Below are 144,179 nucleotides of genomic sequence, written 5' to 3' on the forward strand. Positions count from 1 at the left end.
AACCCCAATATAGAACAACAGGCTATTTAGGCTATATATCTATGTACTCTTGGTTGGCTTGAAAGGGGTGTTTGGTTAGGCTAGTTCTTCATTTATTGAATGAGGAGTTTGTTATCCTTCAGTGACTTGTGTTCTAAATAGCTATTGAATGTAAACAATTTAAGCACGTTATAAATGCCATTCCAAAAAGTTTTATAAATCTATTTATAAATCTATACAAAACTTTTGTTTACATGCCAGATGGATCATGTGAACTCTCATCACTTCTCTTTAATGGTAACGACCTCAAAGCTTCCCAACAAACGTATTCGTTCTTGGTTGTCTATAGATTGGGCTTGCTTCTGTGTAGATATAAATTCTATTCTTTGCATCAGCTGGGCATGGCTGGGTATGATATGACAGCTGTTGTACCCTACCCTGCTTAATTGTTTGTTTAATTAAGTAAATAATTACTTAATTCATTTCAAAATAAATATTTTAAACACTAATACGAAAAGGAAAGAATACAATTGGGTATAATAGGCCTATAACGTTCACGCAAGAAACTGTCATTATGACTGACAACCGGAGAACAGAGATATTAAAATACATACTCTTCTGAGTTTTATAATGTAGTCTTGTATTTCATTAAAATTTATTAGAATTTGTATCTCAAAATATGTGCTCGTGCACGGCGCGAGCTGCTGCCCACTAGCACATAGGAATGTGAGATTTTAAGAAAAGTAAAAACTTGCCATTTTGGTTGTTTCTCACCAAACCCATATGATATACCCTCAGAACGCTTGGAATTGTCACAAATTCAGCCTCTGTGGCTCCCTCCAATCACCACCAGAGTATTAACCGGTTCATTAAGACTTAATTTCCCACGTACCCCATGCCAGAGACTGATCACCTGCACAGGTATTCCTCATTGCTTGGTCTATTTAAACTGTGCCGCCCTTGCTCTCCTTGCGAAGTCTTGTTTTGCTATGCAGTCATTTCTGAGTGTTTTCCCTGTGTTTGCTTACCTGTTGATGACCTGGATTGTTTACCCGTTTCTGAAGTATTGTTGTCTGCCTCTTCTGACCCTGCCTGCCTTGCTGAGTATCTCTATTGTCTGTCTGCCGCCTGCCTCGACCCTCAGCACGAACTCTGTTTATGATTCGGCCCTGCCTCCGTTATATCTGATGCCAGTTACTGATTTATGCCTGTTTGACTTCTCTTGTGTTTCAATAAAACTGCACATGGATCCTAACGCCACTGCCTCCTCATTACAGAAGACTTCGCCAGAAATTGATCCAGCAGTTTTCTACCACTTTACCACAGAGGTATCCACTCCTCAATCCTCAATGCTCGCCACACACCAACAACAACTAGACCGGCTTACCTCACTAACTGAAGAAATGGTAAAGGCTTTGCAAGGCCTTCGTCTGCAAGCACCCGAAGCTCAAGTTCCTCCTCTGAGCCCACTGTCTCAAGCTCCGGCTTCAGCTGCATTCACCGCCAGTCCTCGTTTGGCATTTCCAGAGAAATTCGATGGCTCACCCATAAAGTGTAAGGGTTTTCTACTCCAATGTTCCATGTTCGTTAACCAACAACCCATGCTGTATCCCACAGACGATAGTCGCATCGCATTTGTCTGTTCGCTTCTCACTGGCAGGGCGTTAGAATGGGCTACCGCGGTGTGGAGTGAGGATCATTCTGTTTTCCCTTCCTTCTCCGCTTTTATCCTACGGTTTAAGGAAGTCTTCGAACATCCCGCTGGTGGAAAGGAGGCGGGTGAGCAGCTGTTATCTCTACGCCAAGGAAGAGGGTCAGCGGCTGATTATGCTCTCTCCTTCCGTACGCTCGCAGCTCAAACAGGATGGCCAGATGACCCGCTAAGACTACACTTTCGCAGAGGTTTGCGCCCAGAATTACAGTCTGAACTAGCCTGTCGGGACGAGGGAGATCCCTGGATCAATTCATTGAGCTGGCCATTCGGATTGATAACCTTCTTCGCTCTCGTCGTCAGACTTGTTTTCCCTCGGCTCCAGTCGGCACCACATTACCACCTCCTGACACCGAACCCATGCAGATCGGTTTCACTCATCTCAGCGGAGAGGAGAGAGAGAGACGCATTCGCCTAAATCTGTGCTTGTATTGTGGATTATCTGGACACATGAGCTTCCTGTCCTACTCGCCCACCTCGCAATCCTGCTGCGGTGAGTTCAAATCTTAATCCTTCCACTGTATTAGAGATTTCAGTTACTCTAAAAATAAATGGGCAGATCACGGAGACTAGAGCTCTAATCGATTCGGGGGCGGCAGGAAATTTCATTAATGCTAGTTTTGCAAAGACTCATGATGTTCCTCTTGTTCCTTGTGTATCTCATCTGGCAGTGGCAGCGCTAGATGGCCATCCACTGGGCTCCGGCTGAGTTCAATTCATCACCAAGGACATTAAATTATGCATTGGAGCTCTTCACACTGAAACTATCCGCTTCTTCGTATTCCAATCTCCACAAACACCAATCATCCTGGGACTTCCTTGGTTAGAGAAACACAACCCCTCTATTTCATGGTCCGAAAGACAAATTACTCAATGGTCTGAATCCTCAGAATTGCCTCAACATTACTCCAGTCAGGAAGGAGAAGGCGCACACCCTTATATCACAACTCCCTGCCGAATACTATGAACTCGCCGAGGCCTTCAGTAAGATTAAAGCTTCCCAGCTACCTCCACACAGAACAAAAGATTGTGCCATTGATCTCCAACCTGGTTCCCATCCTCCCAAAGGAAGAGTCTTCCCTTTATCACAACCAGAAGCAGAGGCTATGAAAATAAATAAATAAATAAATATATATATATATGAAGAGGAACTCTCTAAAGGTTTCATCAGACCATCCACATCACCTGCCTCTGCTGGGTTCTTCGTCAAAAAGAAGGATGGAGGACTTCGTCCCTGCATCGATTACCGAGGCCTCAACGACATAACCATCAAATTTCGCTATCCCTTACCTCTAGTTCCTGCAGCTCTGGAACAGCTCCGAAAAGCAAGGTATTTCACCAAGCTAGAGCTGCGATTGTGCTTACAATCTCATTCGTATCCGCGAGGGCGACGAATGGAAAACTGCCTTCTCTACCACAATCGGGCACTACGAATATCTTGTTATGCCGTTCGGGCTTGCCAACAGTCCTTCGATGTTCCAATCCTTCATCAACGATGTGTTCAGAGACATGTTAAATCACTGGGTCATCGTCTATATTGACGACATCTTGATTTACTCCGAGTCATACGAAGATCATGTCAAACACGTTCGGGCAGTCTTACAACGTCTCATCAACCATCAGCTATACGCCAAAGCCGAAAAGTGAGTTTCACCAAGAGTCCGTGTCATTCCTTTGGTATGTAATCAGTTCTGGAGGGGTAGCCATGGATGACAAGAAGATTCGAGCAGTGGTCAACTGGCCTCAACCTGCCACTTTAAAGGAACTGCAACGCTTTTTAGGGTTTGCCAACTTCTACCGAAGATTCATTCGCAACTTCAGCACCGTAGCGGCTCCCATGACTTCGATGACTAAGAAAGGTAGTCAACGCCTCACTTGGTCTCCGGCAGCCCATTTGGCCTTCCAGACACTCAAAGACAGATTTACAACCGCACCTATCTTGTACCATCCCGATCCTGAACAAGAATTCATAGTGGAGGTGGATGCATCCAGCACAGGCATTGGAGCGGTCCTTTCTCAACGTCATGGTAATCCACCGAAACTACATCCCTGTGCCTTCTACTCTTGCAAGCTCACCCCCACCAAACAAAATTACAATGTGGGCAATCGAGAACTTCTCGCCATGAAGGTCGCTCTTGAGGAGTGGCGTCACTGGCTTGAGGGAGCCAAACACCCATTTGATCACCGCAACCCCCAGTACCTGCAATCGGCCAAAAGACTCAATCACAGACAGGCAAGATGGTCACTTTTCTTCACCAGATTCAACTTCAGAATAACCTACCGTCCGGGCTCTCAAAATACTAAGGCAGACGCTCTTTCTCGACTCTACGAATCATCCACATTGACTCCCAACCAAGAATTCATCATTCCGTCAACCATCATTCTCGCACCCATCCAATGGGATATCATGACTGAGATCACCAACGCTCACGTCACTGAACCACCACCAACAGAGACCCCACCTAATCTCACATATGTGCCTCAAGCTTTGCGACAAAGAGTCATCCAGTTAGTTCACTCAACTCCCAGCTCCGGACACCCAGGTATAGCAGCTACACTCCAATTATTGAATAACCGCTTCTGGTGGCCCTCTCAACAAGCGGAGACAATCGCCTTCATAAGAAACTGTTCTACATGCAACATGACCAAATCATCTCATCAACTGCCCGCCGGTCTACTCCAAACATTACCTATCCCGCAACGCCCTTGGTCACACTTAGCCATTGACTTTGTAACAGATTTACCGGCCTCGCAGGGTCACACTACCATCCTCACGGTTATCGATCGCTTTTCCAAAGCCTGCCGCCTAATCCCTCTACCCAAACTACCTACAGCCTTCGAAACCGCTGAGGCCCTTTGTAACTACGTGTTCAGGTTTTACGGTCTTCCTGAGGATGTGGTCTCTGATCGGGGTCCACAATTCACCTCTTGAGTCTGGACCGCATTCTGCCAAAAACTCAACATCAATGTCAGTCTTACCTCCAGATATCATCCTCAATCCAACGGCCAGGTGGAACGTCTCAATCAAGAGCTCATTCGATTTCCTCCGATCATACTGCCATCGAAATCAGACCGACTGGAGCCGTTATCTATTCTGGGCCGAGTATGCTCAAAATTCACTCTGCAAACCTGCCACTGGTATCACCCCTTTCCAATGTGTCTTGGGTTTCCAACCCCCACTGTTCCCATGGTCCGGAGAACCCTCAGAACTCCCTGCCATTGACTCATGGCTGCAAAGAGGCGAGGAGACATGGAATGAGGCTCATACTTGCCTCCAAAGGGCAGTTCGTCGAACAAGGGAACAAGCCAGTCGTCATCGGCGCATGAATCCCAACTATCAGCCGGGTCAGTGGATCTGGTTATCCACTCGGGATCTTCGTCTCCGATTACCCTGCAAGAAGCTCAGTCCCAGGTACGTGGGTCCATTCAAAATTCTTAGACCAATAACTCCTGTTTCATTCCGTTTGGCTCTACCTGCCCATTATCGTATCTCGCCCACTTTTCATGTTTCCTTGCTCAAGCCCGCTGGTGGTTCGAGAGGAGTGGAGGACCAGGAGGAGGCTGGTGACCAGAGGGTCCCTCCCATCACCATAGACGGTGAGGAGGCGTACCAAGTTCGGGAGCTTCTGGACTCTCGTCGCCAGGGCAGAATAATTCAGTACCTTGTGGACTGGGAGGGGTACGGCCCGGAGGAGCGGTCCTGGGTCAATACAGAGGATATTCTGGATCCCTCTCTTACTACAGACTTTCATCGTGACCACCCGGATAGGCCGGCGTCGTTTGCCTCTTCGCGTCAGGAGCCGCTCACAGGGGAGGGGCTCTGTCACAAATTCAGCCTCTGTGGCTCCCTCCAATCACCACCAGAGGGAACTATAACCAGAGTATTAACCGGTTCATTAAGACTTAATTTCCCACGTACCCCGTGCCAGAGACTGATCACCTGCACAGGTGTTCCTCATTGCTTGGTCTATTTAAACTGTGCCGCCCTTGCTCTCCTTGCGAAGTCTTGTTTTGCTATGCAGTCATTTCTGAGTGTTTTCCCTGTGTTTGCTTACCTGTTGATGACCTGGATTGTTTACCCGTTTCTGAAGTATTGCTGCCTGCCTCTTCTGACCCTGCCTGCCTTGCTGAGTATCTCTATTGTCTGTCTGCCGCCTGCCTCGACCCTCAGCACGAACTCTGTTTATGATTCGGCCCTGCCTCCGTTATATCTGATGCCAGTTACTGATTTATGCCTGTTTGACTTCTCTTGTGTTTCAATAAAACTGCACATGGATCCTAACGCCACTGCCTCCTCATTACAGGAATATACACCACAAGTTATTTTACGACAGATTTGCATCCGCTTCAAAAAGAAAAGAGAAAAAAAAGAGCATTCTCTGCCATTAAATGGGCAAGTGCGAGCGGGATATTTTGTGTGTTTCAAAAAAAGAAGGTAGCTATAGCCTTTAGAACAGGTGAGTTGCCCTAGTTCACACAGTTCCAATACACTGCGATGGGTTAAATCAATAAGCAGACACAACACGGGACTACAGTCAAGCACAGACCAGTATTGCAGTGCACAGGAAATGTGCAGCAGTCATTTTAAAGCAGTTTATTTAATATTGAGTATTTATTTTATTTATTTATCTTTTTTTTTGTGTGTACATTCAAAATAACTACAAAATGTCATGCCTTTGAAAAATAAAGAAAACAACAGCATGCAACAGTTTTGGCGCGTCTTGGTCTCCCTGAACATCTTTCTGTGGCACGCCACCACAGGAACCAATCCACAGTGATACTTGACGTGCCTACTTTTAAAAGTCTACATTTAGATTATTTGGCCTTAAATGCATAAGTCACTTTGGAAAAAAATCACTATGTATCATGATAAAAAAAAAAACTGAACTGCAGAAGTACTGATGACTGCACGGTTGATCTTTGGCTGACCAATCAGCAGAAAGGGGCGTTTAATTCCCCCCCCCCACGTGTAGACATTGAATATTTAAGCTGTTTATTCATTTTTCTATGCCTGAACGAAAAACAAAAATTAAGCTGAATTCTCGGTTTCTCCTTTTTTTGAACAAATGATAAAACGAAAATAGGTGCCGTTTTCTCGTTTTTCTACTATCAATATTAAATCAAAAAACGAATGATCAGATGATACACGGACCGCGGACCTACTTGCATGTTGTTGCTCTTTTGTTGGTTTTGATTGCTTCTAATGTCCTCATTTGTAAGTGGCTTTGGATAAAAGTGTCTGCTAAATGACTGTAAATGTAAATGTAAAACACAATGCATTGTGAGTCTACTGTTGCTATAGTAACGAAAGCAAGCTTGACAGGAACATTCTAAAATACTTAACCTGGCTTAATGCGTTAATTGAGAGTGTTTTTGAAAGACAAAACTCAGTATACACATGATTAGTAATTCATATATGTACAGACAAGAAGATGTGCCCATAATAAGAATGCAATTCGTTTAATTCCACGTTAAGCGTTTTCCTCCCATAGAATAGCCTAGCTTACGGACAACACGTGGCTTAATGCGTTAAGGCAGTGTTTTTAAGAGACCAAACTCAACACATCATTAATAAAGCATTCTATGTACAGACAAACAAATAAGCCCATAATAAGAACGCAATGCATTTAACGCCTTAAGCGTTTTACCCATAGAAAACAGTTAGGCTAAAAACGCGTTGCGTTCGCATCCTGGACTCATCTGCTTGTCTGTACATAGGCTATTATAATTCATTAATAATGTGTTTACTGAGTTTGGTCTTTTAAAAACACTCTCTTAACGCATTAAGCAACGTTAAGTGTTTTAGAATGCCCCCTTTGAGGCACAAATGATCGACAGATAACCGTGCGCTCTTACAGGCTGTATCTTGTGGATATAGAAATGACGTCTACAATAAAATAAATAGGCTAATCAAACACTGCTGATTTTGTCCAGAGTTAGGCTACACGCTAAACATTTTATTTGTGTAATTATGTTTAAATGGTCCAACAACAAAGCATTCAACACCGTACACCTGCAGCAGCGGAGGACTACTATTCTGCAGCGCTGAACTGCAGAAGTACTGATGACTGCACGGTTGATCTTTGGCTGACCAATCAGCAGAAAGGGGCGTTTAATTCCCCACGTGTAGACATTGAATATTTAAGCTGTTTATTCATTTTTCTATGCCTGAACGAAAAACGAAAAATTAAGCTGAATTCTCGGTTTCTCCTTTTTTTGAACAAATGATAAAACGAAAATAGGTGCCGTTTTCTCGTTTTTCTACTATCAATATTAAATCAAAAAACGAATGATCAGATGATACACGGACCGCGGACCTACTTGCATGTTGTTGCTCTTTTGTTGGTTTTGATTGCTTCTAATGTCCTCATTTGTAAGTGGCTTTGGATAAAAGTGTCTGCTAAATGACTGTAAATGTAAATGTAAAACACAATGCATTGTGAGTCTACTGTTGCTATAGTAACGAAAGCAACCTTGACAGGAACATTCTAAAATACTTAACCTGGCTTAATGCGTTAATTGAGAGTGTTTTTGAAAGACAAAACTCAGTATACACATGATTAGTAATTCATATATGTACAGACAAGAAGATGTGCCCATAATAAGAATGCAATTCGTTTAATTCCACGTTAAGCGTTTTCCTCCCATAGAATAGCCTAGCTTACGGACAACACGTGGCTTAATGCGTTAAGGCAGTGTTTTAAGAGACCAAACTCAACACATCATTAATAAAGCATTCTATGTACAGACAAACAAATAAGCCCATAATAAGAGCATAATGCATTTAACGCCTTAAGCGTTTTACCCATAGAAAACAGTTAGGCTAAAAACGCGTTGCGTTCGCATCCTGGACTCATCTGCTTGTCTGTACATAGGCTATTATAATTCATTAATAATGTGTTTACTGAGTTTGGTCTTTTAAAACACTCTCTTAACGCATTAAGCAACGTTAAGTGTTTTAGAATGCCCCCTTTGAGGCACAAATGATCGACAGATAACCGTGCGCTCTTACAGGCTGTATCTTGTGGATATAGAAATGACGTCTACAATAAAATAAATAGGCTAATCAAACACTGCTGATTTTGTCCAGAGTTAGGCTACACGCTAAACATTTTATTTGTGTAATTATGTTTAAATGGTCCAACAACAAAGCATTCAACACCGTACACCTGCAGCAGCGGAGGACTACTATTCTGCAGCGCTGAACTGCAGAAGTACTGATGACTGCACGGTTGATCTTTGGCTGACCAATCAGCAGAAAGGGCGTTTAATCCCCATGTGTAGACATCGAATATTTAAGCTGTTTATTCATTTTTCTATGCCTGAACGAAAAACGAAAAATTAAGCTGAATTCTCGTTTTCTCCTTTTTTTGAACAAATGAAAAAACGAAAATAGGTGCCGTTTTCTCGTTTTTCTACTATCAATATTAAATCAAAAAACGAATGATCAGATGATACACGGACCGCGGACCCACTTGCATGTTGTTGCTCTTTTGTTGGTTTTGATTGCTTCTAATGTCCTCATTTGTAAGTGGCTTTGGATAAAAGTGTCTGCTAAATGACTGTAAATGTAAATGTAAAACACAATGCATTGTGAGTCTACTGTTGCTATAGTAACGAAAGCAACCTTGACAGGAACATTCTAAAATACTTAACCTGGCTTAATGCGTTAATTGAGAGTGTTTTTGAAAGGCTGTTGGAAAAAGACTGAATTTCTTCAGCAAATCAAACCTGTGGTAAGCTTATCAATGCTTCTTTCTTAAACTAAATTATGTTACTGTCTTATTAACTAATTTCATATTTAATTTTGTTGTACATACACTGTAAAATGTAATTGTATCTTTTTTAATCCAGAGCACTGATATCACTGCAAAGCGCACGGCAGTTCTACGTGGCTTTCCACTCATTCTTGGAGAAGAAGCCTCTGACTTTTTTACAACAGCACTGGTAGGTACCTTTACTATAACCCCCACACAAACATCACGTATAGGCATTCAATTATGCTTTAGTCAAGTCTTTAATTTGGACCAGATAAGTAAATTCTGCTTTTGTTTCTCTTTTCTTAATCAAGCCCATGTACTGTTCATTTTCTACAAATTTCTACAATGTACTTTAACAACAGTTTTGATTAGTTGTACGTAGAACATGGCCCAAGAGATGGTCCTGATTCTTTAGGTGACATACTTTTGTGAGATTTCCCATTTATAATGTAACAAGAAAGGTAATATTGCTGTTCTTTTTTTTTCTTTTTTAAAAAAAATTAGGACTGTGAATGTGACACACCCCAGATTTCCATCGGGATACTGACTGTGATACCAGAAGATAGCCAGGATTCCCCACAAGCACTGCATTTGGAGGCTTCGAACACCGCAATCATCCTGGAAGGAGTCATCGTGATGGATGATCTTAAAAATCTTCCAGATGCCATGTGACTACTTTTTGGGCTGATATATGCGCTGAATTTGGAGTACCCTCCACAGCTCAAGAACACCTTTGATTTTATTCAGAGAGTGTTTCTTTCTCTTGGACACAAATCTCTGAAACCAAAACTACAGTCACTTAAAAACCTGCTGCTGATGTAAGTTGAGGCTGTTTGAGATTGTTTTAAAGGGATAGTTGAATCCCTTTAATCTTCTGGTTGCACAGAAGTTTGTTTAATTATACCTGTCAAACATTGTTGAAAATATTTTTAAACGTTAAAGTGTTTTAAAGAATGTTTAAAACATGTTCTTAAAAGTTTTAGAGCAGTGTTATTGCTAAACTTTTTTTTTTTTAATTGTAAGCACTGTTAAGACTTAAGCTAGTGTTGATTATTTTAAAAGGTCACCTGTTCAGTTTCAGGTCAAAGATTGTCAAGCAGTCAGGATCCTTTTTTTTTAGCTGCACTTGCACTGCACTTTTAAGTTGCTTTAGGAGATTAACATGAGTAACAATGTGTTTTTTGTTTGTCAAAAATTGTTAATGCTACATTCAAAAAACTATTTATAGAGTTGGGTCATCTGACTTTGTTTGGTACGCTGTAGTACCTGAAGAGATTTAATATATAATAAACAATGTTAAACTCAAGTTCAGTTGTTGCTTTTTGTCTTAACTTATTGTTTTTAGTTTAGTTTACTTTTAAAAATTTTTTAAGGCAATCGGTTTCCTAATATTTTCCTAGTAATGTGAACACTAATAGAAAGTTAACTGAAATAATGATTTTAAGTCAACAGTACTTAAGTATACTTGATTAACAAGTTTTCTCTACAAATTGTGTTAAGTTACACCAACTAAACATTAATACTCTACTTTACTTGGAAATTTTAAGGCAATCGGTTTCCTCACTTTTCTAAGTAAAGTCAACTTGTTACATTTTACAGTGTATAGGCAGCAGGCTACACAACTTCCCAATCGTAGTTCTATACTGCCACCTGTTGGCGCAGTTGTGTAACTTAGAGAACAACTCTTGTTATGTCGAGATCACAAGAAAAATAAGTCGCGCTAATGACAAAACAACTTTTGTAATGTCGAGATTACGAGAAAACAACATTTGTTATGTCGAGATCACAAGAAAAATAAGTTGTGATAACGACAAAACAACTTTCGCTCCCTCTCGAACTGTCTTGAGACACCGCGGTGCTACCGCTATGAGGAATACCTTCCCTTCCAACCATTTCTGAAGTCTTATTGGCTCACGCCAGTCTAGTTGACTGGCCAATTGACGCAAAGCATGCATCGTATGCAAATACTCAAGAGCTCGTGAGGCAGTATAAAAGGCAATGCTTGCACCAATTGCGTCAGAATCTTCTACTTCACCTGCTGATTTCATCATGGCAACAATATGCCAGATCTGCGCAGGACCAATCAAGCTGCCGGATCAAAACGACCACTGTGTCGCCTGCCTAGGCCTGGGCCTGGCCCATGCCGAGGTGGCGCTGGACAAGTCCGACTGCGGGCATTGCCGCGATGTGTTTCGCGGCTTATTCGGAGTGAGGCCTCCTCCCCCTCCTGGTGACGGAAGCGTCGTCTTGCCGCTCCGCCAACCCCATCGGTCGCCCCATTCCCCGGTCTCCTTCCCCGAGGACTACTTCCGCCCTCCTTCCAACATTGCGGAGTTTGTGTCCTTTGGCCAGAAGGAGGGGATGATTCAATGTCCATCTCGGCCTCGGAGAGAGAGGATTGGGCGGGATCAGAGTCCGATCAGCTGGACAGCATGGGGCCCCCAGACCTCCAGGAGGAGCTCATGAGGGTTCTGTCGAAGGCTGTCCAGGAGTTGGAGCTTACCTGGAGTCCTCCAGAGGAGCCTGCCGGGAGTAAGCAAGACTCCTGGTATATCAGGCCCACCCAGAAAACTGACTCGAGGGCGTCGGTCCCCTTCTTCCCCGACGTACACGAGCAGCTTGTGAAGACGTGGTCTGCACCCCAATCGGCGCGCATCCACTCTGCCACACAGGCCATCTTTTCCCACGTGGACGAGGCAGAGGCCCACTGGTACATGCGCTCTCCCCCCATCGAGGAGACCGTCACTGCGCACCTGTGTCTTGCAGCAGCCAAGACCCTAGGCTCGGACATCAGCCTCCCCTCGAAGCCGTGCAGGACCACCACCCACCTCGCTAATAAAGAGTATGCGTCTGCGGCTTCTGCGCTTCACGTCATGGCAGTGCTACAGGTTTTTCAGGCGAAGCTCCTGCAGGTGGCGGAGGGAGGAGCCCTCACTGCGGATGCCATCGCAGATCTGCACACGGTGATGGACTTCACGCTGATGGCGACGAAGCGAGCGGCCTAGGCTGTGGGTAAGGCCATGGGTTTTATGGTCGTCCTTCAGAGGCACCTATGGTTATTAAACCTTGCTGACCTCAAGGATGCTGACCGTAAAGCTCTTTCCTCCTCACTCAGTCAATGCTCTCCCCGCCTCAGAGCAGTGCAGAGCCGCCGCCCACACAGATTGTAGCCGTGCAGTGCTCGGCGGCACATCCAACGACCAAGCCGCTAATGCCGGTATGTCAGTTTCTGAGCGCGTGGGAAGTTATTCCGGGAGTAAAGGTGGTTACTCGGTGTGATAGAGCGTGGTATACCCTTCAATTCAGATGCAGACCACTCAGTTTCAATGGCGTGGTGCAGTCTCTAACATCACCTTGAAATTCCCTGGTCCTGAGACAAGAGGTGTGCAGCCTGCTCGAAAAAGCCGCTAACCCTAAGCGGTCTTACAGCCGCTATTTCGTGGTACCCAAAAGAGTTGGGGGACTCTAGATCTAGATCTAGCACTCTGCAAGTGTCCATTCAGGATGATAACGCTGAAACAGATCCTGTCGCAAATTCGCCCCGGGGACTGGTTTGCATCCGTGGACTTAAAGGACGCATACTTTCACATTCAGATAGCACCGCATCACAGACGTTTGCTTTCGAGGGCACGGCGTACCAGTACTCTGTTCTCCCGTTCGGGCTGGCTTTGGCCCAGCGCACTTTCTCGAAGTGCATGGATGCAGCACTTTCCCCCCTCAGAGCGAGTGGGATGCGCATTCTCAACGATCTGGACGATTGGCTGATTTTATCTCATTCACGGGACACGCTAGTCAGCCATATAGACACGCTGGTTCATCATTTGGTGTCCCAGGGGCTATGTGTGAACATGGAGAAGAGCATTCTCGCCCCGAGTCAGTCTATAACGTATCTGGGAGTGTGCTTTGACTCGGTGGAGATGCGAGCCCGTCTCTCTCGGGAGCGCTCGGTGGCCATTTTGTCTTCCCTTGCGCCATTTCAGACTGGGCAGCTCTGTTCACTTGAAGGGATTCCAGAGGCTGCTGGGACTCATGGCATCTGCTTCAGCGGTATGTCATCTGGGCTTTCTACACATGTGCCCGCTGCAGTTATGGCTGAAATGTCGAGTCCCTTGGATGGCATGGACTTCGGGCCGTTTGCGCATTGCAGTCTCCCGCGACTGCATTGAAGCTCTGAGACTGTGGCACAACCCAGATTTCTTCAGCCAGGGGGTTCCCCTGGGCTTGGTGGCATCACGTGTCGTGGTCACGACGGACGCACTGACTCACGGCTGGGGAGCAGTGTGCGAGGGCATGCCGGCTTCGGGCCTGTGGTTAGAACCTCAGAGCCGGTGGCACATAAACCGCTTGGAGCTGGAAGCGGTATTCTTAGCTCTGAAGGATTTTCGACCAGAGCTGGAACAGCTGCACGTACTGGTTCTTCCCAACAACATGTCTGTGGTTGCGTACATAAATCACCAAAGTGGCGTACGATCCAAGGCTCTGTACAAGCAGGCAGCGAATCTCCTGCTATGGGTGGACCGTCACTTTCTCTCAATCAGAGCAGTGCACATCCCCGGTCTCCTGAACTGCGGAGCAGACATGCTTCCGATTAAGGGGATTCCTCAAGGAGAGTGGAGGCTGCATCCCGAGTCAGTTTGGATGATTTGGGTCCGCTACGGAAGAGTGGAGATGGATTTGTTCGCGACGAGCGAGAATGCACACTGCCTGCTGTTCATCTCGCTGTCTCACTCCCTAGAGGGGAATGCTCTGTCATCGTGCTGGCCTGCAGCTAGGCTGTACGCGTTTCCTCCGATAAAGATATTGCCGCTGGTGTTATTCAAGATCAGGGAGGAGGGGGCTTCGGTGACACACACAGCCCTGAGCTGTCTTTGGAGTCATCGACCTCGTGTAATGCGGACGCTCAGACTTCAGTGTGCCCCGTCAGGGCTTTGAGGATTTACATCGACCATTCGGCCAGCTTTTGGCAATCTGACCAGCTTTTCGTGTGCTATGGTGGTTGTGCGAAGGGCTGGGCCGTGTCAAAGCAGAGGCTTTCCCACTGGATTGTGGATGCTATCACAGCTGTTTTTTATCACGGGTTTTAGACGCTCATTGGCTTATCTCCACCTATCAGCTGAGAGCCCGCCTACCAAGCGTCCCTATTGGTTATGAGAACTGTGTGTGTGTGATTTATCTTCGCTGAATGTGTAACTTGTACAGGCTGCCCGTAGCCTCTCTCACGGCAGGATTGGATACCGTTCCCCATAGCGGTAGCACCGTGGTGTCTCGAGACAGCTCGAGAGGGAACGTCTCCGGTTAAAGTCGTAACCTCGGTTCCCTGAGTGTGGGAACAAGACACCACGATGGTTGCTATGCTCGCTGCCCGAGCAGCAAGCAGTGTTCAGTGTCAGATTCTGACGCAATTGGCGCAAGCATCGCCTTTTATACTGCCTCGCGAGCTCTTCAGTATTTGCATACGATGTATGCTTCGCGTCAATTGGCCAGTCAACTAGACTGGTGTGAGCCAATAAGACTTCAGGAAAGGTTGGAAGGGAAAGTATAGAGTGGGGGAACTATGACGTCACTTTGTAGGTGGATCGACTGTTAGCATGAAACTGGTTCCCTCGACAAAAAGCCTATAGGATTTTTCCATAGGCTTTTGGATTATCACAAAAAACAAGCTCTGTGTTCAACCATAGTTCATGAAACTTGCACATTTTTTTCCATCAAGATAATCTTCACAAAATAATATAACTTTGATTAATTTTGAAGCCTAAATAAAAGTGCCAGAACTTAAAAGCTAAATTTAGGCTATAAACAAACTACACCTCCACGGTCGCGACGCCTCGTGGAAGGAGCCCCAGCCTCAGAGATAGTGTTAAACACCCACTGAGGAAGTGCATCTGTTACTGGCAAGCTCCGTCGAGCGGCCAGACATGAAGGCTCCATGACTCTGGATTTGGGTGCCATTTCGTTCCTTGTGCTTGAGAGAGGAGGTCTCTCTTCAGTGGGATAGTCCACGGTGGGGCTACCAGCATCTCCACCAGTTCTGGGAACCACGGCTGATTAGGCCATTTCGGTGCCGCTAACAGAACAGATTCCTTTTCCTCTCTGATTCTGCAAAGCACATGAGGCAGAAGTTTCACTGGAGGAAAGGCATACTTGCGTACTTTCGGCCAGCTGTGAGCTAGTGCATCCACTCCCGGATGAGAGTGTGTCAGTGAATAAAACAGCGGGCAGTGAGTGTTCCCCGCTGATACGAAGAGATCCTCCTCCGCCCTGCTGAATACACTCCAAATCATATTGACTGTCAAAGGGTGTAATCTCCGCTCCCCGTGGATTACCCCGCCCCTTGACAGTAAATCCATGCCGTAATTCAGGCGTCCGGGGACATGTACTGCCCGGATGGAGAGGAGAGAGAGCAGCTTCATGCATTTCGTAAACGAACGAGGGGCCAGGCATAAGCCGAAGGGCAGGACAGAGAATTGGTATGCTATCCCCTCGAATGCACTGTTTCTCAGGAAACGGCTGTGGCGAGGGGCTACCTGAATGTGGAAATAAGCATGCTTTAAATCCACAGAGATAAACCAATCTCTCGGTCTGGTGTGTGAGAGGATTTGTCTCAGTGTAATCAATTTCAACGAGCATTTCGAAAATAACAACTGTAGAAGCCGTTCTCGCGGTCTGCTAGGGGCACTGTGTCTTCTTCAGTGGCTCGTCTTCGGTGCTGGGTGCAGCTTTCCCGAAGCGCACTGGAAGGGAAACTGCAGCAGGGGGGTGAGGAGCACGTGGGCAATGAGCCAGCACGAGCTCGTCATCTGACCACGACAGATCCACATCGGAAGCTCTCGGCACTTTACTCCTTGGCTCAAAAGAGGCTGCAGAGGAAGAGCGCTGCAGCAGCGTGTAGAGTAGGTGAGTAACCTTGTTAATAGGCTTCTTGCTTCTCGTAGAAGGTTGGCTGAAGGAAAAGATTCTGAATGGATGACGTACAAGCGCTGCCTTATATAGATTGGGACTCCCGCTCATATTTCGTGCGCTTGAACGCCATTGGTCAGTTTCACTGGCGTGATTCAATAAGGCTTCAGTAGTATTTGAGGAAAGGGTATTTCCCATAGCAATGTAGAGTGACCGAATCGAAAGGGAACAACTTTTGTTATGTCGAGATCACAAGAAAATTAAGTCTTGATCATGAGAAAACAACTTTTGTTATGTCGAGATCACGAGAAAACAAGAAGGAAAGTAAGGAATAATTGACGACGGTGATGCACCTCGGGTGTGCATTATTTTTCTAATAATTCAACTGACCGAAGTCAATAATTCCGCTTACACTGCGGTTGCCACACCTCAAGACATCGATCAGATGATATATTTCAAGGCATTCTACATAAATCGCTATTGTGAGCAGGATCCAACGCCTCCGTTGCTAATTCCAAAATGCCATTTTAAACCTAACGGGAGGCTTGAGCCGTTGATAGCAGACTAATGGAGTTACAGTTAATAACTAAGTTATGAGAGAGAGAGAGAGAGAGAGAGAGAGTACAGTCTGGCTGACTATCTGGTCTCAGTCAGGAATATAACTCACAGACATTGATCCACCAGCGACCACCAGCTGGCCATAGAAAGAGGACGACATAAAAAGAAGTGGTTACCTAAAGAAGAGTGAATCTGTAACGAATGTAGATCAGGATCAGTTGAGACAGAGGAACACTTCCTCCTCCACTGTGACAAATACACGTCCTTAAGAGATGCACTGTACAGTCAAATACAGCAGGAATATTACTTGGTGAAGGACCTGCTTCCTCTTTGGTAGCGCAACATATTTATAAATGATACAAACTAAGAAGTAAAGAGTGAACACATCTGCATTAGTAGTACCATTAATGTTTATATATATGGATGTATTTTACATGTATTTTGTTTTGCTTATTTATGGATGTATATTATATGTATTTTTGTTTTGTTTTTTATTCTATGTACAATGCTGCGTCAATATGTATGTAAGAATGTCATGCCAATAAAGCAATATGAATCTGTACGTCTCTCAATAGTGTTCGCAAGCAATGTCTAGTTATAGTGAAACTTTAAGTTAATTTTTTTCACGAACAGCGCCGTTGTTGTTACCTCGCTTATAAGAAGTCATGTAGTTTTTAAGTTGATAAACAATGTTAGTGATAAAATCGTTAGAGTAGCGCTAACAACATTAGTGCCAACTAATTTTCAGCGGATTTGCTAAAGAAAGGTTGATTTGTTGCAAAAAGTTGCTAAACGACGTTGTGACGTTACTGTGCGATGACGCCATTACGTAATCAAGATGCAAAATTGTGTCACTGCATCAAATCTCAGCAAAAAATGCATTTTATATATTATATATGTTAATTTAGATTTGTTCGTAAAATAATATAAATGCATAATATAATATTAAAATGTAAATAACTGTTTTAATAAATACATTCAATTTTTTAAATGATTACAATTTAAGTTTTTTATTAGCTAGTAAACTACTCATTCTGAACAGTTATAGTTTTAAGCAGTGCATTAGTAGTTAGTTGGTGTGCTACACTCCAAGAAAAGTCTGTAAAATAGGGCACAATCTATGTTAATATGAAGGAAGTTGCTAGGGTAGTCTGAAAAGTTGCTAAATTTAGCAACAAAATTGCTAAGTTGGCAACTGTGTATGTGCGTGTGTGTGAGAGAGAGAGCGGGAGAGAGATAGTATGTGCTTTCCGTACATAATAAAATGTAATTTTGTAGCAAAAACATGGACATGATCTGTCATTTTTTTATCCTTTTGTTTGCTATATTTATTTGTTTGGCCAGTGTCGTTGTGGGTTTTGGTTCTTTTGCTGTAAGGACCTTTGAAATAACTGAAATAATTTGGCAAAGTGATATGGTCATGTAATGCGGTCAAGACCTGCCTGAAACTACGTTCGCCGTGCGTTTCCCTGAAAATAATTGCACACCACGAACACATTGTTCGTCAGCCAATCAGATTCAAGCATTCAACGGCCCCGTAGTATAAAAAATAATAATACATGGCTGCTTAGAATGTCCGCTGTTATTGGCACTTTTAATGTGTGACAACAGTATAAACGAGCGAGAAACACGTCCAATGTTTCCAATGTATACAATGTAATACACGTTTTTCCACAGGCTGCTCAAAAAAAGTGGGCATATACCAGAACAAGAAGACGCTGAAGAAGGCAAAGAAAAACAAAAGAAAAGAAAAATGAAAAACATTTAGGCCTAATGAATGTGCAACAGCCACACACTTATAGTAAGTGGATCATTTAGCTTCTTGTTGAAGATGATAAAGTTAAGAAATCATTGAATTAATAACTTTTGATGCTCTTGGTATTAGCTTCCATTATCATGTGTTGGGGTCAATCTGACCCACACTCAATTTTCAAACTGCTCGAAATACTGGTTAAACTATTTATTTCTTCTTGAAGTCTTGTGAATATTTGTCATTTAGGGTCATTTATGCAACGTTTTGACATGTTTTGGAAAGTCTGTACAAATTTTGTTACAACTTTTGTGTTGAGGTCAGACTGACCCCCCATAGACAAGGTTTCAAAGACAAGACTTAAGTCTAAAATGCATGTCTGTGCTGTTTTTTAACTGAAAGAAACTTGCACTGACTGATCTTAAAATATGTCAGTGCCATTGTTTTATCTCAAGACGCACACCAGTAATGTTTTTCTCTAAAGCATGTTTATAAAAGGTACTTAATACATGTAGGCCTTATATGAACCCAGTCTCGCCCTACTACCGTAATACCAATATACAAAAGATAGATGGCGCTGTTTACATGTGTACAGTAGTCCATCATTTACAGAAGCTTTCCCTGCAAACATGCACCTGCGGGGCCCATGCTAGCTTTTTGCAACTAGGAGAATACAAACACCATTAACTGGCCATTCTTTAGCCACTCAATTGAACTGGAATGGCTCAAACCAAAAGACACCTTTTCAGAAGCTGTTGTTTCAAATAGGCCAGGGATCCACAAATCTGGCTCAGGAGATACACTTTCCTGCAGAGTTTAGTGCTAACCTTAATCAAACACACCTGAGCATGCTAATCAATGTCTTTAGGATAATTAGAAAATCACAGCTGGGTGAGTTTGATAAAAGTTGGAACTAAACTTGGGGGGAACAAAACCATCGAGCGAAATACCGGAGTGAATATTTTCCACAACAGAGCAAATAGCATCCCATGTCTCCATGTCCACTGTCGTTTTAGATTTCCCTCACCTAAACTACAATCTTGAATTCGGCGCTTAGCATCTACGTAACAGCTCTCAGCCCACCCCTTGTTTGTTGGTTGGCCAGCTGCTGCGGAACCGGAGATAATCTGGGAGATTGTTTGCTATATCAGACTGAAGCCTAATTGAAATTGAGCGGAAGTATGAAGTCTGATGTAGTCAGGCTACGCTTAAACTATTTCTTAGAAAAGAAAAGATTACTTAGAGAATACCAAACTGGCTTAAGGAAAGGTAAATCTACTACTGATGCTTTGGTTAAATTAAGCAATGAAATTGAAAAATCTTTAATTATGAAAGAGATAATGGTAGCTGTGTTTTTGGATGTAGAAAAAGCATATGACACCATGTGGAGGGAAGGTTTTTTAATTAAACTGGATAAAATGGGTATTGTTGGGAAAATTTATAACTATATATTGGATTTTCTTTCTCAAAGTGCTTTTAGAGTAGGTGAAGAAAGCTCAGAAGAATTCACAGTAGAAAATGGAATTCCACAAGGAAGTGTGATTAGCCCAGTCCTGTTTAATCTGATGATTAATGACATATTTGAAAAACTAGAAAAAGGAAATGGCGGAATATTATATGCTGATGATGCTGTTATATGGAGATATAGTTACGAACATGCAAAAGGAAATTCAAATCCTAGAACAATGGGGAATTGATTGGGGATTTAAATTTTCTATACAGAAATCGAATGTAATGTTCTTTACTAAAAGGAAAATCGAAAAAAACTACAAATTATTTCTTTATAGTCAGCCACTTGAGAGAGTTAAAAAGTTTAAATATTTAGGAGTTTGGTTTGATGAAAAACACACATGGAAATACCATATTAATCATGTTGAAACAAAATGTAAAAAAGCCCTGAACTTGATGAGGATGATTACTGGACACACTTGGGGAGCAGAGAGACAGTCTTTAATGAATATTTACAAAGATTTGATAAGAGCAAATATTGATAATGGAATATAATACAGTATGCAAAACTAGATTAGAAAAACTCAATAGAATCCAATATAGTGTATTAAGAATTGCAATAGGAGCCATAAGAACAACACCAACGAGTGTTTTATTAGTAAAATCAGAAGAAGTCCCACTAAAACTAAGATTCATTAAATTGTCATTAACATATTGGGTTAGACTAATAAGCAACAATAGCAATCCAGCCGCATCAGTATAAAATGAATGTTGGGAATATCATAAAAAAGCCAAAGGTTTTGGTTGGAACGTAAATAATACAGCAGAACAATTTGGAATTAAAGAATTGTGAAGTGAAGTTCCTCCCTGGATGCTCCTTTTTCCAGTTGTCAATACAGAATTACTAAAAGAGAAAAGAGAATACCAAACTTTTGAAAAATGTTTTTTTTTTTTTATTTGTCTTCATTATATTACGGATATCTTAAAATATTTACAGATGGGTCAAAAAACAAAAATGGTCATTGTGGCATAGGAATATATATTCCAGAATTTAACAAAAAAAAATGGGTCATAGATTAAATAACCATCTTTTCTGTTTTTGCAGTTGAGATGTCTGGGATAATTACAGCATTAAGATGGATAGAAGAAGATATTCTTAGAGAACAAGGGATGGAAAGAAATAGACTCAAAGCTTTGTTTATGTTTCTTGAAAATACTGGATCAATCAGAAGAATTTAGCAACAAAAGTTTAAGAATTTTATTTTATTTAAATAATACATTTATTTGATGGAAAACCTTTTTTTTTTTTTTTTTTTTATTCTCCCGTTTAATGAGTTAAATAAGTAAAGCATCTGTCAAGTCCCTATACACACTCATGTACAGTAGGTGGCCATATGCAATAATTACAAGTTGAAAAAGCCAAGAAAAAAAAGAAGAAGAAGAAGAGGGAGTAGCAATAGCAAGCAGCAGCCAGCAGCCAGCATAGCTCACCTGTTGAACACGTTGTGCTGTGTCCTGGTTGGGAAATGTGTCATTTCAAGTCCAGTCTAAAGTAAGGAGTTGATGTTTTTTGCAGAGATGTTACATGTATGTATGGCCTATGTTTGGATTGATGCTAAGAGTTTAAGACTGTATTTGTATGCCTTTTAGAAGGACTCTTTATTGGTGCGGTCACCACATCATGGTCCAGGTTGAATATGGATTTAAAGTTCTTTTTGATGTGGGACCATAGTCCAGACTATTTTTGACTATTCCTGGTTAGGAAGAGTCTGGTGTTTGAGAGCTGTGACGTGTTTTCATTACAAGAGGCTGGTTTATTCATTTGCTATCAGCCAACTTCATCTATGGACAGTGTTTGGACATTTATGCACTACAGATAAGACTCTCACACACATCAACTTTCACATGACAAAATCCTACAATCTTACATTTCTTTGTTTGCTTGCTTGCTTTTTTTTTTTTTTTTTTTGTTCTTTTGTGTATTTTTGGCTATATGTAGCTGTATTAACCTGAACTGAATGTTTTCTATTTTGTATTTAATAAATTGATTTGAAATCCCTTTGACTACTGTACATTTTTGACAATACAGACATTAGTTATGTGGTGACTGCATCCATTTCAGATGTATAATAACTGTTTTTCCCAAAGACTTAAGTTATAGTAGCTGGAAAGTATTGATAGTGAAACAGATGTATTGTTGTTGATTAATAGTGTGCGCCCTGTGTGGACCCAGTGAGGGCTTCCTGGGGCCTAAGTGAGAGCTGCCCGTGCAGGGTCAGCACTAAGGGGCCAACGTTTTGCCAATGAGCAAATTCTCAGGGGCCCTGCGCTGGCAGCCCCCTGGGGGCCCTTAGGCTAGCCATAAGTGGGCCCGTAAAAGGCCACCACAGGTTTGTTTGCAGTTAGATTCGTACCGACTGAAACCTTTTAAAATCTTTCTTTCATATGATTTTCAATGTTGTGGAGTGAAGGTAAGTAACATTTGTTATTAATAACAACTTACATCTTCAATTAGGCCTATTTACAGTAAATTAATTTGTGAAAAACATTCCTGTTATACTTGTTTATGAGGAAGTCACTGCCGGGAAAAAATCAAAACTCCTCCTTCAAAAATAAAAATCCCACAGAGAGTCGTGATGTTTTCACTCGTCTGTACTGAGCCTCAGACGTGTCACAAAAGGTGAGTTAAGGGAACATGGTATTTCTTAAGTTTAATAACAATTTCATATACCAAAACTTCCTTATAGGAAACAGCGCAGGTGGATTTTTGCATTGTTCTTTTATGTAGGCACCTACATAAAACATTTATTTAGGCGACAAAACTTTTTTAATTCTGTTTAAAGTTTTAAAGTTGTTTTTTCCTCCTGATATTATGATATGTACTTGAAAACTGATTCTCCTGCAATAGTAATCATTTGCTGTTCTTATTATTTCATGCTGTTAACAAACAGGTTTGGCCATTGTTACCTGGAGGTTTAAGTCCATCGCTTCCATCTTCAGCATGACTCTGACAGTGTCTCGGGGTGAAGGACTTACGGTCATCACCGTCACCTCAAACCCAAAGAGCAAATGGCCCGTACTGTGTCAGATTCTGGGTTTTCTGTGCGACACTCCATCATGTTCTGTATCTCAGGGTATGAAAGGGAAGCTGAAGGATGTCCACACAGCTTTTGGAGTGAGTTTGACATTTACATTAATTCCAAAATACCTCTCTGATATTTTCAGGTCTTGTGATTTTCGCATACTTTGGATATTTTTTTGGACAGAACTTAATAAACATTCCATGTAAAATGCTTGCAATGTTTTTACGTTTCTTAATGTTGCAATTTCCAGGAGCAGGATTGGAGACCCCTGAGTTAGATTATGTTAGTACAATGTATTAAAAATATTTTTAAAACACCTATGGAGCCCCTAAAGGGACATGGTTTTGGTAAAATGGGAAAAATTATATTTCAACACTTTAGCATTCACTTGCTAATTTTTCATTAAGAAACTTTTTTTACTCCCCAAACTTTTGCGTTCACCCAAGAAACTTTGCATCATTTCCACCACTGGCTAAAAATTAAAAATAATAAAACAAGGTAAAAAAATTAAAAATAAATAAAAAAAAGTTTATTTTTATCTCAAAATGTATTTTTTTTTTTTTTTTTTTTTAAGTATTTTTTTCTCTCAATTCTAAATTTATATCACATAGTTCAGACTTTTTAGTTTATATTTTTTAGTTCATAGTTTTTTTTTTTTTTTTAGTTTTTAGTAAAAAAAAATTCTTAGAAAACATTCTGAATTGTGAGAAGTCACAATTACTTTTTTTATTTTTATGTTAAAAACCTAATGCAAGACATAACCCCACAATTCTGAGAAGAAAAGTCCAAACTACCTCACAATTGTTAGGAAAAATGTCTTGTAAGATTTGTAAGAGAAATTTGGCAATTAATTATTTTAGTTTTTTTTAAATTATTTTGTTGCATAAACAAAAAAATTGCAATTCAAAATTGTGAGGGAAAAAAGTTGTTAACTTACAACTTTTTAGTTGTAAGTTAAAAAGTCCCAATTACTTTTTCCTTTTTTTATTCCATGGCAGAAACAAGCTTCCATACTTTTGTGATGGCAAGAACATGAAGTGAGAGGGGAAAAAATGTATTTCAGTGAATTTGTAAGCAAACACAAAGTATCTTGGGGGAATATAAAACCCTTGTGAGAGATCGCAAAATTATTGAAATAATTTTTCCTCCTATCTCATATTTCTCATTATATCCACTATATGCACTATAGATGATGAGATTTGCAAAGCCTTTGCAATTTGACGTTGAGGAACATTGTTTTTAAAGTATTCCTCAATCTTGTTACGCACTCTTTCACAGATTGGAGAGCCTCTGCCCATCTTTACTTCTGAGAGACTCTGCCTCTCTACGACATCCCTTTTATGTTACAAACCTGATGTCAATTAACTTAATTGCTAGATGTTCTCCCAGCTTATTCTTTTCAAAATGTCTTGCTTTTTCAGCCCTTTGTTGCCCCCGTGCCAACTTTTTTGAGACCTGTAGCAGGCATCAAATTTAAAATGAGCTCATTTAGTGGATAAAAATTTCTCAGTTTAAACATTTGTTATCTATGTTCTATTGTGAATAAAATATTGGCTCGTGTGATTTGAAAGTCTTTTAGTTTTAATTTTATTCAAATTTTAAAAAGTCCAAACATTTCTGGAATTCAGGTTGTATTAGGCAAGGCAAGTTTATTTATATAGTACATTTCATACACAGTGATAATTCAAAGTGCTTTACATAAAAGGAAGTGAAATAGTCATTAAAAATAATAATAATTAAAAATAATAATAATCACAACAATAAAATTAAAAGTGATTTGAAAATAATTAAAAACATTTAAGAATAGAAAATGATTATACATAGTGCAATCAGTTCGGACGTAGCACAGTGCTCATTCAACAAATGCACAGCTAAACAGATGATCTTTTCTGGAAGCTGGTTCCAGCTGCAGGCGGCACAATAGCTAAAAGCGGACTCCCCTTGTTTTGTGTAAACCCTTGGTATTTCTAACTGACTTAATCCTAATGATCTGAGTGGTCTGTTATGTTTATATTCAGTGAGCATATCTCCAATGTATTTAGGTCCTAGGCCATTGAGAGATTTATAAACGAGTAAAAGTACTTTAAAATCAATCCTAAATGTAACTGGAAGCCAGTGTAAGGACCTGAGGACTGGTGTGATATGCTCAGATTTTCTGGTTCTAGTCAGAATCCTGGCAGCAGTGTTCTGGATGAGCTGCAGCTGTCTAATGGTCTTCTTTGGAAGGAGACCATTACAATAATCCACCCTGCTGGTGATAAAGGCATGAACAAGTTTCTCCAAGTCTTGACTGGAAACAAAACATCTAATTCTTGCAATGTTTTTGAGATGATAGTATGCTGATTTAGTTACTGCTTTGACATGACTACTAAAACTAAGGTCTGTCTCCAGAATCACCCCAAGATTTTTTAACTTGGTTTTTAGTTGATTGACTCCTAGAGTCAAGGTATGCATTCACCTTGAGAACTTCATCTTTGCTTCCAAATGCAATGACTTCAGTTTTCTTCTTGTTTAACTGAAGAAAGTTCTGGCACATCCAACAGTTTATTTCATCAATGCATTGGCAGAGGGAGTCAATGGGGCTGTAGTCATTTGGAGATAAGGCTAGGTAAATCTGGGTATCATCAGCATAGCTGTGATAGGCAATTTGGTTCTTTCTCATTATTTGACTTAGTGGGAGCATATTCAGGCTAAACAAGAGTGGTGCAAAAATTGAGCCTTGTGGGACTCTGTATGTTATGGACATCCACTTAGACTTATGCTCTCCTATACTCACATAATAACCTCTCCCTTCTAAGTATGACCTGAACCATTTGAGTACCATCCCAGAAAGCCAGACCCAGTTTTCCAGTCTCTCTAGAAGTATGTTATGATCAACAGTGTCAAATGCAGCCCTAAGATCTAGTAGTACCAGCACTGATATTTTGCCAGAATCAGAATTGAAGCGAATATCATTTATTATCTTAATAAGCGCGGTCTCTGTGCTATGATGTGCTCAGAAACCAGATTGAAAATTGTCCAGGTATCCATTTGAGTTTAAGTAGTTGTTCAGCTGATTAAAAACTACCTTTTCAATAATCTTACCTATGAAAGGAAGATTTGATATTGGTCTATAGTTGTTCAACATTGTGTTATCAAGATTGCGCTTTTTCAGAAGAGGCTTAACAATTGCAGTTTTCAGGAAGTTTGGAAAAGTCCCAGAAAGAAGTGAGGCATTCACCACTTCTAAGAGATCTGCTTCTAAACAGTTAAGCACACTTTTGAAAAAAGATGTGGGAAGTGTGTCAAGATAGCATGTTGACGATGTAAGGTGCTGTACTATTTCTTTCAAAATTTTGCTATCGATTGCTTCAAAAACGGACATAGTCACTTCTTTTTGAAATTGCAGTCGAATCTGAGTGACCTCTGCAAAACTAGATATGCCAATCTCCTTTCTGATATTATTGATCTTTTCAGAAAAGAAGGAAGCAAACTCATTGCATTTGCTGTCGGAGAGCATTTCACTGGGAATCTGACTTGGGGGGGTTTGTTAGTCTCTCAACAGTAGCAAAAAGATTGCGAGAGTTGTTTAAATGACTGTTTATAAGGTTTGAGAAGAAGGTCTGTCTAGCTGTGGCTAGTTCCACATTGAAACAATATGAAACATTTTGGAAACATTGTGCAAATACTTATTTATACTATTAAAAAATGTTTGCTTGTCCACACTGACAGCAAAAATTTGATTGGTTGACTTAAAATGTCATTGTACCAGCTTGGTATTTTCTTAACTATATTGTTTTCTTGTTCCATAGATTGTGCAGATGATAATTGGTGTCCTCAATATTGTTGTGGGGATTGTGTTTACAAGCCTTGGATCATGGTTTATCATGTATAGAACAGCCAATGGACCCTTTTGGATTGGTAGTGTGGTATGACAAGTCTAATTTTTATCATTTTTATGTTTATAAATTTTGTGCAGTGCCTGTCAAAAAGTATTGATATGTTCAAAATCAAAAGCATTTTTTATTATTATTATAGTTCCTTGTAGTTGGAATCATGTGTGTTCTCACAGTGAAGTTTCCCACTTCTTGTCTGGTAAGTGTCTATCAAAGGTATTTGTGTTTTTAACAGGTCTAGTTTTGCTGGTTTACTATATATTTTTATGTGTGCGTTTGTTTGTTTCACAGCTGACAACTGGGATCGTTCTGAATTTAGTCAGTGCTGGATTGGCTATCGCAGCTGTTGTACTGTATTCAGTGGACCTTGCAAATGATCATACAAATGAATACTGTGTAAGCCGCAGTTACTATTATTCACGTTATGATAGTTATGGTTATGATAATAAAACGCCTTCCCCTGAAGATAGTAGGAGAACAGAGATGTGTCTGTACTACAAGAATATCAATGAGGTAATGATTATCTTTCTTTTCTTTAGATGATGTAAAACTAGCTACAGCATATCAAATCTTCCGAACATACTTACAGTTCTAGTTCTTTTACAAAAAGCACCATAAAAAGTCATCCATATGATGTGCTTTTTTTCCAGGTTTTTTTAATAGGTTTAGGGAAAACATTAAAGGGAGCTCTTGTGTTTTATTGATTTACTGTAAATTACAGCCTTTATGGATGATTTTCCTTTTTAAATGTTGACACTCTACTCTTTACCCACCCAGATTATCTTCAGAGGACTAGATATCATGATGATAGTGCTGTCAGTCCTTCAGCTCTGTGTGACCATCAGTTTCTCTGTTTTGACTGGGAAAGCTTTGCACAAGGAGGATGAAGATGTAAAGGTACTGTATGATCAGCACTATTACAACAATCAATCAGTCAAATCCACAGTGATCGTGAGAGTTTCAGAGAGCTGCTCTGTGTGTTCATGACTGTTTGTGGTTTTGCAGTCGGTGGAGGATCCAGAACTTCACAAGCCGCTCCTGGAAGACGCCACTGCTGCTGCTGTGTGACAAGATGAACACACAAATAATCAAACTTGCTCTTTGTGCTTGTAATGCAGTGGCATTTTGTGTCTCAATACTGTAGTGAAATTATTTAAAGCACATCTCCTCCATCCGTAACACTGTTAAATTACATGTTTATTTACACTTGTTTTTTCCTTTTACAAAAGTGTCATCATTGATCTTTCTCTCTCTTCATGTAGATTAGTGGGTGTTACCTTTTATTACCTTTTTTTAATTTTGTTGTAATCTTTAGGGCTGCTTATTTAAAAATAAACGTCTGCAGTCATCAAGTCATAGCCTTGTGATGTGAAGAAGATTTGTTAATTTCATTACTTTACAGGCTGAAAAGACTTAATTTAATATATTACATAATTTAACAACGTAATTTAATATATTATTATTCTTATAGTTAAATTTAATGCAGTTGTTGAGACCCATATCAAATATTTTAAGCAGTTTAACATAAGGCTGCAACATAAAATGTGAAAAATGGGGTATGAATACTTTCATAAGACACTGTAAAATAGTGCTTTCCTATCAAAATGCTTATTATGGATGCGAGAACGCAGAAAATCGAACATGATCCAAATTTCTTTATGATGGACGAACGTTTCGGTGGCAGTGTGTAAACGTGATTTACACAACAGTAGGTCGTATTTATTTTTCAACGTGCGAAACTTTCGGACTCAGTGTGCAGAGGAGAGTGAGGGGATCGGAAAGGAGAGGAGTAGGTTAAGAAGAGCTCGTTCGTGTCCAAGGGTTTTTCTTTCAATAACTTTCTCAGGATTAAAGCCCCAGAAGCACCCACAAGCAAATATTACACTATTGTTATAGCGCAACAATCTTGTTGCAAAGGTCTTGGGAGAGCTCTTTGTCTCTACCCATCATGAGATGTTTGTAAATGCATTAACCTGGCTCAGAGGCATCATGCCCATTCAAAGTGAGGGGCACGTGCCCAACCAATAGACAATAGTGCTTCCAATAGACAAAAAATAGCCGATTAATATTTTCTATATTTAATACAATCACACCGGCGTGATTAGAATGTTCAGTGCGTCATATCATCAGCAGCTAAATTCAAATCTGCATTCACTGGCTGGCGCTGAGCCAGAGACAGACTCTTTTTACAGCACTGCACATTATAAACAATCATACACGATTCTGTTGAGCTTATGAATGCAATGACCAATATTAATAATAGGCTAAATCGTGTGCACGATTTACTAATTAGTTCCCTCCATTTGCTAAATCGTGCACACCACTTATAAATTGAGGGAACCAATTAGCAAATCCAGAGCACGATTTAAATGGAGGGAACGAAATAATAATCGTGCGCACACTTTATTACTTTTTTCTTGCATGTCATGTACGGGGCTCAGAGGTGTTCAGATGAGTCATCACTAAAATGCTGGTGTTTTCTTCACTTGCTTGCTGACTGAATACCTCTTTCTGGCGAATTCTCTCGTCAGAAACAAAGTGCAAATGTGTGTACCAATATGTAAGTAAGATATTCATTTCATAGTGTATACAGCTTCAGTGATTTTAATGGAAGTTTAATGGGAAGAAAAAAAAACGTAAGTGCTGTTGTGGCTGCTGTGTTTCACATGACGACCTGCTGTGTGTGTAGATTTAAATTGCTCATTCTAAGTTAATAAAAACATAACGGTTCATTACGTAAGATCATTATACACCTCTGAAAACATAGGTATGTATATTATATTGCATTTCTGTCAATAGATCCTAAATATTACACACTGCACCTTTAAGTAGAACTACTTAATGAATTCAGCTGCTGCTTTGCCTTCCTGCACTGATTTTTCTTAGTGTGTTCAATGCTTTTTTTCCTGTGTCATTCCACTTTCTTAAACATAACTTTTTATGGACTTTAATATTTTGATTTCTTTATCTGTGTAGATTGAGTTAATACCAATGTGTAGTCAATTCCATTGGAACTGTTTAATTTAAAAAAAAAAAAAAAAAAACAAATTTCAACGCTTTTGCGTTCACATCCTAAATGTAAAATTAAATTGTCCACTGAAAAACAAGTGTTTGTTCGCCAAACATTTGTTTTCATCCAAGAAAGGTTGCGCTCTCTAGCTTGTTTCCACCACAGGATAAAAAATGTAAAACTTTTTAATCTCACATTTTAAACCTTTTCTCTCAGTTCTAAGTTTATCTCACAATTCTGAGTTTATATCACACAATATAGACTTTTTTTTCTTAGAAAAAAGTGTGAATTGTGCAATTAAAAAGTCACAATTACTTTAAAAAAAAAATTTTTTTTTTATGTTAACTACCTAATGTAAGATATAACCCCCACAATTCTGAGAAGAAAAGTGTTTTCTTAACTTTTTTACATTTTATAATTCTTGGTGGAAATGGGCTATATACTTTTGTGATGAAAAGAATATCATCTTTTTATTAAGCAGCCTATTATTCATGAAAACCAGTATCATTGATACCAATACCACTACTGATGTCTCTATTAAATACATTTTAATAGGGTATGATTAAAAATATTGTTTTGTATATTTGGGTAGGCAGAGCCAATACATACAAAGTTCTATACTACTTGTCAAACCAACTCCTGAATATCTTTTTTCTAATCATTATAACTAACCAGATCATATTCATTAATATTAATTTATAGACAAACCTTATATTACTGTAATTGTCTAGATTGACAGTATGTTTAATCTGCCCTATATAAACTGTTTGTTTTCTTTAAAAAAAAAAAATTATAATGACAGCATATGAATCTATCAATTTGCCACTTAAAATTCAAAGTGACATTAAAGACCACAAATCCCTTCACTCTGGCTTTAAATCAGTCATAATCGGCTGCTGGGTCATTATACATGATGTTTCTCTGTTTCTGTCATTCACTTTGATAAGCAGTTTAATTGAGTGTATTGACTGAGTGCTGTCTGTCACTGCACCGTAAAATAATTATTTTCAAGATCTGTCTTTTTCACAAATCTTTTGTCAAATTAGCTTAGACAGATGTTGTTCAGATAACAGTATTTTGAATTTCTGTTTAATGGCTTAAGTTAAACCAACAAATCCTTTTTACAGTGTGATTGTGTCTTTAATAATTCCTGTGCATGACTTTAAACGCATGTCACATTGACGATAATGTTTTAATTTGAAAATTACATTTTCAAATGAAAATAGCATTTTCTTAAGTATGTCTTCACGTTACCAAAGCTCCTGATTTACATCAATGACAGCAGGTTTCACTTTAAAAGCAGTGCTGTCTCTCTTTAAACCTGACGCACATGACACAGACTTGATCTGATTTTCTCCCAGTTCTTTGTGGTCATTTATGACCAAAACAGGCATTTTGACAATTTTGTGTGTTTTTGTCCATTGAAGCACAATGTCATTGTGCCAACTTGATATATTCTTAACTGTATTGATCTCTTGTTCCATAGATTGTGCAGATGTTAATTGGTGTCCTCAATATTGCTGTAGGGATTGTGTTTACGTGCGTCGGGCTTCACTATGACATGTATAGCATAGCCCAGGGATCCTTTTGGCTCGGCAGTGTGGTAAGACTTGGGTCTCATTTTGATCCTTTTTATGTTTCTAAATCATGTAGTGCAGTGCATGTCAAAAAGTATCATTCTTTCTATATGTTCAAAATCTGTAAAAAAGTTTGGATGCACATGTTTTTATTTGTTTGCTTTTGTTTATTATAGTTCATTTTATCTGGAATCATGTGTATTCTTGCAGCTAAGTTTCCCACTTCTTCTCTGGTAAGTGTCTATCAAAGGCATTTTTTGACCGGTCTAATTTTGCAGTTTTTTCAAGTGTTTTTTTTAATTTTTTTTTTATATTCCATACACACAATTATTTTATATATATTGTTTGTCTTATAGCTGATAATGGGGATGATCCTGAATGGAGTCAATTTTGCATTGGCTGTCATAACTGTTGTGGTGTATTCAGTGGACCTTGCAAATGATCATAATGAATATAGAGGAATCTGCAATTATTATTCACCTTATGATTATGGTTATGGAACGACTTCCCCTAAAGAAAGTGAAAGAAAAGTAGTGATTATCTTTTCTTTAGATGGTGTAAAACTATAAGTACTGCATATTAAATCTTCTTCCAAACATACTCGCAGTTTAAGGAATAGTTCCTTTACAAAAAGCACCACTAAAAGTCGTGCATATGATTTGCTTCATTCCAGGTCTTCCCAATAGAGATAGGGAAAACATGAAGGGGAGCTGTTGTGTTTTATTGATTTAAATGTCTTACAGACTTTATGGATGATTTGACACTCTGCTCTTTATGCACCTGTAGATTATCTTCAGGGGACTAGAAATCATGATGATAGTGCTGTCGGTCCTTCAGATCTGTGTGACCATCAGTTTCTGTGTTTTGACTAGAGAAGTTTTGTTCAAGAAAGTTGAAGATGTAAAGGTATCATCAGCACTATTGCAACAATCAATCAGTCAAATCTGCTGTGATCGTGAGAGTTTCAGAGAGCTCTGTGTGTTCATGATTGTTTCATGGTTTTGCAGTCGGTGGAGGATCCAGAACCTCACAAGCCGCTCCTGGAAGACGCCACTGCTGCTGCTGCATGTTAGAGAGACATGAGTAACACAAAAGCATGTTGTTTTAATACTGTTGTGAAATAATTTACAGCAGATCTTCTCCATTTGTAAAACTGTAGAAATTGAATTATATGTTTAATTAGGAGCCAAGCACCAAAGGTGCATTGTATCCGTTAGTGTTCTTATTAGGGGCCACACTGAATGTGTGTAGGCACCTATTGTGTCCGTTAATATTCATCTTCTATGTAAATACAAGTATATTTATACTTGTATTTACACCTTATTGTGACTCATGACATTTTATTTCTTTCATTTTTTTGTTGAGTTAAAACATGAGCTAAGGCTGATCTGCATGACAGAAAGCACTTGTTTTGGTGCAGATAGTCCTATATAAAATAATCCGCACATAAACAGTAGGCTATACCTTGTGCGACTAGAGTAGCCTTCTTATAAATGAAAACAGGATGCATTCGAGTCCAAAATACATGACAATAGCTTCTTAACATGTTCATTGCCAAATATCTTGCTGTGTAGTAGTGCATATTTAAGCTATTTCGACCTTTTAACAACATTACCCCCTGGTTTCATAGACAAGACTTAAAGGGATACTCCACCCCAAAATGAAAATTTTGTCATTAATCACTTACCCCCATGTCGTTCCAAACCCGTAAGCACGCCTCAGATGACGCATGACGTAAACGCCATGATCTACTCACGTCGAAGCCAGCGTACACCGTAAACGGCGTTTACGTACTGCGTCATCTGAGGCGTGCTTGCGTTGTGCTCTGCTAGTGAACTCATGAACACGCTTGCAGGAAGTGTCACGGAGGAGCAGAAAAAGTTGAATAAAGTCGATATTTTGTTTTTTTTTGCGCACAAAAATTGTTCTCGTCACATCATAAAATTCAGATTGCACGTCTGATGGCAGATGGACTGCGTTGACGACATTTTCATACTTTTATGGACCTTGACAGTGCAATTTACTATGCAGTCAATGGGACGGTCACAAGCCTCCCACTTTTCATCTAAAATATCTTTAATTGTGTTCCGAAGACTAATTAAGCTTTTAAGGGTTTGGAACGACATGGGGGTAAGTGATTAATGACTAAATTTTCATTTTGGGGTGGAGTATCCTTTTAAGTCTAAAATGCATGTCTGTGCTGTTATTTAACTGAAAGAAACTTGCACTGACTGATCTGAAAATATGTCAGTGCCATTGTTTTGTCTCAAGATGCACACCAGTAATGTTTTTATCTAAAGCATGTTTATAAAAACTGCTTAAATGTTCTAATTGAACTATTGCCTATCCTGGTTTAACCTAAACCTTGTCTATGAAACTGGGCCTACATGTAGGGTGAATTCGGATAATCTGGGACACCTAAACTCCAGTGTGTTTATTTCCTGTTCTAATAAAAGTTCAACAGAACTTTTACTATAATTTTAGCATGGTTGTCATGTGACTGAAATCACATGACTTCATGGGGGTGATTCCACAGAAAGGGGCAGGGCACCTGTCAATCAAGAAGCTCCCCTGGGAAATGCGTGACAAGGTAAATTATCTGTCATAAATAAGGCAATGTTCCTAATTGTTGTCATATTATGCTTGTGATCTATTCAGGCAACAAAATATGTATTAAAGTGTTGAAAATGTGTTTTAATTTTTTTTCTTTCAAATGTTTTTTTTGTTGTCCCACATTATCAAATATAATTGAGAATGTGGGACAGCATGCTTTGGGTAATCTGGGACAGTCTTCAAATGGGGGAAATATGCATTTAGGGACTTTATAAATCTAATGACAAGGGCTAATATATGCCATAATGAGAAATGGGTGTTAATGCTGGAGGTTATAACATTAGCACAAGTTCATAGTAGCTAGCAGCTAGCTAAACAAGCTAGCTAGAGAGATGCTACAGATATGGAATCTGGGAAGCGTATTCCAATAGCATGCAAAGGTAAACCGTTAATTTCATTTCCCAAATCCCCAGTTAGTTTTAGTATATACAACGGTTCAAATCACTGAGCAGGAGAGGGATCTGCGCCCAGGCCAGTTCAAAATGTTCTGTTCACAAACGCACACACACACACACCCGACACCCCACACACACTTTAATTAACTCAATGAAATGTATTACAAAATACAATGGCACCACAGTGTCAAGAAAAGAGATGGCAACAGAAAGAGCGAGGAAGATAGAGAGGGAAATAAGAGAAATACGAAGAAGCTAAACCAATGGAATGAGAGTAGAATGAAGGGAGCTATTGTGTTTAGCATGCATAAAGTATGGTGAATATAGGCTTTTTTAGGCCTAATACATAATCCCAGATTACAAAGTGACCTGTCCCAGATTATCAAATTCCAGCAGAATTTTTTTTTTTTTTGACACAAAAACACTTAATAGGTGTGGCATGTCTCCTCTAGGCATAATATCTACAGTATTTCTTCTGGTGAAAAACATCTTAGGGATTTCATAAAAGTCTTACCCGAATTCACCCTAGGCTTTATAAACCCAGTCTCGCTCTACTACCGTAATACCAATATACAAAAGATAGATGGCGCTGTTTACATGCGTACATGTACATAATCAATCATTTACAGAAGCTTTAGATTCGTACCGACTGAAACCTTTTAAAATCTTTCTTTCATATGATTTTCAACGTTGTGGAGAAAAGGTAAATAACATTTGTTATTATTAACAACTTACATCTTCAATTAGGCCTATTAACAGTAAATTAATTCGTGAACAACATTCCTGTTATACTTGTTTACAGTTTATGAGGAAGTCACTGCCGGGAAAAATCAAAACTCCTCCTTCAAAAAAAGTCCCACAGAGAGTCGTGACGTTTTCACTCGTCTGTACTGAGCCTCAGACGTGCCACACAAGGTGAGTTTAAGGTAACATTGTATTTCTTAAGTTTAATAACAATAATTTAAAATACTTAAAAACAAAACCAAAATAATTTTTAAAAAAAACCCAGAACGTTAAAGATAATGAACAAACTGGTTAAACAATCTGTACCACAACTTCCTTATAGGAAACAGCGCAGGTGGATTTTTCTATTGTTCTTTTATGTAGGCACCTACATAAGTTTTGTAGCCTACATAAAAGTTTTAAGTCAGCAATACTGTTTTGATAATGAAACATGCTGTGTGGAATATTGTGTGGAACCCAGTTTTAATTCTGTTTAAAATGTTAAAGTTGTTTTTTCCTCCTGATATTATGATATGTACTTGAAAACTGATTCTCCTGCAATAGTAATCATTTGCTGTTCTTATTATTTCATGTTGTTAACAAACAGGTTTGGCCATTGTTACCTGGAGGTTTAAGTCCATCGCTTCCATCTTCAGCATGACTCTGACAGTGTCTCGGGGTGAAGGACTTACGGTCATCACCGTCGCCTCAAACCCAAAGAGCAAATGGCCCGTACTGTGTCAGATTCTGGGTTTTCTGTGCTACAGTCCAGTGTGCTCTGTATCTCAGGGTATGAAAGGGAAGCTGAAGGATGTCCACACAGCTTTTGGAGTGAGTCAGACATTTACATTAATTCCAAAATACCTCTCTGATATTTTCACATACTTTGGATATTTTTTTTGGACAGAACTTAATAAACATTCCTTGTAAGATGCTTACACAGTTTTTACATTTCATAATGTTGTAATTTCCAGGAGCAGGATTGGAGACCCCTGAGTTAGATTGTGTTAGTACAATGTTTTTTTTTGTTGTTGTTTTTTTAAACACCTATGGAGCCCCTAAGGGGCATGGTTTTTGTAAAATGGGGGGGAAAAAAATATTTCAACACTTTTGCATTCACTTGCTAAACTGTTGTTTTTCACTGAGAGACTTTGCATTGTTGCCACCATAGGATAAACATTCAAAATAATTAAACAATGTAAAAAAAGTGACTTTGTATCTCACAATTTAGGGGGTTTTCTTTCAATTCTAAATTTATATCACATAGTTCAGACTTTTTAGTTTATATCTGCAAGTTTATATCTTGCAATTATTTTTTTTTCTTAGAAAGAAATTAAAAATTCTGAACTGTGAGAAGTCACAATTACCTTTTTTTTATTTTTATGTTAAAAACCTAATGCAAGATATAACCCCACAAATCTGAGAAGAAAAGTCAGAGCTACCTCACAATTGTGCGGAAAAAAGTCTTGTAAGAATTGTAAGACAAATTTGGCAATTATTATTTTTTATTTTGTAGCGTAAACAAAAACAAAAAAGTCAGAATTGACTCAGAACCTTGGAATTGTAAGAAAGTCAGAATTCAGAAAGTCAGACCTTATATCTTGCATTTCAGACTTTTTTCCTCAGAATTTGAGAAAATATTTTCAGATTGTGAGGCATAAACTCAGAATTGTGAATTGTAAGATAAAAAGTCCCAATTACTTTTTATTTATTTATTTTTTTTCCATGGCAGAAACAAGCTTCCATATTTTTGTGATGGAAAGAGCATGACGTGAGAGGAAAAACTGTATTTCAGTGGATTTGTAAGCAAGCACAAAGTATCTTGGGGGAAGGCAAAACTTTTGTGAGAGAACGTAAAATTATTGAAATATAATTTTTCCTCTTGTCTCATTTTTTTCCCCCAATAACTATGTCGCCTATAGGGGCTCTGTACAAAAACATTATCTGCAGTTTTTGGATTAGCTAAAAGTATTAGTTTTGGAAAATGTACATTTTAGTTGCAATTTTTTAGCCTATGCAACTAAATGTAATTTATTTATTTTTTAAAAAGAAACATTTTGGAAACATTGTGCAAATACTTATGTATACTATTAAAAATATTGATTGGTTGACTTACAATGTCATTGTACCAGCTTGGTATTTTCTTAACTATATTGTTTTCTTGTTCCATAGATTGTGCAGATGATAATTGGTGTCCTCAATATTGTTGTGGGGATTGTGTTTACAAGCCTCGGATCGTGGTTTATCATGTATAGAATAGCCCATGGACCCTTTTGGATTGGTAGTGTGGTATGACAAGTCTTATTTTTATCATTTTTATGTTTATAAATCAATTAATGTTGTGCAGTGCCTGTCAAAAATTATTGATATGTTCAAAATCAAAAGATCTTTTTTTTTAATTATTTTTATAGTTCCTTGTAGTTGGAATCATGTGTGTTCTCACAGCGAAGTTTCCCACTTCTTGTCTGGTAAGTGTCTATCAAAGGCATTTGTGTTTTTGACAGTTCTAGTTTTGCTGGTTTACTGTATTTGTATGTATATGTGTGTGTATATATATATATATATATATATATATATATATATATATATATATTTTTTTTTTTTTTTTTTTTTGTGTGTGTGTGTGTTTCACAGCTGACAATTGGGATCATTCTGAATGTAATCAGTGCTGGATTGGCTATCACAGCTATTGTACTGTATTCAGTGGACCTTGCAAATGATCATACAAATGAAAACTGTGAAAGCCGCAGTTACTATTATTCACGTTATGATGGCTATGGTTATGATACAACGCCTTCCCCTGAAGATAGTAGGAGAACAGAGATGTGTCTGTACTACAAGAATATCAATGAGGTAATGATTATCTTTCTTTTCTTTAGATGATGTAAGACTAGCTACAGCATATCAAATCTTCCGAACATACTTCCAGTTCTAGTTCTTTTACAAAAAGCACCATAAAAAGTCGTCCTTATGATGTGCTTTTTTCCCGGTTTTCTGAATAGGTTTAGGGAAAACATTAAAGGGAGCTGTTGTTTTATTGATTTACTGTAAATGTCTCACAGGCTTTATGGATGATTTTCCTTTTTAAAATGTTGACACTCTACTCTTTACCCACCTCTAGATTATCTTCAGAGGACTAGATATCATGATGATAGTGCTGTCGGTCCTTCAGCTCTGTGTGACCATCAGTTTCTCTGTTTTGACTGGGAAAGCTTTGTGCAAGAAGGATGAAGATGTAAAGGTACTGTATCATCAGCACTATTGCAACAATCAATCAGTCAAATCCACTGTGATCGTGAGAGTTTCAGAGAGCTGCTCTGTGTGTTCATGATTGTTTGTGGTTTTGCAGTCGGTGGAGGATCCAGAACTTCACAAGCCGCTCCTGGAAGACGCCACTGCTGCTGCTGTGTGACAAGATGAACACACAAATAATCAAACTTGCTCTTTGTGCTTGTAATGCAGTGGCATTTTGTGTCTCAATATTGTAGTGAAATGATTTAAAGCACATCTCCTCCATCCGTAACACTGTTAAATTACATGTTTATTTACACTTGTTTTTTCCTTTTACAAAAGTGTCATCATTGATCTTTCTCTCTCTTCATGTAGATTAGTGGGTGTTACCTTTTATTGCCTTTTTTAATTTTGTTGTAATTTTTGGGGCTGATTATTTAAAAATAAATGACTGTAGCACTTTGGCATCAACCCTTTTCATGTTTAAACTTTTTTACGGCTTCTCTACTAAGTCTTCCTTTTTGTACAACAATGAAAAAGTAAAACTAATATAAATATATGCATACAGTTACCAACTGGTTGCAAATGAAGTTGAAACAGGTTCTAATCGCAGCAGTTTTCAAAATTTATTAAACACAAACACATAACATACATCCCTGATATACAGTATATGTCAAACACACCATCTTCACTAAAGAGTCATAGACTTGTGATGTGAATAAGATTCATTCATTTTATTACTTGTATAGTCTAAAAAGACCATTCAAGAAAAACTCGATAGGATACACAATGCTGGATCCTCTAGCATATGTCAGGAGAAAATTATGTTGATAAGTTTTTATTTGGGGATGAATTATGCCTTTAATGACAATTAGAAAAAGAAAAAAAAAAGCACAATATAATATATTATTATTCTTGTAGTTAAATTTAATGCAGCTGTTGAGACCTATATCAATCCCTGGAGTGGCCCTCTGCATGAGAGCAGCCTTGAAAACACACAAGTCACAATAGTAATATTTATTATATTTTTTGCGTGATACCTGCACCGTAGATTCTATGTGTTAGTCTACTACTAATTTCAGTTTTTAATTTCTAATAAATTTGCAAAGTTGTTACAAACCAGTTTTTTTTTTCTTTGTCATTATGGTGTATGGAGTGTATTGATGTGTGTGTGGGGGGGTTATTTCAAGCAGTTTAACATAAGGTTGCAACATACCAAAATGTGAAAAAAGTATGTATTAAAATACATTAAAATCAAATGTATTACAAACAATGCACTGAAACTTGTCATGGTTGTGGCCACTTAGTGGGTTAATTTTATATGACTAAAATAAAACATTTTGGATACATTGCAATAAATTAAAAGCCTGTCATGATCAAGTATGTGTTCCGTAAAAATGTCATTGCAGTAGCTGTGTATATTCTTAATTTTATATCTTGACATTTTTCAGATTCCTGACAGCTTGTGGCATAACACTATTTTTCTCTTGTTCCATAGATTGTGGAAATTATAATTAGTGTCATCAGTATTGCCGTGGAGAATTTGTTTGCATGGCTTACGTTCTATCATGATGATAGTGCTGTTGGTCCTTCAGCTCTGTGTGACCATCAATTTCTGTGTTTTGACTGGGAAAGCTTTGTGCAAAAAGGATGAAGATGCAAAGGTACTGTATCATCAGCACTATTACAACAATCAATCAGTCAAATTCAGAAAGATACTTTGTATGTTCATGTTTGTTTGTGGTTTGTGAAACTTAACAAGCTGCTCACTGAAGATGCATGACAAGATGACCACAAACATTTAAAGTTATTTGTGTTGCTTGTAATGGAATGCCATTTTGTCTCTCAATATAGTAGAATAATTTAAAGCAGACCTCCTGCAACACTGAAAGGGCCAGATTTACTAAACAGGGAAAATTAGTGTAAGAACACAATCGCATAAAAGCATTGATGTTTGTGGAAAGTTCTGCGGATGATCAACTGATAATGTAATAATGCGCAAATTAATGATCATAGATGCATTCAGAGCATTCCCATAATGACCAATGCAAAAAAGCAGTGCAAATTAGCCTATAGGATCACAAACAAGCAGAGCCTATAATGACGCAGGCACAAAATTGGTTAAGATTTAATAAATAATAACTAAAATAAATTAACTAAAAATAATTAACAAACTACAGAAGCTATATTTCAGATTTGCCCTGAAACCCTTTTTAAAAAATCTTTCTTTTGTATGATTTTCAACATTGTGGAGTGAAGGTAAGTAGCCTAACATTTAATATTATTAACAACATTGCATAATAATATTATTACTGAACAGTAATTGAATCATGAACAACATTCCTGTTATACTTGTTTACAGATTTAAGTCACTGCTGGGAAAATTAAAACTCCACCTTAAAAAAAAAAACATCTTCGCTTATCTGGACTGAGATTCACAGACGTGCCACACAAGGTGAGTTTAGTGTTTCTTAAGATTATTAACAATTCAATGAACCTAAAAACAAAACAATAAAATAAAAAAGACAAGAATGTTAAGGATAATGAACAAACTGTTGTTACTGTAGTTTCCTCCTTCAAAAACTTTTATGTAGGCGTGAAAACTCAGCAAAGCTGTTTTGATCATCAGATATATTCATATTGTGTGTAATATTCGATTTACATTCTATCACAAAAGTTAAAATTAAACTTTTTTAATTTTTTAAACCATTTAATCTATTAAAGTTATTTTTTTTTCTCTTCAGTAATATGAATATATGTACATAAAAACTGATTTCCCTTCAAATGGTAATCATTTGCTGTTCTTCTTGTTTCTTGCAGTCTAGAGGGTTTGGCCATTGTTACCTACCACATCTGTTCAGCACTGCAGCATGACTCTGACAGTGTCTCGGGGTGAAGGTTTGACAATCATCACCATCACCTCAAACCCAAAGAGCAAATGGCCCGTACTGTGTGAGATTCTGGGTTTTCTGTGCTACAGTCCATCATGTTTTGTATCTCAAGGTATGAAAGGGAAGCTGAAGGACATCCACACAGCTCTTGGAGTGAGTCAGACACTTGATTAATTAATTGTAAAATATATTTTTGGATCATTTCAGGTCTTGTGATTTTAGAATGCTTTGGATAGAACCTAAAACCATTCCATGTAATATGCTTACAGTGTTTTTATAACAATTCAAACTGTTGCAATTTGGCTACAGTTAGATTATATTAGTATACAATGTATTAAAAACATTTTTTGGTATTAACTGAAGAAATCTACACAGATAAAGAAATCTACACAGATAAAGATTCTTCTGAATCTTGAATCTTGTTTTGTCTACAAATGCTCTGTTGGGTTTAAGTCTGTTTATTGACTGGGCCATTCCTGAAAACTTAATTTTCTTCCTCTGGTACCAATTCAGAGTGTCCTTTGCTGTATGTGTTGCTATATGTGTCCTGCTAGAAGGTCCATCTGTGTCTCATCCTCATCACCTTGGTAGATGGCAACAGACTTATCTGAATAACTTCTCAGTACATGGCTCCATTTATCTTTCCTTCAATAATATGGATTTTGCATGTACCATGAGAAGAGAAACAGCCCCATACCATGATGCTTCCATCTCCAAAGCTCGCTGTTGGTATGGTATTTTAGGGTCATATGCAGAGCCATTTTTCCTCCAAATATGGCTTGAGGTATTACTGCCAAAACATTCGTTATTGTGTAATCTGACCAGACTACATTCTCCCAGTAATTAACAGGCTTGTCCAAATGATGCGTTCTTCAAACAAGCTTCAACATGCCTTTTCTTCATTAATAAAGCCTTCAAGAGTGAGCATGCATGGATGGAGTTGGTGGAGTGCACTGCCTAGTGTTGTCTCTGTGACAGCTGCTGCCTCCTAGTCTTTCTGGAGCATTTTCCGAGTGCTCCTTGGCTCCTGGCCAACTCTTCTGACTAACCTTCTGACTGCCTGATCAGAAATCTTGCAGGAGCTCTTGTGCATGGCAGATTGATGGTGGAGTGATGTTCCTTCTGCTTGTGGATGCTTGCAATGGTGTTACTGGAAAATGTAGGAGTTGTGAAATCCATCGGTAACCAGTGCTATTGTAAGAGTTTAACAGAGTTGTTTTACCATAGAGTTTATGTTGAATAAATTAATGCTGATGTTATTTTTGAATATTCAATGTTAACTCAGCAGTATCCATTCTGGATAAAATTACCTTTAAACCTTTTCTCTCAGTTCTGAGTTGATCTCAAAATTCTGAGTTTATATCACACAATTTAGATTTTTCTCTTAGAAAAAAGTGTGAATTGTGAGATAAAAAGTCACAATTACTTTTTTATTTTATGTTAATAAAATATATAACTAATGTAAGATATAACTGTCACGGTTATGGACTTTTGTTTGTGTTCCTGATTTTGTTCCTTTTGACCTAGTTTCCCTGAGATGCCCTGATTAGTTCTTTCATTTCCACCTGTGTTTATCAATTATCTCGTTTGTTTCCGTTCGTTCAAGCCCTGTGCGTGTGTGTGGTTGCACTATCTCCTGGTGATTCTCCTGTGTTTGAAGTTGGAATTAAAGGATTATTATTGTTATTATTACACCGTAACAATAACCCCCACAATTCTGAGAAAAAGTCTTTTCTTAACTTTTTTACATTTTATAATCCTTGGTGGAAATGGGCTACCATACATTTGTGATGAAAAGAATCATCTTTTTACTAAGCAGCCTGTTATTCATGAAAACCAGTATCATTGATACCAATACCACTACTGATGTCTCTATTATATGAATTTTAATAGGGTATGATTAAAAATGCTCAATATATTGTTTGTATACTTGGGTAGGCAGGGATAATACATACAATAGGTTCTATACTTCTCAAACCAACTGAATATTTTTTTCTAATCATTATAACTAACCAGATCATATTCATTTATAGACAAACCTTATATTACTGTAATTGTCTAGATTGACAGTATGTTTAATCTGCCCTATATAAACTGTTCCTTATTTGTTTTCTAAAAAAAAAAAAAAAAAACAGCATATGAATCTATTAATTTGCCACTTTTAAAATTCAAAGTGACATCAAAGACCACAAATCCCTTCACACTGGCTTTAAATCAGTCATAATCGGCTGCTGGGTCATTATACATGATGTTTCTGTCATTAACTTTGATAAGCAGTTTAATTGAGTGTATTGACTGAGTGCTGTCTGTCACTACACTGTAAAATAATTATTTTCGAGATTTATCACAGCTTTTCACAAATCTTTTGTCAAATTAGCTTAGACAGATGTTGTTCAGATAACAGTATTTTGAATTTCTGATTAATTGGTGGCTTAATTTAAGTTAAACCAACAAATCCTTTTTACAGTGTGATTGTGTCTTTAATAATTCCTGTGCATGACATGTCACATTGACAACAATATGTTTTAATTTAAAAATTCAATTTTCAAATGAAAATAACACTTTCTTAAGTATGTCTTTATGTTACTAAAGCCCCTGATTTACATCAACGACAGCAGGTTTCACTTTAAAAGCAGTGCTGTCTCTCTTTAAACCTGACGCACATGACACAGACTTGATCTGATTTTCTCCCAGTTCTTTGTGGTCATTTATGACCAAAACAGGCATTTTGACAATTTTGTGTTTTTGTCCATTGAAGCACAATGTCATTGTGCCAACTTGATATATTCTTAACTGTATTGATCTCTTGTTCCATAGATTGTGCAGATGTTAATTGGTGTCCTCAATATTGCTGTAGGGATTGTGTTTACGTGCGTCGGGCTTCACTATGACATGTATAGCATAGCCCAGGGATCCTTTTGGCTCGGCAGTGTGGTAAGACTTGGGTCTCATTTTGATCCTTTTTATGTTTCTAAATCATGTAGTGCAGTGCATGTCAAAAAGTATCATTCTTTTTATATGTTCAAAATCTGAAGCAAAAACTGTAAAAAAAAAAAAAAAGTTTGGATGCACATGTTTTTGTTTGTTTGCTTTTGTTTATTATAGTTCCTTTTATCTGGAATTGTGTGTATACTTGCAGCTAAGTTTCCCACTTCTTCTCTGGTAAGTGTCTATGAAAGGCATTTGTGTTTTTGACAGGTCTAATTTTGCAGTTTTTTCCATGCACACATACACACACACACACACACACACACACACACACACATACAATTATTTTATATATATTGTTTGTTTTTATAGCTGATAATGGGGATGATCCTGAATGGAGTCAACTTTGCATTGGCTGTTGTAACTGTTGTGGTGTATTCAGTGGCCCTTGCAAATGATCATAATGAATATAGAGGAATTTGCAATTATTATTCACCTTATGATTATGGAACGCCTTCCCCTAAAGAAATTGGAATAAAAGAGATCTGTCTGTCCTACAAGAATGAGGTAATGATTATATCTTTTTTTTCTTTAGCTGGTGTAAAACTATAAGTACTGCATATTAAATCTTCTTCCAAACATACTCGCAGTTTAAGGAATAGTTCCTTTACAAAAAGCACCACTAAAAGTCGTGCATATGATTTGCTTCATTCCAGGTCTTCCCAATAGAGATAGGGAAAACATGAAGGGGAGCTGTTGTGTTTTATTGATTTAAATGTCTTACAGACTTTATGGATGATTTGACACTCTGCTCTTTATGCACCTGTAGATTATCTTCAGGGGACTAGAAATCATGATGATAGTGCTGTCGGTCCTTCAGATCTGTGTGACCATCAGTTTCTGTGTTTTGACTAGAGAAGTTTTGTTCAAGAAAGTTGAGGATGTAAAGGTACTGTATCAACGGCACTATTATAACAATCAATCAGTCAAATCCACTGTGATCGTGAGAGTTTCAGAGAGCTCTGTGTGTTCATGATTGTTTCATGGTTTTGCAGTCGGTGGAGGATCCAGAACTTCACAAGCCGCTCCTGGAAGACGCCACTGCTGCTGCTGCATGTTAGAGAGACATGAGTAACACAAAAGCATGTTGTCTTAATACTGTTGTGAAAAGTTTACAGCAGATCTTCTCCATTTGTAAAACTGTAGAAATTGAATTACATGTTTATTTAGGGGCCAAGCACCAAAGGTGCATTGTATCCGTTAGTGTTCTTATTAGAGGCCACACACCGAATGTGCGGATAGGCACCTATTGTGTCCGTTAATGTTCTTCTTCTTCTTCCACTCTGGAACTCAATGGCAGCCCATTGAACCGTATGATAAAAATTTGTGAAATTTGGCACAAAGATAGAGAACATTTTCAAATATAATCACAGCAAATTTGGAGTCTCTAACGCAAAACCTCTCGCGCCACCACTTTTCCAAATTTGCACTCATGTTTGTGCTAACTTTTCAACCAAAGGTCTAGAAACCTGTTTTTTCCCCCACTCCGATTCCTTGGTGAATGTACCATAAAAATGTGTCCACCATTTCACATTTTTCGGAAAACCTATTTTTTCAAACTCCTCCTATTCCATTTGTCCGATTTTCATGAAAATTGAATTATATCATCTTCAGACCACATCGAATAAGGCATGAACCAATTTGTCGAAGAACTTGCCAAAGTGGACGTGAGGCTATATATCAGCAACTCTTTAGCATATTCAGATCAAACTTGGTGTTTGTTATGACAACCATGATCTGAAGTTACCTTTCAGCACAGCGCCACCTAGTGGTCAGGAGACCTAAAAATTGGCTATTTTTGCTTAAAACTTTTGAACGGTTTGGCCAAAAATCACGATATCACAAAGTCGAACGATATCCAATTTTCCCATGTCAGCCATTGTGAACTTTGTCGTAAAATGCTGTATTTTACGAATGCATTGACATATCATCACAAAACTTGATAAGTGTCATCGGCACCATGCTCTCAAGGTACTCAAAAACATTTGAAGCAGTGCCAATTTATGTTTAAAATTATAATCAAATTAAAATTAATCAAATTAGTTTTGCCTTTTGCTTGCTTCTGTAGTACTTGGTCCTGTAATTGCTGCTCGCAGCTATATTTACACTTATTGCCATTTACAAAAGTGGTGTTACCGTTGATTTCTATATATTACAGACCCTGGGTGTTACCTTTTATTAACCTATTCAGTTTTGTTGTGGCTGCTTTTGTTTTAAATAAATGACTAGAACACTTTGGCATCAGCCCTTTTTGTGTATTATTTCCATGTTTTACCCATTTACGAGCGAGCACCATCTGCTCACTTGTAGAATTTACAACATCCATTAATGGAACAGTTGACCAAAAAAAACAACTGCCTGTGCTGCATGACAAGATGAAAAAAAATAATCAAAGTTATTTGTTTAGCTTGTAATGGAATGACATTTTGTCTTTCAATATTGTAGTAAAATGATTTAAAGCAGATGTCCTCCAACACTGTACTAATTAAATAAGGTCCAGATTAGGGCAAATTAGTGTAAGATACCAAGGGCAGTGAAAATTATCGTCACAAACGAGCAGAACCGATAACAACAACACCAGCAACAGTACAATAGAGGTATTCTGTTTTTACATGATTATTTAGTGTTTTATCAGTGTTGATTTTTGAAGGCTGATCTCTGCACAACATGTTGTTTTAAATATTATTGTGGGTTTCAATAGATAATAGAAGGATCTTAGTAAACATCTATGATTTTAATACTTGAATGCTTTTTAAATGTGTTTTTGGTTGTGGGACAGCAGTTTGCACCAGTTCTGTGGAATGGCCCATATATGAACCCAGTATAATACCAATATACAAACAATAGATTGCGCTGTTTACATGTCTACAGTAATCAATAATTTACAGAAGCTACATTTTAGATTCTCCCAAAATCTTTCTTCCATATGATTTTCAGCGTTGTGGAGTGAAGGTAGCCTAACATTTGTTATTATTAACAACGTACATCTTCAGTTTCTATATGGTAAATCACGTCATGAAAAATATTCCAGTTAAACTTTACAGTGCACTGCCGGGAAAATTCAAAACTCTCCGTGGTATAATGATTCTCCTTCAATGGCAATCATTTCTTGTTTCAGGCAGTTAACCCTGCTAAAAAAAAACAACAGAAGCCCAATAGAAACCATCACAGAAATTCCAATGGTTTCCATTAAAATACCATTATAAACCATTAACTTTTTCCAGTAAAACCATTACAAAATTCCTTTTTGTAGTGTGTTTTGGGCATTTTTCCAATAGGATTTAACATCCCACCAATAGAATCCATCACATAACAGTAGACACCATTATAGTTTCCATTAAAAGCAATACAATTCCCATTATAACCATTAAAACCATTACATTTTCTATTGTGTCTTGGGCAGGGTTTTATTGTTTTTTTCAGCAGGGAACAAAAGATTTGGCCATTACCTATACCACATCTGTTCAGCGCTGCAGCATGACTCTGACAGTGTCTCAGGGTGAGGGTTTGACGGTCATCACTGTCGCCTCAAACCCAAAGAGCAAATGGCCCATACTGTGTGAGATTCTGGGTTTTCTCTGCTACAGTCCAGTGTGTTCTGTATCTCAAGGTATTAAAAAAGGGAAACTGATGTCCACACAGCTCTTGGAGTGAGTCAGACATTTACATTAATTGCAAAATATCTTTCAAATACTTTCAGATCTTGTGGTTTTAGAATGCTTTGGACCTAAAAACATTCCATGTACTTATTTATAACAAAAAAAAAAAGTTTGCCTGTACACACTGAAAAGTAAAAATTTCATTGGTTGACTTACAGTCTCAACTTGGTATATTCTTATGTTGTTCTTTTATTCCATAGATTGTGCAGATGATAATTGGTGTCCTCCATATTGGTTTGTGTTTACATGCCTCGGGTCATGGTTTACCATGGATAGAATTGCCCAGGCACGCTTTTGGCTCGGTGGTGTGGTAAGACTTGGTCTCTTTTTGATAATTTGTATGTTTCTCAATCAATCATTGTGCTGTGCATCTCACAAAGTATTGTTCTTTTGATTATTTTGATTTGTTCAGATGTTTTTGTTTGTTTGCTTTTGCTTGTTATAGTTCCTTTTAGTTGGAATCGTGTGTATTCTTGCAGCTAGGTTTCCCAAATTTTGTCTGGTAAGTGTCTAGCAAAGGCATTTGTGTTTTTGACAGGTCCAGTTTTGCAAGCTTTATACATATTGTTTGTGTTTTACAGGTGATAATCGGGATGATTTTGAACATAGTCAGTGCAGCACTGGCTATCACAGCTGTTGTGCTGTATTCAGTGCACCTTGCAAATGATCATACTGAATACTGTGAAGCTACAATTCTTATTATTATTCATGTTATGATTATGATTATAGAACACCTTCCTCTGAAATCGGCAGGAGACAGGACATCTGTCAGTACTACAGGAACCTCATTGAGGTAATGATTATCTTTCTTTTCTGTAGATGTTGTAAGATACTGCACATATTCCAAACATACTCACAGGAACAGCTTTTTTTTTTCATCCAAATGTGCTTTTATTCCAAGTCTTCTTAATAGAGATAGGGAAAACATGAAGGTGAGCCATTGTGTTTTATTGATGTAAATGTCTTACAGACTTGATTTTCCTTTTAATAAACTGGGATTCTGATCTTTACCCACCTCTAGATTATCTTCAGGGGACTAGATAACATAATGATAGTGCTGTCGGTCCTTCAGCTCTGTGTGACCATCAGTTTCTGTGTTTTGACTGGGAAAGCTTTGTGCAAGAAGAACCTAGATGTAAAGGTACTGTATGATCAGCACTATTACAACAATCAATCAGTCAAATCCACTGTGATCGTGAGAGTTTCAGAGAGCTGCTCTGTGTGTTCATGACTGTTTGTGGTTTTGCAGTCGGTGGAGGATCCAGAACTTCACAAGCCGCTCCTGGAAGACGTCACTGCTGCTGCTGCATGTTAAAGAGACAAGATGAACACAAAAACATGTTGTCACTTAATATTGTGGTGAAATGATTTAAAGCGGAGCTCCTTCATCTGCATGTTTAATTACACTTAATTCCATTTACAAAAGTGGTGTTACCATGGATCTCTATATTACAGACCTTTGATGTTACTTTTTTATTAACCATTTAAGTTTTGTTGTGGCTGCCTTTGTCTTAAATAAATGACTATAGAGCACTTTGGCATCGGCCCTTTTTGTGGGTATTTTTTACATACCCATTTATGTACTCTGAACTCCAAACATATGACCCATTTAAAGACCTAGTACTTGTCGAGCACAGACCATAGCTGTGTCTCATTTAGAAGGCTGCGTCCTCCGGAGGTCGAATCCTCTGGAGGTTGCATCCTCTGTAGGATGCATAACGTATACGAAGTGTCCTCAACCTAGAATTAAACGAGACGGCCTTCGTAGGATGGGCGGGAAAAAAAACAGGAAGTATCACGTTGATTTGCCAACACATTTTAGAGCATTGTTGCACTCTCACACTACTTAAATTAAGGAAAAATGTTTCTAAATTTGGAAAGTAATTAAAAAAAAAAGCTTGTTTTATTTCGCTCAATGTTTGAGGAGCTGCAACGTTCGTACAACAGACAGCTGTTAGAGGAAAAAAAGGAGGAGGATATTAAGAACAAAGTTTAACCTATATCAACCTCAAAGTTTTTATTGGAGGCAATTTAAGTTAAGTTGAAAACACCACATCTGCGCTTGTGTGTACATCTGCCGGCACCGGCATTTTTCAAATTAACGACAGTTGTTTATTGATGCAAAGAATTGTGGGTTATCTGTTGCAGCGAAGGATACACCTGATGCATCCTCCGAATTCCCGTGAAAGAAGGTTGAATTCGAAGGTCGCATTCGGAGTGTCCTACTTGCTTTTCTGAAATGAGACAGCCTCGATGACATATGCACCCTTCGAATGAGACCTCCGGAGGACGCAGCCTTCTAGAGGCCAAACAACTGATAAACACATCACAAAAATCCACAAGTAATCCACACCACTCCAGTCCATCAATTAATGTCTTGTGAAGTGAAAAGCTGCATGTTTGTAAGAAACAAATCCACAATTAAGATAGAACCGTTGCTTCCGGCTAAAATACGAGGCCACAATCCATAATATTATTATGGGATTTTTAGTTTTTGTAGCAGATGTCATTTCTTACACTAAACCACAAAATAACCAATCAAAAGTCCAAAATTTGGCCAAGAAAGTAGAAGCAATTCATTAAATATATTAGATCTATTAGAAAACATTTAATGCAGACTACACTCAACCAGAACGCCAACTTGCGTATGAAGTTACTGCATGCAAAGTAAAACATAAGGTGTTTATGTCTTCAGTTAAATCCTGACTATAGACTCGGGTTCTTTAAATTTCAAGAGGGACTAAAGGGAAACGTTAGAGATCCACTGACAGGAACAAAACAGCTCCACCTTCAACAGATCAGGATCAGATCAGAGTCAGCCTTCAGTCTGCACTGTAACTTACATACAGTCAATTACTCATAAGGTAAGTCTGAGTTTACCGTGTTGAAAAATTCACTTTCTTTAAAAAAAAAAAAACTTTTTAGCAAACACACATCTTCACTTCTTACAGAAACGTTGCAGTTGATGAGAAAACTGCAGTCAGAAATGCTGTTTAATGATCACGCATGTTCTACAACTTGTTTGTGAAGGGAAACAAAATGTTAGGACTTTACATAACTACTATTTGGGTCATTGGGATTTTCTGGTGTATGAGCCTTACCTGTTTCTCTTGTTTTAAGAAGGTTGAAGTCCATCACTCCCGTCTGCAGCATGTCTCTGACAGTGTCTAATGATGAGGGTTTGACCATCATCACCGTCACCTCAAACCCAAAGAGCAAATGGCCCATACTGTGTCAGATTCTGGGTTCTCTCTGCTGTAGTCCAGTGTCTTCTGTATCCCAGGATATGAAAGGGAAGTTGACGCATGTTCACACAGCTCTTGGGGTGAGTCAGTCACTTAATAGCATATATTATCACATAGATACAATAGCACATAGATATTTTCAGGCCTTCTGATTATAGAATGCTTTGGATAGATTTGATTTGAACATTTCAAAAAAGATCATTTTTACGATGTTTAAAATATTTTTCACAATTAGGTTATGGTGCAGTGCAATATAGGCTATTCAAATGTTTTTAAAACACATACCGTATGTGCTGAAAACATGACATGTAATTTATGTATTTGGATCCTCAAAAATGATTAGCACTAATCTGCAACTTTTAGTTCCAGTTTTTAGTTGCAAATGTTAATACAACCAAAAATGTATATAGGCTATACAAAGAAACAATGACACACAACTGAAATTTTCCATTGTTTTGGCCATTTAAAGTGTTCATTAAGTATTTTGGAAACGTTGCAAAAAAGATCTCAAGCTTTCAGGACTTACATGTCATTGCAGTAGCTGTGTGTACATTCTTAATTGTATAACTTGAATTTCTTTAAATTACTGACAGCTTGTGACACAGCACTATATTGTACTCTTGTTCCATAGACTGTGCAAATTATAATTAGCGTCATCAATATTACGGTGGAGAATTTGTTTGTATGGCTTAAGTTTTATAGTCTGTATACAGTATCCCTGGGATCCTTTTGGCTTGGTGGTTTGGTAAGACTTGCGTCTCATTTTGATTTGATCATATCTGACATTTGATTTGATATTTTCTAAAATTTTAAATGCACATATGTTTTTTTGTTTTCTTTTGCCTCTTAGTACCTAGTTGTTGGAATAGTGTGCGTTCTTCATGCTAAATTTCCTAGTACTTGTCTGGTAAGTGTCTATGTTATATCTGTGTTTATGATATTTCTGGTTCTGTTTTGTTTTGTTTTAAATATTGTTTGTGTTTTACAGCTGGTCATCACAGTGATTCTGAATTTAGTGAGTGCTGCACTGGCTATCGCAGCTGTAGTGCTGTATTCAGTGGACCTGATGATGGAAAATAGTACTGCAACTCTATACTGCAACTCCTACAGTTATTATTCACAGACTGGTTACAGTGATTTGCCTTTCACAACAAAGAAACAAAACACCAAAATCTGTTTAGACAGTGTAAGACAAGCTACAGCAAATATTTTGGTAGCTAACTAAACAATTTTTTATTTAAATATCTTTACTCTTTACTCACCTAGATGATCCTCCGAGGACTAAATGCCATGATAATAACACTGTTGGTCCTTCAGCTCTGTGTGACGACCATTTTCTGTGTTTTGACTGGAAAAGTGTGCAAGAAGGATGAAGATGTAAAGGTACTGGTCAATCCACTGTGATCGTGAGAGTTTCAGAGAGCTGCTCTGTGTTCATGATTGTTTCATGGTTTTGCAGTCGGTGGAGGATCCAGAACTTCACAAGCCACTGCTGGTGCTGCATGAACAAAAAAATGATCAATTATGCAGATAATGGCGCAAGTACAAGCAACTGACTATAGCAAACCTTAGATCACCCGCATGATTCATGCTTTCCTCCCATACATTTGTGTACACGCATTTTCATCATTGATTTTCACTATACGCACCCTTAGTAAATCCTGACAGTATTTTTTTAATGCCAAAGGAGAGATTTAGGGTGAATCCCATTTCTCTTTCCCTTCCCCTACCCCTTGGTCTTACCCCTAGCCCTTGTCCCTCGAAACCGAGTGGTAAGCGCTAGGGGTGAACACATACCCCTATGAAATGAGACACCACTTGGTTACGGTTACGTCATCATACACCGTCGCTAGCTGGCTGCTACGTCACCAGAGCCGACAAGTGTTGACCACAAACTGTGGAGTTTAGTTAAAACTGTAGACATGCATGGAGTCCATTCAAGGCTAGTCTGCGGGACTGTTGTGCAAATCAGCAATGTAACGTTAGCGTAGCAAACTAGCGATTTTTTAAAAACGTTTCAATTAAGAACATGGTTGCAAATATATATGTACAGGACTGTCTAGAGCACAAAACAAGACTTTCGTAATTTTTAAATAAATTATTTAAGCCGAAAATACTTGAATACTTGATGATCTGGCCGCCATTGTTGCCGGTTGCGCAGTGTGTTCTGGGTACCCCTTGGTTTCAAGTAAGCTCGCGAAAATGCAGCATAAGCTGTTAGTATGTTTTTTTGTTTGTTTTGTTTTTTACAAAAGTGGTGTTATAATTTAGGGTAAAGTGGGGGAAACCCCCCGGGATGTGTTACTTTTTTTTTCTGTGAAACAAACGTTAAATGTGTTCAGAAAAGTTATCATTGTTTTTGTGACAGTGACATAAATTATAAACAAAGTATGAAAAATATCCAGAGTTTTCTTGTTATTAGATTTTGCCCTATAGCCGTGCCTCCTGGGGGCGTTTTACCCCACCTGGCTAGGAGTGTTTTACCCACAGACTATGTTTGAGAAAAAAATTATGTCGATCTGAAAATAGAATTATTTTTCTTAAATAACACATGCTCCATATCAACAGGCCCTACTGTTCTCGTATCATATATAACTGTGATGTTCTACAAAATGCTGAAAATGCTTAATGCTGAAAATGAGATCAATGTGTCATCAGCAGTGTAAGCTTCATGGTGAATATTTCTACATCACTCTTGTCAACGTAGTCCATAGTTACAATAAAAATTGATTGGGAAAATTGGGAAAAACAGTTGAGGGGGCGTTTTACCACATGGGGGCGGTTTTTATTTTTTTTACAACTTCCCTATTTTTTCACTTGGTACAACAATAAAAAAATGGATATTTCAAATTATGTCTTTTGTTTAGCCCTATAGCTACAATGAAAGTCAACCACATGTTGGTTTGGACCTCACTATCTTTTATTGTATAGATAAGAATTATCTTGTCCTAAAACATATTTAATTTCATTAACATCAGTATGATTATCTAATAGCAGCTAATGATAACCCAGTTAAAGTTACAATAGGATGCCAATTTTTATGAAAAAAAAAAAAAAAAAAAGAGTAATTAAAATGGACAACAAGGGGGAAAGTGGTTGTGTGGGTTTATAGGTTGGTTTTGTGTGCGGTGGAGGAATGACACCTCGTGAAGCTCTGATTGTGCAGGCAAAAAGATTCAAAGCCTCTGAGCATCGGCAACAACGCCATCTGCTGCCTCTTGAGACTTTCAACAGCCATAAAGCTTGAACATTTTATTCTTAGCCTATATATTCTTTACCCATTTAATCCCACCGGTCATAATAGTGACCGTAAAAACGGTTTTCGTTTATAAAGGTCTAAAAACCTTACTGACTGATGTTTTAGTGCACTTCCTGCAAATATATAGAAACAATAAATGGTCTCAATTAAATACGTGCAGTTTCACATGATTAGTGCAAATTGTCACATGACCAAAGCAGTTTATTTCCTGTTAGCACCTTGAGAAGATGATGGTTGCATCAAATCTTCAAAACGAAAGGCTAAAGTATGTCAACATAAAGATTTTTGGTACACATTATCTTTAAGGTGCCTAGTATTAATATATGAATTCACATATTCAGTTTTGTTGAGTGTGGTCATAGAATGAGTAAACATCTTGATGGTCACAATAGTGACCGGTGGGATGACAGTGAACTTAAATCCAATTGCAGTTGTAAGTGAAAATGACACTAAAATGTTGCAATGACAAAATATTGCACTAAATTAAAAGTTTAAGTGTTACAAATAAGTTACAATAGTGATGTTGTAATACTGGTAGCACTAATATAAAATTTGATGATATATTTTACAAAAAAGTAACAGTTTTGAAAAACGTTGATAGTATTTAATCTCAGTATTCCTATCAATGTTGTATAAGGTTTTTTTATGCATAATAGTCACCCTAGAATGTGATCAAACAGTTTAAAATAGCTGGGCTAAGATAGGCTATATAACAATTTGTATGACTGCAGAAATATTTCAGTACACACATTATCCCACCGGTCAAAATTGTGACCGACCGTACATTTTTCACACTTTTCCTATAAAACCCCACTCAAAAGTCCAAAGAATTACCCAAAGGGTACAGTGTAGCCTACACTCTTCACATTTCAACAACCAACCATCGGAAAACCAGCCACTGTCAGCGTAACTGGAAAGTTTAGACGCGAAGTGAAACGCACAAACGATTGAACAGAAAGTGAAGCTTCCATCATGTGATTTTTTTTTTTTGAACAGTGCAGAGCTTCATCGAAAAATGCGCTGCGTGGTCCACACATGAGCCTCTGTTTCATAGCCTACATGTCGTGGCTTCATATTTGTTAGCCGTGTGTACAATATACTGACTATAAGCCTACTTGGATTATATCAATTTCAAGCGAAACAAGGAAATATGAAACTTAATCATTGACGGGAATCGGGCAGGGACAACACAGCTCCACCTTCAACACATCAAGAGTCTGTAAGAGTCATCTTACAGTCTGGACTGTAAAATATATAGCCTACAATTACTCATAAGGTGAGCATAACGTGCTATCGAAAATGTAAGAACAATTTTAAAAGTAAAAAAGTGTGACTAGAATCGCAACAATGTGCTGTTAGGCTACAGCAAACATGCGCAGGTACATGTTCACTTCCTCTTAGAAACGTTGATGCAGTCGACGAGAAACTAACAGTCAGCAATGTTGTTGCAATAATTATGCCTATTTTAGAACTTGGCAAAGGAAAACAAACTGTTATGAATTTACATAACTATCATAAGTAATATTTCATTAGGGTCATTGTGATTTTCCCATGCATGAGCCCTACTTGTTTGTTTATCTTGTGGGAAGGTTCAAGTCCATTCCTCCCATCTGCAGCATGTCTCTGACAGTGTCTCAGGGAGAGGGAATGATGGTCATCACCGTCACCTCAAACCCAAAGAGCAAATGGCCTGCACTGTGTCAGATTCTGAGTTCTCTGTGCTATGGTCCGGTGTGTTTTGCATCTGAGGATATGACAGAGAAGCTGACAGACACCCAGAGAGTTATTGGGGTGAGTGAAAGTCTTGCACTGATTGAAATCTTGATATCATAAAAAAATAAACAAAATAAAATGCTTAGATGTGTTTCATGTACTCTTAATTTTGCAGTTTAAAAGCTGGAGGTCTGTCGACTATCATCAAATATTGTTCTCTTATTTCATAGATTGTACAGATAGTAGTTGCAGTCATGAATCTTGTGTTGGGTTGTTTTGGCATCATCTTCTTTATTGCTACCACTTCGGTCAGCAGTATGGTAAGACATTCCTCATTCTGTTCGTGTTTATGTTTCTAAATCAGATCATGCTGTAAAATGAACATGTACAGTATATAGCATAAGGCTACAACAAAAAAACGCACACATATAAACATACGCTGTATGATTTGCTAGTTTTATTGAATTTCCATGGGTGTGTTGATATAAAAATTCTCCTTTACTTTCCTTATATGTGCAATTTGAAAAAATCATCCTGATCTTTTTCTCTAGGTGTTGTCGGTTCTTCAGCTCTGTGTGGTTGTCAGTTTCTGTATTTTGACCATAAAATCTTTGTGCAAGAAGGGTGGGAGTGCAAAGGTACAGTGTTTTGCTTATAATAGACAGAACATTATTTCATGATTCATGATTCATGTTCATGTTTGTCTGTGGTTTTGCAGTTAGTGGACAAAACAACTTCAGTATCTAGAAGTGGAATAAGCCGATATTCATTTCCGTTTGGTCGCAGCTGTAACATGACACTTGCATCGTCTCAGGTGAGGGACTAACTGTTATCACCCAAAAATAGTTCACCCAAAAATTAAAATTGGCTAAAAATATACTCACCTTCAGGCCATCCAAGATGTAGATGGGTTTGCTTCTTCATTAGAACAGATTTGGAGAAATTAAGCATCACTTGCTCACCAATGGATGCTCTGCAGTGAATGGGTGCCGTCAGAATGAGAGTCCAAACTGCTGATAAAAACATCACAATAATCCACACCACTCCAGTCCATCAAACATCTTGTGAAGCAAAAAGCTGTGTGTTTGTAAGATACAAATTCATCATTAAGACATTTTTGGGTGAACTGTTCCTTAAAACCTAAAGAGCAAATGGTCCTTATTGTGTCCGATTCTGAGTACTTTATGCAACTGTCCAATGTGTTTGTTTTTCAGGATATGAAAGATAAGCTGACAGACATTCACACAGCACTCGGGGTGAGTCAGATCTTTTTGATATCATCAGCTTTAAGAAATAGTTTTTACTAGATGTATTGTCATCTGAAATCTGGTACAAATATTGTTCTGTGGTTTCATAGACTGTACAGATAATGGTTGGTGTCATGAATATCACAGTGGGTTGTTTTGGCTTCATCTTTTCTCTTTGGATCGGTGGTGTGGTAAGAATTGCTACTCATTCTCATCATTATGTTTGTAAATGAGTTCATGCAGTACAATGATTGAGTTCTTTCAAAAAGTGAATCATTTATGACATTGACCTTGCTATGTGAATACTGCGTTTTTGTATTTATTTTCATCAGAATGAGGTGGGATAATGTGAATTGTTGACATTTTTGCAGATTTATTAAAAAAGAAAAACTGAAATATCACATGGTCCCAAGTATTCAGACCCTTTGCGCAGTATTTAGTAGAAGCACCCTTTTGATCCAATACAGCCATGAGTCTTTTTGGGAAAGATGCAACAAGTTTTTCACACCTGGATTTGGGGATCCTCTGCCATTCCTCCTTGCAGATCCTCTCCAGTTCTGTCAGGTTGGATGGTAAACATTGGTGGACAGCCATTTTTAGGTCTCTCCAGAGATGCTTAATTGGGTTTAAGTCAGGGCTCTGGCTGGGCCATTCAAGAACAGTCACGGAGTTGTTGTGAAGCCACTCCTTCGTTATTTTAGCTGTGTGCTTAGGGTCATTGTCTTGTTGGAAGGTAAACCTTCGGCCCAGTCTGAGGTCCTGAGCACTCTGGAGAAGGTTTTCGTCCAGGATATCCTGTACTTGGCCGCATTCATCTTTCCCTCGATTGCAACCAGTCGTCCTGTCCCTGCAGCTGAAAAACACCCCCACAGCATGATGCTGCCACCACCATGCTTCACTGTTGGGACTGTATTGGACAGATGATGAGCAGTGCCTGGTTATCTCCACACATACCGCTTAGAATTAAGGCCAAAAAGTTCTATCTTGGTCTCATCAGACCAGAGAATCTTATTCAGGTGTTTTTTAGCAAACTCCATGTGGGCTTTCATGTGTCTTGCACTGAGGAGAGGCTTCCATCGGGCCACTCTGCCATAAAGCCCCGACTGGTGGAGGGCTGCAGTGATGGTTGACTTCCTACAACTTTCTCCCGACTGCATCTCTGGAGCTCAGCCACAGTGATCTTTGGGTTCTTCTTTACCTCTCTCACCAAGGCTCTTCTCCCCCGATAGCTCAGTTTGGCCGGACGGCCAGCTCTAGGAAGGGTTCTGGTCGTCCCAAACATCTTCCATTTAAGGATTATGGAGGCCACTGTGCTCTTATGAACCTTAAGTGCAGCAGAAATTTTTTTTTGTAACCTTGGCCAGATCTGTGCCTTGCCACAATTCTGTCTCTGAGCTCTTCAGGCAGCTCCTTTGATCTCATGATTCTCATTTGCTCTGACATGCACTGTGAGCTGTAAGGTCTTATATAGACAGGTGTGTGGCTTTCCTAATCAAGTCCAATCAGTATAATCAAACACAGCTGGACTCAAATGAAGGTGTAGAACCATCTCAAGGATGATCAGAAGAAATGGACAGCACCTGAGTTAAATATATGAGTGTCACAGCAAAGGGTCTGAATACTTAGGACCATGTGATATTTCAGTTTTTCTTTTATAATAAATCTGCAAAAATGTCAACAATTCTGTGTTTTTTCTGTCAATATGGGGTGCTGTGTGTACATTAATGAGGAAAAAAATGAACTTAAATGATTTTAGCAAATGGCTGCAATATAACGAATAGTGAAAAATTTAAGGGGGTCTGAATACTTTCCGTACCCACTGTAGATAACATAACAAATGTTTAAACTGAGAAATTGTACAATTTTATGCACAAAATGAGCTCATTTCAAATTTGATACCTGCTACAGGTCTCAAAATAGTCATGTAAATGACAGAATCCTGCCGATGAGTGATGCAATGTCATCTGAGGGCCCGAAGACCACGGGCATCCAACAAAGGTCTTCGGCCTTGTCCCTTACACTCAGAAATAAAGGTACAAAAGCTGTCACTGGGGCGGTACCTTTTCAAAAGGTACACTTTTGTACCTATTAAGTTCAAATATGTACACTTTAAGTACTAACGTGTATCTATAAGGTACCAAAATGGACCTTTTAGGTACAAACATATACCTTTTGAAAAGGTACCGCCCCAGTGACAGCTTTTGTATCTTTATTTCTGAGAGTGTATGCACAGAGATTTCTCCAGGTTCTCTGAATCTTTTAATGATATTATGCACTGTAGATGATGAGATTTGCAAAGCCTTTGCAATTTGACATTGAGGAACATTGTTTTAAAGTATACCACAATCTTTTGACGCACTCTTTCACAGATTGGAGAGCCTCTGCCCATCTTTACTTCTGAGAGACTCTGCCTCTTTAAGATATCCCTTTTATGTTACAAACCTGATGTCAATTAACTTAATTAGTTGCTAGATGTTCTCCCAGCTGAATTTTTCAAAATTTCTTGCTTTTTCAGCCCTTTGTTGCCCCCGTGCCAACTTTTTTGAGACCTGTAGCAGGCATCAAATTTGAAATGAGCTTGGATAAAAGTGTAAAATTTCTCCGTTTAAACATTTATGTTCTCTGTGTTCTATTGTGAATAAAATATTGGCTTATGTGATTTGAAAGTCTTTTAGTTTTAATTTTATTCAAATTTAAAAAACTTCCCAACATTTCCAGAATTCGAGTTGTATTTATTTGTTTGATTTGCCTTCTAGTTCCTTGTTGTTGGAATTATGTGTGTTCTTGCAGTGAAGTTTTCCTGTCCTAAGCTGGTAGGTGTGAATCAAGAGTTTTTTTTATTTCATTCATTCATTCATTCATTAAGCAACATCAGTTAATATTGTTTGTGTTGTACAGCTGGTCATCGCAGTGATTCTGAATGTAGTCAGTGCTGCACTGGCTATCACAGCTGCTGTGCTGTATTCAGTGGACCTGGCAATGGGAAGCAGTTTAAGCTGTTACGGAGAACATTATTATTATTCATCTAATAATGACTGGCTTACCCATAAAAAGAGAAACTTTGAGTCCTGTTTTTACTACAAGAATCTCAATCAGGTAATGATTTGATTTATCGTTTTCAGTGTTGTAAAAACACATTTGTGTGTATTTTATTATTATTTGAGTATGCTGATGTTTTTCCACCTCTAGATGATCTTCGGAGGACTAGATATCATAATGATAGTGCTGTCGGTCCTTCAGCTCTGTGTGACCATCAGTTTCTGTGTTTTGACTGGGAAAGCTTTGTGCAAGAAGGATGAAGATGTAAAGGTACTGTATCATCAGCACTATTACAACAATCAATCAGTCAAATCCACTGTGATCGTGAGAGTTTCAGAGAGCTGCTCTGTGTGTTCATGACTGTTTGTGGTTTTGCAGTCGGTGGAGGATCCAGAACTTCACAAGCCGCTCCTGGAAGACGACACTGCTGGTGCTGCATGACACAGATAAAGATAAATGCACAAATTTACAAAATATTTTTTTTTCTTGTAATGCAATGGCATTTTGTCTCTCATTTTAATAGTGAAATGAAGTCACTGTAGTACAATTCTTGCCTTTTCCTTTAAAACAAATTGTTTCTGGTAAAAGGGAACTTTTGGACTTCTTTTTGAAATAAATGGCTTTAGCATCTTGCACCCGTTTTCATGATGTTTGAAAATACAATACAATAAATATCTAATGGCAGTGCCTAAAATGACCCAACAGGCCGACCCCAGCATTTTTAAAAGTGTATATTTGGCAATTAATAATTTTAAAGACTATTGCTGTTATGGATTCCTGCGCCATAGATCACTTCAAAATTATGGCTTGGGTACATGGTTTATAATTTATTCATTAGTTTTACTATTATTATTTTTATTTAATTTTTTTATCACGGAATGGCCCTACAAACATGCATCTCACAGCTGAGGTTGATTCATTGTCTCCAGTCTAACAAACCTTCACAAAATACTGAATGTGTGCAAGCTTTTCCAAATGTACTATAAAATGCCTTTCTCTTTAGTTTTATCAGAATTAGAAACAACTGCTTTGTGTTTGATTCACTGCTTTTCTACTTTCATATTGATTGCTTTTATATGGAACCCCATAAGCTTGAAAATTAAAGTAAAAAATGTATTTGCTAGAATTATTTTTAATATTATATTGACTCTTGACTTTAAACCCCCTGTAATTCAAGGGAAAAAGCCTTGTGGAACTGTTCCTGATGGGAAAAAACACTTCTCCTTTTAACAGTAGGAAAAGAGCCACTTATTTTGTGATTCACTGTGTTCGCTGCTTATTAGTGATTCAAAATGGTTGAAAAATACATGCTAAGACTGTGTGGTCACTAGACAATAACGACAATGGTTTCGTAAAATTACAGAAAGAAAAGAATGAATGAATTAGAAAAATCTTTGAGGACCATGAATTTCACATGTAGCAAACATTCACACACCCTAAAGCAGACATATTCACACAGGATATAACCTCAGCGTCAGGTGTGGTTTGATGGATGAGACAAGGACTCAAACACAGAGGGCTATGGGTCTTTATTGGGCTCAAAATTAAAACAAAAAGACAACAAAAACTACAAAATCTTTCTGCCTGCACTCTCCCTTTCTAAACCCGATGTGGAGTTTTCTGGCATGGCTGTGGAAAGTGTATAACTGAGAACCTCACATCTGTGTTGACCTATATGGCCATGGAAGAAGCCTGCGTAGACATTTCAGTCGATGTGTGCCAGAGGTGGATCAGGATTTCACCCCAGGGCCAATATAGCTTATGATGTTGAAGATTCTCTGGGCTGTCACAAGACGGGATTCTGGGGCAAAATACATTTTTTGTTGTTGTTTGGTTGTACTGTACAGTACATTAAGTAATAACAAATGTTCAAATGTATATATTTGTTGTGTTCCTCATGTGAAAATATTTCTGAGGGGGACAACCACAAGCAACATAACTTATGCTGCCTTCACGTGCTATCGGAAATTTCCTATTTCCCACTTATGAAGTCGTGATTACGAGCTTGTCGTATTCGAGTGCTTTAATGTCGGAAAGGATAACCATTGGTTGACAATCATATAAACATTCACCGTGCTACACATGCAGTTTGCTGACAATTCTGTAATTTCGGTCAAATATATGCTTATTTCACTGCTTATAAAACATACAATATGCTTCGAATGATCGTTCATATCTAGACTATAAATACACTACTTTAGCGACAAGACAAAGCGATGTAGTTGTTGTAAGAACAGCATTGACAGCAGCAATGTTTGTCACCTCCACCATGTTTGAAGTTTATGACCCGAAACTCAGGTATCAAAATTATTTGACTTGAGAGGCCGTTCACGTCTAATTTCTGATTAGGAAACTTGTATTTACGATAATTCCCATAGCACGTGAAGACAGCATTATTACCTGGTTTTTGTAGTATTGTTTTGAATTTATTTCACCAGTGTATAAGATTTAAAAATAGGACGTTTGGGGAATTGGGTGAGAAGTTATAGATAGGCCTAGATTAGAGTTCGAGAAAAGGAGGCAAAAATTTTTAAATGTGTTTAAACAATCAAGAAAAGCTGTAATTAACTCATTTGCACTCAGTTTTATTATGTCACATGAAATAAAATTTGTAAATGTTAAAGTTTAATCCACTTGTTGTGGGACTACATTAAACACCCCCATTTATTCTGTAATGGGTTGTTCTATTTTATTATTGTACTGCCTTTAATCACCTTTATTTTTTGATGTCCCCTTTAAGAAAGAAAGAAAGGTGGAGCAACAGTTTTTTTGACCAGAGTTTATTTTGTTCCTGTTTTGTAGGAGAAATACAGTAAACAGCTGAAACTTTAACGAAGAGTCAATTCTTTGCCCCCCAAAAAATGAAGAAAGATTATTGCTACACTCAAAAAAAAAAATGAACAAGGAAGGTTGTGCACTTTACATAATATATTTATATTCAGTTTACTTATAATAATTGCCTTTGTTGACTTGAAATGTTTGTTTTGTTTAAGGTCCACGTAATTATGTCTCAACTTAACTGTACAAAATCCTAACGCGTTGTCTAAACACAAACCATTTATGTTAAGTAAAAAATTATTACATCCAGAGGGTAACAGTATAGTTAGAGCTGGGAATCGATTCCAAAAAGAATCGATTCCGAGGCGTTGGGAATCGAGAGTCGATTCAAGAGGAATCGACTCCTCATTCAGAGCTTTTTTCAGTTCAACAAAGCTTATCTATGGGTGCCTCTCAAATGGAAGGCTGCATACATTTAAATTCACTAAAAGCCGTAATTACGAGAGTTGTGAGATAAAAGATTATTTATATATATATATATAAAAGATCTATTTCATTTTTATATTTACCCTTCGCCTCATGCTCGCTAAAAGTGATTAGAAGTCTGATTCGTTTCCACGAGAAGTTTCTTTCGGATAGTTTTAATGAACCAGTTAAAAAAAAAAAAAAAAAATGATTCAGGGGTTATTCTACGGTGGAGCTGGCTTATATTGCCCACAATTTTGAGCGCTGCACGACAGAATAGATCATGACGTGATTGGGGATCTTATTTCCATCTAAAATTTTATTTTTATTTCTATCAGCCAATGATAATTCTAAAAGAAAACGTCACGAGCATAGATCAGTGGCCGAGAGCGCATCTGATCGACAGATAAACCACGAGCTCTATCAGTGTTATTGTTAATGTTCGGGTTATTTTGTTTCAATGTACAGTTTGTTAATTTTATCCAAAGCATACAGTCAAAGTAAACTTCATCATTCAGCTGAACTGTGCACATTTATTTTAGACACTTCATGTCTTGTTCAATTCATGCGATAAATGCATGTCCCTGCTGAGCAGTGAGCTATGACTAATTTCACGGGCAAAGCAGACAAAATTACAATTTAAAAATCAATAGCTATAGAAATGTATTGTCATTTTTTACAAATAAAGCTTCATATTATGAGAAGGATACTTTCTACGACCTTTATATCCTGCAGTCATGGCGAGATTAGGTTCCTTCGATCTAAAAAAACAAGAATAGAAAACAACAGAGGAATCGATTTAGGAATCGACTCCCATCGCTTCCAGAACCAGGAATCGGAATCGGACTCGATTCCAAAAATTTCGGAATTTTACAGCCCTAACTGCCATGAAACCCCAAAGAAGAAGAAGAAGAAGACGCGTCAGAGACTACACGCGCGCAAAGATATTTGACTCTGCACACCTGCGTGAGTCTAACCCGCAAAGTTTTTCTTCGATTGGTTTTGACAGAGGGACGTCTATGAAGGTAAAATGACGTCAAAAAGATTTGCATGCGCAGGGTAAGATTTGTGAAAGTGTACATAAGATAGCAAGCGTAAATTAATTTTGCATTCTCAAGAAGAGAGTTGTAAAAGTGCAAATTGCATTTCAAGCGTAAGAAAAAAAGATTTGCAGCCTTTTACTGTTATTTGTAAGTGTATATCAAGTATTGTGAAACTGCAACTTCATGCTAAGGCAAAATAAATATGATCTGTATTCTTCTGACTTTCATTTTTCCGCGCTTACACTTTTGGCGCTGTTGTTTCGCCCAAATACAGCCAAAAGTATTGCAAGCCTGTGCCCAGTGTTTTGCAATTGAAAACAACCTTATCAAGAACTGCAAAACGGATTGACTGCGTAAAACCAATATGTGTGTGTAGAAAAAAAAAATCGTTGCACCTGTCTAAATGACTTCTTGCGTGCATAGAGCAAAATGTTCGCCAAATAACCCGCTGTGTACGTCTGCGTCTTTGCGCTTGCAGTTTGGCACGATTCTCTCACTGATTTCAGATTTGCAAGCGCGTGTGGAAGGCGGGACCTTCTTCTTTCAGCCAATCAGATGAAGCTCTTGCTGACTCTCGATTTACTCTTATCTGATTGGTTCAATAAAAACTCCAGACGTGAGAACACATCTTTATTTTAATTTGACTCAGCGTCATTCTTATTTCGGGATGGTATTTTAATGCACAGATACATATAAAAAAAAATCAATAAATAATTAATAATACAATAAAATAAAATAATAAAACAAAAAAGCATGATCCTTTATAAGCTGTGTAGGCTACCATTAGACTGACTACCATGTGTTCATTCTGAATTTCGAGCTAATATTAGGAAATGACATTTCTGTGTATTCACTCTATTTATCCTAATCATCCTCCTCCTCTTCAGCAGACCATATGATATTAGTTTGTAATCTTGATGCTACTGAAAGTATCTGCACTACTATGCATAATTTCACCATGTCTCCTGATCAGGGTTGATGCCAGATTTTTGTTTTTCCTTTAACGTGTATTTAAAGGAGATTTTAATGTACTAAATATTTACCCCTAAATTATGCATTTACCATCTGTAATGCCATGTGAAACCACTAGATGGATGTATAACCATATAAAATGTCAACATTACTGTGTATTTCATGGTTTCTGGGAATATTTGATTCAGACATAGTTATTTTGCATTTGGTTTTTCATTTAGATGCATATATTTAGACATTATTAAAGACTATATTTTGTCAAAGTAGTTGTAGTTTTTTCAATGTTGATTTGGTTTGAAGTGTCAGTTTTTGCATTACAGTCAAATCTGGAGACAAATCGCTATTAAACATTTTGATTGTAAAGTTTAACATCATTTCAGTGGTGTAGGCAGATTATCTAAAATATTAAATTTCAATGCAATGTCGAACCAATCCAATAATGTTCACTCTAGCTTGAAGATCAGTATATAAGCACATGGTAGTCAGCCTAATGGTACACAGCTTCTAAGGATCATGCTTTTTGTTTTATTATTTTATTTTATTGTATTTATTTACTTTTTAATATATATATGTGTGCATTAAAAATACCATCCCCACAATAAGAATGACGCTGAGTCAAATTAAAATAAAGATGTGTTCTCACGTCTGGAGTTTTTATTGAACCAATCAGATAAGAGTAAATCGAGAGTCAGCAAGAGCTTCATCTGATTGGCTGAAAGAAGAAGGTCCCGCCTTCCACACGCGCTTGCAAATCTGAAATCAGTGAGAGAATCGTGCCAAACTGCAAGCGCAAAGACGCAGACGTACACAGCGGGTTATTTGGCGAACATTTTGCTCTATGCAGGCAAGAAGTCATTTAGACAGTTGCAACGATTTTTTTTTCTACACACACATATTGGTTTTACGCAGTCAATCCGTTTTGCAGTTCTTGATAAGGTTATTTTCAATTGCAAAACACTGGGCACAGGCTTGCAATACTTTTGGCTGTATTTGGGCGAAACAACAGCGCCAAAAGTGTAAGCGGAAAATGAAAGTCAGAAAATACAGATCATATTTATTTTGCCTTAGCATGAAGTTGCAGTTTCACAATACTTGATATACACTTACAAATAACAGTAAAAGGCTGCACATCTTTTTTTCTTACGCTTGAAATGCAATTTGCACTTTTACAACTCTCTTCTTGAGAATGCAAAATTAATTTACGCTTGCTATCTTATGTACACTTTCACAAATCTTACCCTGCGCATGCAAATCTTTTTGACGTCATTTTACCTTCATAGACGTCTTACCCTTTCAACGGCTGGTAAAGGTAGGAGGATATTTGTTTTTCCACCAGTATCGATCTTTTTTATTTGTAATTAGAGATGTTCTTTAGTTTTGGCCTGCATTCATTTTAGAGAGTTCTAGCCAGAGGCGGACAAAGTACACACCTTCATTACTTGAGTGAAAGTGCAGATACTGCTGGTCAAATACTACTCCACTACAAGTGAAAGTTGTAAAGACAGATTTTTACTTAAGTAAAAGTACGGAAGTACATGTATTTAAAAGTACTTAAGTATCAAAAGTAAAAAGTAAATGCACTGTTTTATTGTCGCATTGTTGTATACTTACAATACCTTATGCCACCAATGCAACCTACTGAATACACTCATTAGCTTCTATTATCTTTGGAATTAAGAGCTTTTATGTTAGCAAACCTATAGAAATGGAACAACTGAATGAAGATAATCATCTTTATTTTTTTATTTAATACTCCTACAACTACATTGAACTCATTTTAATACTTGTTTAAAAGTTACAAATTTCCTTTTCAAATAGATATTGAAGTCTATGATATGGTTCATTTTAGGCAAACAAAGCAAACATTGAAAAGAAAACAAACCTTTAGACTCTTCAGAAAGCGGGATCATACTCTCTCAGTATGTTCATGGGTGTGCAGGTTGCACCAAAGAACCGTCTTTTTGAATTTTGCCATCAACTGATCAGTGTTCATAAAATGCTCAGAAATCAGTGAACTTCACAACATGTGGCTACGGTTGGGTAATGTGTGAATTTTATCCATTCCGATTCTGATTCTTCTTATTGATTTCAATTCTTATTGATTGCCAGTTTAGAGTCCAAAGTTTTCATTTAGCCGACTTTTTGATAATTTGTTTGCAAAATAATTATTATAAAAAAATTTATATATATATATATATGTATTTATGTGCAGTGTTTTGACAGTAAAATAATGTTCAGATTTATATATTTCCCTGACCAGTTTTAAGCAACAATTTACCAGTAGGCCTAAGTTTATACAGTATATATATATATATATATATAAGTAAAGTGAGGGCAGCGATTTTTGACAGAAAAAAAAGGGTTCAGTGATATATAACAACTTTCTACTTGGGGACCTTGATATAAATGTAGTTGAGTAAAAAGTATGATATTTGTCTTTCAAATGTAGTGAAGTTAAAGTCGCAAGTTTCCAGAAAAAATAATACTCAAGTAAAGTACAGATACTCAAAAAGTGTACTTAAGTACAATACTCAAGTAAATTTACTTCGTTACTGTCCACCTCTGGTTCTAGCATCAGACATGCTGAAGTTAGCATGCTAGCTTAACCAGGTGGCGCAGGTTTGTCCGCTGCATATTTCCATTATTTGGGCGAAAAGTAATAAGAGATAGTTCATGGATTAAAGTTCTCCGTCACTACGGTGGATTTCCGTTAACTGGAGAGAATCTACGACGGATTTTTTCCATCAATTGCAGGGTTCCTGTCTGTCCTTAATGTCTTATATTCACTTTTCATAATTTTAAGGCTGTAAATAGGATTACATTTCTCAAATAGTGTAATAATTGTTTTAATTTGAAAAGACGCGGTGTATTCAGCCTGCTGAGGGGGATGTGATCAAAGCCTGGAGTGGATTGAAAGCATAAGGGTTCTGTTAATCACTCCGCTCGGGTTCCACTCCGGGTTTTCTGTTCCCGCTCACGGAAAAACTGCTCCGTGTTCACTCCATTTTAAAAGTTATACTAGTATGTTTATTTTTTTATATCATGAACGCCTGAACGCAACATTTATAATGCTGTATGTAATGTTTCGGAAATTATTCTACACGTTTAATAAATAGAATTACACAACGTCAAAATGTATAATTGTGTAACTTCCCTTTTCATTTTTCTGACTGTAGCGTTTAAGTTGTAAGTTTTTGACTCTACTAAAGCATAAAAATACGATATGTTTGCGGATATATTTAAGAAAACAATGCTACAGTCATTCTCCGTTGAAACTGCAATACTAAATTCCATCCGACTAAAATCTGCTGTCAAAATTAACAGTGGTTAATACTTGGTTTGAAACTTTTTTTTCTTTTTCTTTTTCTTTTTTCCAATTTGTTGTGATACTTTCAATAAAAATTACGAAGTGTGATTTATTTTATTGGTTTGTAGTTTAGATTAGATGTTTTGTTTCCAGTCAAGACTTGGAGAAACTTGTTCATGCCTTTATCACCAGCAGGGTGGATTATTGTAATGGTCTCCTTCCAAAGAAGACCATTAGACAGCTGCAGCTCATCCAGAACGCTGCTGCCAGGATTCTGACTAGAACCAGAAAATCTGAGCATATCACACCAGTCCTCAGGTCCTTACACTGGCTTCCAGTTACATTTAGGATTGATTTAAAGTACTTTTACTCGTTTATAAATCACTCAATGGCCTAGGACCTAAATACATTGCAGGTATGCTCACTGAATATAAACCTAACAGACCACTCAGATCATTAGGATCGAGTTAGAAACACCAAGGGTTGGACTTTGGACTTTGCACTGGGCTGGTTCCACGCTGCACGTCACGCTTTTTCAATGCATCATACACTCAACAATACATATACATATGCAGGGTAAGCGTGGCATGTGAGTGGCGGCCGGGGGTGGGACTTTGGGCCTTGTGCCCCGCAGCACCTCTCCTTGATGGCTCGTTTTGGGCCTAATTTATGCCTTCCGCACGGAGGGCCCAGAGGCAGCCTTACAATATCTTACTATTTATAGCTTTATTATTATTATTTCGTCATTACTATTACTACCATTATTATTTTTATTATTATTATTATTACAATTTGTCCTCTTCCTGATTCCCCAACCACCCCCTGTCTCGGATGAATAAATTTATTATCGTTATTGTTGCTACTATTACTAATTACTATTTAATACAATTATTATTGATATTTGTCATCCTCCTCACCCTCCAACTTTCCCCTCATTTCTGATTGAGTTAATATTGTTGCTGCTACTATTACTATTATTACCTATCACCTTCCTCATCCTCCATCCTCTAATTTTTGTTATTAATGCTATTATTATTATTATTACTGTTATCATTACTATTGTTTTTTTTTTTTTTTACTTTTGTCATGTCTGTTGTACTTTCCTTTATTTATATACTTCCACCCCCAACACTTACACACACACTCACTCACTCACTCACACAAATCATGTTGGCTGTCATGTATGTTTTGTTGACCTTGGTTATTTTGTGTTTGATTTGTTACCTGTAAGTATCTGTATGTTTGTTTGCATAATAAAAAAAAAAAGAAAAAAAAAGAAACACTAAGGGTTCACACAAAATAAGGGGAGTCTGCTTTTAGCTATTATGCCGCCCGCAGCTGGAACCAGCTTCCAGAAGAGATCAGATGTGCTAAAACATTAGCCACATTTAAATCTAGACTCAAAACTCATCTGTTTAGCTGTGCATTTGTTGAATGAGCACTGTGCTACTCCGAACTGATTATATAAAATGTTTAATAAAATCACCAAAATAAGTCTTCGTGTTAAGAATGAATAGTACACAAACACATTTCCAAAACTGTAAAATGTTATTAAAAATAAAGCATTCATGAATTATTTTATGACAAACATTTTACTGTCTTAAGTGCACTCATTTATTTAGCCTATAAATTAAAATAATAATAATAACTATTATTTTATTATTATTATTATTGTTGTTGTTATATATTTAGGTTACATGCATTTAGAAGAAGCTTTTATTCAAAACGACTTACAAAAGAGTAACAAATAACTCCAAAGTCAGTCACAATGCCAGGTTTATTATACAATAATAATTAAGTCTAAGATGATCACAAATTAAACAAGATTTTGACGCACATCTTTCTTATTAAATCGTTGTATTCCAACTCGGGTCCGTTACAATTTGCTGTAGGCCTATTCCACATAATAATATGCAATAAAACAATATACAGTATGATTCGTTAACACGTAGGCTACCTAGGAGCTTGCTGCATGAATCCGTGAGTACAGTTTACAAACCCGTGGGAACGGATTGGAAAGCGTGCGCACGGATTATGAATCTGTGGGAACGGATTCAAAAACCGAGGGTAGCTACGGTTTACAAAATCTGAGCGCACGGATTGGAAATTCGTGGGTACGGTTTATTAATCCGTGGGCACGATTTGTTAAACCGAGGGAACAGTTTAAGAATTCGTGAGTACGGTTTATAAACTGAGGGAACGGATTGCAAAACCGTCGGCACGGATTGTTTTTTTTTCTCCTACAGGTGACTTCCCGGGCTCCGTAATTTTCTTTTATCAGTATGTGTGTTCTCTGGGGATTGAACCCACAACCTTTTGCGCTGCTAACGCAATGCTCTACCACTGAACCACAGGAATGTGGTAGGCGTTTCAGTGGTATTGAGGATGTTTTAAAACATTCTCAATATGGGCGTAGGCACCCATATCCTTGCCCATATACTAGTTGTCCATGTACATTCAAGTCATGGAATGCACTTAAATCACACCCCTGTAGAGTCCATAACAGAGACTCATCTCAGCGAACATCATCATTGGCTACATTCAGATGCCAATGAAATTATTATATGTGGTAAAGCTCAAATATGACCCCATTTATGAGCTTGACCAAACACTAAATAACTGCTGACCATTAATGTTACTTGTCCTAGTTCTTGTTACTGTGCACTTTTTTTGTTAACAAAGGTGTTTTATTTTTATCTATTATAGGATAAGATTATAAACGCAAAACTTTTGTTTTTGCCCCCATTTTTCATGAGCTGAAACTCAAAGATCTAAGACTTTTTCTATATACACAAAAGGCCTATTTCTCTCAAATATTGTTCACAAATCTGTCTAAATCTGTGTTAGTGAGCACTTCCCCTTTGCCGAGATACTCCATCCACCTCACAGGTGTGGCATATCAAGATGCTGATTAGACAGCATGATTATTGCACAGGTGTGCCTTAGGCTGGCCACAATAAAAGGCCACTCTAAAATGTGCAGTTTTATCACACAGCACAATGTCACAGATGTCGCAAGTTTTGAGGGAGCGTGCAATTGGCATGCTGACTGCAGGAATGTCCACCAGAGCTGTTGCCTGTCAATTGAATGTTCATTTCTCTACCATAAGCCGTCTCCAAAGGCGTTTCAGAGAATTTGGCAGTACATCCAACCGGCCTCACAACCGCAGACCACGTGTAACCACACCAGCCCAGGACCTACACATCCAGCTTCTTCACCTCCAAGATCGTCTGAGACCAGCCACCCGGACAGCTGCTGCAACAATCGGTTTGCATAACCAAAGAATTTCTGCACAAACCGTCTCAAGGAAGCTCATCTGCATGCTCGTCGTCCTCATCGTGGGCCTCGGATCTGACTGTAGTTCGTCATCGTAACCGACTTGAGTGGGCAAATGCTCACATTCGATGGTGTCTGGCACTTTGGAGAGGTGTTCTCTTCACAGATGAATCCCGGTTTTCACTGTACAGGGCAGATGGCAGACAGCGTGTATGGCATCGTGTGGGTGAGCGGTTTGCTGATGTCAACGTTGTGGATCGAGTGGCCCATGGTGGCGGTGGGGTTATGGTATGGGCAGGCGTATGTAATGGACAACGAACACGGGTGCATTTTATTGATGGCATTTTGAATGCACAGAGATACTGTGACGAGATCCTGAGGCCCATTGTTGTGCCATTCATCCACGACCAACACCTCATGTTGCAGCATGATAATGCATGGCCCCATGTTGCAAGGATCTGCACACAATTCCTGGAAGCTGAAAACATCCCAGTTCTTGCATGGCCAGCATACTCACCGGACATGTCACCCATTGAGCATGTTTGGCATGCTCTGGATCGGCGTATACGACAGCGTGTTCCAGTTCCTGCCAACATCCAGCAACTTTGCACAGCCATTGAAGAGGAGTGGACCAACATTCTACAGGCCACAATCAACAACCTGATCAACTCTGTGCGAAGGAGATGTGTTGCACTGCGTGAGGTAAATAGTGGTCACACCAGATACTGACTGGTTTTCGGACCCCCCCAATGCAGTAAAACTGCACATTTTAGAGTGGGCTTTTATTGTGGCCAGCCTAAAGCACACCTGTGCAATAATCATGCTGTCTAATCAGCATCTTGATATGCCACACCTGTGAGGCGGATGGAGTATCTCGGCAAAGGAGAAGTGCTCACTAACACAGATTTAGACAGATTTGTGAACAATATTTGAGAGAAATAGGCCTTTTGTGTACATAGAAAAAGTCTTAGATCTTTGAGTTCAGCTCATGAAAAATGGGGGCAAAAACAAAAGTGTTGCGTTTATAATTTTGTTCAGTGTATTTGTTCACATTTCTCATTCCAGTATCTAAATATTCTTAAGAATAAAATGTTCTTTGTTCTTTGAAAGAGTGTACTTGCATTGTTATGCTATTTTATCATTATACTGTCATTATGAAATCAGTGGCATAATGGTCTTAAAATGGCAATAATTTCATTTATCGCAATTAATTTTGGTGCAATATATCCCACAACAAAAAGTAGTTATCGTGACAGCCCTACTTGAGTGTACTCTGTAATTGACTAATTGCATAATCATTGATAATTGTTGTATAAGTAAATGGGCAATGTACATGTGCCTACTTTTATAGTTAGTTTCACCCATTTCACATAATTATAGAAGTGTGATAGGTTTGTATGTTGCTGCTGCTTTTTTTCTATTTAGAATGAAACTTGAAAAGAAGAGGGAGTGCCTCCTCAGGGCACTTTGTAGCTATCTAAATAAAGATCCGAGCAGTCTCTTCAAAGAGTATCTGGTAGGTAACAATTACTGCAGCAGTAACGGTATCCTAGGGCTTTTAAGAATATCACAATATCCGTTAAACATTGTGGGATATGGCTTGTAGGAATTTCTATTTTGGTCTAGACCAAAATCACGTTTCTGATCTTAAAAATTATAATCTTATAAAAGTAGAATTTATGGCAGAGCTGCTATATTAGATGGCATCAGATCATATAGGTGTACTTAATAAAGTGGCCAGTGAGTGTACAAATTGTGAGGAATCAGTTTGGATCAAAAGTTAGTAATCGAGCACTATTTTAAAACATTTACGGAGAAAACTGCAATGCAAATGAGCTCTTTGGAATTATATAATAGGCTGGTGATTTCATTGTTGTCCTTTTTTGTGTGGAAAGGATTCAGATGGATGTGCTGCCCAGAGGGACCTTGAAAAAGTTGTCTTTGGCATCTACAGCATTAATGCTGAGGGAGGTGATGCCACCACCACTCCAGTTGATGTCGGAATAGTGATTGAGGGTGTTGAAGTGCTTCACGACTTGGGAGACATCGCTTCTGTATGTGCACTCTTAATGGGTGTCATATGCAATGAACTTGAACTGAAAACGTTCTTTGAGGTGCTTCAGAAAATCTTCCTCCAGCTGGGTGCTACCAGACTCTCAACCAAGGTACAGATGCTTAAAAACAAACTGTATGAGTGAACCAACATTGAGCATGTGGCGTTTTAACATAAAGGCCTGCTTTGCACTTGAAACCATTTAATTGAAAAACACTTGAAAGGTTATATACCTTTTTTTGTGTGTGTGTGTGTGACACGCACCGCTGGGTGACATGCATGTAAAGCATGTCCAGAGTTGATGTTTTGTTTTTGCTTTTTTTAAAAGGTAAAGATAACCAACTTTAAATGCTGCCACTCATGGGTTTGTTTAACTGTTTTTTTTTTTTGTAAAACAGAATTTGATAAACAGTTATGTTGTTGATGAACTCTTTTGTTGGTGAATAAAGGAACTAACAAATGTTGAGTTTACTGAAGTAATTTGTGTGGAACCTGTTGACAAACTAGAGTTAATTCAACCTAACTAGTAAAAATTAAATAAAATGCTTTCACTAAATTTTGATTAATTAAGCTTGAATTGAATGTTTTGTTGTAAAATCATTAGTTTACTTTGAATAGACAAATATGTAATATGCAACTTCTAAACAAATTTTGTTAGTCCATATAAAATAACTGGCTTTAGTTAAACTCAAACGTCTCTTGTTGAGCAAAAATTAGTAGTGATAGTTGGCTTGAGTCAAAAATATTATTTCTCCCTAAAACAACTCCATTAAGTTAGATATCCTTGAAATATTTGTTTTCTACTTTCATAATTAAATTTTGTGGAACCTGTTGACAAGAAAAAATTAATTAAACTCAAGGTTTAATTTTTTTGAGTGTACTACATATTGTTGAAAATAATAAACATGACAACAGCCATTATAGATTATATAAGATAATAAACACACGATTACGATAGGATATGGTCTGTATGTGATTTTTGAAGCTTGATGCTAATATTAGCTCTAATGCACCTGCAGAACAGGTCCAATTCTTCTTCATAATGCATTTTGTCATAATACTTAACGTACGGTCGCAAGAAATGTTTTGTTGTATTTATTTAGAAATACTTTTGATAATAGTTGGGTAAATGTATACTGGGATTGAAGCGATGTGGCTTGGTAAACGTTTTATTGCCAGTTTAAAGGCTGATAATGGCTGAATAAAAACAAAAGAATAATAAGGATTATGTCTCATACCTGGCGGAAGTGTGAAAGGTTCTGTTTCCTTAAACTAGTTTGTCATGCATTTCTTTATTTCAACACATTTACAGGTAAATCCTAGTATTTTAAATTTGCGATTAATCGTGATTAATCACAGTCCACGACTGTGATTAACACGATTACATTTTTTAATCGATTGACAGATATATGTATATATTCTCATAAATGCATTTATATTTATACAAATAGAATTCAAAGGAATCATTGAGCTCACCAAGAAATTCCAGACAACTATGTTGTTTGGCAATAAATAAATATATCTATATAAATATATAACACAGGGTTCCCACGCTTCTTGAAAGTAATTGAATTTCAGTCATATGGATTCAAGGCCTGGAAAGTACTTGAAAACAAACATAGGTCCTTGAAAGTGCTTGAATTAAATTTGAAATAAATTTTAAAAATTGTCCTATATGTGCGGTCAAAGACAGAACGAAACGGCACTAATGATTGGGGTGGAGATGGGGTAGCGCAAAACAAACAAAAAAAATGCACAGTTTTCTTAAGCCGCTCCCGCTGAGTTTCTGACCACCGCCCACTCCCGCAAACATTCTATATTGTATATAGTTTTCGCGCTATCAATATGCGGGGTATTAAAATCAAATTAGAATAAGCGCTCGCAGTTCACTTTCACTTTCGCGATCACACGCACACTGTGTAAAGTGAGCACATTTTACTGTGCGTTCACACCAGAGGCGACTTGCGCGAATAAATCGCGCTATTCGCGCGTAGTTGGACGCTTGAACATTTTGAGTTTACTCGCTTCATTGGCGCGTGAAATTCAAGTCACAACAGACGCGAATTCGCGTCAAGGAGGTATGGAAAGCCAATTGGTTCAGAATTCGCCTACTTTTCATCGCCGTATCAATATTAAAACGTATTTTCATAACGCCGCCAGGCGTTAAATAAGCGCCGTCAGGCGATAAGTTAACGGCAGACGCCAGCACGCGTTAAAATAACGCCACACACCGACCAACGTTAAATTAACGCCACACGCCACTTGAGATGCAGATTTATTCGCTCATCTACATGGACACACCTCTCATGGCTACGAGGAATCTACAGCAAGAGCATCCAGTTTGCTAGAGCGCGAAGATGGCAAGGAGAGCGTTTGTTTTGCAGTGTAAACGCACTGTAAATGACTGCACTGGTCTTTTACTGTCTGATAATCCGGGGCCTGATGTCTTTCAGTCATTAAACAGGTAAAGATTGTGTCTATATTCTCCAAAAGTATTTACCTCAGTTTTAAAGGTCAAGTTTAGATAGACACGATTAGCATTAATAAATAAGAAATTAATAGTGTATTTAATTTTTTTTTTAATTAATATATATTGTATTTTAAACATGACATGTTTTTGCTCAATTTTCCAACGGAAATATTATATATAAACCCAGAGTCTAGTAACAACACACAGCAGGGTTTCATTTCAAAATGAATCCACGTTTTGAGCGAATGAATCACTTGAATCAATTGTCTGCGTCCCAATGTGCATACTATCCACCATATCTGCCCTGAATAGTATTGAAATTTACTAATATCACACAGAATTTAGGATGGATAGTATGCACATTGGGACCATAGACTGTAAAAAAAAAATGGACGTAGTGTCTGTGACGTCACCCGTAGGTTTCTGTAAAGCGTTTTTGAAGCCTAAAGTGGGCGGGGCCGACCGCCGCCATCTTGGAAGCGCGTCACCACGCGTCACTCCCGGATAATCGAAAATGGGCAAAAAGGCGGGACGTGGGTGAAGCTGAGCTGAAACCACGCCCATCTATAGTGACAGCAGTGTTGCTGTGCAAAGACAAAACACCATAACTTCGTTTTTCGCCGAAAATTAGTTATTGATCATTTTGGGACATGTGTTTAAGTATCATGGAGAAAAGCCCCGGAGAAACCAAGGCAGAACACAGTATAACATCAGTTACCGCTCTTTGATTTTGTTTTTGAAAGCTCAAATAAGTTACGGTATTCTGCCTTTGTTTTACTGTTCATTAAAGTCTACCGCGTTTATTGTGTACTTCTATATGTCGGTACTTCATTAGACAAACAAATGAGAGAGATCGCGATCTAACAAACTGCTCCATATAAGCACTGTAAGCAATAACGATTCAATAACTTGGCACCAATAATTAATCGTAAATAATCTTTAAAGTGTTTTTTTTTTTAAATATATAATGCAGATTATTCACTCCGTGCAAGCTGTCAATCTGGGGCTGCACACGTGAGGCCTCAAATGCCCTGACAGCGTATCACACAGAAAATCAATAACTGTTCGCAATTAAATCCTTTTCCTTCCTTTTTTTGTAAGTCGACAAAATCCATAGCAATGAACGCCATCGGAGATGTTTAATTCACAATCATTTGGAGCATTATTCCTGCTGGCCTTCACATCAATCCACAAGTCGTTCTTAGGTTAAGCTATTTTCATTCAGTTTGATGTAAAAACAATAGGCTAAGTATATCCTTTAATGTTAGCGAACATTGCAAATAAATTGGTTGCAAAACGGTATCCACTCGTGTTTAACTTTGTCTGGTTGTTATGGTCAGAAAAAAAAATGAATCACATTACTATATAGCCTAGCCAATGATCACTAGATTTTATCCAGATGTTACTATAATGATTCTGTAAATGGTGATCAGCACCCAAATACTGTATATAATGTGGAAGTTACTTTCCTTTTGCCTTGGCGTGACATCTCACTTTTTGCAGACAGTATAATTTAAACGGATGAGTTATAAAAAAAATTCACCCCCCTCACAGTTGTCAGGAAGGGCAAAATTAGCTATATAGACCAAAATAATTTTTTGTACCAGGCTGTAAACATGTTTTTTTCTGCTGTAAAGTTGGGCATTTTAACATGAGGAGTCTATGGGATTGACTCCCTTTTGGAGCCAGCCTCCAGCGGCCAGTCGATGAATTGCAGTTTTAGTCACTTCCGTGTTGGTTTCATATGCTGTGTCCGAAACCGCTCCCTATCCACTATATAGTGCACTATATCGGTGTCAGCCATTTTGTAGTGCTGTCCGAATTCTGAGGCTGCGTCCGAAATCAATCGCATACTACTTGTGTAGGTACTACCTTTGAATTCGAACGTACTACTCGACCGTTAAAAAAGTATGTTTTATATAGTATGAATGAGGGTAGTATGAATGGAATTCGGACGTACTACATCCGCCATGTTGATGTTATCACGTGTCATGCGTCTTCACAACAGCCCGAAAATTTAAAGAGCCCACTTCACTGCGCGAATATCGTTAATGATTTAAATTCTTACCGCTTAATGAACCATCTATTTAAAGAAAGTAGCGTTAACAAGCTGATGTACTACATTGAGGTTAACGTAACTCCATCTGATCGGTAATGATTAGAGATCTTTTTACACCCAATTCACACAATCGTTTCATCTCTTTGTTAAACCCTCAACAAGTCAGTCGTTTACTTCGATGATGTTAAACAAGTACAAGTTAACCACAATGAACATCAACAATGTTTTTCCCTGAGGTACTTTACACTTGAAGACAGCCGCGTCGCGGCTTTCCGCCATTTTTCGAATATGACGCAGCCTCTCCCGCAGCCTCATGGGATAGTAAAGTGTTCATCGTATGCCTACTACAGAATTCGGAAGGAAGTAGTAGGTCATCCGGGTACTTCTCGCCTACTATTTTTCGAATACTATGAATTCGGATATACTACTCGCCTCACATACTGTTTTTCGCATACTATGCGATTTCGGACGCACCCTGAGTGAACGACTTCATTCCCTACATTCGTTCACTACTTTTTACCCACAATGCATTCTGATTTCGAGTGTACAACCGATGTACACTCGCTGAAGCACTATTTCCCACAATCCAATGCGGAGAACCGACGAGCTGTTAGAGAGAGCGGGAGCGAGCGAGTTTGAACGAGAGATGCCGTTTAATTTACAAAAATGATGAATTTGGTGGATTTAAAAAAAATGTTCGTTGGTAGTGTATTCATTCAGATGTCAAATTAACGGTCGCCTGAGGGCGCTCTATGGTCATCTTATTTGAGTGCAAAAACGCTGCTCGGGAGAGTTTCAAGATACTACAAACAATAAATACATACAATTATTAATATGTGCTAATGTGAGTTTATTTTTGTTGACAATATTTTAATAGTATTTAATGATTATGACCATATTACAGAACAAATGAATAATATACCATCAATGAAACCACAAAGCTGATTACAATAGTCATTTTAAGTGTTATTGCTATTAATATTATTTTCTAAAATGAGGTTCATGAAATATAAAAGTACATCTAAGATGTTTTTGCAACAGCCAAGTCTCACGCGCAGTGTACACGTCACCGTCCGAATCCGTTCACTTCATTTCATTCACTCCTTTCTAATATAGTCCACTCAACTGCCTTACACTATATAGGGATTAGTGAATGAGTGAGCGATTTCGGACACAGCTATAGACTGTAAAAAAGATGGACGACGCGTCTCCGCTTCCTTCCATTATAGAAAAGTGAAGCGAATACATCTCAGTATGGCCGCTGCCATCTTGAGTAAATGATGTCATTTGGAGCCCGAGTCTGCAGTAGAGTCGTGAGGTGGAGCCGCGGAATCAAACTCCCGCCCAAACTCCCGCAGACCCAATCAACCATAACGACACGCCCCATTTTTATAGCATCAAATTACTAGCTAAAATCAAACTTATCACAAAAACGAACAATTGAACATATATCAGCGTGATAACAACTACCTTAAATTACTAAAACCATATTTCGGAAAATTGTATTGGAAGTGTAATTTATTTTTTTATTTTGACTGAAGTCCCATTCGTTTACATGGAGAGGGCGGGGTTTATGACCTGTACTGCAGCCAGCCACCAGGGGGCGATCAAAGACCCCGCAGCTTCACTTTTAAGGACGAGTGAGACACACCCGGTTGGTTTCAAGAGAGGGAGCGGGAGTTTGCCGCTTGATTGGGACGCATTCCTTTCTTCATTACTGAATGAATCTGCAGTTTGAAAGAATGGACTCAATGATTTTTAAACATTTACTGCCACCTACTGCCGTTTTTTTTAATGCATTTTTGAGTATCGTTTCAGTTTAAAAAATATTTTGGGGATAGTTTCACAAACATTTTAATTCTGTTTATTTACATGTACCCACCCCAATGTTGTTTCAAACCTAAATGTCTTTATTTCTTTTGAAGAAAATAAGATATTTTGAAGAATGCTGGTAGCCAAACTGTTTTAGTCTGTACATAGCCTACATGTAAATACTGATTCAGATGCAGCTTCAAAAAAAAAAATATATTGTCAGTGTATACTAATAGTTTGTGTAATAAATTCTAAATTAGATATTTCTTTCTAAAGGAACATTTTGTTTGCTTTTTCTCATTCTTTGCTTTTGTCATTTAACACAATTATATGACTTTAAACTACTTTTTCTTCCTTTTTAAAAAACATAACATGATATACTTTTTAAAACAAAAAGTATGCTCTAATATTTATTATTATTATTATTATTTACTTTTAATTTTTAGACTTCAAACCATGTTGAGGAGCCTGGAATGGGCAAAGGGGAGGCTTCTACATACTCAGGCAGCAGATGAGATCATCCATGTAGTATCCGATTTTATTCAGGAGATTCAAACTTCTGAACCGAGAGCACAGGACAGTAAATGCCGTCAAACTATCTTAATTATTCACAGTAAACTCCAATTAGATTGTCTGAATTTGATGGCTAGTTACTTGACTACATTATTTTCTTTTGAATAATTTTGCTAAGCATAACATACTCTGACATACAAACTACTGGAAAAATGAAGAAGTCTGCTTGTTTCCCAAGTGTTTATAAAAGCAGTATATTGTAATTTTTCTACAGACAGCACTGGATATCGACCTCCACTGATTCGTAGTGGATCCAGAGGCGCACCGTCTTATGTTATTACTCAGGATCAATTGTCGTTTCTGTTGTCTTGTGGCTTCACTGTAACACAGATTGCACATATTCTACACACCTCCATATCTACAGTCAAGCGACGTTTAAGGTAAGTTATATAATAAATATATCCATTGACTGCACACGATACCCTGTTCACAGGTGTATTTGTCATGGAAAACTAATAGAATGATGGTAACATTTAATTTTATTGTATCCAAGTTACATACAGGGTTCCCACGGGTCCTTGAAATCCTTGAAAGTTTGTGAATCTGATTAAAAATTTTCAAGGCCCTGGAAAGTTTTTGAAAATAAACAAACATAGATACAGGTCCTTGAAAATGCCATATTATTCCCTCCGGTCCGCTAATGTGTTATTTTGCCAACACTTTGTGCATACTAGCTTGCTTGATTTATGTTGCACATTTATGCGTTACGTTAAGTGTTTCCCACGTGAGGTACTTTGTGTTGTTCGTTGCCTTGACGTTCACACGCACACGAAACTACTAAGATGGTACCTCAACGTTTCACAGACACACCATGAAACATTGCAAAAATAGGCTGAAACTGCTGAAACGTGATGACTGGAAAATGCAAATTTCAAGATATTTGGCTCACCAAAGAAGATTACAAAGAATGACTTGCCAGAGATCCAAAGGATGTAATGTTGAATTGCTTTGCTTGTTAAGATAATGTAAAGCCATGAGGCAAGAAAAACTTAAAAGCATATTCATATATCTTAAAACTTTTGCTTACATGAGCCTAAGCTCTTTTCAATAAAATCCATGAAAAAGTTAATATCAGATCATTTTAGAATACAGTATAGTATGTGAAGTGTCGTCCGCCTCAGTTCAAAGAACAAAACGCAGTGCCAGAGTTTGATTCCAGAGTAGGTTTTATTTTTTAATGGGATAAAACCTGAAAACTCGTTTGCAAAGGAGTTCTCAGGTTTTATCCCATTAAAAAATAAAACCTACTCTGGAATCAAACTCTGGCACTGCGTTTTGTTCTTTGAACTGAGGCGGACGACACTTCAATTGGCGTCACGAACAGGATCTGGAAAAGAGCAACGGAGAGGACAGCCACTCTGAGCAGATTCTGACGAACAACACATAAAAAGTGGCCACTAATTAATCAGGTAAGCGTTTTTGCTTATATAGTTATGTGTTGTTTGCAAAATCTGTTCTTAGTGGTAAGGTCACTTAAATTTTGCTCTTCCAAAAATTACCAAATTTAAAAAGAAGTGTAAAAGAGTAAAAAGGAGTTTTATTCCAGAGGAAATAACTGCATGCATTATCTGGTTTATTGTTTGAGGCCTTGATAAAGAACTTAAACTAAAATTAGGAAGTGCAGGCAGATTTTACATTGCTAGCAATGATCTGTGGTTATTTAGTCTGAGCCTGAAGGGACAGAAAAAATTAGAAACAGATGTGAGGAAGAGAGCGCGCAAGACCTACTATACCGCCCTGATTAAATTAAAAAAGATAAAAAAAAATTTTGTGAGGTCACAGGGGACTGCTTGGGTAGGTAAAACTCCTGACAAAATCTTATTCTTTTACTGCGAGGAGAGAAAGGAGGGATTTATTTCGGTGAGAGAACAAGTATTTTGGAGCAGGTGGAGACTCGAGGAAAAAAAGCTTTGTTTTGTTGTTTTGGGGAATGTTTGAAACTGTGTCCGTGTCCGAATGTGTGTGGGTGTGAAAAACTGAGAGTGAATGAAAAACGAATAAATTCAGATTGGGTTTGAGGAGAGAAGTGTGCCTTCTCCCAAGTGGAGGGGGGCCGCAGCTCTCGTTTTGCCCAAGAGGTTTGAATGAAAGAATAAGCCCTTTAAATATAAAGGGATAAAAGTATGATTGATAAGCCCTATAAATGAAGGGATAAAGTGCGAAAGTATGAGCCCTTAATACATAAATGAATTAACAGAAATAAAGGGACTTAGTGGTATGAGTGTTTATAGGAATAGGGTCAATAAAGATTGAATCCAGATGTGTTATAAGATCTTATGGTGGGTGTCTGTGTAAAGAGAGAGAGAGAGAAATTTCTGAGAGCAGTGTGGGTGAAGAAGAGATATTAAGATAGGATATTGAATAAAGAACATTAAAAATAATAAGTGCGCACTAACGTAAACAAAGGAGGCAATAGATAATAGGAAAATAAATAAAAAATTATTGAAAGTTTTATGAATACTGTGAGATCATAAAATAAAGATGAAAAGAAAAATATAGAGAAGGAGTATATATATCTGATAGAATACAAGACTGAAGTAAAAAGAGCAAGTCATTGAATAAAGGATAAGATTAATTGAAAAATAGTGACGACATTTTATCTAAAATAAAAAGAATAAAACGAATAAAGCTAAACAGATTGAAAGAGAAAATATGGCTGCTACTCCGGTAGAAATATTAGGATTAAAATATCCTTTGTGTAAAGATATGATAAATAAAATCTCAGACAAATGGCAAAAGAGAACAAAAAATAAAATGACAAAATGGCCAAAGGAAGGGACGTTTGATGTAGCGTTGTGTGAGGAAATGGAAACGCTGGTAAAAAACTACAAACCAAAATGTGTCAGTAAAAAACGTGAAAAGAGAGAAAGTAAGAGAGAAAAAGAACAAGAAGTGTTGGCAATGTTTAAAAAGGAAGGTGAGAACACCTTAAAAAATATAAAGCAGGCCAGGAAAATTTTAAAGGAGGCAGATAAAGAAACATGCAAAAAAGAGATGCTATTTTCTCAACCTCCTCCTTATAAGTCAGGAGAAAGGCTACTACCGCTCCTCAAGGGGAAGGTAGATGTGAAGGGGGAGATGGAGGTCGAAGGTCAAGTTGACTTAGAAACAGATGTAAAAGCAGGGAGCAGAGAGCAGAAAAAGGAGAAGGAGGGTATTTACCCATGGACTGTTATGAGCAGGCCCGTTTGGCTTTGAACCAGATGAAATCAGACCAGGAAGATAAAACAAGATATGAGGAAGTGTTAGAAAGATTAAGGAGAAAAGATAGTGAAATTAAAGCACAAGTAGAAATGATTGAACAGGAGTTGGGTCAAAAAATCAGAGAATCAGGCAAAAAAATTCAAATGGAAAATAAGTTGGAGAGACAGAGAAGAAAGCTGTTTGACAGCAATGAGGAAATTAGTGTTGAAGGGGAAATATTTGATATAAGAAATTGGGAGCAAGGTAGGGAAAAAGGAACACTTAGACCGCGGGCTGCACAACTTCCGATTTTGATTAAAGGTGCGCAGGGACAATACGTCCCTTGGGCCTCTCAGGACCTCGAGGGACTGGTGACGCGCCTTCCGGAAATAAATGACGGGGCTGGCAGGTGGATCAAAGTGTTTGAGGAGGAAACGACTGGTAAACTTTTGGCTGTGGGGGACATTAAAGCATTGCTGGCAAAAATCATAGGAGGGGCAAAGCTGGATGAAATATTGCAAACAGCCGCTCTAGACAGAGCAGTGAACTCTCACAATATGGATGGAATTGTTTTTGATGCATTTCGTCCAGCAGTATGGCAAGCATTGCGACTGGAGTACCCGAATAGGCTGGATCCTAAAATGCTTAGAGGAACTCCACTGGGAGATACTGAAAATCCAGCCGTGTATATCCAGAGACAGTTGAAAAACTGGAAACAAGAGACTGAAATAAATCCCGAGGGGGATCCTCTGATGGCTACTTTATTCAGACAAGCTGTAATTGAAGCCATGCCTCTAGCCGTAAAAAGCAGACTAGAAGATGTTGTTGGCTTGAACTCAAAAACTCATAAAGAATTTTGTGATCATGTGACACATGCAGTGGAGCAACACAGAAAGAATGAACTAAAGCTCAAGACCCAAGAGAAAGAGCTACAGCGCAAGCTAACTCAACTACAGCTTGAAGAGCTGACAAAGAAAAATAAACGAAAGGTTCAAGCTCCAATGATGAAAGAAGGAGAAGTACAAATGACAGTTATGTCTCCTATAAGTGCTCTGCAACCAACTATTCAACCAAGCACTTCTACTGCAGGCCCTCCAAACACACACCAGCTTCCTGTGCCTATAATTAATGTTTACCCTCAACAGCCAGCTCCAGTGGGGTGGAGAAAAAGACCAATGCAGAGAGGCCAGAGAGGAAGAGGCAGACCTTATACTGGCCTTCCAGATTTATGTTGGATCTGCAATCAGCCAGGACATATCCGATATAATTGTCCCACTTTGTCATACCAGCAGTACCCTCAAGGGGGCAGAGGAGAAGGTTGGCAGCAGTCCATTCGAGGTACAGGAGAGGGCCCTGTTAATCCGTGGAGGGGACCAAATCAGGGATACTAGGGGTGCCCAGAGAATCCTACAGGGGAGAACCAGTTACCAATGTTAACAACTAAAGCAGATCAAGAGCCTATTATGCAAATTAAAATAGAGGGTAAAAACACACCCATGATGTTAGACACAGGAGCAATTTTTACTTGCTTAAATTCAAAATATGCTTCACATCTCCCCTTGTCTGGAAAATTCACAAAGACAGTAGGATTCTCGGGACAAATGCAATTAATTCCGATGACAGCTCCAGTGTGTCTACAAACAAAAAATCAAAGTATAACAATGCCCATTCTTGTATCAAATCAAACTCCTATCAACTTGTTAGGAAGAGACGCATTATGCAGATTGGGGTTACAAATTTGGTGTTCTCCAGAAGGAATATTCATCGATGCAATAGGAACAGAAATGCAAATGGTAATTACGGAGCCAAAAGCAAATGTCTATTGGATAGGACAGATAGAACAAGATGTGAGACAGACAGTAAACAAATGGGGAAAGTTTATTGAAGCACAGATTCCTGAAGCACGGTTAACAAAATCAGAATTTCATTGTACCATGATCTATGATCAGGACAGAGATGAAAAAATAGAACAAAAATGGCAGGAAGAAACTAAAGATCAAAAAGTCGAGACAGTCTCTGAGTATATCATAATAGGTAAACAAGGAGCAGCTTTAAATATTCCAAACAGCGAATTTGTAGAAAAATGGTTCAATGTAACTGATTCTGTCCCACATATTGCGATATATGTAGGAAAAAACTGGGAAACAAAAGATTTAGGACCAATGATGAGAGAAGCAGGAAAGAGCAAATGGGAATCAACAGAACATCCGTTGATTTTTCATTCAGCTGACAAAAATTACATCAAAATTTTGTGTGCAACCAGTTTACTGGGTATTCCACAGGAAGTAGAAATCAGTCAAAAGAATTTAACACAGATGACCACAACATCTGAATTACTAAACAATACTGAGACTTGTTTAGGGAAATGGAGAGACAGGTACCAACTGAATTGTGGTCACAACATGATACTGATGTAGGATTAATAAAATCAGCTAATCCAGTAAGAGTCCAACTTAAACCAAATGCACGTCTACCCAGAAAAGCACAATATCCTTTGAAACCAGAGGCTGAGGCAGGCATAAAAGACAATATTGAAGGTTTAGTGAAGGCAGGAGTTTTAATAGAAACATCTAGTTACTGTAACACTCCAATTAGATTAGATTAGATTCAACTTTATTGTCATTACACAAGTACAGGTACAGGGCAACGAAATGCAGTTTAGGTCTAACCAGAAGTGCAATAGTAGCAAGTGCAGTATATACAATGGTTGAATAAGTGCAGGACAAGGATATGTACTGAGTATATGTATAAATATATATAGAAAGATGGTTATTAATATAAACAGAATTTACAGGTGAATATGTATAGTGAATAAATATACAGAAATTACAAGTGAATATGTATAGTGAATAAATATACAGAATTTACAGGTGAATATGTATAGTGAATAAATATACAGAATTTACAGGTGAATATGTATAGTGAATAAATATACAGATGGCTATTACTATAGGCAGAATTTACAGGTGATATGTACTATCAATATAATATATATACAGATGACTGTTACTATAAACAAGGTGTAAAAGTGCAGTGGAAGTGATTGCGTATTACAATTAGACATACGGTGCAAAATATTAATGTAAGCATTGATAATGTAACAACAGTCGGCAGTGCAAATGAGCATAATCCAATTTAGGTATGGTAGTGCAAGATACAAAAGTAAACAGTTGTTACTGTGATAAAAATTTACATTCAGTAGTGCAAATAAGGCAGATGTGAGGTAGGAGAGAAGAGTTAATAATATATGAGGAAGTGGATCAACGGGGGGTAGAGTTCAGTAAAGAGACAGCTCTGGGAAGAAACTGTTCTTTAGTCTGCTGGTCCTGGTCCGGAGGCACCTGAAACGCCTGCCGGAGGGCAGGAGAGAAAACAGTCTGTGGGCTGGGTGAGAGGAGTCCTTAAGGATGCTGCGAGCTCGATGCAGACAGCGTTTCCTCTGGATGTGTTCGATGGCAGGTAGTGGAGTCCCTGTGATGCGCTGGGCAGTTTTCACCACCCGTTGCAGTGCCTTGCGCTCCGCAACAGAGCAGCTCCCATACCATACTGTGACACAGTTGGTCAGGATGCTTTCTATTGCGCAGCGATAGAAGTTCACCAGGATAGCTGAGGAGAGCTGATTCTTCCTCAGTGTCCTCAGAAAGAAGAGGCGCTGGTGAGCTTTCTTGACCAGGCTGGAGGTGTTGGTTTTCCACAACATGTCCGCCGAGATGTGGATCCCCAGGAACTTGAAACTGGAGACACGCTCAACAGCCATTCCATTGATGTGGATGGTGTCGTGTGTGCCTCTTGACTCCTTCCTGAAGTCCACGATGAGCTCCTTCGTTTTGGTGGTGTTGAGGAGCAGGTTATTTTCAGTGCACCATGTGGCCAGGTGCTGGATCTCCTCCCTATAGGCAGTCTCATCGTTGTTACTGATGAGGCCAATCACCGTGGTGTCGTCTGCAAACTTGACGATGAAATCAGACCAGGAAGATAAAACAAGATATGAGGAAGTGTTAGAAAGATTAAGGAGAAAAGATAGTGAAATTAAAGCACAAGTAGAAATGATTGAACAGGAGTTGGGTCAAAAAATCAGAGAATCAGGCAAAAAAATTCAAATGGAAAATAAGTTGGAGAGACAGAGAAGTAAGCTGTTTGACAGCAATGAGGAAATTAGTGTTGAAGGGGAAATATTTGATATAAGAAATTGGGAGCAAGGTAGGGAAAAAGGAACACTTAGACCGCGGGCTGCACAACTTCCGATTTTGATTAAAGGTGCGCAGGGACAATACGTCCCTTGGGCCTCTCAGGACCTCGAGGGACTGGTGACGCGCCTTCCGGAAATAAATGACGGGGCTGGCAGGTGGATCAAAGTTTTTGAGGAGGAAACTATGGGCAAACTTTTGGCTGTGGGGGACATTAAAGCATTGCTGGCAAAAATCATAGGAGGGGCAAAGCTGGATGAAATATTGCAAACAGCCGCTCTAGATAGAGCAGTGAACTCTCACAATATGGATGGAATTGTTTTTGATGCATTTCGTCCAGCAGTATGGCAAGCATTGCGACTGGAGTACCCGAATAGGCTGGATCCTAAAATGCTTAGAGGAACTCCACTGGGAGATACTGAAAATCCAGCCGTGTATATCCAGAGACAGTTGAAAAACTGGAAACAAGAGACTGAAATAAATCCCGAGGGGGATCCTCTGATGGCTACTTTATTCAGACAAGCTGTAATTGATGCCATGCCTCTAGCCGTAAAAAGCAGACTAGAAGATGTTGTTGGCTTGAACTCAAAAACTCATAAAGAATTTTGTGATCATGTGACACATGCAGTGGAGCAACACAGAAAGAATGAACTAAAGCTCAAGACCCAAGAGAAAGAGCTACAGCGCAAGCTAACTCAACTACAGCTTGAAGAGCTGACAAAGAAAAATAAACGAAAGGTTCAAGCTCCAATGATGAAAGAAGGAGAAGTACAAATGACAGTTATGTCTCCTATAAGTGCTCTGCAACCAACTATTCAACCAAGCACTTCTACTGCAGGCCCTCCAAACACACACCAGCTTCCTGTGCCTATAATTAATGTTTACCCTCAACAGCCAGCTCCAGTGGGGTGGAGAAAAAGACCAATGCAGAGAGGCCAGAGAGGAAGAGGCAGACCTTATACTGGCCTTCCAGATTTATGCTGGATCTGCAATCAGCCAGGACATATCCGATATAATTGTCCCACTTTGTCATACCAGCAGTACCCTCAAGGGGCAGAGGAGAAGGTTGGCAGCAGTCCATTCGAGGTACAGGAGAGGGCCCTGTTAATCCGTGGAGGGACCAAATCAGGGATACTAGGGGTGCCCAGAGAATCCTACAGGGAGAACCAGTTACCAATGTTAACAACTAAAGCAGATCAAGAGCCTATTATGCAAATTAAAATAGAGGGTAAAACACACCCATGATGTTAGACACAGGAGCAATTTTTACTTGCTTAAATTCAAAATATGCTTCACATCTCCCCTTGTCTGGAAAATTCACAAAGACAGTAGGATTCTCGGGACAAATGCAATTAATTCCGATGACAGCTCCAGTGTGTCTACAAACAAAAAATCAAAGTATAACAATGCCCATTCTTGTATCAAATCAAACTCCTATCAACTTGTTAGGAAGAGACGCATTATGCAGATTGGGGTTACAAATTTGGTGTTCTCCAGAAGGAATATTTATCGATGCAATAGGAACAGAAATGCAAAAGCAAATGTCTATTGGATAGGACAGATAGAACAAGATGTGAGACAGACAGTAAACAAATGGGGAAAGTTTATTGAAGCACAGATTCCTGAAGCACGGTTAACAAAATCAGAATTTCATTGTACAATGATCTATGATCAGGACAGAGATGAAAAATAGAACAAAATGGCAGGAAGAAACTAAAGATCAAAAAGTCGAGACAGTCTCTGAGTATATCATAATAAGTAAACAAGGAGCAGCTTTAAATATTCCAAACAGCGAATTTGTAGAAAAATGGTTCAATGTAACTGATTCTGTCCCACATATTGCGATATATGTAGGAAAAAACTGGGAAACAAAAGATTTAGGACCAATGATGAGAGAAGCAGGAAAGAGCAAATGGGAATCAACAGAACATCCGTTGATTTTTCATTCAGCTGACAAAAATTACATCAAAATTTTGTGTGCAACCAGTTTACTGGGTATTCCACAGGAAGTAGAAATCAGTCAAAAGAATTTAACACAGATGACCACAACATCTGAATTACTAAACAATACTGAGACTTGTTTAGGGAAATGGAGAGACAGGTACCAACTGAATTGTGGTCACAACATGATACTGATGTAGGATTAATAAAATCAGCTAATCCAGTAAGAGTCCAACTTAAACCAAATGCACGTCTACCCAGAAAAGCACAATATCCTTTGAAACCAGAGGCTGAGGCAGGCATAAAAGACAATATTGAAGGTTTAGTGAAGGCAGGAGTTTTAATAGAAACATCTAGTTACTGTAACACTCCAATTATGCCTATACTAAAAGCAGACAAAAACCGATGGCGTCTTGTTCATGATTTGCGAGCAATCAATGAAATAGTTGAAGATTTGCCAGCTGATGTGCCAAACCCACACACATTATTAACGAACGTCCCTCCTGACGCTAAATACTTTACTGTAATTGATCTCTGCTCCGCCTACTTCAGCGTGCCATTAGCAGAGGAGAGTAGATACTTGTTTGCGTTTACCTATGCAGGAAAAATTATAGTTATGCAAGAATTCCTCAAGGATTTAAGCATTCGGCACATATATTCAATCAAGTGCTAAAAGCCGATTTAGAAGATCTTGAAATAGACGGAACGCTAATACAGTACGTAGATGATTTACTCGTTTGTAGTTCTTCGTTAGAACAATGTCACAGAGACTCAATTAAAGTCCTAACAAAGTTGGCTAAGGGAGGACACAAAGTGTCCAAAGACAAAATACAGTATTGTCAACCTCAAGTTGAATACTTAGGAAGATTGATTGCCTATGGCACACGAGCTATAGCATCCTCTCAATTAGAAGGTATAAGTAAAACACCGATGCCTCAAACAGTAGGACAAATGATGACTTTTTTAGGAATGACAGGCTTTAGTTCAGACTGGATAGAAGACTATGCAGTAAAAACAGGACCATTAAGAGAAATGATGAAACAGGCAGGGATTCAGCATCTAAGTAATCCATTAATATGGAACACAGATGCAATACTGGCATTTGAAACAATAAAAAAAGAATTACAACAGGCACCTGCCCTAGGAACAGCCAATTATAATAAAATGTTTCACCTCTATGTGTCTAACAGAGCTGATGGGTATGCATCAGCTATACCAATGCAGGAAACTTGCAGTGGGAGGAAAAAACAGCCTGTAGCTTATTACAGCACAAAGCTGGATAATGTTGCACAGGGATACCCTCCATGCTACCAACAGGGCCTGGCGGCAGTATATTATGCTTATGAAAAAGCATCCACAATAACTATGGGGTACCCAGTAACTATTTACACTCATCACAAAACTGTGGAATTATTAGAACAGGGAAAATTTGTTCTAACACAGGCTCGAATTTTGGCCTATTCCTCATTACTTACGTATCCAGACGTAATTATTAAGCGATGTCATACAGTCAATCCGGCAGACTTGATCCCTTTGTCTTTTGAAGGAAAACCTCATGATTGTGTGAATGAGTCGTTGGCATTTACCAGATTACGACCAGATCTTGAGTCGACACCCATTTTTGAAGCAGAAGTCACTTACTTTGTAGATGGATCTAGCTTTAGAGACCATGAAGGAAATCATACAGGATATTCAGTGATGAAGAAGGATAAGAAAGAATTTGTACCAGTAATATCACAGCAATGTGTACAACCTTGTTCTGCTCAATTAGCTGAACTGAAAGCTCTTACAGCTGCATGTCAGTTAGCAGAGGGACAAACTGCTAACATTTTCACTGATTCAGCATATGCTCACGGTGTATGTCACCTATTTGGTGCCGTGTGGAAACAAAGAGGTTTCAAAAAGAGTGATGGGACTCCCATCCAACACGGTGATCAAATAGGGCAATTCATTTCTGCTATGATGCTACCGAAAAGATTAGCAATAATCAAATGTCAAGCACACAAAAAAGGAAATGATTATGTCATTAAGGGAAACAATGCAGCAGATCTACAGGCTAAAAAGGCTGCTGGATGTCAAATAGCAGTATTAACACCTGTGGTACTTATAGAACCTCAACCTCAATTGGATGACATAATTTGAATTCAGCAACAAGCAGGCCCTTACGAACAGTCGATGTGGCACGAGAGGGGGGCCAAAAAAGACTCACAAGACATTTGGCGTACACATGAAGGACACATGGTGGCGCCAATTTCACTTTTGAATATTCTTATCGCAGATGCGCATGGTTTTGACCATTGCGCAAGGGGGGAAGTGGTAAGAAAAATTAAAAAACAAGGATATTGGTCTCCTTATTTGTATGCAACAGTAGATGAATTCTTGTCTACATGCGAAATTTGTGCGAAGTACAATGTGAGAAAAGGGATAACGACACCCATAGGGCATATACCGGTACCGGACGGACCTTTTAAACATCTGGTCATAGACTACGTGGACATGATAAAGCGGGTACAAGGTAAAAGATACATGCTGGTGATCGTTGACAGATTTAGCAAATGGGTGGAGGCAGTACCGTCAGCAGATTTAGGAGCAGGGACAGTAATCAAATTTCTAACAAGAGAAGTAATTCCTAGATTTGGGATACCATCAGAAATAAGTTCAGATAATGGTTCGCTTTCATTCAAAAACTGTAAAACAAGTGTTGCAACAATTGAGAATAAAACAAAGACTAGGTTGCATTTACCATCCTCAAAGTCAAGGACAGGTAGAGAAAATGAATGGAATTATCAAGGCCAAAATAAACAAAATATGTGAAAGTACTAAACTTAATTGGATTGATGCTTTGCCTCTAGCACTAATGAGCTATCGCATGCAAACTAACCGCACCACGCATTTAACACCTCATGAGATGCTTACAGGTCGGCCTATGCCAGTGCCACATTGTAGAGGTCCCTACAAAGGACCGCCTCTAGAGCAGTTACAAATGGAACTTCGTTCATATATGAAGAAACTAACTGCCATACATAAAGCTATCTATTCACAGGAAAAAAGAAAGGAGCCCAGCGAGGGAACGGAGACAACGTGTCCAGTTGTTCCAGGTGACCAAGTATATTTGAGGGTGTTCCGAAGGAAATGGAATGAGCCGAGGAGAGAAGGCCCGTACACAGTGGTGAGAGCAACTCCGACAGCAGTGCAAGTGGAGGGCAGTACAACTTGGTATCATCTAAACCACTGCACGAGAGTTCCCAAGAGAAAGACAGAAAGGGAGGAAAACAGACAGGTAGACAATGCGACAGAGAGTGACAAGGAGGAACCAGAAACACAGGATGAAGTGCGAACAAAAGACAGCACAGAAAAGGTTTCACAAGGAGTTCCAGTCGTCCTGTCAGAGGAACAGGAGAGGGAAGGGAACGAAACAGACAATGTGTTTGGAGATCCTCTTATGCTTAATGTATCTAATAATGCAACTCCAAGCTCAACCCATAAAAAGCAATCAGACTTCTCTCCAAATGCAACCCCAAGCTCCAATAATAGAAAACAACCAAACTTCTCAACAAATGCAAATCCAAGCTCCACCAACAGAGAGCAATCAGACTTCCCTTCAGGTACAAACACAAGAGGTAACCAACAGCAACCAGACTTCCCAAGAATTGACTTTTCAGCCCTCAAATGAATCTAGAAGTGACTTTAACTTAATCCAAAACGAACAGGCACAGGTTGAGGAGGGAAAAATATCTAGACAAAATAGGCACATTGCAGATGACAATCATAACATTACTATTAAAAGCAATTCAGATATATTATGGGAAAAGGCATAGTATAATAGTTGGTATAAATGGGTAAATTACACAGCTGAAAAAGAAGAATGGGAAAACTGCATAGTTTGCCTTGAAGCGAGACCGACTTTATATATTGTACCAATACCTATACACAGTTCTAGTTGCAAAATATTTCATGACGAATGGTTTAAGACATGTCCAGGACTGTCAAATGTAATGGGCTTAGATGTATTAAAAATGGGAGGTAAATGCTTTATTGAAAGAGGTAAAGCGATAAATGTCTTTAGAAACTGTACCCAAAAAATGGCATTTTGCCCATATTGGTGCCAGTTTCTCCAATCCACAACGATTTACAGAGAAGCTACTGAATTGCAATGTGAACGTACCCGTAAATGGCCTATTATACAAGAAACAAAAGTACAAAAGCCGCAAGGAAGAATACAATTAATGGCAGATCAGGAATTTGAATGTTATGAGAAAAAGGGAAATGTCGACGTAGGAAGATTTAAAGGAAAGTGTAGTAAAATATGGCAAATACCGCGATGCACAGTTGACTAGTGGTAAAAGATGACCACTAGTCAACTGTATTTGATGACATTGATATTCCATTAGCAGACATATGGTGGATGTGTGGATTAGAATATGGCCTTTTGACAACATTGCCAGAAAAATGGTCAGGATTATGCACTAGGGTTATGTTGACACATAAAATGAGTCACATCTCTTTAGACGAAGGAGAAACAAAGGAAGAGAAATCTAGATCGAGAAGAGCTTATGAAAAAGACCCTGCAGTTTATATAGATTCAATTGGTCAACCGAGAGGTATACCTTATGAATTTAAAGCAAGAGACGAAGTTAAATCAGGATTTGAATCAATATTCATTTGGATTGCGCAAAATAAAAATACAGAATGGATCAATTATATCTATTACAACCAGCAAAGATTTATTAATTACACTGATGACGCCTTATCACTTTTAGGAGAACAATTAGATGCAACAAGCCGAATGACATGGCAAAACAGAATAGCTTTGGACTATTTGCTAGCTGAAAAGGGAGGAGTCTGTGTTATGTTTGGGGATCAATGCTGTACTTTTATACCAAATAATACAGCTCCAGAAGGAGCATTCACAGAAGTAATGACCAAATTGAAAAATTTAAGAGTTGAACTTAAAACTAATGCTGGGACAGACGGGAAAATGTGGGATTGGTTTGATCTAAGGTTGGGAGCTTGGGGAGCATGGTTTGCTAAACTAGGAATGTTTTTAGGAGTTGCCATAACGATAGGAGGTTTATTATTTTGCTGTGTATTACCTATACTAAGAACGTTGGTCGTCAATGCTACTGTGAAACAAATGGAGATGATAAAGGTCCCAAACAACCAACGCATAATCACAGAAAGAAACTTGGATGAGTATTATGAAGGATTGCTAAACAAGCTGATCTTAAATGAGCAAACTTCGGATGATGGATCCAGCGACTCTGATGACTATGAAAAAGAGATATAAAGATGAGCCATATCCTGGGTGTAAGTGCTAGCCTAACCTCTGCCCAAGGATGGCTCTCTACGATGCGCAAAGTATCTGGGCTGAAGATCAACGGATCCGAACTATTGTTTCTTGGAATATTCAATGTATTATGTTTTGAATGTGTTTTTAAGTGTTTTTATGTGTTTGATATACATAACTGTAACAACCACAGGCAAGCGCTGAACCAATCGCACGCTCATGCTTTTAACATTGTATTTTACTATAAAGGGGGAAAGGAGACAGAATCTTTTACTCTCTTCTAATTAAAAGTGGAGAGAGATGTTTGGTTCTGATTCTCCGCCAGAGTGCTACCGCATCATTTAGTCGTTGATGGTAAACCTGCGTGACTTACTTAGTCACTAGATAGTGTTAGCTGAAAGGACTGAATTATGAAGTAGCACTCTGGGTAGACGTAAACAAATTGTGAGACTTAATGAAGTCTCAAAGGGAGGAATGTAGAAGATTTTTATTGATATTAATCAGAATTATTTAGACTTAATCAAGGTGAATTTTGCCAAAAATGTATCTATTGAATCTACCAATATGTTCTGAAGGCCTTTTTGTCAAAGTGTGTACGTGGCAAAGCACATCTGGAAGAAGTGAGGAGGGGGCTTTTTTACCCTTTACCATAACAAAGTCAGGATGGTCTTCTCTCCTATGGGACAGATAGAATTATGTACACTAGTAAAATATAGGATGGTACACATGGGGTTCAATGTATAGAGACCCCTCCCTTTTGTTAATTTTTTGAGTATATATACGAGAGACGACAAGTTCTCGGGAGAACTCCTTTGCAAACGAGTTTTCAGGTTTTATCCCATTAAAAAATAAAACCTACTCTGGAATCAAACTCTGGCACTGCGTTTTGTTCTTTGAACTGAGGCGGACGACACTTCATATGTACCAAATATTACTCAATTTTATGCAAAACAGAAATACGACAAATATCAGATTTCTGTCATATGGCTTTTTTGCATAAGCTTTTTTGCATAGTTGTGTTTGACACATGAAAACTGTAACAATGTATCTTACAAGGTGACGCGATGTAACCTTGAAATTCTCTCACTTGAAATGTGTCCCCACATTAAGTCCTTGAATTTGAGGGTATTGGGCCTGGAAAGTCCTTGAAAGGTCCTTGAATTTGAAGTTAACCAAGGTGTGGGAACCCTGTACATATGCTACATGTAGTTACATAATTACATGAAACTGACCATAAACCAAACCCTAATCTTAACCATAACCCTATAGTAAGTGCATATAGTTAATTATTATTATTATTATTATTATTATTCAGTACTTAAATGTATAATTACACTGTAACAAGGACACATTAAAATAAAGTGTAACCACATTGATAAAGTGTGACATTTTGAGCCTATAAGCTCTTCATCAGAAAATGATCACATACAAAGTTCAGCCCTTAAATACAGCACAAACCTGAATCACATGATCAAAAAAAAAGGGCAATCAGGAAATCACCTCACATAAGGGTAATAAACATAAAAGTGAAGACAACCATTAACTATAAATGCTAAACATAAAAAAAACAACTGACAGCAAAATATACATAAAAGATCCATACTGTATCTCTCACATATTAAATGTATATTAAAAATAAAATCAACATTAAGATAGAATCTAATGTACATAAAATATAAATCAAACCATTTTTTCACATTTATGTTTGTTTATTACCCTTATGTGAGGTGATTTCCTGATTGCCATTTTTTTGGATCATGTGGGTGATCATCTGATTCAGGTTTGTGCTGTATTTAAGGGCTGAACTTTGTATGTGATCATTGTCTGATGAAGAGCTTGTAGGCTCAAAACGTCACCTGTGGTGAGAACATAAATATTTACAACTTTTGGAGCTGTGGTGGTTCAACTTTGCTCTTCGTGTTTTAAAGTTATATAGTGGGTTGGGGTGGGTTCTGAATTTGCACAGTTGTTTTTTGTTTGTTACTGCTGTTTCAGGAAGAAAATTCAATCAAAAGTTGTTAAAAAATGTAAAACATTTAAAACTATTTCATCAGTAATTCTACATCACTCCAAAAGTGGGGGATTGCAAAATGCCACTTTCCATGCATTCTCTAAAGAGTTCATTGCTTTGATGGATTGGCAGCCTCAAGACAATGCTGCAGGTATTTGCCTCTGGAAAAATTTTGGCGGGCTCATTCTCTTGAGGGTGCAAGAATTCTAATTTGGGTTCCACTGGGAACCCTAGCCTCGGAATAGCAGTGGATGCCGACACGAATCCAAGAATCCTTTCTAAAGTGAGGGGGTATGCATTTCCTTCTAGTAAAAATGAACAGGAAAAAAAAAAAGTTAATGACCATTTTACAGAATACAGAATGCCAGTGAAGTAATTTTGTCACAGTCTTTTGTACCTCATGTTCTTCCAAACCCATATACGTTTCCTCATCCCAGATAAAAATAAAGTATACCTGAATGCACTAAAAAAGAAATTCTTAAAAGCAAGTACATTTGTAGTACATTCATTTTTTGTGCTAAATAAAATTCTAAGTTATACACCAATACACTAAAATTATATTTCTACTTCAGTGCACTTGAAAAAGTATACTAAATACTACGAATACTTAAACTGATTTTTAGCGCATTGAAATAAAGTATCATATCACAAAAATATAGAGGACTTTTATTAGTTTTATTAAGTTTGTTTTGAATGCTTTAAAAATGAGTTCAATCTTAGTACATTTTTACATAGTAATCCTAAATTTAAATTGCTTTTATTAAAAATATTTTACTAATGTAATAGTTATAAGTACATTTTCCCAACTGTGCCACTTAAGTACACATAATATAAATTGATTTTAAGTGTAGTCAGATAAAATAAACCAAATATACAAGTGTTTTATAAGTGGGAGGGAGGAAGGAGGGATGGATAGATAGAGACAGAAGTGACAGATGATGAGTGAGAGAGATCCAACATAGCTTCATTTTAATGTCATACCTTCCACTTCTATGAGCCAGTCCCTCCAGAAACAGATCATTCTACTCTCCACTACTCTCCTGTTGCTGCCAACTGTAGAAAGTTCTGGTTTAAACAAAGCAGATATGTCTTCGGCCAAAAGGGGCTTCTCCTCGTACATAAATACCTCTTTGAAGAGCTCAGGATGCTTTTGCATCAAAGGCAAAAGCCCAAGACACTCCAGGCCCTCTTTAAATCTAGATAAACAAAACATGTACAAAATGTGAAACAATGACAAAATATTAGTGTTAATTTGTCAGGTGAAAATATCTGTACATTTTTATACTCACTGTTCCAAGGAATCCCTCAACCTGTTCTCAGTGAAAAACTTGGTAGCCGATTCCACCAAGTTGTCTCTGTCCTCTAACGTCTGGATGTGCCATAGAGACCCCAGCATACTTAATTGGTCAGATGCCTCCATTATAGCACACTGTGCGTCATTTACATTCTGTGCCGAATGGATCTAAATTGACAATGAATTTAACACAAAATTAGCCTTTAAATACGAGAAACAAAATACTTTAAAAAATTTAATGCACACACAAAGCCTTAAGTAAGAGCTTTTTAAGGTTAAGGTTAACAATTTCAACATTCTAAGATATTACAACTATCACCAAATTACCATTACTAACAAAGCAACAGCTGGCCTAAATGAAAATGTGTAATACATAAACTAACCTTGGTCATCTTTGCTCTGAAGTCGTAGTCCACAATCTCTTGAAGGTCTGGTACTGGGGGCTGAAGGTTGCACACCTGACAAAATAGTCTTTCCAAAAAAAAATGTGGCTCCACACCACCATGTACCAGGCACACAGCTATCATCCGTCCAACTAGCTTGTACATTCCATTGTACAGTGCTGTAACACATGGGAAATGCATTATTATGTCTATAAACAACATTGTGTGCTGCTAATGGTTTGTAAACAGGTATTGAATTATTGACAAATTAATCACTTTTTTTCCTCATAGACACTAGGTGTAACTTTAATAAGTAAAGATGCTTTGTTTAAAGACCTGATGACATTAAATGTGAAAATGTGTAGAATTACAGAAAATTATAAATGAGGCAAACACTTTTTCCACAATGCTTAATGTAAACACACACACACAAAAACATTAGACAATAGGTTACCTTTGGAATTGCAGGCAAGTGTTTTTTTCCAGTCCTCTCCATCAAATATTTCACATGAGTGGACTTCCCTCATCAGCAAAGTTAAAAATTCTCTTGTAGGTCCACCCTCATCAGCTGCTCCCTCACCAATCCCATCAGCATCTCTGAAAACAACGTCTAGTTTTGCCTCAGAGTTAAAACGTTGGCGTCGGAAGGCTCTGATACCACTGTCTAGGATGTTGCATTGATTTGGTTGGAAATGGGTGCAGCCGTAAAATCCATTTTATTTAACATAGTATTTAACAATGATTTGAGGTCAACACTGAAAACAAAAAATGAAACAAAATGTTATTTTGTCTTTTGATTAACTATAAATACATGTCTAAAAACAATACCAAATCACTTACTCATACTCATCTTCATCATCTGAGATATAAATATCTGTGTCTGGACTGAGTAAAGAAAATGCCACTGGAACTTCTGGAGAGGAGGCCACGGCTGGAGCTGGAGCTGGAAAGGAGGCCACGGCTGGAGCTGAAGAGGAGGCCACGGCTGGAGCTGGAAAGGAGGCCACGGCTGGAGCTGAAGAGGAGGCCACGGCTGGAGCTGGAGCTGGAGCTGGAAAGGAGGCCACGGCTGGAGCTGGAGCTGGAAAGGAGGCCACGGCTGGAGCTGGAGCTGGAGCTGGAAAGGAGGCCACGGCTGGAGCTGGAGCTGGAAAGGAGGCCACGGCTGGAGCTGGAGCTGGAAAGGAGGCTACGGCTGGAGCTGGAGCTGGAAAGGAGGCCGTGGCTGGAGCTGGAGCTGGAAAGGAGGCCACGGCTGGAGCTGGAGCTGGATAGGAGGCCGCAGCTGGAGCTGGATAGGAGGCCGCAGCTGGAGCTGAATAGGAGGCCGCAGCTGGAGCTGAATAGGAGGCCGCGGCTGGAGCTGAATAGGAGGCCACGGCTGGAGCTGAATAGGAGGCCACGGCTGGAGTTGGAGCTGGAGCTAAAGAGGAGGCCAAGGCTGGAGCTGGAGCTGGAGCTCACTTGCGCAAGTGCAGAAGTACTCTGTAAAATTGAACAACTATGTTCTTTCATTTGAATGTACTATTGTTCATGCAATACTTGTAGCACTATTGTTTGTATACATTGGAAGCAATAAATAGGATGCTGTCCAACATTTGAAGACTGATATGGAACAGATCAAACACTAGGAACGCAGTTTCTACACAATACAGCAGACACAAAGAGGCCTTTGAATATTAGATTACCTTCTCCAGTACATAAAGTGCTGATCTTCCTAGCTGCCCACTAGCAATTATGGCTGCTGGGGTTTTTGACTCCAGATTCAAACGTGAAACCTGCCTCTGTGCATCAACCCTGCACAGCTCAAACTCCCTCCCTTGAAGCTGTGGAAACGTGCTTCTGAGAATTTCTGCAAACTGAGTCTCACTCTGCTCTCTCTGTACAACAAGTCTCTGACTGGCAATGGCATCTATTGGGCAACAGTGTGCAATGCAGTCAATTTAATCTAAATGTAGCCAACATACATACTGTTTACAACCAACATGACAATTTCATGAATAGCATTATAAGCAGAGGACTTACCTCTCAAAGAAGTTAATCGATCGACACCAGTCCGGAGAAGAGTTACTCTAAATGTGCACGTCACATTTCTCCTCCGTGCCCTTCTGGGACGACCAGGACCATGCAACGTCTGTTCGTTGCGGAACATCTCAAACCTTTCAGAGAACATTTACACATTAGGCTACTACGAAATTAATAATTTGCTATTAACTAATTAATGATCTGAGATAAAGTAAGTTTCATACTTATTAAACATCATGTTTTGAGCCCAAACCAACTCAGATATACATAAACTAATGCCTTTTGCATAGCACAAGACTTAATTTGAAAAAAAACAACAACAACAAAAAAATTGTTGAATCCGCACTTCATGTCTTATAATAATTTTACTGCTTTAAATTTAGGTGAATCTATTAAAGACATATGTCCCAATTCAAAAATCAGCTGTGTTATAACAGGGATATTTCTTTTCTGAACATTGTACTATTAATTTGTTATTATAATTTGTTATTCCCACTGCTCCGGGTGTATGTTCACGGTGTGTGTGTGTGTTCACTGCTGTGTGTGTGCACTTTGGATGGTTAAATGCAGAGCACAAATTCCGAGTATGGAATACCATACTTGGCCATATGTCATGTCACTTATAATGTCATGGTTTAAATTGTGTAATTAACTCATCCAATTGATTTATAGGGCTAATTACTATATTTTATTTAAAGTATTTACATATAGATAGACAGACAGACATATGAGGACCCAATTAAAAAAAAAACAGCTATGTGCCACTGGCATAAATTAAGTTAGCTTGATGGCGTATTCGCATATTTAGGGACTGTTTCTAAAGTTGCATGCAATATTGGTTGTTCTAACTTCCAATACCACATGAGCAGAATGGCTTACTGTCATAAAAACAAATGATTTACATTTTATTTTAATAAATATAAAAAATATACAAGGTGTGCATTATAGTTGACACCCAGATGAACACTTTACAGTTGCTTTATGACTGTAAGTCATTCTGCTCATATGGTATTGAAATTAGAAAAGTGTATCCCAATATGGCATGTAACTTTAGAGACGGTCCCTAAACATGCGAATATCGAACGTCCAACGTCAAGCCAACTTTATGCCAGTCTGTGCCATAATTTTATGAACATTTCACTATTAGTTTATTAGTTTAAAGAACGTATAAAGTGCTAATTTTAAAAACAGAGCCTGATGCTATAAAAGGGATATTTTTCTGAACACTTTACTATTAGTTTATTGTCATATGTCATGGGTTAATAAATATATTTTCTTTCAATTACATTTTGTGCTATGCAAAAGGCATTTGTTTATAGGCCCGCCTATCTGAGTTGGTCTGGGCTCTAAACACGAAATTCCCAACATTAAAATAACTTTACCGCCGTTCCTTACCTGTCTACAAGATTTTGTTCTCCATGCTCTGGTGGTGATGATTTATGCGATCTCTAATCCCACTCAGACGTCTTCTAAAATGATTAGGTCCTCCAGACATCTTTGTTGATAAAGAGATTAATAATGACCTAATAATAATCGAAAAGCGTGCCAGACGCTACATCCGGTGGTGAACCGGAAGACATACCTTAAGATACAACTTTTTCATTTTGTTTTATTTTTTGTTTTATTTTACTGAACAAAATTCATGTGCATTTACTTCACATATACAGTGTTTACTTTGCAAAACAATTTTTGCCATCTTCGCGCTCTAGCAAACTGGATGCTCAGACTTGCTGTAGATTCCTCGTAGCCATGAGAGGTGTGTCCATGTAGATGAGCGAATAAATCTGCATCCCAAGTGGCGTGTGGCGTTAATTTAACGTTGGTCGGTGTGTGGCGTTATTTTAACGCGTGCTGGCGTCTGCCGTTAACTAATATTGATACGGCGATGAAGAGTAGGCGAATTCGGAACCATTTGGCTTTCCATAACATTCAGCGACGATGATTTTTTTTTATTTTTTTTATTGCATTTCAAACCATTACAATATTTGAAACTTAACAAGGGGCATACGGACATCACCACAAGTAGATGTAAGGGCTAAACAAAGCAGCATAATAAAAAAAATAATAATAAAAAAAAAAAATAATAATAATAAAAAATTGAAAGAAAAATTGAAATTTTTTTTACAAATACCTTACAACATTTTCAAGAATGTTAAAAGTTTTAGAAGCCTTTGAATTCAAAGGTTTGGACACATTCTTAAAAGAAGTGAAAAAAGATTTTACATCAGAAGAAAACATTCTAAAGTTAGGTTTACAATGAATAGTTCTGGCTTTATGAAGGTGAAATTTACCCAGAAGACAAAGCAGTAATACAGTATGTTCAAGATTGCTGTCTTTAGAATGAAAATCTGACAGGAAAATGATAGATTCTGTCATTTCTAGCATTTTGTTACAACAGAGAGAAATTAACACGATAACTTCTGACCAAAAAGATTTGGAGAATGGGCAATGATAAAACAGATGTAGAATAGATTCTTCATCAGTATTACAAAATGAACACAATGAAGATATATTCTCAGAAAACCTGCTTAAGAATAAATTAGAAGGGTAGTATCTGTGAACAATTTTGAAATGTAGTTCTTTAATTTTACATGGAATAAAAAATTTGTGAGGAAGGGACCATAAGTTATTCAAATCAGAGTCCGGATAACAGATCCTCCATTTAGATTGTGCTTTAGAGGGGCATCCTGGAGTTGAAGAAAGGGCATTCCTGATAAAGACTTTATTGCATTTTTTATCTAATACATAAACTCCATTAAATGCAAGTGTAGGAAAATGGTTATTTACACAGCCATAACATAAATGTGCTTTAAACAAGGTTTTTAAACTGGCAGGGATGCTTTTAATCACTTTATTATAATCTCTCAGTGAGATTGTTGCATCTTTTAAAGACACAAAATCAGGAAAAGAAAGAAGGTCTCCCTGAGCACTAAGTAAATCAGAGACAAAAAAAATATTTTGATTCACCCATTCAATGAAAAAAAATGATTTGTTACCAGACAATATATTTTCATTGTTCCAAATAATACATGTGTGCGGCGAGAAATTGTGTTTAAAAGCAATCTTCCAGGATTCTAGGGCTTGTTTATGGAAATTTGAGAGTTTAATAGGTAATTTACTACATTTAAAGTTACAGGACAATAAAAATGTAAGGCCACCACAACGTTTGAAGATTAGATTAGGGATCCAAAACCAGGGTAACTCATTATTAGATAAACAATTCTTAATCCAGTTAATTTTGAAAGTCTGGCTAATGGTTTTAAAATCTAACGCGTTAAGGCCACCCTCCTTATAATTTCTAACTATAGAATTCCTTTGAACACATTCTGTCTTATTTTTCCAAATAAAGCGGAACAGCAGAGAGTTAACAGATTTGACAGTTTTTTGATCAACATAAAGGGAAAAAGCAGGATAAACTAAACGTGATATGCCCTCAGCTTTAGTCAGCAGGACTCTCCCATAAATAGTCAAGTCTCTCTGCAGCCAGCAACAGAATATTTTTTTTATATTATCTAGCCTTGGCTAAATTGTGATGAAGACGGTCTGAATCTGATCTGTAGATATCAACCCCTAGATATTTTATTTTTTATATACATATAAAATTTCACTTTTGTTGGAATTTACTACTAATCCTGAAGCTTTGGAGAAAAGACTAAATTTATTTAAAGCAGCAGAAACTTGTGAATCATTTTTAAGAAAAAGACAAGTATCGTCAGCTAACTGACTTATGATCAATGTATTCCCTCCAATATTTATACCTTCAATATTGGAGTGCTTTATATGCAAACTTAATAGCTCAGCGGCCAACAGAAAAAGAAAAGGAGAGATAGGGCATCCCTGGCGAATACCTCGGCCCACACAAAATCGGGGGGAAGTGCCAGAAGCTAAGGAAACACAACTGTTAATACCGTTATATATTGTACGAATTGCGTTAATAAAGGATCTACCAAAACCAAACTTAGAAAGGGCTTCAAAAATAAAGAGATGCTCAACTGTATCGAAAGCTTTATAAAAGTCGATAAACAAAATTAACGCATCTTTATTTATGAATTCTGAATAATCTAAAATATCTATGATTAATCTAATATTGTTAGAAATATGTCTACCTTTTAGAAATCCAGATTGAGTGTTAGAAATTATATTTGCTAAGCAATGCTTGATCTTTTCAGCATATACAGAAGCCAATATTTTATAATCAGAATTCAGAAGGGTGATCGGGCGCCAATTATCCAGAGGACTGGAATCCTTATTAGGCTTAGGAATAAGACAAATGAGACCTTGTTTCATTGATTCCGCTAATTCACCATTGTTTAAACACTCAATAAGGGCTTCGTAAAGAAGAAACTTAATAGAGTCCCAAAAGACTTTAAAAAATTCAAATGGTAAGCCATCCGGCCCTGGAGATTTATTGTTTGGCATTCTTTTTACTACATTAAACAGATCCTCTATATTAAAGGGTTCCTCACAAAGTTCTCTATTCTGGTCATTAATTTTAGGAATCACAGAGTCAATCTTATGGAAAAACAAAGATGAAGCATTAATATCAAAAGAAGAGGTGTATAGATTTTGATAAAAATTAAAAACATGAGAAGAGATCGCAGAGGGGTCATTAGATAATGTATCGTTAATATATAGAGAGGAAATCCTTTTATTACTTCCACGTTTTTTCTCTAGGTTGAAAAAGTAAGCAGAGTTTTTTTCGCCAAACTCAAGCCATTTTGCTCTTGATCTAATGCATGAACCTAAATACATTGGATATATGCTCACTGAATATAAACCTAACAGACCACTCAGATCATTAGGATCGAGTCAGTTAGAAATACCAAGGGTTTACACAAAACAAGGGGAGTCTGCTTTTAGCTATTATGCCGCCCGCAGCTGGAACCAGCTTCCAGAAGAGATCAGATGTGCTAAAACATTAGCCACATTTAAATCCAGACTCAAAACTCATCTGTTTAGCTGTGCATTTGTTGAATGAGCACTGTGCTACGTCCGAACTGATTGCACTATGTATAATCACTTTCTATTCTTAAATGTTTTAAATTTCTTTAAAATCAATTTTTAAATCACTTTGTTTTTATTGTTGTGATTTTTATTATTTTTAATTTCTTATTATTTTTAATGACTATTTCACTTCCTTTTATGTAAAGCACTTTGAATTACCATTGTGTATGAAATGTGCTATATAAATAAACTTGCCTTGCCTTGCCTAATGAATGCGCCCCTTGCTTTCTCTAAAAATAAATCATCCAGACTGCTTTGTAAAGTATAAAGAGATTCCTTGTCATCCTCTCCCGGGTTAGGATTCTTTAAAATCTCACTCATCTTTCTAATTAACTCTGTAATTTCCTTATTTTTAACAGACACTCTATTTTTTCCAAAATTGATTCCATGAAGGCTGGAAGTGAAAAACTCCTCCTATTCAGGTGTGCAGAATTATTAGGCAGGTTTTCTTTTACAGATGAAATGAGCCAAAAAAGAGATTTAACTCAACCTGAAAAGTCAAAAATGATTAAATCCCCATGAGAAATATTCAAAACTAATGCAATACAGAAATTGCAAAGTTAAGGCATGACCATTGGTCAACGAAATGCTCATTGGGTCAGCAGGGTCAGACAAAAACAGGTGGAGAAGAAAAGATGCATGTTAACTGCAAAATAATTACGAATTAATGTGAAAAATTAGGTGTAAACCCATCAGGAAACATTTAGTTTCCAGCGCTACCATTTTCCAGAACTGCAACCTTCCTGGAGTCTCCAGAATTACATGGTGTCAGGTTCTCAGAGACTTTGCTTGAGTAAAAAATCCTAAAAATGACCCTCACTTAATAAGAATAACATGTTGAAGTGTTGTGAAAGAGCATTTTTTTATAGGCTTTATGGACAGATAAGTTGAGAGTGACTCATGAAGGACCAGCACCACATCCTCTTGTACCACTGTTTGAAGAATTTATCTTCCAGAATCTGGCAGTAAGTTTTAGGAGCTCATTTGTAGTCAGTCAATCTCTGCAAGACTGACTTTTCAGGACAGGAGATGGACTAAAAATGAACTCCCAAAACTTACTGCGACATGGAGCTAAGGAGAAAATGTAGAACTTGAAAAATAAGAAAAACAGCTTAGTAAAAAGCGTTTAGAGTTTAAAAGCAAATAGAAAGTCCTATTTTTTTATTTATTTTCTTTATATTGTTTTGCAGATTTGTACATGTACAAGGTTTAAAATTTTAGGTTTGAAATATTTTGTATGGTGTACAAAATAGCACCTGTATTCCTCTAGGTCAAAGATGAAAAAAATGGGATTTACAATAATAATTTTGACTTGAGTTTATTTATTAATGAGTAACGTCTCTATTGAGAGTGTCACGTAAGGAGAGACTCGGATCCAATAGCGAGTGAAGGAAACAGTTTATTGATAACACAGAAGGTAGAAACCACAACAGTATCCAAATATCCCGGAGGGACGTCCTAGCTCGTAGAGCAAAGGTCCGAGAACAGAAGTCCAGCCGCGGAGGGTAAAATCCAAGCAGGTCACAGAACACACTAGAAGCCGAGGGGAGAACAAACAAAGGTGAGCGAGAAAACGAACTGACAAAGGATCATGAAAGAGCGACCCAGATATAGGCAGTGAAATAGGGTGCAGGTGAAGCGCTAATTAGGAAACGGGTTGCCAGCAGCGGCAGAACCACGCAACACCACACACTCCCAGGAATGAGCACAGAGACCCATGAACCGTGACAGTACCCCTCCTCCTAAGAGCGCCTCTCGGCGCTCCCAGAAGCGCCTGCCTGGCGATTGTAATCATCGATAAGAGAGTGATCCAGTATGTCTCTCGCAGGCACCCAACTCCTCTCCTCTAGACCGTAACCCTCCCAGTCCACCAAGTACTGAAATCCTCGACCCCTCCGTCTCGAGTCCAGAATACGTTTCACCAAATAAACAGGTTCCCCATCTACGAGACGCGGTGGGGAACCGGGACAGGCGGGTTAATAGCAGAATGAAATACGGGCTTTAATTTAGAAACATGAAAGACGGAATGAACTCTCCTGTACGCAGGAGGAAGTTTGAGGCGGACTGCCACCGGACTAATGATCTTGGTGACCGTAACGGGCCAATGAATTTGGGAGCAAGTTTATTACAAACGGTGCGAAGAGGAATGTTCTTAGATGAAAGCCACACCTTTTGACCAACGGCGTGAGCGGGAGGCTTAGACCGGTGGCGATCGGCTTGGGCCTTGGTGCGCGCTCCCACCGGAGGAGAGTCTGTCTGGCTCTGCTCCAGGTGCGACGACACCTCTGAACAAAGGCGTGAGCGGAGGGGACCGCGACTTCAGATTCAGTACAGGGAAAAACAGGTGGCTGGTACCTAAACTACCCTCAAACGGAGATAGGCCCGTGGCCGATACCGGTAAAGAGTTATGAGCGTACTCAACCCATGAGAGCTGCTGGCTCCAGGAGGACGGATTCTGAGAAACCAAACATCGTAACATGCGTTCTAAATCTTGATTTGCTCTTTCCGTCTGGCCATTACTCTGAGGATGATATCCAGACGAAAGACTAACAGTCGCCTAATAAGTGACAAAACTCTTTCCAAAATTTGAAATAAACTGAGGCCCCTGTCAGAGACCACGTCCGTCGGGAGGCCATGAATGCGAAAACGTGGTCAATGACAGCAACCGCTGTTTCTCTGGCAGAAGGCAGTTTGGGCAGAGGGATAAAATGAGTTGCCTTCGAGAACCGGTCCACCACGGTCAAAACCACCGTGTTGCCCTGCGAGGATGGAAGACCCGTAACGAAATCTAGCGAGATATGGGACCAGGGTCTCGAAGGAACTAACAGCGGCTGGAGGAGTCCCGCAGAGGGTCGATTGGAAGTCTTAGAAACAGCACAGACAGAGCAAGCCAAGACAAAAAGTCGTATGTCACGAGCCATAGATGGCCACCAGAATCGTTGTTTAATAAGAAACGTAGAACGACTCACCCCAGGATGACAAGCCAACTTGGAAGAATGACCCCATCGAATGACGTCCGACCGTAAACTCTCAGGCACAAACAAAGCGACCGGTGGGCATCCGGGCGGAGGCGTTACCCCTTCGGAGGCCGTGCGAACCTTCGATTCGATCTCCCAAGACACCACAGAGACGACCACTTTCTGTGGTAAAATGGGCTCGGGAGACGACGGGCGCTCGGAATGGTCAAAAACACGGGATAACGCATCAGGCTTGATGTTCTTAGATCCCGGACGGTAAGAAATAGAAAAATCGAAACGACCGAAAAATAAAGCCCACCGAGCCTGTCTGGAGTTTAACCTTTGGCGGATTTGATGTATTCCAAATTCTTATGGTCGGTCCAGACAATGAAAGGAACCCCGAACCTTCCAACCAATGACGCCACTCCTCCAAGGCGAGCTTGACTGCCAGCAGCTCCTATTACCAATATCGTAGTTGCGTTCGGGCGGAGATAAGCGGTGAGACAAAACGCGCAAGGATGCACCCTGTCATCCGAGGAAGAGCGCTGGGACAAGACCGCACCAACTCCCTCCTCTGAAGCGTCAACCTCCACCACAAACTGACGTGATGGATCAGGGGCGACGAGAATGGGGGCTGAAACGAAGCAGCCCTTTAGTTTGGTGAACGCAGCCTCGGCTGCGTTGGACCACCTGAACGCAGTTTTGATGGAGGTTAAGGCGGTCAGAGGAGAAGCTAGCTGGCTGAAATTGCGAATAAAACGCCGGTAAAAATTGGCAAAACCCAGAAACCTCTGCAGGGCCTTACGAGAATCTGGGATTGGCCAATCCACCACAGCCTTAACTTTGTCGGGATCCATGCGCATTCCTCGGCCGACACGATGTACCCTAAAAAGGGGACAGACTGTGCATGGAAAACGCATTTCTCCGCCTTGACATAAAGCCCATTCTCTAACAGCCTCTGAAGCACTTGCCTGACGTGCTGAATGTGTTCCTGGAGAGAATGAGAAAAAATCAATATGTCATCCAGGTAGACATAAATGAACTGATCGAGCATATCTCTCAGCACGTCGTTGACAAGTGCCTGAAAGACCGCGGGAGCGTTAGAAAGACCGAACGGAAGAACAAGATATTCAAAGTGCCCCCTGGGGGTATTAAAAGCGGTCTTCCATTCATCCCCCTCTCTCATGCGAACCAAATGATATGCGTTACGGAGATCCAATTTCGTGAAAAACAACGCACCCTGCAGACGCTCGAAGGCAGAAGACATCAACGGCAAAGGATAAGTATTCTTCACCGTGATGCTGTTCAGCCCCCGATAGTCGATGCAAGGACGCAGGGAACCGTCTTTCTTTTCCACGAAAAAAAACCCCGCCCCCGCCGGTGACGAAGAGGCGAATGATCTTGGCTGCTAGAGAATCAGAAATATATTTCTCCATGGCCTCCCTCTCCGGAGCGGAAAGTGAGTATAGTCTGCCCTTAGGCGGAGACGTACCTGGCAATAAGTCTATAGCACAGTCATAGGGACGATGCGGAGGAAGAGAAGCAGCTCGAGACTTACTGAACACTCCCTTCAGGTCGAGATACTCCCTGGGCACGTTAGACAGGTCCCCATGCTCACCCTGAAACACAGAACAAGAGACAGGAGGACAAGCAGACAATAGACAAGAAGCATGACATTTATCACTCCAGGACAGGACATAATTGAGACCCCAGTTAATGTGAGGTTTGTGTAAAGTCAACCAGGGATGACCGAGGACTACGGGGACAGAAGGAGAATTAGTTAGAAAAAAACAAATGTCCTCCGTGTGATTGCCCGAGGTGACCAGTCTTATCAAGCCTGTGGTGTGAGTCACAGGAGACAATGATTGACCGCTGAGGGCAACGACAGAAATGGGACTCTTAAGGGCAAAAACAGGAATTCTAAGTTTATGGGCCAAAGTAAAATCCAAAAAATTACCCTCGGCTCCCGAGTCAATGAGAGCCTGACAGCTGTAATTGTCTGAGTCCCACTGAACCTTGATCGGAAGATGGGTGACAGTGTGGGAGGTCTTTTCCGTGGCGAACCCGCCCGCCAGTAACCTCCTGTTTACCGACGGACTCCGGCTTTTACCGGACACTGTGCCACCATATGGCCAGCCTCCCGCAGTATAAACATAATCCGCGACTCACGACGTCTCTCCCTCTCATCCGGAGAGACGGGACCGTCCACTTGCATGGGCTCAGAATCCGAGACTTCGTCCGGCGTCTCATCTGGTGTATGAAGAGCGATCTAAGCGATCAGAGTTCGAGAGAAGAGGTCTGTGCTGACTTCGCCGTCGCAACCTGGCATCCACCGGATAGCCAAGTCAATAAGCCCATCCAAAGAGGTGGGTAAATCCAGGGCATAAATCTCGTTTTGGATGTGCGGAGCCAGTCCGTGCAAAAACATATCCCATTGGGCCTCGGCATTCCAGCTGCATTCTGCTGCCAAGGTGCGAAACTCAATTGAATAGTCTGTAACTGTTCGGTGAGTCTGGCGTAACTCCGCCAAGATCCGTGCCGCCTCTCTCCCAGACGCCGCTCTATCGAAAACCTTTCTCAGTTCCCCCGAGAACGCCTGGAACGAGGAAACACACTGGTGCTTATTGTCCCAGACCGTGGTGCCCCAGAGAGCAGCCCGTCCAGCAAGCGGCGTGATAGCGAACGCTATCTTAGATTCCTCTGTGGAAAATGATGACGGCTGAAGAGAAAAGTATAAGGAACATTTAGTCAAAAAAGGACGGCACAAATGAGGCTCACCGGAGTAGATAGTGGGAGGCGGCAGCCGAGGTTCAGCAGAATGGGTGGTGCTAGATGCATCTGGAAGTGCAGGTGGATTGTGCACAATGGACTGTTGTGTAGACTCCACTTTAAAACGTTGAAACTGAGAGGTTAAATCGGAAATCTGCGAGACTAATGTCTGAACGGCGCGGCCAGTGCTCAGCATCTGTTCCTCCTGTTGAGTCATTCTTGCGTTATTATTCTCGAAAAGCTTCTTAGCTCCGTAGCACTCGCTGGATCCATTTCTGGTCAGTTCGTTCTGTCACGTAAGGAGAGACTCGGATCCAATAGCGAGTGAAGGAAACAGTTTATTGATAACACAGAAGGTAGAAACCACAACAGTATCCAAATATCCGGAGGGACGTCCTAGCTCGTAGAGCAAAGGTCCGAGAACAGAAGTCCAGCCGGAGGGTAAAATCCAAGCAGGTCACAGAACACACTAGAAGCCGAGGGAGAACAAACAAAGGTGAGCGAGAAAACGAACTGACAAAGGATCATGAAAGAGCGACCCAGATATAGGCAGTGAAATAGGGTGCAGGTGAAGCGCTAATTAGGAAACGGGTTGCCAGCAGCGGCAGAACCACGCAACACCACACACTCCCAGGAATGAGCACAGAGACCCATGAACCGTGACAGTGAGAATGTGCAAATCTTTAATGTTAACAGGTTTTACCGTGTTATTACAAAATTTAACCACTTTTTATTAATTTAAAAATTGCGAAATCCTTTCAAATTTAAATCTTGTACAAGAACTACAGCAAAAACCAGTTTGATGCATGCAGGGGCGGATCTAGAAAATAATTTTTAGGGTGGCAAAGGGGTGGCACGGGCTCTAAGAGGGGTGGCAACATCAAAGCAAGCCCCCATGCATAGTTTTTGGGGATATGCACAAATATTGCATTGCCTTTAAGTAATCATCGGTCACACTTTATATTAGGTGGCCTTAACTACTATGTACTTACATCAAAAAATAAGTACAATGTACTTATTGTGTTCATACTGTATTTGCAAAACACTATTGCTGCTATTGAGGTGGGATACGGGTAAGGTTAGGGACAGGTTTGGTGGTATCAGTTTACTTTAGGTTTAAGGGTGGGTTAAGGTGTAAGGGATGGGTCAACAGTGTAATTATAAATGTAATTACAGAAACTAATTACAGATGTAATTACATATAGGTATTTTTAAAATATAAGTGCAATGTAAAAACATGTATGTACACAATAAGTGCATTGTACCAAATGATTAATTCAGATGTAAGTACATACTAGTTAAGGCCACCTAATATAAAGTGGGACCTAATCTATACTGTTTAAAATGAAAAATAAATAACGACATTTCAATATCCATCATGGCACCCAGTCAATACACAATATATACAAAAAACTTTAACAGGTTATAAATGTTTCTGAGCTTGTATCATTAAAGAAGACATTCTGTTATTACCAGAGGTGGGAATGTCTGTAATCACCCAGAACACACTATCAATAATCTAGCAACACCCCAGCAACTGCATAGCGAAAGCCTATCAACCACCCAGAATGTCCTAGCAACCAGCTAGCAACACTTTAGCAAACATCTAGAACATCTAACTGACCAAACTATTTATGCTTCTTAAACAAGACTTTCCTGCCCAGTGAACACTCATGAGATCAATAACACTTAACAAAAAACTCTTATTAGGATTCAGGAATTATTTTTGCAGCTCAATGTCTATTACAGTATACAACATGAATTAAATTACAGATAATAATAATAATTCAGCAATGAACTTTTGGGAACAGATCATTTTCATTTTACTACTGCAAAATAATCTTGCAGTAGATGAAAAACACTAGAAAAGTTCAAATACCAAAGAATTGTATATGAACTTGGTATGCACCACAATACAGTACAGTAAAAAAAAAAAAAAAATTTAAAAAGGTAAATTCAGCATCCTCTGTGTTACGTCCTCTGTCGTGTGTGTCATGTGTTCCCGCCTCTTGTGTCCATATTTGGTCTTGTTCCTGTCCTTGTTAAGTGTTATTATTAGTTAAGTCTTGTCCAGCTGTGTTTCGTCTAATTATCAGTAATTGTCATGTGTATTTAGTTCCTGCCTGTTTAGTTAGATTTCGTCTGGTCTACTCGTTATTCCCCGGTGTTCCTGTCTGTGCCAACCTTGCCTTGTCTTGCCCTGCCCTGATGTCCTCATTAAAGACTGTTATTTTGAAGTTACTCCTCGTCTGCGTGTTCCTCGTTCCTCCCTGCTGTGTGCACTGTGACACTCTGCACATTTGGTCAAATTTCATTACAGAATACAGTACTACAGCAGTTTCCTGGTCTCCTGACATAAGACTAGCTATATCTCTAGGCAGTCATTTCTCAGTTCTGCAAACATACAGTAGGCCTACACATAAAAAAATGGCTACAAATAAAATTTGACAGTCACACGTTTGAAGGTGTATAACATGTGCTACAGTTTACTGTACATATAGAAGAGTGAAATTTCCATCATCTAATGTACTGGTACTGTACTGTAATTATACTAAATGTGTAAGTATAAAACCCATGTATATTATTCGTTCAGCTCTCTCCTCTCTCAGTTGATTGGTGTCATCAGTTTTGCTACCTAATGTTTAACTTACTCATTGTTAAACTTTTTGAGAAATTTGTCTTTGTTTTTTGAACTGAATTAATGATTTGGGAAAATGGGCCAACTAAAATCAGTTATGTTAACAATCGAGAAAACTGCAATACAAGATTCTTACCTAACTCTGCTTTTTCGTGATCGGCATCTTCTTATTGATTCCATGTTATTGTTTGTCCGATATGGCAGAAAGGCCTCTATATCCATGATGAAAGTGGAGCGAGCGGTCGGAGAATCGGATCACCAAACAATTACGGGATGAATCTCAGACATATCCGGACGGGATTAGATTTCTCAGAGGACTTCTGAATAAATCAAGAAGCAGTATCTGATTCACGAACCAATGTAAAAACAATTCATTGGTGAATGGGCTGCGCTTTGTGTTTTTGACTCAAAAAGAACCGGTTCTTAAGAGTCATTTGTTAATGAAGCCGACTACACTGGGCGCGCTGCGTGCGCGTGCAACCATCGTGCACCATCGCGCGCTGTCATCGCCGCGGCTGAAAAGTAGCAGATGAAACACTTCTTACATTTCTATTTTAGAAACCACCCCGGTAGATCCGCCCCTGGAGTTGTATCAATATTTTAGAAATTGTATTTCAATATTACCAGTATTGATTTCAATGGATTTCGTTAAATTCCTTTGAAAACAACTGCTCAAAACAGTCTAAATTTACGAAACCTACACTTTCAAAACATTATGACTAAGAAATTTTTTATGTAGATGTTATGTGTAAGTGAAATGTTAAGTACTGTAAGGTCTTTCATGCTGGGGTGTGAATTTGATAGGTGCTTGATATGAAATAAATGGTGCTTTAAAAAGTCCTTGAAAGCCCTTGAATCTGGTGTTCATGAAAGAGTGGGAACCCTGATAACATATTTGTAAAGATTTTTATGTTTCTAAAGGTATGCATACATACATATTTTTACAGTGTCAAAATGTCATATGTCACACATTGTTTCAGTGTATACCCAAACATACAAAAAGGCAGGTTATATTTTTGCAGTAGTACCCAGAAAATATCATTTAAAGTTTACCACTGGTTTTAGCTTCAGGCCTTGTAGCTCCCTAAACGTCCTCCTTCAACTCTCTTCATAAAAGTGGTAAAACAAAGGATTGTCAGTGCTTTCAATTTATAGATATTTTAGAAGTTATAGATGTTATATAAGATATTGTGAGTGTTTATTTAAACATTTTTGGCAGATATTATTTCTGATGCCATATTGTGCTCATAAACATCTGTATGTCTGTGATTATCCATTTCTTGGTGGCAGATGTCAACTTCCCTGTTGCCAGTATTACCTGTTAACAGATTCAAGTCTTGGGAGCCCTGTGAGAAGTTCTGAGAACACACCATGTCAGTGTAGCTGAATACTGGCAACAGTTGCTACGGGTTTGGACGAACTTCAGCATAGTTTTTAGCTACATTAGAGAAGCGAATTGTTTTTATTTGTGCTGCACTGGCACTAATGTCCCGCCACATATATTCAGGAGAGAGCAGTTTACTAGGTTTGTTCAAAAGGAAATACTTGTTCAAGTGAGACTCCTCTTGCCATACCGCCTCAATGGAGTTTGCAGCATCAATGTTCAGCTGTTCCCTGCAGGTTTTGGTGAGATGATATACATCCTCCAATGAACCACCAAATGCAGCACCAGCATAATAATAATCACCTTCCCCGGCTGGAATGTATGCTTGAGACCCTGGTCTACGCTCATATGTGAATTGATTCCTTGGAGCATCGAAGAACCAAGGATGTATCACACCTACCAGACGACCCAAAGTCTCCGCACCCCACCGGCCATAGAACTTTGCATCTATGTCAAGGCAGAAAATATAGTCAGCCTCACTGGCTAGTTCATTCTCTATTAGTTTTTCCAGTTTTTCCATCCTGCTCATACTGATGTCCTGCCATCGGTTTAAACTCTGAACCTTTAGAACTGTCAAACTACGGTTTTCACCCATCTTCACTTCAGGAATGGATTCTTGTTGATCTGTAAACAAGTAGTAATGCACTCGAAATCCAACAAAGTAATGCTGCTCTGCTGACTCCAGAAAATCTTTGACAAAACGTGTGTATCTAACAAACAGAGAAAACAAATACAGGGAGATATATTATGGTTAATTTAACCTTCAATCATTACTATCTGCAGAAACTAGTAAAAACGGAGGAGGGGAAACAAATGAGAATTGTTAATACAAGATGAGAGGTATCATGAAGACTTACTTTCCCAAAGCGAAGACAGTGGTTGCTATGGTGAGATTTTGTTGTTTGTAGATAGAGTCGATCAGTGTGGAGTCAAAGGTTCCCTCCCAAATGATTGGAGCTGACCATGATGACACAGAAGCAACATCTGTCCGACTTCATTAAAACACACATACAGTGCTGTAATCATTCCATTCATGAGTGGAAATGGGCTATAACAGGTTGATACTAAAAACATAATACTCACCCTACCAACGCACTTGGCTGGTTGTACAGCAACCTGTAATAGACGTGAATAAACAGAAAGAACAACAGACATTTTATTGGTTCATGAAGTTGATACACATTTATAACATGGGTTTTCCAGTTTTTTATTTTATTTCCATCAATGAACTGAAGACATCATCTTTTAACTCTCACTGGTCATCTGATAATAACCACAAAAACAACCAAGAATGTTTTTGTCTTGAGCAGTAGTATGGATCAACTTAAAAATAAAGTCAACTTTTAAGAAGATGAAATTTTACACACCCTGGCAATGAGCGTAGTCCAAAGGTCTTTCGCTTCCATTTTGGCCTGATAATAACAGAGTCAAACTCTTACTCATTTGAATTTGATTATGTTGTGTGTGTGTGTTTGAATATGAGCATACAAATACTAGTCAAGTCACTGTTATTTTTATAGCGCTTTTAACAATGCAAACTGTGTCAAAGCAGCCTTACATCAGCTTGATATAAAGCTGGGTGGCCTTACAGTATTTAGACGGGGAAATAGTGTGTCGAAATAGTGTCATGGGTGCTAAATAGGAAAACGATCTGCCGCCCACAGTTGATTTTGATATTCTAGGTATTATCAAATGGCCAGTTTTGAGATCACAGCGGACGTGAAGGACTATAATGTGATAAGAGCTCACTAAAATACTGAGGTGCCAAACCATTCATGGCCTTATAGGTAATTAGCAAGATCTTGAAATGTATACAATATTTAATAGGGAGCCAGTGCATTGTTGACAGAACCGGGCTAATGTGGTCATACTTCCTGGTTCTTGTAAGAACTCTAGCTGCTGCATTTTGAACCAGCTGGAGTTTGTTTATTAAACACGCTGAGCAACCACCCAATAAAGCATTACTATAATCTAGCCTTGAGGTCATTTGTGTTAAACAACACGTGTCAGGACCTACTCATTGTCGTATTAATTAATGTTTTTTTTTTGTTTGTTTGTTTTTACTTCCTTTTATGTAAAGCACTTTAAATTACCACTACTGACATCAATTCCATGCGACAGTATTAAATCTAGAGTATGATTTCGACAATGAGTAGGTCCTGACACGTGTTGTTTAACACAAATAGAGTTTAGAATATCTATAAATGCTGATCCCAACAAATCTTTTTCATTATCAACACACACAAATAGGTATTTTCTCAAATGATATAAGTGACCATTGTGCTGTTGGTATGATTAGAAATTGCAAACTTAAAAAAACAGTGCCACGAATTGTGGAGAAAAGGTATTTCAAGTCATTCAATCAGCAAGCTTTTATCCATGATATTTTTCATTTTGAGTGGAAAAAGGTCTGTTTAATTCCTGATGTTGAATTGGCGTGGTCATATTTTAAGGATTCATTCATGAGTATTTTAAATAAACATGCACCCTTGAGAAGGTTCAAAGTAAAGGGGAGGAATAATCCCTGGTTTTCTGATGCATTATCCCACTCTCTTGCATGAACGGGATTTGGCCTGGGCAAAGGCAAGGAAATCTGGGCAAGAAAATGATTGGGTCAATTTCAGATATTTAAGAAATAAATAGACTACACAAATACGTAAAGCTAAGTCACAGTTCTACCTTGATGAGACAACAAGAAATTTTAAAAACCCAGCTAAATTTTGGAAAATTATCAACTCAATGAAAACAGTACAAAACTCTTCATTTTCGGCTCTTCCTAAACTTGTAAATGTTAATAATGTGCAAATTACTGATAAAAAAGATCTAGTTGATTTCTTTGATAATCACTTTGCCTTTACTCTCTTTATCACTTTAAGTCAGAGCTAGAACATCTTTCACCTCCAGGGTTATTTCACCCCAATGCTTGGGGCTCGAACTTCTTTACTTTTGAGCCAATCTCAAGGGAAAAGGTCTTATTCGCGTTGCGAAACATAAATTGTAAAAAGTCAGCTGGGCCTGATGGGCTTGACCCTTCCCTTCTGAAACTTGTGGCTAACATTATTGTTGAACCAATAACTTATATTTTTAATTTATCTTTGGAACAAAATATGATACCCCGATCTTGGAAGACAGCGCATGTAACATGGTTAGTGATCAGTTAAAGGACTTCTTAACAGTAAATAATAGTCTATTCCTTCTCAATCAGATTTCAGGAAAGGGTATAGCACCATCACAGCAGCCACTAAGGTAGTTGATGATATTGTTAGTGCTATTGACTGTAAAGAATCTTGTGCAACATTATTTGTTGATCTTTCAAAAGCCTTTGATACGGTTGATCACACCATTTTGTTAAAATGTCTGTCTAAAATTGTGATGTCTGTTAATGTCATTGAATGGTTTTAAAACTATCTGTCTAGTGGATATCAGTGTGTTACTTGTGTAGGCATTAGGCCCTTTCGCACCGCAGGAACCTTTTCATAGTACCCGAACTAATTATGGAACTACCCACTTTTTGGCGTGTTCGCACCGCGGGAACTAGGAACTGTTTTAGTTCCCGGAACTCCGTTTGGAGGACCATATGCACGGAGCGCTTTTTAGAACTTCCGGATAAAGATAAGCCAGTAATCTTCCGGTGAGGCTCATTTTATATGTGCTATATATAGGTAGAGACTCTCACAGAAACCTCTCCTGCCTCATTCTTATCAGAATCTGAGAAAAAAATTATTGCAACACCGTAAATAATGACAGCCGCATTAACATACAGTTTCATGTTATTAAGGAACATATAATTTTATATGCAGAGTCTTGTAATCCCAGGAAAGTACCCAGATGCATAACTGTACATTTAAATGCTGACAAATAAACACTATTGTAACTGTTTAGGCAGTTAGGCTAATCTCTTCAACAACGTCTTAATGGTATTCTTGATAATCAATATCGTACCTTCATAGCCATGAACACATTTTTAAAATCTTATAACATTTTAAAGCCTTTATTATTTCTCAACTCTGTGTGGTAAAATTCCCAGTATTAAAGGTTCACTTTTCATTCATGAAGACGAGATGAAGAAATGTGCCGATAACGTGTTGTTGTGTCTGAATAATTGTGCTACTTTGAAGGCCTCCCCTAGATGGCACTGTTGAGGTACTTGTTCGAGGGTGGAAGAGTAAGAAGGAAAGGGGAAGTTAAGTAAACAAAGTGCGGTTCAATACTGCTTGTTTTTCTGCTTCTTTATTATATTGATTCCCAACATAACACGTGTCTCGGCGAAAAATAAAGACTTTTTAAGAAGAAAATGAAATTACCGTTATAATCGGGAGATGGCAGTATAGGATCACTCATTGGTTGCAGCCGCCGTTTCAACTGCCTAGTTTTTTCACGTCTTCTGATTTATTATAAAATAAATATTACAACAAATTTAGTAGCCTACTTTATGGCACTGAAGTATAAAGTATAGCAAGTGCAGGAAGTCACAAAGTCACTTCCCAGATAGCAAACTGACATAGAATCAACGTCGATTTTTGGTTGTAACGGTCAGTATCGATCGTCAATCAAATTTCGATGTTGAATCAACGTTCATTATTTGGTCGGTACATCAGAACGTTATTACGTCGAAAATAAAACATCGATTCAACGTCGAAACCACGTTGGCTTATCAACCGACACAGCCGACTCATCTGATCGAAATCATAACGTCTGATACAGGTTGAAAATTGGTCAGAGGAATCGGAGATCTGCGCCTGCACTCTCACAGAGTGGAACAGGCCTGAAACTGTACCCGGGCAACTAAATAGTTTTATTCGTTATTTTATATTTATCCGTCTGTCTCTAAATATTAGCGGAAGATGAAAGCTTTAAAAACAATGAATGACAAAACATTTTAACTCGAGCTTTGTCGAATGTTTTGTTATTTTTTTCTGCAGACATTTTTTACACCGCTGGCATGTATAGGATAGGCATTATCATTTTAAAACTCAAATAGCTTCAGTTTGAAGTTATAACTGCATCTGTCTCGGGTGTAGACTGGTGAATTATGTTAATAAACCTATGTGTTCTAGTAGGCCTAATGGCCCATATTCAGATGTTTGTGTGGAGTGTGGAATGCAGGACGGGGCGGCCGCGAGATCACTTGCATTTTTTTTTTTCCTAATAATGAAACGACATCGGTTCGAAACTCATAATAGGCCCAACTCATATTAATAAATAATTAAAATTACTACTTTTTTCCCGACACATTCATAATCATTTGGCGACTTTTTCCTGTGCTTTGTGGCAAACTTTATGCGTGTGCTTGAGCGCGGAATTAAGGCTCACTGTGGATTATAAACTTTGGATAAACATGCGATTAGGCCTAGTTGGCTTAAATGAACGACTAGTTAAATTGTTGGGGGCAGCTCTATTAAATAGCTACCCGTCTCCGCTCTTAGAACTGTCAAGTCCATAACGGAGAGATCACGTTGACTAGGCTACATTGATTTTCCCTCTGAAACACACACACACACACACACAAAAAAAAAATGTATGAATAGACAACCTTTCTACATCCGGCAGATATTGCTGCTTATGGCTTGTGCATTGTAAATCGTACAAAATAGCCTATGTTATCTCCCCAAAAACTCGTATATAAATAAGTAATATAAAACACGTTTATAGACTGATTCTTTTTTGAAGTCTAGACTCTATTTTAGGGAATTTAGAAAAATATAAAGAGATGGTTCAACACAGGTCTAATAGCCTATTTATATGAGAATTTATGTTTTGGCTGCGAATGTCACGTCAATAAAGCGGGAATTGCTCTAATGTGATGCTGGTCTTTGAAATACAGGTACTTCCTTTTTTTGTCCAAAGTTGTGATGCTAGTTTTTGAAACACTGTATTTTTTTTATTTATTTTTTTTTGCAATTTCAAAACTGTTTTTGTGAACGTTCATAAAATATTGCTTCACATTTTCATTCATTTACTGTTTTTTTTTTTTTTGTTGTTATTTATTTATTATAAAGAATCTAGTTAGGTGTGTTGATCTGGCCCTCTTAACTGACCAAGTTTCTCTTGGACCCTTAGAGAAATTAATTGCCCACCCCTGGTCTACATGCAAGCAGGCTTTCTAATAAAATAAGGTGGTTGAGTGTTCATTAAAAAATAAATATATATATTATAAATATAAATATAAATATAAATATATATTTTATATATATAAAAGTGCTGCTTTATCCGACAATAACGTGCAGAGTGTCATAGAACTACATTTAAATAAATTAAATGTATGATTTAATAATAATTTAATTAGATTTAAGTTATTTATTTATGCAATGTTCTAATTTTATATGATTATTTATGTAAATTCTGCGTGACTGTGACGTGTTTTAATGCGTGCGTGCTGAACGTTCGAGCCGCGTTGGTTCAAACACTGGAGCGGAGGGAGTTGCCATGGAAACGGAGCGGCAACACAACGACTGACAAGCAGGAAGCCCCGATTCTCGCTGCTGTTTTTACTGTTTTCGGTAAGTTTAGTTGCTAAAATCTCACAAATATTAAATACAGTTATTCCTGACGCCTCTCTTGCTTGTATTTGACTCGTTTCTGGTGAAATTAGTTCATAGAAATGGTTTAGTGTCTTCGAACAAGTCCGTTAGCATCTTAGCCATTTTCAGAGGACGTAAGGTTAACATTAGGCTAACTCCATAGACAGCTCTTATTGAATGTTTGGGATTTTATTCACATTTTTATGTGTAGATGAGAGGTTTTGACAGTTCTGTAAAAGTTTTGCTGGTAATTTTTCAGTGGATGATTGGAAATAGGCTCATTTATTTAACCTAAACATATAGTCTACTCTACACTGTACCGTTAATCGGTGACGTCACTTACATCAGCGGGACAATTAACTGAATCTAGTTCAAACGTATTTTGATCTCTCATGGTAAACAAATGTTGATAAAAAACTGTTCTGTGATTTCAGAAGAAAAACAAAAGCACGGCAAGATGGGAGGCTCCAAGATTTCACAATTTCTGAAGGGAGCCGCAGATGGAGAAGTAAGGAACACAAGTGAACAGGTGAAGCTTCTTAAAATTTTAAGAGGGCTTTGACATCCACAAATAAGAAGTATGAGCAATATTAAATAAATAAACCTAGAAGCAAATTATGTTAAAAGAATGTTTTCTGTATATTCTTCTTTCTCTTTTCTACATTTCACCTGCTCTAGCTTGGTTCCTTGTAATAAACCTGGCTGGCATTGTATACTAAATATTGTTGGCTCTGTGACAAATTGCTTCTTATGTTCCTACATTTTTCCATGTTGATGGCCTGCACCCCAGACTCAGAGCGGACCTCCTGTCGGACAACATCTCCCAGGCACAATGAACAATATGGTTGGTAAGTTAACCTCAAACATGCACTAATGTTCAAAATTCAGTCTCTTATGCTCACCAAGCCTGAATTTATTAAAAAATTCAGATAAAAAAACAAACAAAAAAAAAAAACAGTAGTATTACAATTTAAAATAGCTGTTCTCTGTGTGAATGTAATTTATTCCTGTGATCAAAGCTGAATTTTCAGCATCATTACTCCAGTCTTCAGAGCCACATGATCCTTCAGAAATCATTCTAATATACTGATTTGCTGCTCAAGAAACATTTCTGATTATTATCAATGTTGAAAATAGTTGTGCTGCACAATATTTTTGTGTGTGTTTTTTTTTTTTTCAGGATTCTTTGATGAATAGAAATTTCAAAAGAACAGCATTAGTTGAAACAGAAAACTTTACACTCATTTTTGATTAATTTAATGCATCCTTGCTGAATAAAAATAAGAATTTCCTTTAAAAAAAATCCTGATAAAAATAAACAAACAAACAAACTTTACACTGTTAAAACATTCACACAAAAATACAACTCAGCACAGGTTACATTCATATTTGGGTCATTCTACAGAAACATCCACTTTTGGTACTTTTGGCAAGATGTCTTAAAATGTATTTCTTTTTTTAACATTTAAACTTAGACCACATTATTAGATTACCTTTTTACATTATGAATACACATAAATGACAGCTTAATGATTTTTAAAATATTTTTAGTAGATTTATTTAAAGACCACATGTAAAAAAATAATTGTCACTGGTGTTTAGGGCTGCAACAACGAATCGATTAAATCGATAAAAATCGATTACTAAAAGCGTTGGCAACGAATTTCATAATCGATTCGTTGTGTCGCGCGACGCGGAGACGTTTGATTATTAAAAAAAAAAAAAACTAGTTGAGCGCGGAGCGAGTGAACACTCGGTCTCTTTCGCGCACGGATGCTAGCAGAGTTTGGCGCCTCATAAATAAAAAAAAAAGTAAAAAAAAAAAAAAAAAAACGAGCGGAGGTAGAGGAAAGATACATGGCGGAGGCAGAGAAATCCGTGCGACCCAAGTCATCAAGGTGTGGGAGCAGGGGCGGCGTTTGCGTATGGCAGAGTATGGCAGTTGCCATACTCTAGCCCAGTCAGGTGCTGTGAAAAATTATCCAAACTTGAGTCGCTTATAATTCGTTTTTATTATTTTAAATCAGAGAGTTTTAAAAATAGTAAACCAATGATAAGCATTAAAATAACTTGTCAGTAAAACTTCGTAACGCCATTGAATCATCAAGCTCTCAGCGAGACCTCGTAACTTCACCCGCCTCCGTTCAGATTGACGCGCGCGCACAGCCTGGAGAAGATGAGATCTCTGCTTTTTCGCAATGCAAGGGTGAATAAATAATTGGTGTTTGAATAGTACAGCGTTTTCTTTACTCAAACACTATGTCAGTAAAGGATAATGTTTTGTGTGTTTGAAGAGTGGAGAAGAATTAGTTATTTGCTGTCTATATACGTTTTAAATATCCTGTGCATTATGTGCATAAGCGCTTAATTTGAGATTTTGGCCAAGTGTATTAAACAACAAGAAAAAACTAAGCGCCCATATAGCTACAATCAAAGTTATATAACCTGTAAAGTTGATGAAAGCATAATGCACTTAATGCACTTATGCACTGCATAACAGTTACAGCCGTTCTAACGACAGACAAAACACTCCATCTCCGTCATTCTCTGGTCAAAAACATTATTAACTCCATTTGAGCTTGATTTTCATATAATGTTAAGTGCAGGTGTCTGATACAATACCAACGCTAACGACGCAGCGTTGTTAAATTATTTAATTTTGTGCACTCCCCAGATGTAAAGCATACATGTGTATGTTTTTGTGTTAGTCCATTTTTATTTTATTTTATTATTATTATTATAACAGCTCAGGGATGTTCAAGGAGCAACATGTTTGTGCACTTTCTAAAGATTTTAGTTCTGTTTTTGAATAAAGGGTTGGAAATGAATGCTTTTTTTTTTTTTTTAATCCGATTCATCGATTAATCGAAAAAATAATCGACAGATTAATCGATTATTAAAATAATCGTTAGTTGCAGCCCTACTGGTGTTACCTTTGTCAATTTTAGAAGTTTTTATGAAATATTATTTCTCGATTTATTTCAGCACATGTAGTCAGTTACATGAAAACAATGATAATGCAACAAATAAGGAGATTGTTTTATTTATTTTAATCAGGTTTGTTAAAAGTGTGATTGAATGATGTTAGTACATTTGTGCAACCATGTATTTGTTATAACAATGAAAATATTTTTTTGGGAAAAAACAGTTATAAACAAGTAATGATGCAATCCTTAAAATCTTAACTCTTGAGTGAAGCAGAATTCAATGGATGTAAAATTATTATCGTGACACATTTTATGTAATGTGACAGAAAAAAAACACAATAACACCAGTGACACAATGAATCACCAGTGACATACATTAGACCAAAGATACTTATTCTTCAACTATAATTAATAGATGAGACTAAATTGTTACGTTTAGCAATTAGTGAAAGCAGTTAGTAAAAGAACATAAACATAAACTGATCTTCACTGGTGTAACCCATAAAGAAGGTGACACCAGTGACAGTAACACCAGTTACAGTTTTCATGAAAAATGCATTTTGCAGAATGTCTGCTGCAAGGTATCAAACCACATGTTGTCAGTCATGGTATACTCACTAAATTAAGTAGTTTAATCCATTTGTATTCCAGATTTTTGAGTATTCTCAAAATAAAGCACTTTCCCTCTGTACATGGCTGTTGGGACGAGCAGTTTTGTGGTGCTTGGAATTCTTTATAATTAATTAAAAACAAATATTGCCACATTGATGGCTCAAGAAGGTTTAATTGATCAAATAACATATTGTTTCAATTTAAAATATATAAAACAAGTTGTAACCCTAAATTCTTTTTCAAGTGTTATATTTCTGTAAAGGCTAGGGACAGAAAAATGTACATTTCTATAGAATGACCCATTTATCAGAAATGCTTCTTTGGTAAAATCAGCATATTAAAATGATTTCTGAAAGATCATGTGACACTGAAGTTTGAAGTAATGATGCTGAAAATTCAGCTTTGATCACAGCAATCAATTACATTTTAACATTCACACAAAACATCTCATAACCTTGCAATTAAGTTATATTTGATTAAATAAATAATCTTTTGTCTGAAATAATATGAACAGCAGCTATTCTAATCTTTCTCCTTTGCTTTCCTGTTTATATCTCGGGATGTCCATCCCAAGGTTACTAGAGATTACACCAGTTCCAGTTTGGATCCAGCCTGGCGTGTGAAGACGCCAACACTCAAAGACTTCAGATGATGGCAACTAGATGAACATACAAAGCTGCCAAATAATCCTTATATTGTAATCATTGCCCTAAAAGGTAAGTTTGCAGATTTTCAACCAGCTTTGTATTGTTACAGTGTTGGTAATATATGTAAATGAACAAGGTTTACCTGTTCTCTGAATTACTTGTATAGAGATTTCACCATTTGTGACCTGTGCTGGCAAAATGAGCAAATTTTCAAATAATTGTCACTTTTTCACTTTTCAAAATGATATACGAGTTGTTAGAATCGGACGAAAAATTACTGCGCTACACCCGTTTGAAGTCGATAAAGATAAAGCATTTTGAGAAAAACTGATTTAAAGTTTTCTGAAGGTTCCAAAGCAAAATCACCAACATTAATTATTTCCTCCCAGTTCTTTTCTTAATAATCATTACTAGATTAATAATCACAAAATAGCCATTTTTTATTTTATCTTTGTTGTTATTAATATGAATCAATGCAAAAATAAAAGATTATATATATATATATATATATATATATATATATATATATATATACATACATATATATACATGCGCACACACACACACACAGGAAAGAAACAAGTAATGTATTACTTTTTTCATTTTACATCTAAACAAAAGCATTCAAGTAAGTAAAACAAATAATCAAATGTAAAAATCACTTTAGTGTGTTTATTATGAATGAATTGATTACAAAAGCAGTTCAGTCAAGAGCAGCGAGTGATTCCCTCTTTTCTTTTATTATTAGATTAGCATTGAGACAGACGGCCTGTATATTAGACCTACTGTACTGAACGGATATAATGTCACACATCTGATGTTTTTACCCAACATTTCCCCAAATGTTCACTTAAGACATAACAGATTATTTTTGCATGAATACTTAAATACTGTAATTCCGTGTATGTGTGTATATTTATCGGGATCACACGCCATCAGAAGCGCCGTTAAGCTTCAGATGACAGTCAGCACGAGATGCGAGCGGAGAAAAGGTACTCCTTTCAGAAAACATGTAAATAAAGATATATTTAGATGTTTAAATACTATTTAGAGCATTGGGATCGCTAGAAGAGGGCTTAATGAACGAATTTTTGTGAAAAACTCAAATTCGACCAAAATCAACATCTTTCACTTCTTTTGCCTGTAACTCGAAATTAGCTTGTGTGCATTCCGACTCATTTTGCCAGCACAGGTCACATTTATTAGTAAGCAAAACTCTGCCAAATAATGCAAAATGTTAGGAGGTGATTGTATGTCTCATTTCTTTTTCCTGTGTACTATAACTTCTGAACAGGTACTAATACTTCTTTGACTTGTTTGAGAAGATTTAGATGGAGGGTTTAGCTGTGTTTCTCCCTTTTCTCTATTCTATTCTATTCATTTTTTTATATACTAATTATTAATCAGTTTAGAAATCTTTTTACCACGTTTACTAAGGAGCACTTTGGGACTGAGTATGTATTTATGATGCAAATGTAAATGCCTGTAAACTAACCTAAAAAGCTGTTACATGCCTTTCTCATAAGGTCCCGCCTGTTAGCAATGCTAATATTATTTAGCGAACGACTTCATTAAATGATCCACTATGAAAAAACTGTTTTATCAATGTACTTTTAGGGAGAAACTTGTCAACAAATCTACCTCACAGCGCATCAATGAAAGCAGTTTGGCAATTACAGACGGGCGTGTTGGATCAGGGTTAGATCTGAATTCTGCAGGTGGGTAGATCTCCAGGAACAGGATTGGCAGTCCTGTTATATTGGTTATGCATGATAGATTTTGAACTGTACTGTTTTTATTGCAGGTTTTCTGGATTCCCAGTTGAAGACATCAGTACATCAGATGTTGGCCTGGACAGCTGTATCTACAGTACACCACACTGACCTCTGCTTTTGCATAGATGGCTGACTACTACCATAGTATTATTGGTATTATGTTCTAAGGCAGAGGTACTCAAGTTCAGAGGCCAAGCGGGCCGCATTTAAACTACATATTGCTATAATATAAAGCACAAATTACAATTTGCATCATCAGACTTTATTTAAGACAATATTTGCAGATTTACTGATTTAGAAATACAGTTTATTACTTATCTAAGTCTTGCTTGTCCTTGTCCTATTTAAAATAAGACTGAGCATGAAATAAATATTATTTTATATATATATATATATATATATATATATATAATTTTATTTTTAAAGTAAAAATCTGGAACAAAAAATGTGATTAAAAGTTTGTTTTGCTATATTGAACAGAGTAGCCTATTGAACAAACTCAAAATGCTAAAACTAAAAACATTCTTGAGCAAACATAGTTCACAAAGTACTTTAGGAAGAAGTAGTATTATTTTTCATATTTATATTTTTAAAATAGATATCACTATTCTCCCACCATGATTCTGAAAAATGTAATTTACTAGAGTTTCTAGAAAAAAATTGCTGCTGTCTATTTATAGAATACAATATTCAACCAACTGATAAAGTGAAACAAATGATTCATAACTCATAACTTCATGACTTGCTCATGAAGACTTCACTTGTTTCATTCCTGAATGAATCAATGTTTTTTGAACGAATCTCAGTTTAAGTCACTTGTCTCCACCTGCTGGCGTTATGTTGTAATTGATACAATCTTTATTAGAATAAATAACCTTTTGAAAGTGAAGATGCTTCAATTTTGATCGCTTCTGTATAACGATACAAAAGACTTTGTAAAGATGTTTCACATAAGTAAACTGCTCTCTCTGGATCAGCGCGAACGCAGATTTGAACGTTACATTGTGATTTAAGGCTTTAATAGACATATGAATCCTGTCATTTATGAACAAGATTGCGTGGGTGATTGAATCTGTTCGCGATCTGACTATTTATTTAAATATCCAACAGTATACGACAATAAACATACGACGCGATATGGTTTAACTGTGTTCTTCCAGCCATCTTTGGTATTTTCATAATATTTATAATCCTTCATTGCACATAATTTGTGCTGTGAGACAGACTTTCACGTGCGCTTTGTGTTTGTTTGTCCTGAAGCTCGATTGCGGCTGCGGTTAAATGCACTTGCATTTTCGAATATTTTTATACGAAATTGATGTACACACAGTCAGTTATGTTTTCAGAGCAGAACAAAACATCTGCTATATCGAAATAGATCTGTGCATTAACTAGCAGTCATTAGAGTATTAGTAGTATGTCTGCTAAATATATGCTAACACTTTCTTTTGATGATTCCCCAACAGACAAACTGACTATAAGTAACTTTGCAAGTACGTCAACATTCTACCGACCCTAACCTTAACCTAAGCCTACTAATACTCTAATGAGAGTTAGTTGACATGTAGTTGCAAAGTTGCTTATAGTCAATAGACTAAGGGGACCATCAAAATAAAATGTAACCTAATAAATAAACACTGCATTTTTTTTCAGTTGAAATTATTAATTAGATCACATTAAAATTAATATTAGCCTCACAGGGAACACTCAAATAACACTCCACACCTAACCACTTACAAGATGTACTGTAGTAAGATACTATGCAGATCTTAAATAATGTCAAGATATATAGTCCATTATAAATGAAGTAGGTTTAATATGGTGTTCATTGTGTTATAAATAATCATTAATCTTAAAAGTTATAACCACAAATGCATAAGCATTATAATGTATTGTAATTGTTATTATGATTATTTATAAGACGATATAACATATTATAAGGTTTTTTATAATGCATTATGCATTCATTATAATGCCTTAAGAATATCCTTATAATGTATTATAAATATGGGTTTCAAAGAAAGTGTTACCGTATTTTTTTTTTTAAAAAGTAGCCTGCTTATATAATAATAAAAAAATAAAATAAAGTACATTTTGAACAAAATAAAATTGATATGAAAATGTAGCCGTGTGCAGTAATATTGAAAACTGAGAATGTGACGCATCGTGATATTAAGTTGATAATGATAATCGTAATTGAATTGAATCATGAAACCAGTGAAGATTCACACCCTTATTTTTAAGATGGCAGTACTTACACACAGAGATTCCAACTATAAACAAAAAGCATAGAAACTGCAATTTTGGTTAAGATGTAATGTTGTAAAGATTAATTGGGGAAAAAAAATGTAGATCAAGAATCGTTTTGGAATCGGATCGTGACTCCCAGAATCGGATCGGATCGTGAAGCGCCTGAAGATTCCCAGCCCTACCGTATAGAATATATCATCTTCCTCGTTCTGTGACAAAAACCGCACATCAGCTCACAAAATGAAGTTATTTCAAACACTCGACTGATGTTGTGGAGTAAAATCATGTTGTCCTCTTTTGTTGGACAACGCTTCTGTTTTAAGTTGTTTGGGGCGTGCCGCGTGTGGTTAGTTACAGCGCTTAGAGATCGAGCAGCTTTTACTACTGTGATTGTATAGGTTACATTTAATTTATAAAAAAATCAAACTGCCTAATATTTTGAGCGCAACCTGTAATAAAAATACATTAATCTTCAGCATGACGCAGGCCACAAAATTAATGCGGACGGGCCACCTGTTGAGTACCCCTGTCTAAGGTATTATTATAGCAAAACTGAGCACCTGTGACAGTGGAATGTGTAGGTGTAAAGAATAGTCACACGCGTATTACAGGTAGTAAATTTACAGGCACAGAGAGAAGGGTTTGTTTTTTTTTTTTAGGAGTTCCAAATGTTTTTTTACTCTTTCTCTCTAACAAACACAACACAACAGTTACATCATTTCAAATTCTGAGATTCAAATCATATTCTACAAATCACAAATTAAGAAACTTATGTGAATGTGGGGCAAAACACATTCACACACCCGAATCAAAAATGTGAAGTCATGAACAAATTTTGCACATTTGCATATATACAGTCATAGTCAGAACTATTGGCACCCTTGGTAAATATAAACAAAAGTCTATAAAAATAAATCTGCATTGTCAATCCTTTTTAATAAAAGATCAAAAAGTGGGTGGGGGGGAAGCTCATTAGGAGTAATTTTTTTTTTCTCTCTAATACACATTGGCCGCAGTTAATGGCACCCTTTTATTCAGTACTTTTTGCAATCTCCTTTTGCCACAATAACAGCTCTGAGTCTCTCCTATAATGCCTGATGAGTTTGGAGCTCACCTGACAGATCTTTGGAGAGTCTTTGGCTACTCAAACCATCCTCCTCACCTTGCATATAGACACACATCCTCTTCGAGGCAGATCTGTGGCATTTTAAACAGTACATATTTATTTTTACAGACTTCTTCGATCATATTAACTAAGGGTGCCAATAATTCTGACCACAACTGTAAAGTAGAACTTTTATGTGAGATCTCACATGACATATCAGAATGTGAGATTCCACTTGCACGCTTGATTAGAATTTGAAATTCGATCAAACTGAATAGAATTGAACTGAATAGAATAGGTAAGTGATAGCATTAATTGGTCAGGTGTTGATGAAAAAGATGCGTCTTTAGACGTTTTTTGAAAATGGCTGCTTGAATTGAGATGGGCAGGTCATTGCAACATGAACTTATCTACAAATACCACAGTTAAATTCTGGAAAAATGAAATATAGCCCCGCATAAATCTGGTATAACAGCCTGTGAATTTCGTAATTTGTGATTTGTAGAATAGGATTTATGCACCTGCAGTGAAGATTTTGAGAAGGTTTTGTTGGTTTGAGAGAAAGAAACAAAATACAAGTTTGCAATTCCTAAAACATTTTCTTGATGACTTTACTGAAATATTCTCTACAAATACAAATTCCACGGTCGCAGGTGCTCAGTTTTGCTACAATAATTCTAGACACAATAGACATGTACTGTATGCAAATATAAAAAAGGGACATAAACAACTGAATATTCAGGGATGCAAACTTATCACCTTTAAGTGAAAATTGTAATTTTGAATCTAAAATAGATCATTTGCGTGATTTGTGTAGATCCAGAGTTTTTAAAAGTGTGAGTAGTAAGTAGTAAAAGTAGTATTGACTCATTTTAGATACCTGCTGAAATTGACTTCTTTCAAATGCTCCTGTGTGTATATTTGTGGTTTGGAATTAGTAAAATGTGCTTAGAAAAAAAATATATATAATCCGAATATTGACTGGCTATCGACTATAATGCACGCTCTGTATAATCCATTCACAAGTGGAATAGTGACAACCGTATTTACCCAATTACAGGAGTCAATCTGCTGAAACATTCTGCGAGTCACTTCTTAAACTGCTATGATTGAGATGATAGACTAATAGACTAGCAAAAGCAAAATTTAGCAGCTTCAACATTTAGATAAAAACTTGAAGCACTTTTTTCACGTCGTTTTTTGTTTAAAATAGACCTATATGATGTGACAGAAATCGTCCACTAACTAGCAGATGGCATATTTTACATGTTATTTACATTAATGAAGATTAGAAATGTACATTTTACATAAAATGTTGTCATTTTATATGAAAATATACAAAATATAATATTTTTGATGCAATTAATTAAAAAAGTACCCCCCAAATGCTGCACAACTTTAAAGAAACTGTAATTATGGAGTGATATTACATGTATAAAAAGCAATTAAAAATTAACTTTGTGTATGACTGATATTACAATTGTGGGTTAGGTATAAAATAACATTTTTTTATTTATTTTTTTATTTGTAACTTGACACTATTTAAATTTGCCTATAATTTACTTAATACCTCTTTGTGTGTATTTGATTGTAAATGTTATATGGTTTGTGCTAATCATGTATTTGTAACTGTTTACAAGCTGTATTGTATAAATAATAAAGAAATTATGACTGAATGTGATGTGTTTAGTATATTATTAATAAATTATTACATAATACAGGCTAATTTATCTATGAAGTGCGAGATTTCTAAAAGGAGCAGAAAACGTTTATTGTATAACGTCGGTTTACCAACTGAAATCAACATCGTTTCAACGTTAGTGAAGCAAACCAATGAGATCGATTTTATGTTGAATACCTGTTGATTCTATGACGTCGTTTCAACCAACCGAAAATCAACGTCGATTCAAGGTTAGGTGAGTCAACCAATTGCGTCGATTTTCCGTTAGATTTGAATGGAGCGCCTGACGTCGGATCAACATTACCCCGATGAGCAAACTGATGCCGGATCGACGTCGGAGATCAACGTCGTTTCGACGCCACGAGAAACATCGATTCTACGTTGATTCGATGTCAGTTTGCTATCTGGGTTGTCATTTAAAGAAAGAAATAAATAAGGCCAGAGGACAGCCTATAATGCCGAATTATTTAAATGCCTAAATACAAAATAAATAAGTTGGTATAATGTTCAATAATGCATTCAATATTTTGAAATTATTAGATTTAATTTAATAACTACATTTTTTAAGTTTTATCTGACACAGACTTGCTGCTGTAGTTTTGTTAGTCTGAATTTAGTCTGAATCACTTAATGCACAGCTCTATTTTGACATCGGCTCGTCAGATGATTCATTCCGTTAATGCTGTCAAACATAGCAATGACTCGCCGCATGATTTAACGGATTCACTCGCGTAAATTTAACATTCGCTTTTGTCATTCCTGAAACAGTATACGTGGATATTTGGTCCTCTTAGACAAAAAAAAAAAGTTTTCCAAATTGTTAATGCAGGGCCGTTTCTAGCCAATTAGATGCCCTAGGCGAAATCCCTATTGGTACCCGCCCCCATCCCCCCCCCCCACCCCCACCCCATGAATGCATTATTTGTAAATTTACTTAAGATAAACATTTTGCACAATTTATTATCTGTAATATCATTGTGTTGCCACTAGATACCCTATGTGTCCCTATGTAGCTAAGACATTGCACATAATTTACACATAAATCACACATAAATTAATTTTATTACATTTGGATTTGGATACATGTTTAGATACTATCAATGGCTACTTTTTGTCTTTATCTGTTTTTTGTTCAATTGTTTTGTTGTTCTTGCTTGAAACATTGATTTAAAGTGTCAGTTATTGCATTATTATTTCAGTCAAACCTATAAAACACTTTGTTGCCCCAAACTACATATAAAAGCCTGATCAGTGGCATAAAAGTAATCAATACAGCTACTTAATAATCCTTTGCTACTCATTAAAGCGTGAACTTCCCCTTTAAATAACGTGACACTCTGCTTTCTATGTGTATGACGCTTCTCCCATTAGTGCTGTGGTAGAAGTGAATGAAATGATCAGCATTTCGACACCTCCATAAGGATGTATTAAACTCGACAAAGCGGTTTAATAAAGGATGTACTGATCTTATGAATTAGCAAATTTTACTATGCCAATATTTTTTAATTGGCTGTTAAAAGTTTATATGGCAATATTACATGACACGCTGATCCTTTAACAATGCATTGGTGTAAAAATGCACACCTTTTGGACAAAGACAGATTTTGTGCACTTTATTTACTGTACCGATATTTTAAATTGGCCTTTGAACTTAGATTTATTGCATGGCAAAAAAATAAAAAAGCGTTACCTTGCCAAAGCACTGACAGAGCCCATTGATCTAATGGCGTTGATGAGCACTCCAAATGCAAGCATGCAACAATCAGGCAACAATTCAAAGCGCTCTGATCCAATGGCATACAGGCATCGTCAGATTGACAGTACTCTAGCCCAATGATGTTGGGCATCCAGTGGGGGCGGCAGTCATATTTCAGGGTGACCGTGCCACTCTTTATCACAACCCTGCTAAAATGTAGTACCAGTACGTGCGCTCATTGGCGCCCCTTCAGCTGGTGGCGCCCTAGGCGACCGCCTAGTTCGCCTATGCCTAGAAACGGTACTGTGTTAATGGATTATGTAGAGAAACCGAGCAAAGGACGTTCCCCTTTCGGCACAGTACAGTTGACCGGAAATGACTGAGCTGGCTTAACTAAAACCAGGAAGTAATCGTGCATATGGTCAATTAGCTCCTACTTCAGAGTAGGGTCTAAAACAGTTCCATAGGAACTATCGTGATGTAAGTGTACTCTGATTGGCTAAAGGCGTACAAAAACGCCCTCAACTGCCATGATTTAAAACACTGTGTAAACGCATACTGTGTAAACATTACATCAACATTTATAAATGGCATTTACCTGAAGACTTCATCTACGCCGTTTTGTGCTTCTATCAGCCTCAATGAAATGTAGCACTGCCAGTTGTCGTTGGAGTTTCTTTGTCCTCCTTTCCGATCTTTCAATCGCTTGATGTATGCGTCGACATTCCATGTCCATTATTGTGAACCCCGCAAGACACAACAAAAACAGCTCCGATCACAGCATCCTCCATCCTCCTATTGTTAACGTTGTTCTTCTTTGTTGTTCTTTGCGCACAAATACAACCCTTTAAATGGTACTGGGAAATAGTTCGTGCAAAATCGTCCCAGTACTTTAGTACTGTACATTTAGTTCTGGAACTAAAGCGGTGCAAAAGGGGCTATTATGTCAGGGGAGGCAGAACTAATAGTTGGAGTCCCTCAAGGTTCCATATTAGGGCCTTTGTTGTTTACAATCTACATAAAGGATATTTGTACAAATATAGATGCAGCTGTACATCTCTATGCGGACGATACTATCATATACAGTACTGCTAGATCTCCATATGAGGCATTAAAGAAATTGCAGGATGCTTTCACAACTTTACAAAAAAATCTACTTAAATTAAAATTGGTTCTAAATTCTAAAAAGACAAAATTTATGTTATTTACTCACTCTAGTAATGTACAGGATTTGCCTCAAATTGTCACTCTATATGACCAGGAAATTGAAAGAGTGTCATGTTATAATTACTTGGGTTTTTTATTAGATCAAAAGCTCTCATTTAAACCCCATGTAGACAACTTGGTAAAAAAGATGAGAGTTAAATTAAGTTTTTATTATAGAAATAAGGCTTGTTTTAATTTAAAAGTAAGAAAGGAACTTGTTGCTGCTACCTTTTTGTCTGTTGTAGACTATGGAGATATTCTTTATATGCATGCAGCAAAGTCTGTATTACGCTCACTGGATTTACCATTCTGCCCTACGCTTTGTCATTAAGGCTGAGTATTCTACACATCACTGTATATAAGCTGTTTATACAGCTTATCAGGTTGGCCTCCACTCTCAATTCGTAGACAGCATCATTGGCTTATCTTTATTCATAAGGCAGTGATAGGATTGTTGCCCTCTTATTTATCAGTCTTCTCTTCTGTAGAAAACAATAGACACAATCTTAGGTCTAAACATAGCATTCTTTTTACTATACCTGCTGTAAAATCTGAATTTGGTAAAATTGCCTTCTGTTACAATGCCCCTTCAACCTGGAATGCTTTGCAGAAACAGCTGAAGCTAAGCACTTTTATTACACTTAATGATTTTAAATTGTTACAGAAACCTTCAGCTATAAGTGTGATTGTATATAGGTTACTGTTTTTGTTTTTGCCTGTGGTTTCTTATACTGCTTGTTGTATGATGTCTTGGTTATTATGTTATATTTTTGTGTTATTTTGTTTGTTGTTGTATTTAATCTTTGTCCTTGTTAGGTGTTGTAGTATGGTTTTTGTGGTGCTGTTATGTTATTGTGTAATGTAGCATGCTTTGTTTGTTTTAGATGAGGTTTCTCTTTCTCTATTTTTATTTTTAAGTGTTGCCTTTCTTGGCCAGGGACCATTTGAAAAAGACTATAGTCTCAATATGACCCCCCTGGTTAAATAAAGGAATAAATAAAAAAAATAAAAAAATAAAATCAACATGGATTTTAAAATCACCAACAATTAGGACTTTATCTGCAGCCAGCGCTAACTCAGATAGAAAATCAGCAAATGCTTTAATAAAGTCTGTATGGTGCCCTGTATACAGTAGCCAGCACAAACATCACAATGGATTTATCATGAACACTTGTTTCTTTGGATAACGTTATATGAAGTACCATTACTTCAAACAAATTATACTTGAAACCCGGCCTCTGAGAAATACTGAAAATATTGCTATAAATTGTAGCAACACCTCCCCCTTTGTGTCACGGTAGAGCTCTGTGGCAAATGAAGGAACGCAGAGACGAGGATAAACTTAACATAAACAGTCTTGGTAACACTTTAGAATACTGTTCCATCATTAATGAATAACTACACAAGAACACATGAGTAATGCAATATTAGCACTCTAGTAACTGACAAGCAACTCTGATTAATGAATTAGTAAGTAATAGCGCTTAGTCAAATGTGGTAGTTCACTATTAGCTAATCAGTAATTATTATTTTTTTCATACCTCCCCAAGAACTACTTATACAGGTTGATAATTAATATGAATAATGCATAATGTATTATTAATTCTAAAGTAAAGGTCATGGTAACCCACTAGTAATGACTGAAATCATTGTAAACTTTTGAGGTTTTTGTGAAGTATTGAATAGTAATTATTCAGGTGTTACTACATACTTCTAAAGGAATTAGTAATATTTTGGATCAGTATTCTAAAGTGAAGATCATGATAACTCCCTAGTAATTACTGAAGTCATTGTAAACTTTTGAGGTTTTTGTGAGGTCCTGGTTAGTAATTAATTTAGCTAAATTCGGTAACACTTAAATCATTACTAGTGGTTACCTTGATCTTCACTTTAGAATACTGATCCAAGTAATTAGTAGTTCATTTAGAAGGATTTGGTAATACTTGAGTCATTACTAGTGGTTTACCATGATCTTCATTTTAGAATTAATTATTCATTATGCATAATTCACATTAATTATGATCCTGTATACAGTAGTTCTTAGGAGTTCTCAGGATATATGAAAAAAATAGTAGTTATTGGTTAGCTAATAGTGAAATACCAGCTTCAACTTAGCGCTATTACTTAATAAATCATTAATCAGAGTTTCTTGTTAATTAATAGTAGTTACTACAATGTTAATAGTGCATTAGTCACTTGTTCCTGTGTAGTTATTCATTAACGACGGAACAGTATTCTAAAGTGTCTTTAATAGATCCAAACTCCAAACTCCAAACTCCAGGGAACACACAGGACAGGCAGAGACACGACATCGTCCAACCTGGTCTCACAGAATTCCGTGTAATGACCACGGACCCTTAACTCCGAATCTATCACGGAATCGCCGAAAATCCCGTGATGGGCTCACAGACGTGATACCAATGCAAGTGTCACCAACACGTTCTCACTCCCAACTTTATCGTCATAATTAAATTATATATTGGGTAACAACATTGCCATTATTGCATATATGTTGGGGTGTGATTTTTCAATGTAAACAGCCACAACAGTTTTGAGCACGTAACCGTCATAATTTATTCAAAAAGTATTAATGTTCCAAGTCTTCCGAGGCAAAGCGATTGATTTGTGAGAAGAATAGACGCGATCGCCGTCTCCGTCTGCCATAAAGACGGAGACTCTCTGTGCGCAAATTCAAAAAATGCCGCCAGAAGAAGCCTTAAGTCAACTTTGGTTGTGAAATGCCATTGGCTCTTGTATTTCTCGTGACCGATTGCGTCATGCTACGGGACTTGAATGAGATGTGAGCACGTTAACGGAGCGGGATAATTTTCAGCGATTAAAACCTTGTGTTTTACTCTCTTCTTCGCATAAAGACTTCGTATGGCTTCAGAAGACTTGGAATGCAACACGACTTGTTTGTAATGCTGTTTGTGGTCAGTTTTTGCAATAAATACCTGTGACTGGGGTGGACTTGTTTAAATTAATATAATCATCTGTTTTAGCCAGGTTTCTGTCAAACAAAGCACATCTAGTTTATGGTCAGTGATCACAGTAAATTCCCAAGTGTTAAATCAAGTTAAACCAGTTCCCACATGTACACCAAGCAGTGTTGATTTAACACCAGGAAATTGACTATCTTAAATCTAGCATGTGTGTGCATTTGTTTTGTGTGTGTGTGTGTGTGTGTGTGTGTGTGCACAGCATTACTCACTCCATGACGTTTTGTTCTGTTATCTGCTGATTGCAGCTTGAAACAGTCAAAAAGGAAATAATTCAGTAATACAACTTCTCAAATCAAGAGAACAACACCTATCTGCACCACATGTTTCTAACTGAAGTAGACTCACCTGCACTGGTTGTTGTTCAGGTAAATGAGCCTATATAAAAGAAAGACATAACGTTATGAGGGGAGATCTCTGTAAAGGTGTAACTTCTCAGAGTTTAGTGTTTTCCATCTTGATATGAACACAGAAAATGCAGATTAATGAATTGTAGGGTTGAAAATCAACCAAGACTTTTGCTTTCCTGTCCCAAATCATTCAGCAATCCTACGACCTGAACCACCCTTAATTAATCCTTGCATTGTGGCAGTCACAGAACTGCTTATGCTATGTGCGTCCAGCGGATTCTCTCCAAAATGGTGCTACGGTGATGTTATGGTGCCGAATCTTTGAATAAAGTACAAAATGTATTCTCGTAGCTTCATAACATTACGGTTGAACCACTGATGGCAGATAGACTATTCTGACGATGTCTTTCATACTTTTCTGGACCTCGACGGTGAAAATAGTTTGGCAGTCAACGGGACAGTCACAAGCCTCCCGGTTCATATCTAAAATATCTTAAATTGTGTTCCGAGGACGAACAAAGCTTTTACGGGTTTGGAACGACATGGGGGTAAGTGATTCATGTCAAAATTTTCATTTTGGGGTGGAGTAACCCTTTAATATGATACATCTTTTGAATAAAATAAAAATGTACACATTTTAAAGGGGTCATAAAATACAGTTTCAGAAATGTATATTGTCTGTGTCAAAAATAAGGCACATAAGCAGAATAGAGCTAAATATTTCATGTACTCTTCCTGGCCACATGTCAAGCAGTGGTAATGCCAACTTCTTAGAAATAATAATGCAAAGGCAAACAATGTAATATTGCTGAAGAGTATACATACCCACTCAATACTATCCCAAAGGACACAAGAATGATGATAAAATTCTGATGGATTTGCATTATTCCGGAAATACTCATGTCCACATTGATATGAACTTAGAGACCGAAGCGCAAATGAGAGGAATAAAAGCAAGACAGAACTAGATCAAGGAAGGAGGAGTGTGCACATTTTAGAGTTCAATTTGACACATTAGGGTGGGGCCCTGCATTAGAGAACAACAAATGAGACGCAAAATGTGAACTTTCAAAGCCAGATTGATTATAATAAGCCTGAAAGCCTTCAATTGACTAATAGAAACAGAATTATTAGAACTTCCTTTGACTGTTGTATATTTCAGTATGTCAAATGTGAAACTCAAGAATGCTTGTTTATAATTTTGAACTCATTAGATGTAGTAAACAAAACCAATAAAAATGTGTGATCTGACTTTAAAATAAACCTGGATTACTGGCTTTTGACAGTGAAACAAACCTTAGCTTAAATATCTGAGAAAAAAAGTTTAGTGTTTTAGAGCAAAACCATTTACACATGAAACAAAAATAAACAAACACAAAAACAGGTAAATAGCATGCCACTGTGGGGCAATACCCTCAAAGGGACACTTTTGTACCTTCTTGTACTCATGCACTATACATGATAATGATGTAAAAACAAAGTCTGCTAGTCTAAATTGATTTTGTGAAGTGATAATGTGAGATCTAATGTATCCATGATTATTAAGCTTTGCCTATTCATTTATTTTAGTTTTGCTTGAATCAGGATGAAGAGTCAGTGGCAATGAAAACAGGACAGATATTGGAAGCCAAAATAATAAGTAATTCATGATGGCTAGTCCATCACAGGACTAACACGCAGTCACAAAGCTTAATGCAGATATCTCCAAAAAAGTTATACGCATAATTAAATTGCAGATATCTTTACATGTGTTTTCATAATTCCAATTCAAGATATCTTTAAATATGATTTGCCTAGTCAAAATTCCAATTCAAGATATCTACAACTGATGAACGAATTGCAAATATCTTCAATGCATATTATGATAAGCAGAGATGGAAACTCGAGTCTGCGACTTGGACTCGAGTCGCACTTAAGTCGCATAAATAAAGACTGGTATAGGAGTTTATATGAATGTATCTCTGAGGGAAACTGGCTGTCTTAAAAAAAAGTTTAGATGGTATTTTCTTTTCATCCTGCCTCCATATAATGCATATTAAAGTAGTGTTCATAACCACAGCAGCAACCAAGGAAACGATGTTTAATTGATGTTTAAGCGCCACCTGCTGGCAGAGAGTGAATCTGCATTAATTCAGCCCGTCTGCTGTTTTATTTATTTTTATTTATTGTAGATGTTTTATGTAGAATAGTTTCACAAAACTAAAGTCAGACCATTTTGTTTTTGCTTCAAATTTCAAAATTATACAATCCAATTTAGATTAAAAACTGCTCATGCTGAATGTATGCAGCCTCTTTTTTGGATTGGTTGCCTCTAATTATAAATTGAAAAAAGGGCACAGACAAAGACAAAGCCTTAGTTTGTTTATGAGATTTATTTCATTTGTGTAATTCATTTGATTAATTGGGGTTTGTTTTAAAATTTAGTTTCGTTGTTTAACCAATCCCAGCTTGGAAACTGTTGTCATCCACCATTTTGTCTAAGAGTTGTATAAAGGTCCTGCATCTTTGGGTGATTTGAAACAGAAGTATGTGGTTTTATACAGAAGTAATTCAAAAGTACGGAAATAAAAATGTAGCTGGAGCATGTGTAAAAATGGTAGGCTATACAGAGAGGACTTAAATAGGCTTTTGTCCTGTTTTATATGGTAATATTGAGCCGTGCTGTGGATTAAATTGTGTTAGCTTTTATTTAGAAACGAACACATGTAAGCCTCATGTCAGCCGTTGCAACATTTGATATATTGTTAAAAGAATCGGAGTGTCTATTTACACTAAGGCTATATGTACACTAGCCAAGAACAATGGATAGTGTACACAGTGAAAAACAATGCCTGATCAGTTTCAGTGGCATAGCGTACAGACGCATGCTTTTTGACTCGAGTTCGGATCCACCTTTTGCCCAACGTTTTTTCTCCCCTTTTTCAAATCTCATATCGTATCGGAAAGGCATTTATTTTCAATAAAAATGAAGGAAGTAATTTAAAAGTTCATATTAATTGCTTGTTGTTTTATAATGTACTACAATACTGAGGTGCAGATTTGAAATATAGTATAAATAGCAGAAAATCTTGCTATTTTAACAGTGTAAATAGAATCCATTGCTATTTGCACTTAGGGTAAATATAATCTAGTTGTCACAATACACAGGCGAGGAGAGAAGTAAGGATACAGGATGGTTTATTGACAGGTGAAATGCAGATCGTGAGGAGAGAATGGAAGGTGAGTATCTGGGTGAATGGAACAATTCAATGGGTCTCAGCTGATAACTGATGGGAACGTCTCTTGCAGGATCAAAGGAGAGCGGGAACCAGGAACAGGGGTATCTCTGATGGAGAATCGGTGGAGAGCTGGGGTGTATTCCAGAAAGCACGGTTAACTTACCTTCAGCTAAACCCTGAACATTGGGTTGATTAACCCCAAACCTTGCTTACTCGAGGTATGTGGTTCCAAAAACGCGTGCGGGAGTAAGTTCATTCAACTCAGAGTATGTTCCTGGTTAAGACTCAAGACATTCTCAACAGAGCGACGAATCACTATGGAAACGGACGGTTTCTTTCTTCTTCTTTTGTTCAATGGTCATTTACATGCTTAGTGCATACCGCCACCTAATTGATGGTTGTGCAATCATTTCTAATTTTTTTTCCCTGTTTAATCTTTAATCCTTAAGATTGAATGTGAATTATATTGTTTGTTTGATGCAAATTATATATCAAGTCATATCAGATATGTGTTTTTATAATAGAAATACATTATAGAAAATGCCGATCCATGTGTGAGATGATAATATAAAATGTAATATATATAATATAATAAATTAAACATTGCCTTGTCAAAGTGTTTTATAATTTATACAGATAACTGTTATATATGCCAATAAAATAAATATA

The 144,179-nt window shown here is 37.8% G+C and overlaps 6 protein-coding genes and 3 long non-coding RNA genes across 23 annotated transcripts; 6 read left to right on the plus strand and 3 right to left on the minus strand.

The window, feature by feature from the left end:
- Nucleotides 1-9,109: 9,109 nt before the first annotated feature.
- LOC131521660 (uncharacterized) lies at nt 9,110-10,272 on the plus strand. Its single transcript, XR_009266321.1, has 3 exons — nt 9,110-9,426; nt 9,545-9,637; nt 9,955-10,272. It is a non-coding gene; the product is annotated as an uncharacterized LOC131521660 (long non-coding RNA).
- A 12,476-nt stretch (nt 10,273-22,748) lies between these two features.
- On the plus strand, nt 22,749-28,369 carry LOC131522576 (transmembrane protein 176A-like). 2 transcript variants are annotated; one of them, XM_058748166.1, is made up of 7 exons: nt 22,749-22,784; nt 23,056-23,279; nt 26,979-27,095; nt 27,205-27,261; nt 27,354-27,575; nt 27,840-27,959; nt 28,068-28,369. In XM_058748166.1, the coding sequence occupies exons 2-7, from the start codon at nt 23,106-23,108 to the stop codon at nt 28,128-28,130; spliced, it is 753 nt and encodes a 250-aa protein (XP_058604149.1). In that variant the 5' UTR covers nt 22,749-22,784; nt 23,056-23,105; the 3' UTR covers nt 28,131-28,369. The 2 variants fall into 2 exon arrangements, with proteins under 2 accessions (XP_058604149.1, XP_058604150.1); XM_058748167.1 differs by having other exon boundaries at nt 27,354-27,458.
- Nucleotides 28,370-35,234: 6,865 nt separating this feature from the next.
- Nucleotides 35,235-39,087, plus strand: LOC131522577 (transmembrane protein 176A-like). 2 transcript variants are annotated; one of them, XM_058748169.1, is made up of 8 exons: nt 35,235-35,360; nt 35,460-35,572; nt 35,988-36,211; nt 37,553-37,669; nt 37,792-37,848; nt 38,015-38,233; nt 38,502-38,621; nt 38,730-39,087. In XM_058748169.1, exons 3-8 carry the CDS (start codon nt 36,038-36,040, stop codon nt 38,790-38,792), a joined length of 750 nt encoding a protein of 249 aa, XP_058604152.1. In that variant the 5' UTR covers nt 35,235-35,360; nt 35,460-35,572; nt 35,988-36,037; the 3' UTR covers nt 38,793-39,087. The 2 variants fall into 2 exon arrangements, with proteins under 2 accessions (XP_058604152.1, XP_058604151.1); XM_058748168.1 differs by lacking the exon at nt 35,235-35,360 and having other exon boundaries at nt 35,460-35,583.
- Nucleotides 39,088-39,233: 146 nt separating this feature from the next.
- Nucleotides 39,234-46,716, plus strand: LOC131522578 (uncharacterized). Of its 2 annotated transcripts, XM_058748170.1 has the most exons (7): nt 39,234-41,066; nt 41,432-41,655; nt 44,320-44,436; nt 44,608-44,664; nt 44,803-44,997; nt 45,260-45,379; nt 45,486-46,716. In XM_058748170.1, the coding sequence occupies exons 2-7, from the start codon at nt 41,482-41,484 to the stop codon at nt 45,549-45,551; spliced, it is 729 nt and encodes a 242-aa protein (XP_058604153.1). In that variant the 5' UTR covers nt 39,234-41,066; nt 41,432-41,481; the 3' UTR covers nt 45,552-46,716. The 2 variants fall into 2 exon arrangements, with proteins under 2 accessions (XP_058604153.1, XP_058604154.1); XM_058748171.1 differs by lacking the exon at nt 44,803-44,997.
- A 2,600-nt stretch (nt 46,717-49,316) lies between these two features.
- LOC131522580 (uncharacterized) lies at nt 49,317-56,351 on the minus strand. Of its 7 annotated transcripts, none has more exons than XR_009266568.1 (4): nt 56,220-56,351; nt 52,657-52,892; nt 51,251-51,421; nt 49,317-49,453 (listed from the first exon to the last, which is right to left on the minus strand). It is a non-coding gene; the product is annotated as an uncharacterized LOC131522580 (long non-coding RNA). The 7 variants fall into 7 exon arrangements; XR_009266566.1 differs by lacking the exon at nt 56,220-56,351 and adding an exon at nt 53,512-53,621; XR_009266570.1 differs by lacking the exon at nt 56,220-56,351 and adding an exon at nt 53,520-53,599.
- Nucleotides 55,239-61,285, plus strand: tmem176l.3a (transmembrane protein 176l.3a). Its single transcript, XM_058748161.1, has 11 exons — nt 55,239-55,929; nt 56,270-56,444; nt 56,597-56,686; nt 56,918-57,004; nt 57,085-57,180; nt 57,581-57,622; nt 57,724-57,804; nt 60,370-60,426; nt 60,512-60,709; nt 60,803-60,922; nt 61,031-61,285. Exons 2-11 carry the CDS (start codon nt 56,271-56,273, stop codon nt 61,091-61,093), a joined length of 1,008 nt encoding a protein of 335 aa, XP_058604144.1. The 5' UTR covers nt 55,239-55,929; nt 56,270; the 3' UTR covers nt 61,094-61,285.
- Nucleotides 61,286-61,389: 104 nt separating this feature from the next.
- LOC131522575 (G2/M phase-specific E3 ubiquitin-protein ligase-like) lies at nt 61,390-100,578 on the minus strand. Of its 4 annotated transcripts, XR_009266563.1 has the most exons (6): nt 100,201-100,327; nt 99,747-99,925; nt 99,359-99,531; nt 99,196-99,265; nt 99,051-99,122; nt 97,978-98,374 (listed from the first exon to the last, which is right to left on the minus strand). XR_009266563.1 is itself a non-coding variant. In XM_058748163.1 (5 exons), exons 1-5 carry the CDS (start codon nt 100,271-100,273, stop codon nt 62,383-62,385), a joined length of 711 nt encoding a protein of 236 aa, XP_058604146.1. In that variant the 5' UTR covers nt 100,274-100,327; the 3' UTR covers nt 61,390-62,382. The 4 variants fall into 4 exon arrangements, 3 of the variants coding, with proteins under 3 accessions (XP_058604146.1, XP_058604145.1, XP_058604148.1); XM_058748163.1 differs by lacking the exon at nt 97,978-98,374 and adding an exon at nt 61,390-62,453 and having other exon boundaries at nt 99,051-99,265; XM_058748162.1 differs by having other exon boundaries at nt 99,051-99,265; nt 100,201-100,578.
- A 12,409-nt stretch (nt 100,579-112,987) lies between these two features.
- LOC131521882 (globoside alpha-1,3-N-acetylgalactosaminyltransferase 1-like) lies at nt 112,988-141,245 on the minus strand. The gene is made up of 7 exons (XM_058746999.1): nt 141,118-141,245; nt 140,291-140,320; nt 140,155-140,190; nt 117,891-117,935; nt 117,607-117,639; nt 117,381-117,515; nt 112,988-117,233 (listed from the first exon to the last, which is right to left on the minus strand). The coding sequence occupies exons 1-7, from the start codon at nt 141,192-141,194 to the stop codon at nt 116,543-116,545; spliced, it is 1,047 nt and encodes a 348-aa protein (XP_058602982.1). The 5' UTR covers nt 141,195-141,245; the 3' UTR covers nt 112,988-116,542.
- LOC131521883 (uncharacterized) lies at nt 117,895-129,377 on the plus strand. 3 transcript variants are annotated; one of them, XR_009266392.1, is made up of 6 exons: nt 117,895-123,023; nt 123,479-123,573; nt 123,835-123,892; nt 127,158-127,299; nt 128,848-128,948; nt 129,035-129,377. It is a non-coding gene; the product is annotated as an uncharacterized LOC131521883 (long non-coding RNA). The 3 variants fall into 3 exon arrangements; XR_009266393.1 differs by lacking the exon at nt 117,895-123,023 and having other exon boundaries at nt 123,053-123,573; nt 123,835-123,888; XR_009266391.1 differs by lacking the exon at nt 117,895-123,023 and having other exon boundaries at nt 123,055-123,573.
- Nucleotides 141,246-144,179: the final 2,934 nt, after the last annotated feature.

Source organism: Onychostoma macrolepis, chromosome 16 (genome assembly GCF_012432095.1).
Source record: "Onychostoma macrolepis isolate SWU-2019 chromosome 16, ASM1243209v1, whole genome shotgun sequence".
NCBI classification, from domain to species: domain Eukaryota; kingdom Metazoa; phylum Chordata; class Actinopteri; order Cypriniformes; family Cyprinidae; genus Onychostoma; species Onychostoma macrolepis.

What these genes read in the sequence shown, in the direction of transcription:
- LOC131522576 (XM_058748166.1), top strand. Translation starts at nt 23,106, where the DNA reads ATGACTCTGACAGTGTCTCGGGGTGAAGGACTTACGGTCATCACCGTC. An exon ending in ATGTCCACACAGCTTTTGGA is followed by an intron (nt 23,280 to 26,978) that starts GTGAGTTTGACA and finishes CTTGTTCCATAG; the next exon opens with ATTGTGCAGATGATAATTGG. An exon ending in AGGAGGATGAAGATGTAAAG is followed by an intron (nt 27,960 to 28,067) that starts GTACTGTATGAT and finishes GTGGTTTTGCAG; the next exon opens with TCGGTGGAGGATCCAGAACT.
- LOC131522575 (XM_058748162.1), bottom strand. Translation starts at nt 100,273, where the DNA reads ATGAGGGAAGTCCACTCATGTGAAATATTTGATGGAGAGGACTGGAAA. An exon ending in ACTTGCCTGCAATTCCAAAG is followed by an intron (nt 99,926 to 100,200) that starts GTAACCTATTGT and finishes CATGTGTTACAG; the next exon opens with CACTGTACAATGGAATGTAC. An exon ending in TTGAGGGATTCCTTGGAACA is followed by an intron (nt 99,266 to 99,358) that starts GTGAGTATAAAA and finishes TTGTTTATCTAG; the next exon opens with ATTTAAAGAGGGCCTGGAGT.
- tmem176l.3a (XM_058748161.1), top strand. Translation starts at nt 56,271, where the DNA reads ATGTCTCTGACAGTGTCTCAGGGAGAGGGAATGATGGTCATCACCGTC. An exon ending in CCACTTCGGTCAGCAGTATG is followed by an intron (nt 56,687 to 56,917) that starts GTAAGACATTCC and finishes CTTTTTCTCTAG; the next exon opens with GTGTTGTCGGTTCTTCAGCT. An exon ending in ACATTCACACAGCACTCGGG is followed by an intron (nt 57,623 to 57,723) that starts GTGAGTCAGATC and finishes GTGGTTTCATAG; the next exon opens with ACTGTACAGATAATGGTTGG.
- LOC131522578 (XM_058748170.1), top strand. Translation starts at nt 41,482, where the DNA reads ATGACTCTGACAGTGTCTCGGGGTGAAGGTTTGACAATCATCACCATC. An exon ending in ACATCCACACAGCTCTTGGA is followed by an intron (nt 41,656 to 44,319) that starts GTGAGTCAGACA and finishes CTTGTTCCATAG; the next exon opens with ATTGTGCAGATGTTAATTGG. An exon ending in AGTTTCCCACTTCTTCTCTG is followed by an intron (nt 44,665 to 44,802) that starts GTAAGTGTCTAT and finishes TTGTTTTTATAG; the next exon opens with CTGATAATGGGGATGATCCT.
- LOC131522577 (XM_058748169.1), top strand. Translation starts at nt 36,038, where the DNA reads ATGACTCTGACAGTGTCTCGGGGTGAAGGACTTACGGTCATCACCGTC. An exon ending in CCTTTTGGATTGGTAGTGTG is followed by an intron (nt 37,670 to 37,791) that starts GTATGACAAGTC and finishes TTATTTTTATAG; the next exon opens with TTCCTTGTAGTTGGAATCAT. An exon ending in ACTACAAGAATATCAATGAG is followed by an intron (nt 38,234 to 38,501) that starts GTAATGATTATC and finishes ACCCACCTCTAG; the next exon opens with ATTATCTTCAGAGGACTAGA.
- LOC131521882 (XM_058746999.1), bottom strand. Translation starts at nt 141,194, where the DNA reads ATGAGTATTTCCGGAATAATGCAAATCCATCAGAATTTTATCATCATT. An exon ending in TTTGGGATAGTATTGAGTGG is followed by an intron (nt 140,321 to 141,117) that starts GTATGTATACTC and finishes TCTTTTATATAG; the next exon opens with GCTCATTTACCTGAACAACA. An exon ending in CTGAACAACAACCAGTGCAG is followed by an intron (nt 140,191 to 140,290) that starts GTGAGTCTACTT and finishes GACTGTTTCAAG; the next exon opens with CTGCAATCAGCAGATAACAG.